General features: G+C 42.4%; 4 protein-coding genes and 1 long non-coding RNA gene across 7 annotated transcripts; 1 reads left to right on the plus strand and 4 right to left on the minus strand.

Annotated features, from left to right (window-relative positions):
• Nucleotides 1-9,842: 9,842 nt before the first annotated feature.
• Nucleotides 9,843-27,520, plus strand: adra1a (adrenergic, alpha-1A-, receptor). 2 transcript variants are annotated; one of them, XM_036934615.2, is made up of 3 exons: nt 9,843-10,115; nt 16,804-18,528; nt 24,456-27,520. In XM_036934615.2, exons 2-3 carry the CDS (start codon nt 17,625-17,627, stop codon nt 24,965-24,967), a joined length of 1,416 nt encoding a protein of 471 aa, XP_036790510.1. In that variant the 5' UTR covers nt 9,843-10,115; nt 16,804-17,624; the 3' UTR covers nt 24,968-27,520.
• Nucleotides 20,738-22,449, minus strand: LOC149979639 (uncharacterized). The gene is made up of 2 exons (XR_016484575.1): nt 22,334-22,449; nt 20,738-21,435 (listed from the first exon to the last, which is right to left on the minus strand). It is a non-coding gene; the product is annotated as an uncharacterized LOC149979639 (long non-coding RNA).
• Nucleotides 27,521-41,614: 14,094 nt separating the features above from the next.
• LOC110535981 (dihydropyrimidinase-related protein 2) lies at nt 41,615-61,103 on the minus strand. Of its 2 annotated transcripts, XM_021621417.3 has the most exons (14): nt 60,672-61,103; nt 52,901-52,989; nt 51,209-51,393; nt 49,912-50,076; nt 49,675-49,736; nt 48,829-48,909; nt 48,479-48,547; nt 48,081-48,201; nt 47,694-47,850; nt 47,349-47,490; nt 46,931-47,101; nt 45,971-46,150; nt 45,638-45,827; nt 41,615-43,863 (listed from the first exon to the last, which is right to left on the minus strand). In XM_021621417.3, the coding sequence occupies exons 1-14, from the start codon at nt 60,711-60,713 to the stop codon at nt 43,772-43,774; spliced, it is 1,746 nt and encodes a 581-aa protein (XP_021477092.3). In that variant the 5' UTR covers nt 60,714-61,103; the 3' UTR covers nt 41,615-43,771. The 2 variants fall into 2 exon arrangements, with proteins under 2 accessions (XP_021477092.3, XP_090046691.1); XM_090190565.1 differs by lacking the exon at nt 49,675-49,736 and having other exon boundaries at nt 60,672-61,077.
• A 2,116-nt stretch (nt 61,104-63,219) lies between these two features.
• On the minus strand, nt 63,220-76,383 carry LOC110535983 (BCL2/adenovirus E1B 19 kDa protein-interacting protein 3-like). Its single transcript, XM_021621420.3, has 6 exons — nt 76,268-76,383; nt 70,157-70,412; nt 69,965-70,046; nt 69,727-69,833; nt 67,309-67,458; nt 63,220-65,437 (listed from the first exon to the last, which is right to left on the minus strand). Exons 1-6 carry the CDS (start codon nt 76,323-76,325, stop codon nt 65,389-65,391), a joined length of 702 nt encoding a protein of 233 aa, XP_021477095.3. The 5' UTR covers nt 76,326-76,383; the 3' UTR covers nt 63,220-65,388.
• Nucleotides 76,384-76,758: 375 nt separating this feature from the next.
• On the minus strand, nt 76,759-93,730 carry LOC110535982 (serine/threonine-protein phosphatase 2A 55 kDa regulatory subunit B alpha isoform). The gene is made up of 10 exons (XM_021621418.3): nt 93,270-93,730; nt 92,685-92,762; nt 84,967-85,064; nt 84,685-84,850; nt 83,526-83,638; nt 83,201-83,378; nt 82,760-82,924; nt 82,335-82,504; nt 81,939-82,030; nt 76,759-79,829 (listed from the first exon to the last, which is right to left on the minus strand). The coding sequence occupies exons 1-10, from the start codon at nt 93,274-93,276 to the stop codon at nt 79,553-79,555; spliced, it is 1,344 nt and encodes a 447-aa protein (XP_021477093.1). The 5' UTR covers nt 93,277-93,730; the 3' UTR covers nt 76,759-79,552.
• Nucleotides 93,731-144,179: the final 50,449 nt, after the last annotated feature.

A 144,179-nucleotide genomic window follows, 5' to 3' on the forward strand; every position in this document is an offset into this window, starting at 1 on the left:
CATCAGGTAGGGTGAAACTATAATTTTCTAATTTATCCTATTTTATTCCATGATATTGTTGTAACAAAATAGATTTGTGTCGACAGTGAATAGGGCATGGGAATATAAATTAACAAACTAGGCATGCATAGCTCACCGCATGATCATCAAACCTGACTGGCCAAACTCATGTTTCTAAAAGTTAATTCAAAAGGCACTGTATAGCCTAATAAGGCATTTTTTCATTTCATGATTATTTAATTCTAAGTCATATTTTTTTACATTTCATTTTATGTAGTCTAAATGTGAAATGTATAGGCATGTTGTTGAAGTGCTGTTGTTACATGCTGAGTGTTCCTTCCAGCCTTCTAGCATGTCACAAATGCTTCAAAATTGATTTCTTAAATGACAAGCTATAGCCTTGAAATAAGAATAATATAGTCTAAATAATTAACTTCCGTTCCTTCTTAGGCTACCTGGCTTGCTCCTGACTGATTTGGAGTTAGTATGTTGTTGAATCGCCTGTTGAAATGTTGAATATCAATTGATAACAGTGGAGTGTATTCATGATGCCAAGGGAAGCCAGGCTTCCCCAAAAAATGGACCAATAAAATATTGACATTTAAAAAAAAAAAATTGAACTTTCCTCTCTGTGTTTCATAATTTCCCTTGAATTTGCAAGAGGCTAAATGTTTTTCACAGGAGAATCCGAGCGAGCAAAACAGCGCCCCTCTGTCTCTCTACGTGTAGGCCGTCTATCTGATGCTGTCTGGTCGAAACGAGTATCACATTGTTGCTGCCTGTAGCATTGAAGACATGGGAAGCCAAGCAAGCTTTTGTTCTTTCTTGATAAAAATGTATAAAACATTAGCTTGTGGGCTAAACAACTGTGAATGGTCCTGGCGCAACAACAAAAAAAAAGTGTCAAGGGACACCAGCTTGGCGTCCCTCATATCAAATCCCATCGAGAGCATATGACATTGACAGAAAAACTTGATTTGTTTCATCTCCTTCTGTTGTTGTCCTCCGGTGGCTGGACTTGTGGTTTTACTTAATTCTCCATACTGGCCAATGATTATAAGGCGATTCAATATAAGTTAAGTTCAATATGTAGCTAGATGTAGAAGCCTAATGTTAACTAGCTAACGATGCCCATGAACAGAAGTTAGGCTAACAAGCAAGCGTTTTAGCCAGGTAAAAAAATATTAGCGTGTACTGTATGACAAAGTGATAGACCGTTTCGTCAACATGAAAGAGGAGGATGGCATTGGTGTTTCTCTACAAGTAGGGTGAGTCAACATGTTTTTCTACTCGCATGAACGCGCACGCACACACACATGCACACAGAAATCAGAAGTATGGGCATCCACATATTTAGCTTAAGTTGATTGGACTAAATTGTTTTTGTTATCTTTTAGTTGTCACTGTATTAGACTAATTAGAGTTGATTTGATGATGTTGAAATGTTGAAGTTGAAATGGTGCTGGAATAGTGGAGGCAGCTCTTGTTTTCTTTGCGACTTGTGGTAACTCTCTGTGGTTCAAAATCAATAATTGTTTAGTGGTCCAAGAATGTCGGCTTCCCTAGTGATTTTATCCACGCACCGCAACTGATTGATAGTGACAGAATCACACATTACTTCCCAAGCATAGTCAATGTTTTCTCTCCTCAGGTATAGAAGGTTGTAGCGCAGCCTCTGAATGCCATACAGACAAACCCATATGATATCCCATATGTATCGGAGTCACATCTTTCCCTGGAATTTTACAGTTTGTTTCAGTTTGTTTCTAGCACAAAGCATTGCGGACTAAAGCATTGTAATAGATCGCTTTATATAATCAGGCCCATAAAAAATATATGTCTAAAAGCCCTATGCTTTTAGACATTTTCTTTATCAAAGACCACAATACCTTCACATACTCCTCAATTTCAGCCCTGTTTTTAACTTAACACTTTACTAAACCATTCACTGACACTGAGATATTTAAGGAGTGCATGGTGACTGAAGGAATTGGCAGACAAAATATGTGGATAGTAGACTATAATTTTGTCTGTCAAACTTATTTATCTTTTTCTTGAATAGGAAGAAATAGGTTCCAACACAAAGCCCCTCTTGTTCTTCGTAGGCTAAATTACAATTAAAATGAATCCATTTTAAATGAAGCCATCTCAAATTGGCCTACTTTCAGCACCTGCGCTGTCCATCTCTGTGGCTGCCAAATTCATAGTAAATTATGTAAACATGGCTTATTGTGAGTTCAATAACTCTGGTAATTAGCTTCCTTATGGGCAAAGAAAACTTATTGTTTTATATTACAGCAGTAACAAGCTTACCGCCGGTCATCTTCACTCTCTCCCTCTCAAACTGAACAGGACATCAGTAGGCCTGGTCCACACCACAGATAAAGCATTTTTTGGACACAATATTTTGTTGTTGTTATAAGAAGCCCCTGAAGTTGTTATAAGAAACCCCTGAAGTGACACTGGTACACAGCACAAATAGGGCAGGCCAGGGCTTACGATTGGCAAAGCCTATCACTGCAGTGTATAATGCAATGTAGCCTAGTTATATATACACCATCCCAGCAGCGCAAAAACTCGGGAAGGAAGTACATTTTCTTAGAAATATTACTTTGCCCTGCGCTTCTCCGAACGTGCTCTTCGTGTTTGCCTATAGCCTATAGTATAAGCTATGGATCATTTGATTGAGACCACTTTAGGCGCACTTGATATTGTGCTCCCAGCAGAGAATCAGGAATGAGAGGCTGCAATGGGCACACATCGAGATATAACAAGCAACTAATTCTCAAACACTGAGCAATATGACTTTTAATCGATTACCAATTACATGACCCTCCCCTGGACTTAATAAAAAAGTACTAAACCCTCTCCCTGACTGAAATGTAAAAAGCTTAACCCTCCACTGTTTTCCACTGGGTAACAATTGTGTAGATTTGGACTTCTCCCTAAAGTTTGTAATTTTCACTTTGAATTTTCAAACTTGATTTGCCCTAACAAAAATTGTATCAACCCCTACACAAATGTTTAATTAATTATAATCCACATAATAATTTTCATTTCCTTTTGTTGCAAGATTATTTTCCTGCCGTAGCCAACTGGCTCAAATGAAGATCCTAGATCTGTATGAAAGAAAGTCAAATCAACAGATGGTAACTGTATTAGAACCTCCAGCTACTGCATCTGTCACTTCCTGTTGTTTGTGCGAATAAAATTAAGAAGCTCTGTTGAAATAACAATCAAAACTGTGCAGGGATCACCTCCCACCCCTACTCAAACACACACACACACACACACACACACACACACACACACACACACACACACACACACACACACACACACACACACACACACACACACACACACACACACACACACACACACACACACACACACACACACAAGCCATCAGTTGCAGCTCAACAGTCTTTGTCAATAAACATGAAATGGTGCACATTGTCATAGTAATCCATGTTAGAAATTCATTTTCATACGATGACAACATGTCAGATTGAATTGGCAATTACTGTTATCTGAAATTCTTATCTAATATGGTTATATCACATCCTTTGCCCTGAGGCTTGTACTCAGATATGGATTGATGTGCTTAAATATACTGTTTCTCTTATTCAGGGCAGTGTCTCCTTTCTCTTAGATATCATTTTTTAATCTCTGTATATTTCTCCCATATACTGAATAAACCAGTCTTTGCAGGGTCAATCTTGTCCAGAGCTCTGTGTTCTGTAAAAATATCAATGAGCCCTCTAATCAATTTATTAACTGTGATACGATAAGTTGACTTTTTCAATTAATGGTGATATTGAGTCAACAAAACAATTAAAGAACATCACTTCCCAGAATATGTTGTCGTTGTTGACCTAGGCTGTGTCTCAGACAGTGTTTAACAGACTAGAAATGATTTGATTATCTATCCGGTGTCTGTGCAATAAGAGATGTGACTGATCGCTCTGCACAGGTCAATAAAGTAGATACACTTGGTGTTGTCTGAGAAGAGAAAACAGGGCAGAGGCAGACAAAGTCTACTCAGGTTACCTGATGATTCAAACACACAAAGAATAACAATACTGCACGACTTTTACACTGATAAATAATTGATGTCGTTGCAGATGATAGAGGGAAATTGTCTTCCTTCCTTTAAAAATACTATACTATTCCACATTGCCCCTCTGGTCCTGGGAAAATTGGACCATCAACACATAGACAAACTAGAGAGCCCCGTTTAGGAAGGGGTGTCTGATAGCATCCTCACAGTACAGCCCTCCAGCTAGCTAGCGGGGAAACAGTGATATGAGCGCTTTGCCAGGGTCACACACAGCGTTCATGGAGTAAATGCTCAGATTATGAATTATCTTACGGCTAAATGTGAGTCAAACAGGGAAGATTTCATTTAAATATCTGAGGACTCGTTCCACCGCTACTGTGATAGACTCATCAGAGTTGCTTTGTATGAAATAAATGAATCTCTTCTCTGGCAAGTTATTAGACTCTTGAGACAACACATATCCACCTGGACACACACGTATGACACGTACATGCTGCTATTTGTGTTGTCATCACACTTTTGAAGTGAAAAACAATACAAGCTTATTCCTTGATGTTCTAAATGTTGTATTTTATAATGCAGTACAGCATATACAGTACGGTGCCTTCAGAAAGAATTTACAACCCTAGACTTTTTCCACATTTTGTTCTGTTACAGCCTGAGTTCCACCCGATCTACACATAATACCCCACAAGGTCAAAGTGGAATTTCGTTTTTAGAAATGTTTACAAATTAATATAGAATGTAAAGCTGAAATGCCTTGAGTATTCAACCCTTTTGTTATGGCAAGCCTAAGTACGTTCAGGAGTGAAGATGTGCTTAACAATTCACATAATAAGTTGCATGGACTCACTTTTTTTATGATTACCCCATCTCTGTTCCCCACACATACAATTATCTGTAATGTCCCTCAGTCGAGTAGTGAATTTCAAGCACAGATTCAACCATAAAGACCAGTGTGGTTTTCCAATGCCTCACAAAGAAGGGCACACTGAATATCCCTTTGAGCATGGTGAAGTTATTAATTACACTTTGGATGGTGTACCAATACACCTAGTCACTCCAGAGGGGAAGGAAACCACTCAGGGATTTCACCATGAGGCCAATGGGGATTTTAAAACAGTTTACAGAGTTTAATTTAACAGTTTAATTAACAACATTGTAGTTACTCCCCAATACTAACCTAAATGACAAATATTCCAAAACATGCATCCTGCTTTCAATAAGGCACTAAAGTAATACTGCAAAAAAAATGTGGAAAATATATCAACTTTTTGTCCTGAATACAAAGCATTATGTTTGCGACAAATCCAACACAACAACACTGAGTACCACTATTCATATTTTCAAGCATGTTGGTGGCTGCACCATGTTATGGATACGTTTGTTATCGGCAAGGACTAGGGAGTTTTTGGTGGGATAAAAAGAAACAGAACAGAGCTAAGCACAGGAAAAATCCTAGATGAAAACCTGGTCCAGTCTGCTTTCCACCAGATACTGGGAGACAAATGCATCTTTCAGCAGGACAATAACCTAAAACTCAAGGCCTAATAAACACTGGATTTGCTTACCAAGACAACATTGAATGTTCCTGAGTGGCCTAGTTACAGTTTTGACTTAAATCGTCTTGACAATCTATGGCAAGATGTCTGTCTAGCAATGATTAACAACCAACTTGACAGAGATTGATACGTAATTTTTTTAAATAATGGGCAAATATTGTGCAATCCAGGTGTGCAAAGCTCTTCGAGACCGACCCAGAAAGACTCAGCTCAACATGCTCAACATGCTCAACATGCTCAACATGTATTTACTCAGGGGAATCAATACTTATCTAATCAAGATATATTAGTGTTTCATTTTTTCTTGGGGTGTGAATACTTTCTGAAGGCACTTTAAATTCTGCATTGCATAGACTTTTTCACCATTTTCTGGTAAAGATTTCTGGTAGTGCAGAGAGCGCAAACAAAAATGTCTGTGGGAAACATTTATTTCCTTGTATAGAATTTTTGAGTAAACAAAGCTACTAAAATGTATCGGTATTGTTTAATTAATGATGGCCCAACAGTTCCTTCTGGAATTTGGTAATGGAATCTTAAATAATGTTGTATTGATGTGAAACTGATTCAGAGGATTGTTAGATAATTACTCCGTGATCAGATAAAACAGATGGTTAGACTTGATGGCAACCAATACTTCATTTACATTGACTTCATGTTACTTTTAACATAAAGATGTAATGGCCATTTTAATTGGAAAAATATTAGTACTGGTATTTTTATTTCTGTTTCAGGGTGTAAGGCATTGATTTTCCTTTTCAAATCTCACTCATTAAGACTCAAAAGACATGACACTAAAGCCAGTAAAACACATCAACATAGTAACATGATTAAACCATGTGTGAAACCAAGCCCTAACTCACGCAAGAGTCAGTTTGTCAACATCTAAAATAGTTTGTCATTGGTCCAAAGGAGACGTGAAGGGTTGTCATTTTAGATGATAACCACGAGAGCATTTTCCCCCCACAGTCAGTTATAGCATAATACCAGATGTGCATAGCCCCGGGGATGTTTGTGTATGTGCAGCAGTCAGGCAGCTGCAGCAGGGCCATAATTAGAGTCCTGTTTGGGGGCAGAGTTCCATCGGCAAAAATAATTAGGGCCGACTTCATTACAGCAATTCAGACAGTGCCATGACTGGAAATGTCAAACACAGAGTTCTAAAATCCCACGGCAAACACAACCGCAGAGGCAGGCCAAAGTGAAATCAAAGATCATTTTTTAAAATTCCGCGTTTACAACAATGACAATAATAAGCAGTATCACTATGGCCCGATTAGAAACATATGAAAGGCATAGGATTTTGGGCTATAGGCTAACTATGGGCACCGGGCCAAACTAACACTGCAGTTGATTCACTCACGGAGCGGTGGCCAGTGTTAGTTTGTTTGGCTCTACCCAAGCAGGGTTCATCTCTTCCTACTGAGCTGGGGTCGTTAGTCGATGCTCCCCATAGCCGCCGTTACATAGATAGAACGTTTTAAATTCCTCTAAAATGGATGGAAAAGGTGAAATTAGCTAAAGTGAGGGGTTCACAGAGAATGAGATATTCACTGTTTTGGCTCTTGTACTTCTAACCTGTTGAATATTATCTGACAAGATAATGTTGGTTTTCAAGCATGCAAGAATTTCTTCCTCATCTTCAATCTGTCTGCCCATGTGAGGCTTGAACACACTTCAACCAATGATGCACAAGCCTGTCTTTTTTTCTACCTGAGATGTTTTTGTGTGTGGGTGGAGGATTGGCTGGTGCGCTAACACATTTCGTCAGATTCCGTAAGGCTTTATCCTCGGTTCAAATGGATGACTAAGACTGTCACCTTCCTGTGTAAATGTGAAGACCCGGGTATCTATGAGCGGCTGCTGGACAGATGTCCATGATCATACAATGTCATCTAACATTTTGAAGGCTCTTGCAGCTGAAACTGAACTACATTATTTTTTGTCAGTAAATCCAAAAGAGGGTTGTGTGCTCCAATCAACTAATAACGGTGTTTAAAATGTGTATGTATGTGAAATTTGAGGAGTTGTCGTCAAGGAACATATTTGATCGACAACAAGAACATCTCTAGCGGAAGTCATTAAGGTGAGTGTCGGTGTAAATGGCAAAATTTGTATAAATGTTTAGGCAAGATATGTCCCTCAGTTAAGTGTAATGTTCTCTAACTTGATTTTAAAAACATCAAAACTCAGCAGACTGAACGGCTCAGACTGATAATTGCCATTCAGACAGGTCTTTTACAGATGGAACTTGACAAGATGAACAGACAGACAGACACAGAGAGAGAGAGAGAGAGAGAGAGAGAGAGATGGGGTGGAAAGAAAGGGAAAGAGAGATACAATCTGTTATAGTAATAGTCTGCTCTTGTTCTAACATTTAGAGAAATCTCTCATCTCTAACCAAATTAATCTCATAAGATAATATACCTTGATCCATGCACAGCACAGCACAGCGCAGCACAGTTATTTATTTAAAATGTTTAGCATGTGTTCATAGTCCATCATTCAATTTAATGACGTTCTTGGTTTTTTTAAAATCACTGATAATATCTCATCAGTGAATTAAAATGTTAGATGTTTAGTAAGGAAGGGTCAGAACAGATTTGCTCTGCAGCAACCCAAATGTGGGAAAGGGAAAGGGGATACTTAGTCAGTTGCACAACTGAATGCATTCAACCGAAATGTGTCTTCCGCATTTGACCCAACCCCTCTGTGCAACCCAAATTTCATCACTGCTAAATATGTTTATTATATGTTTACTAAATATGTTTACATACAGATGTAGGATCTTAATTTGAGCCAGTTTGCTACAGCAGGAAAACAATCCTGCAGCGACAAGAAATGGGAATTATTATGGGAATTATAGTTATTGGACATTTTTTGTAGTGGTTGATGCATTTTTCGTTAGGAACATTCCTGCAACAACAGGTTGATCAAATTAAGATACAGCATCTGTAACAACACTCTTAGAAAAAAAGGTTATATCAAGAACCTAAAAGGCTTACGCTTTGAATAACCCTTTTTGGTTCCAGGTAGAATCTTTTGGGTCCCATGTAAAATCCTCCACAGGATTCAACATGGAACTCAAAACAGTTCTATGGGGACAGCCAAAGAACCCTTTTGGAACCCTTTTTCTATGAGTGTACCATTGCTAGTCATTTTAAATGATGATGAACAACTAGGAGTTGTCATGGTGATGTACTGTAAGCGCTGTGAGGGGAAAGTGAATCGTCCCCAGGCAGGAGAAGCAGGTACTGAGAGGTGGTTCGCTGCTCATCTGCTTGTGGGGGAGAAAGGATTCTTTGCTATGATACAGTATCACCCTAAAGGCTTGTGTTGGTGTTGAATCTTTATGAGCTTGAAAACAAACAAGCTATGGACAGTTTACAATGGATGGTAGAGAGGGGGGGGGACTAGGAGTAAAGCACAGCATATCGATGAAGGTAATGAGCCTCAGATGAATTGTTGAAGCCGAAGATGGTCAGATGGTCTTTTCAGGGACATCTATCCCTGGTAAAGTAATTTATCTTCAGTGCCCTAACTACAGTCATCTCTCACTGTAGGGCTCAGATATCGTACAGTTCCCAGCACCCCATAAATATCTTACATCTGGAACCATTTGAGATAAGATTTCAACCGCATGGCAGTTTGTACTATTTGAGGATTTATCCATGTGTGTCAATGTCTTGTTGCTTATTGTGTGTGTCTACGTCTTTGTGTTTGTTTGAGGCCCATGGGGGATATGAGACTAATATATTTAATCCACAACACATAAACACATGTTTTGTTCTACAGCTCTTCTAAACTCTTTGACCAGCAGACATCTTTTTTAGCATTAAAAACACAGTGGGGGGCGGGGGGGGGTGCCTCAGGCATTTTCCAGAACTTTAGGTCTTCTTTATGGACTCTCCACCGCAATCATTTTGAGTTTAATGTAACATAACTGTAAACCAATTCATTCAAGAATAAACAATATACATTGTCTCCAAACCAGTTTCATTCGATTCCTTAGTTCGACCGTGCTATAATGAATCATAATTTTCTGGAAGCCATGAAATATGGCTGTGCCATCGCTGAGAAATCGCTGGGAAAATCTAAAGTTTTGTATAAATATTGATGACGCATGGTATGCTGATTTGTGGAAGGAAGCTGAAATGTATAGGCTATAGTGGAGGCGGGGGGGGGGGGGGGGGGGGTTGAAGGGGTGGTAGCAATGACTCATTTCGTAGTCATCGTTTCAAGGAGTAAATGCTCTTGAAGAGCAGCACTTAAATGGATCCAGGGCTTTCCATTAGGAGCGCACTTGGCTATCTGAATTAATATCCGATACCTCACCTCGGTCGAGAAAACGTAGCACATCACAAAAGCCCGCAGTTATTAACACCCTGTCCTTTTTACACCTTACAATGCTCCTTTTTCATCTTTCTTTTTGCTTTTCCGTATACTTGACATTTGTTGCTGTTCAAACCATCCGGACAAGTGTCAAGAGTTAGGTGAGTAACGGTCCAGTGAAAATGTTTGATTGCTTTGGTCAATGGGATCGATTTTTTTTGAAGAAGTAACTCATTTATTGCAATCTATTTTTAGTGGATTGTCAACAGATATGTTATTAATGTTTTCATGTATTGCATAGGCTACTTTGATGTACCGTATTGGAAAAATAGTCTAAGGAGAACGAAATGTAGACTAGTATTGGTTTAAAATTACATCCAAGTATATTGAAAACAGTTCAATTTATGAGAATCACAGTTATGGTCAAAAAGACGGAACATCTACTCGACTTTTTCATTCTCTCATTATTCTTATTATTTACAGAAAGAAAACGTTTCCTTCTAGTGTCTATAGACAAACTTTGTCATTTTCAATACTATTCAATAACCTAACCAACGTTAGATATGTGGCGCTTTTGCAGAGCCTAGATTGTGTAGTTTACATTTGTACAATGAAATAATTCTAAAACCTATAGCCTATGTTCTTGCTACAGTAGGCTATAACGATGTATGAAATAATATGTTTAATTGTTTGTTGCGTTGCACCTTGCATTAGCCTTGAAGAGCAAGCAGTAAGGAGAAACAGTCCATAGTTAGGCCATGGCTTCCATGGCTTCTTTCTTTCTTTCTTTGCAGAGGAAATAGTATGTTGTTCTTATAAATTGTGAATTTGTATTTATTTTATGTATTTTTCCCACTGGGCCTACTGTATATTCATTGTCTTCCATCAGTTTTTCATGTAATAGAATTGAGCTGTGAGAGGTCACCACAGAGTCCATTAATGTATGAAAAAACAAAGTGTGATTACTGAGCATTATACAATGGGTGTGTCTAATCCTGAATGCTGATTGGCTAAAACCGCATTCCAGCTGGTGTATATTCTACAAATGACCACCTGCTAAATCTATGATGTTAAAATGCCTATTTACTCTGTTCCATTTGACTGCGAAATCCACTGTCTCATCAGCCCAGCCAGGCAATTTATATCTCCACTACAAAGAACATCTAGCCATTATCTCATCTTTTAGACTAAAATGTTGTTTTCAACAGCGGAGATTAGTATAAACATTGCTGTCTGTCTCTCCGACATTTGCAACATTGCTTCAATATTCATATTCGATCTACGGCTGTCGCATAGTAATGAACTTGTCACGAGTCGGGATTACACAGACAGGCAGGCAGCTTTTGTCAGCCAGTCGAAATCATGAATAAGCATAATTTTATGGATATATACAAAGAAAATGAAACAAAGTGCAGCTAGTTTGCAGTCTTTCCAGCTTCAGTTTCAAGGAATTGTGTTTGCTGTGTTGTTGTCTATTTCCTATGAACAATAGTGTCCTGACGAGGATCACATTTTCTATACCAGGTGAAATCGTGCCTCATTAGCGCATCGTTATTGATGTATCCAAATAAATTCCACTAGAAAACAGCTTAAACAAATGCAAAGGCAGCTACTTTGTTATTATTCTGGCTGCACTGTTTGACGTGACAAAGTTAGCCTTAGTTGGCTAGCTAGCAAGCAAGGGATAAGTATGGCAATAGAACATTTAGATCAAATAACTGGGTCGTGTCCATAGATACAGAACAAAAACGACTGGATCGTGTCTCTGGCAACTGAACCGATAGAAAGAACGACCAGCCAGCTTGGGTAGCAACCCTCGATTTGTGTTAGGACTATATCTTGTGGAAGGATGAAATAGTATGAATAAATGAATCAAAATAAGGTTTGTAATGAAAATATGTAAATCATTATTTGAATATGTTGGTAACTCGTTGTATAAAAGTGATAATGCCCTCGAAGCCAGTGTTCGGAGGATATATTGGCACGGTTTGCTGGCCTCCGACTTCGTCTCGGCCTAACAACACCCGCGCCAATATATACTCCAAACAACGGCTTTTCTGGCATTATGACTTGACTAGAGCTAATGGTCGGAGACAGTGAATACCACCATACTACTGCAATAATGTGATAATTGTTCATTAAAGCGTACCAGTAATTGTGATGTAATCATGAACAGAATGGATGTCGCTTTAGGGGCAGTCATGTCTGCCGTTATGTGGACACACTGTCTCAGGCATAATGTAATTCTTTTACCATCCCTAATTTGAACAAATCCTAACAGGCACCATTTAGAGGGGGTTGGCTGTCTGTGCAGCTTGCTAGACACAAACAATCCTTGTTTTCTTGATTTGAGTATAATGTCTTTGCGGTTTGGGTTTGTGGTAATTTATTGAGGCATTTCATGTTACCTGTGCACATGAGTCTGGTATGCACCTAATTTCTAACATCCAGATGTTGCTTACAAGGCACTATGCTGAGGGATACTCATTAAGTAATGCTTTCATGTGTGACAATGATGCAAATGTCATTGTTGTTTATTCATAAGTTTGCCATGGGCAGTTTTTTATTTGTCGCACGCGCTTCAGTGGCTAAAATCAGACACTGTCTTAGCACCCTATATTGCCCTGAAATCAAATGAGCACTCTCTCATCCTGCTAGTACACTACCCAAGTAAGTATCTGTGCATTAGAGACATTTCTAACGCCTAGAAAACTCTGATTCAAACTCCCATTCACCAGCTATGCAAACATTATAATGTCAAAATACGTTTGTTGATCACTAAAATTAACAGTTTTGCTGAGAAATTATCTTCATTTACTCCTGTCACGGTTGGTATGTGCTTCCAAAAAAGGTCTAAATAAAAATGAAATAAAAAATGTACAAGCAAATTGACTATTCGGCACCTCCAATTTATTGAGCTGTTGTAGACTTCCGACCTGTGAGGGGCAGTAATGAGTGATTGGAGGTGCAGAATATGTTTTGTTTTTGGGTTGCTTGTACATTTTTATTTAGACCTTTTTTGGAACAACAAACTTATTTAGACATTAGAACGCTTTCAGAGCTGGTGAATGGGAGTTTGAATCTGAGCTTTCGGGGCGTTAGAGAGGTCTAGAGATACTGGTTCAGCACCTATATTGCCCTTAAAGCAAATGAGCACTCTCGCCCTGCTAGGACACAAGCCAAGTGCTGTTGTGTGTTATAACCCACACCGTGAGTAATATTATTGCACCATCCCAGTGTTCTCTCCAGCAGCACACCACACGCAGGAACTAGTTGGAGGTGTGAATGTAAGTGGCATCTGGCTGTACACAGGAGTTCACCAAGCTGCTTCAGCAGCTGCTCAGCCAGTGTGGAGCAGGACTCTGTAGGGCACAGAGGAAAGGTCACGCTGCGGTAATAATAATATGACGGAGGAGAGAGGGGAGGAGGACAGTAAGGGACTAAGTCATGTTTTAATTTAGACCCATCACTAACGGTCCACTTTCACCTATTCTGTATGGTAATGGATGGTGTGCATACAAAGTACAAGAGAATTGGTTGGGATACATAAACCTTGACACTGATGGATTTATAGTCTAAGAGCTGCACTCAGATGAACTTCTAATGTCACCATCTAAGTCAAAGCTGCTTATCATAACCCAATATAAACCAAACTAGGGCTGTTTCCATCCACTTTTAGTATTCTACTGTGTTGTCAGGCATTCGATCAAATCTACAGTATATTCCATATATGACGTCCATGTACCAAATGCCATTGAGCAGCAGAGACAAGGCTGATGAGATTAATTTTACATCAGTCAGACAGTGGGTGTTTTCTGTGGGACATTGTGAAAAATACATGTAGCTATGTCCTCTATTATGAAAGTATACTCTTTGAAGGCGAAGGAGAGACAGCTCGAAAGATTGTTGAATCACCACCATACAACAAAGTCAAGATGAATTACAGTGCCTTCAGAAATGATTCACACCACTTGACTTTTTCCACATTTTATTGTGTTACAATTTGGGATTAAAATTGATTTAATTGTCATTTTCTTCTCAATGAGCTACACAAAATACTCTTAATGTCAAAGTGGAAGAAAAATTCGAACATATTTTTTTAAATTATGGAAAATAAAACACTAATGTACCTTGATTGGATAAGTATTCACCCTCCTGAGTAAATACGTGTTAGAATCACCTTTGGCAGCTATTTCAGCTGTGAGTATTTCTGGGTAAGTCTCTAAGAGCTTTGCACACCTGGATTGTACAATATTTGCCCATTATTCTTAAATATATTATTCAAGCTCTGTCAAGTTGGTTGTTAATCATTGCTAGACAGCCATTTTCAAGTCTTGCCATAGATTTTCAAGCCGATTTAAATCAAAACTGTAACTAGGCTACTCAGGAACATTCAATGTCATCTTGGTAAGCAACACAAGTGTATATTTGGCCTTGTGTTTTAGGTAATTGTCCTGCTGAAGGGTGAATTTGTCTTACAGTGTCTGTTGGAAAGCAGACAGAACCAATAATATGATGGAGGAGAGAGGGAAGGAGGACAGTAGGGAACTAAGTCATGTTTTAATTTAGACCCATTACTACCCGTGTGTGTTTTTTCCACCCATTGATTCCACTTTCACCTATTCTGTATGGTAATGGATGGTGTGCATACAAAGTACAAGAGAATTGGTTAGAATACATAAACCTTGACACTGATGGATTTATAGTCTAAGAGCTGCACTCAGATGAACTTCTAATATCATCATCTAAGTCAAAGCTGCTTATCATAACCCAATATAAACCAAACTAGGGCTGTTTCCATCTACTTTTATTATTCTAATGTGTTGTCAAGCATTCGATCAAATCTAAATTCCATAGATGACGTCCATGTACCAAATGCCATTGAGCAGTAGTGACAAAGCTGATTAGATACATTTAACATCAGTCAGACAGTTGTTTTTTATGTGGAAGATCTTGAAAAATAGAGCACACATAGCTATGTCCTCTATTATGAAAGTTTACTCTTTGAAAGCGAAGGAGAGAAAGCCAGCTGTGAGTCTTTCTGGGTAAGTCTCTAAGAGCTTTGCACACCTGGATTGTACAATATTTGCCCATTATTCTTTTTTCAACTTATCAAGCGCTTTCAAGTGGGTTTTTGATCATTGCTAGACAGCCATTTTCAGGTCTTGCCGTAGAGTTTCAAGACGATTTAAGTCTAAACTGTAACTAGGCCACTCAGGAACATTCAATGTCGTCTTGGTAAGCAACTCCAGTGTATATTTGGCCTTGTGTTTTAGGTTAATGTTCTGCGGAAAGGTGAATTTGTCTTCCAGTGCCTGTTGGAAATCAGACTGGAAAACTAGGTTTTTCTCTAGGATTTTGCCTGTGCTTAGATCGGTTCCGTTTATTTTTTAAAAACTTTTTAAAATTAATCACAGGTCCTTTGTCGATGACAAGCATACCCATAACATAATGCAGCCACCACCATGCTTGTAAATATGAATAGTGGTAACCAATGATGTGTTGTGTTGGATTTTCCCCAAGCATAACGCTTTGTATTCAGGACAAAAAGTTAATTTCTTTGCCACATTTTCTGCAGTATTACTTTAGTGCCTTATTGCAAACAGGATGCATGTTTTGGAATATTTTTTATTCTGTACATGCTTCCTTCTTTTCACTCTGTCATTAATGTTAGTATTGTGGAGTAACTACAATGTTGTTGATCCATCCTCAGTTAACCTCTATCACAGCCATTAAACTCTGTAACTTCAAAAAAAATCACTATTGGCCTCATGGTGAAATTTCTGAGCAGTTTCCTTCCTCTCTGGCAAATGAGTTTGGAAGGGCACCTGTATCTTAGTAGTGACTGGGTGTATTGATACATCATCCAAAGTGTAATTAATAACTTCACCATGCTCAAAGGGATATTCAATGTCTGCTTTTTATTACCCATCTACCAATGGGTGCCCTTCTTTGCGAACCATTGGAAAACCTCCCTGGTTTTTGTGGTTCAATCTGTGCTTGAAATTGTATGTGTAGGGTACAGAGATGAGGGTAGTCATTTGAAAATCATGTTAAACCCTATTATTGCACACAGAGTGAGTCCATGCAACTTATTATATGACTTGTTAAGCAAATGTTTAGCTTATTTAGGTTTGTCATAACAAAAGGGTTGAATAATTATTGACTCAAGACATTTCAACTTTTCATTTTGAATTCATTTGTAAACAATTCTAAAAACATAATTCGACTTTGACGTTATGAAGTAATGTGTGTAGATGGGTGACACAAAACCTCAATTGAATATATTTAAAATTCAGGCTCCAACACAACAACAAAATGTGGAAAAAATTCTAGGGGTGTGAATACTTTCTGAAGGCAATGTATACAGTACATTAAAGGATATGGCACACTGCATGTCTTAAGACAGATGAATACATTTTTACGTCATAAAAGTCAGCAATCAAATCCAATTTTATATGGAGGCTTTCCTTCTATTCCATTCTTAGGCTACACAGATAAATTGAGAAAAAGGGACAGATTTGCTCAGCATTTGCAGCAGGTGCAAAAGTCTGCACCTGCTTTTCTTTCAAAAAGGAAATGAATTCAGGACGAGAAAAGGGATTGTATCTCCCATACAATGGGACTGGATAGGGGCCAGATAGGTAATTTTAAGCAGCTAATGATATTGAAACACGTGGCTGAATACAAATTGTGGCAGTCTGAAAATGTTTTAAAAGATGTAGCGACTTGTCTTACTGAGGTTTGATTTTGCATGAGATCTGTTGTGGTGGTTGGATGTCATACCAGCTTATACTTAGTCTTACTCAGACCAAAGCATCACTGTGGCTGTATCTCTTTTTTTTTCAGGGAGAGTCATGCCACAGATGCACAGGGACTATTCAACTCATCCACATCCAAGCTGAGGCTGTTCCCACTTTCAGGAGGCTTGGCCAGACTTGCCCTGGGACTGGCCTGTCACCTGTAATAACCCTCCTACCTCCTGACTCCTACTCTGGCTAGCGGTCTGGTGTGGAGCTCAGGCTCAGTGAGAATACCTTTCAGCATTCTCTTCCAGTTGGATTGAGCCAAACTAAAACCAAACTACTCAGATTGCAGATTGTATATGATTCACTGTCCTCTTCCCACTATTCTACATTTTTGATATGACACAGACTTGCCCTTGTACACTTTGAAGTAGGTATTGGGAAGATCAGAGAGATCGACCTCAGAGCTATGCCTATGATCATGATCCTCAGTAACCAAATACGACTCTGACAGGTCAGACTGTCAGAGTCAACTCCACACTCCATCAAAGATCTTTTGTGGTCTCCAACTGCATTTTACCTTGTGGCTTAACATCAAGCACAATCTCAAAATGGATTATGATTTCTGTGTTAAATAGCATTCCTCTGCATACACAATGTGTGTCTCGCTCAGTGTTTAAAACAAGAACATAGCTTACTATTTTTGATTCATCTTAATTGCTCATTAGATTGAGACATCATCAGTCAAATTATAATTTGACATGACAGTCTTAATGTGATCCTTATTTTAATTATTTTAATTTCTCAGGAAAGTGCTCTGATGTCCTTGTCTTCTCTCAGCAAACATAACTGTCTGCAGTCTGTTTATCAGTCTACTGTTACAGTACAGGGCAGCACAGTGTATCAATACTGTATAGAGAACAGATGGTTCCTATAGCAGACAACATGAACATGACCCCAGAGCCTCCGACACAGAACTGCTCCAACTGCAGCCAGGCATTTGTCCCAGAGCTCAATGTGATCAAGGCTGTGGTGCTGGGACTGATACTTGGGACCTTCATCATATTTGGGGTTTTTGGGAACATCCTGGTTATCTTGTCGGTGGTCTGTCATCGACACCTACGCACAGTCACACACTACTTCATTGTCAACTTAGCGGTGGCAGACCTCCTGCTGAGCTCCATCGTGCTTCCCTTCTCTGCCACCTTTGAGATCTTAGGGTACTGGGTGTTCGGACGGCCATTCTGCAACGTGTGGGCAGCGGTGGATGTGCTGTGCTGCACAGCCTCCATCATGAGCCTATGTGTGATCTCAGTGGACCGCTACATTGGGGTCAGCTACCCGCTGCGCTACCCAGCCATCGTGACAGAGCGCAGGGCACTGCTAGCTCTGGTGGGCCTGTGGGCTCTGTCTGTCACAATCTCCATCGGCCCTCTGTTTGGCTGGAAGGAGCCGGCGCCTGAGGATGAGTCTATCTGTAAAATCACAGAGGAGCCTGCCTATGCCATCTTCTCTGCTGTGGGCTCCTTCTACCTCCCGCTGGCCATCATACTGTCTATGTACTGCAGGGTGTATGTGGTGGCCCGCCAGGAGAGCCGGGGCCTGAGGAAGGGGCACAAAACAGACAAGTCAGACTCAGAGAGCATCACACTGAGGATCCACCGCGGCAACACGGCTGTGTCTGAGGACGAGGCCCTGCGCAGCCACACACACTTCGCCCTGCGCCTCCTCAAGTTCTCCCGAGAAAAGAAGGCCGCCAAGACCCTGGGCATTGTGGTTGGCTGCTTCGTGCTCTGCTGGCTGCCTTTCTTCCTGGTTCTGCCCATAGGTGAGTGTTACCCATTGTACCTAGGCTCCGTACCTTGTAGACCGTGCTCCACAGCTGCTGTGTCATGCTGTTAATGCCACCTCCTTTTGCATCTACCCTTGGCAAAATAATTTATGAGGGTTTATAATTAAATTGCATTGCAGAGATGGATGTAGGAGGGAGTGTGGGATGACTCCCAAAATAGATGTTCACAACAGTCTCATGCAAGCCTTTCTTATGTCATACGGTATCAACCATAGAAATAGAACAAGTTTATTTATGTGTGTTATAAATCAGTTATTTTAGGCTATGTGAGGTTGTTGGATGATGTAAAATGTAGTCTATTGTCGCATTAATCAATAATGGGCTGCATCTGCAAAGATGTACTTTCATTGATGACATGAATTAAAACTGGTTTACAAATAGAAACCATCTGAAGTAACGCAAATGTATGATTAAAAAGAGTACACTAATCAAAGTATTTGTTTGAGCTGTGCAAAATGTCAATCTTCTCTTCACCCTTATGTTATTTTACTTGTCATACATGACTGCTTTTGTCTAACTTAACTACCAGACATTTTTTTAGTAGTATATGCAGTTGAAGTCAGAAGTTTACATACACTTAGGTTGGAGTCATTAAAACTCGTTTTCCCACAAATTTCTTGTTAACGAACTATAGTGTTGGGAAGTTGGTTAGGACATCTACTTTGTGCATGAGTCATTTTTCCAACAATTGTTTACAGACAGATTATTTCACTTATAATTCACTGTATCACAATTCCAGTGGGTCAGACGTTTACATACACTAAATTGACTGTGCCTTTAAACAGTTTGGAAAATTCCAGAAAATGATGTCATGGCTTCAGAAGCTTCTAGAAGCTACGTAATTTGAATCAATTTAAGGTGTACCTGTGGATATATTTCAAGGCCTACCTTCAAACTCAGTGCCTCTTTGCTTGACATCATGGGAAAATCAAAAGAAATCAGCCAAGATCTCAGAAAAAAATTGTAGACCTCCACAAGTCTGATTCATCCTTGATAGCAATTTCCAAATGCGTGAAGGTACCACGTTCATCTGTACAAAAATAGTACGCAAGTATAAACACCATGGGATCATGCAGCCGTCATACCAATCAAGAAAGAGACACGTTCTGTCTCCTAGAGATGAACGTACTTTGGTGTGAAAAGTGCAAATCAATCCCAGAACAACAGCAAAGGACCTTGTGAAGATGCTGGAGAAAACAGCTACAAATGTATCTATATCCACAGTAAAACGAGTCCTATAACGACATAACCTGAAAGGCTGCTCAGCATGGAAGAAGCCACTGCTCTAAAACCGCCATAAAAAAGTCAGACTACGCTTTGCAACTGCACATGGGGACAAAGATTGTACTTTTTGGAGAAATGTCCTCTGGTCTGATGAAACAAAAATATAACTATTTGGCCATAATGACCATTATGTTTGGAGGAAAGCCAAAGAACACCATCCCAACTGTGAAGCACAAGGAGTGGCAGCATCATGTTGTGGGAATGCTTTGCTGCAGGAGGGACTGGAGCACTTCACAAAATAGATGGCATCATGAGGGAAGAAAATTAGGTGGATATATTGAAGCAACATCTCAAGACATCAGTCAGGAAATTAAAGCTTGGTTGCAAATGGGTCTTCCAAATGGACAATGACCCCAAGCATACTTCCAAAGTTGTGGCAAAATGGCTTAAAGACAAAGTCAAGGTGTATTGGAGTGGCCATGACAAAGCCCTGAGCTCAATCCTATAGAAAATTTGTGGGCAGAACTGAAAAAGCTTGTGAGAGCAATGAGGCCGACACAAGCTCTGTCAGGAGGAATGGGCCAAAATTCACCCAATTTATTGTGGGACGCTTGTTGAAGGCTACCCAAAACATTTGGCCCAGGTTAAACAATTTAAAGGCAATGCAACCAAATACTAATTGAGTGTATGTAAACTTCTGACCCACTGGGAATGTGATGAAATAAATAAATGCTGAAATAAATAATTCTCTCTACTATTATTCTGACATTTCACATTCTTAAAATAAAGTGGTGATCTTAACTGACCTAAGACAGGGAATTGTTACTGGGATTAAATGTCAGGAATTGGGAAAAACTGAGTTTAAATTAATTTGGCTAAGTTGTATGTAAACGTCCGACCCCAACTGTACATACACTTACCATAATGTGGTATTTCATGTGGAAATAATGAAATATAAAAGTAATTTCAGTAGCTTTTATTTCAGAGGACACAATGCCCAATAACAAGTATAATTGCCATAAACATTTACTGATGTTATCACAATCTTTGAATAGAGTCAGTATTATTTTAAAAGAAAACTGATTGATGAACATTTCAGATTAGGCCCATTATCCTCATCATTTCATTTGATTAAATTATTTTGTTTACTATTATGTAGAAAACATAGAGAGGATGTTCACACGCACACGCACACACGCACACACACACGCACACACACACACACACGCACACGCACGCACACACACACACACATTAGAAAGTGATAGAGATAGAGAGCTACAGAGAAAGATAGAGTACGTTTGGAACTTCCATTCATTCATTTCCAAGACACCATTGTCGATTTTTGTTATCCAGCCATAAGTGCTTGTGAAATTAATCGTTTTTGGTGTTAACTGAATGGTTTTTCGGAACTGAGGAGTTACTGCAATTTGGGCCAGGTGTCTCAGTGATGCAGTGCAGGCAACAAAGGTAAAAGCTGTGACCGGGTCTGGTACTAGGCTAGCCAGACACTGGGTCATCATAGGATTCTTCAGACAACAGAGATACTCTCAGCATGGGTGCGTGGTCACTTTCAGTCAGCCTCTGTCCCAGTCATCTTCTCAGTGTGATCAAAGAGCTGCTGTGGTTGAAAGAAAGCGGCTTTCCAGTTTGGCTGGTCTGTGAATAAGGCAACCTCACAGAGAGTTACACATAAGAAACTGTATTTGAAGAGTTGAACGCTATATCCACACATTTTTCACATTTGTATTTTTTCACCAGAAATTATTGCTTATGGGTACCTTCATGTGTGTGTAAAATATTACTGTTGTCAGATATTTTATTCATAGATTTGAGAGAGTATGAAAATGTTTTTTTTTTGCTAAACGCTATATATCCATTGTTTAGCTGGAATGGAATGTTCGTGTCCTGTGTATTTGACTGTGATATGTACTTGTCTTTCCTTGCTATCTTAAGATGAATGCACTTACTGTAAGTCTCTCTGGATAAGAGCATCTGCTAAATGACTAAAATGTCAAATGTAAATGTTTTACATACAGATCTCATATTACTGTCTTTAATTATATATATATATATTTTTTTTATTGATGTCGCAAATATATAATTTGTACATTTCTTTACTAAAGATGTAGCTATTTGTACCATGTGACTGTGTAAAGCCTAGCAGTACTACTTATTTCTCTGAGAGTGAGGTTTTTCTTTCTGAAATTAAACCATGACATGACAGATTTTAAACTTATACTTATCTGTCAATGAACAACCCCCATGCCATGATTAGATAGTGAAAAAAAAACACATTCATCTCATTCATAATGTCTTTAAACAATACAAGCAAATTTACCAACATTTCTGAAAATTGGTATGGCGTTTTGGAATGAAACTAATCATTTCCAGAGGACATAGGTGGTTCTGTACAAAGATAATGAATATACTATACATAATGAACATAACATGACAATGACTGTTTAACACGTAGTAGCATCAACTACTATTAATGACTGGCATTAGTAACAACCAACAGTAAATGCACACAAGTTTCAATAACAACATCACTCACGTCTGTCCACGCACTCCACTTGGAGAAAGACTGATGAGGCTCTGACCTGAGCAGGCAAAAGGACTGTCTGCTGTCCTGCCCCCTAGCAACCTCCCTAGCAACCTATAGGTGGCCTGGTAGCTGAGGTAACTCGGAGTTTGGGGAGCCAGTTTATGATCCCCTAGTCTCTCTGGCAACATCGGGGAATGGGTGGAGTGAGCTGCATGAAGTTAGGAGTGCTGAGCACATGCTGCCGGAAACTTTCTTTTGTGTCATATTTCACACACACTTTTCAGACAACCATTCTCTCTCTCTCTCTCTCTCTCTCTCTCTCTCTCTCTCTCTCTGCATCTATTTCTCTCTATCTCTCTCTCTCTCGCTCTCTCTCTCTCTCTCTCTCCCTCTTTCTCTCTCTCTCTCTCTCTCTCTCTCTCTCTCTCTTTCTCTCTCTCTCTCTCTCTCTCTCTGCATATATTTCTCTCTCTCTCTCTCTCTCTCTCTCTGCATCTATTTCTCTCTCTCTCTTTCTCTCTTTCTCTCACTCTCTCTCTCTCTCTCTCTCTCTCTCTGCATCTATTTCTCTCTCTCTCTCTCTCTCTCTCTCTCGGCATCTATTTCTCTCTCTCTTTCTCTCTCTCTCTCTCTCTCTCTCTGCATCTATTTCTCTCTCTCTCTCTCTCTCTCGGCATCTATTTCTCTCTCTCTTTCTCTCTCTCTCTCTCTCTCTCTCTCTCTCTTGCACATATATTCATTTTCATCAATGTGATCACAGCAGGAAGGAAATATAAAGTATGCTTGTTAGCTTAATCATTTCAGTATAGGATGAATGTGGGAAGAAAATACAAATCCAATCAAATTTAAGATCAAGTCAACTCCTTCCTAACCCCTCAGGGTTCCGATTTATTATACACTCTCATGCTCAGAAATAAAGTAACTGCAATAGAGAGCTAGGGTGGTGATTCTACTCCCTTACCATGTCTGGACAACATGTCACAATGTTATGTATTATTATCCTGTTAAATCACAGAACCGTTTTCAAGTTAAGATTGATTGTGTTCAGCTGGGGATGGTTATTCTTGTTTGCTTTGGTTTATTGGGGCAGGCTTTATTTCTTCTTTAAGAGGGACACTTACCCTTGTGGGGATTTGAGTGGGTCAAAAGGGTTAAAGAGGGCTATCACTGTCTTGGCAGTGTGTTTATTTTGAGACTGGTTTGTTCCAGTAGCTATTTAAAAGGCCTGACCAAGAGCTACGCAACTGTTTACTCACACGTTACAAGGTAGTGGTATCTTGTCTGCTGGTGCTGTGGTCGTTAGTCGGTAGTTGCACTTGTGCCTACCATGCATCTTTGGTATTGTTATCTTAAATCGTTATTGACATTATGAATTACAGTACATTTGGGGGTGTTGGTAGTGAGCTACAGTATTAGAGCAGTAGTGTGCTTCTTTGTCTTCCTGGATGTATGGCAACGTCTCACTTGGGAAGTGAGCACATTTATTGGTCATCCATTATTTATTTCTCACTCTATCTTGTTTTCCGTCGCTATAAATCACTGTATACCCTCTGTTTGGTGCAGTAGAGGGAGAGAATGAAACCAAATTATTTGTTTAGCTTGTTTAACATGCTTTGCATCACTGTCTTTATTGTGCTTCTCCATTAAAGAATTTCACAAGACAGCTCACCCAGCCTACCTTTGAAGATAGACGCTCAAATTCAAGGCCATCCAAGACATTAGCCATTTAATTATTTTAATGTGTCGAGCATTGGCTGTGAAAAGTCCTTCATGTAATGTGCATGTTAAACCATTTAATCTACTTCACTATTAAGTGTACAGCTCACACTCTATCACACTTTCTCCCATGAGCCCCTGTAATCAGAAGCAGTAGGATTTATGAAGGCAATTTTAAATCAACTGATACCTTGACGTCAATACCTTGATGTTAATCAGTTTTCTTCCCTTTGTATGTGTGGCATGTGTGTCCGTGTCTAATTCTCTCTCTCTCTCTCTCTCTGTGTGTGTGTGTGTGTGTGTGTGTGTGTGTGTGTGTGTGTGTGTGTGTGTGTGTGTGTGTGTGTGTGTGTGTGTGTGTGTGTGTGTGTGTGTGTGTGTGTGTCTGTGTGCGTGTGTGTGTGGCCTATTATAGGTTCCATATTCCCGGCATACAGACCTTCGGACACAGTTTTCAAGATCACCTTCTGGCTGGGCTACTTCAACAGCTGCATCAACCCTATCATCTACCCCTGTTCCAACCAGGAGTTTAAGAAGGCCTTCCAGAGTATTCTGGGAGTGCGCTGTCTGAGAGCCCAGCCAAGAGCCACTCATCACCTAGGTCCAGGCCTCAGTCAAGCCCAGGTCCAGGGTCATTCTCTCACTCTGAGAGTAGATGGCAGAGGTGACCCCTCCCGTCTTAGCCCCTCCTCCTCCATAGCCCTGTCCCGCACACCCTCCTCTAGGGATGACAGAGAGTGGAAGATAGAGACAGGACAGGCTAAGGTGGCCCAACTGTGCAGTAGGAGTCTGCTGAAGACCTGCTGCTGCATCAGAGACGGGAGCCTCAACCAGGGGCCCAGCCATTCCCAGCCCCCTCCACACGGGACCCTGCCCACCATTAAGATCCACCAGCTGTCTTTCTGTGAAAATGGAGAGGCCGTATAACCAGAGATAATGATGGAGTAAATCATTTTGAATGTCTCTGGTATGAATACTGTAGTTCTTCTTCTCTTAAACAAAGCATGGTCTACCCTCAAGGTCCAGTGCTATTAAAGGAAACTAAAGTGAATAGTGAATACATTTCTAAGCCCAGTGGAGTTTACAACGATGGAACATTAATAATAGCTGGTGGAGATGGTCGATGAAATTCGGAAATATTTGGAATACTCTGACTGCAGATACACAATGGCAGTGTTTAAATTCATGACTGTTTGTTTTTACACACTAAACCAAGGTTTTACCTCGAGATGATGACACTCTTTAAAGGTCCAATGCAGCAGTTATAATCTACATATCAGCTAATTTCTGAGTAACAATTAAGTACCTTGCTATGATTGTTTTAAATTAAAATGATCAAAAAGTAACATTACATTTACATTTTAGTCATTTAGCAGATGTTCTTAATCAGAGCGTCTTACACTAGTGAGAAACAAAAATAGCTTCTTGGCGAAGAGCAATTTCTCAAGCAAGAATTTTGCTAAGGCTGACTGGTAGTGGTCTGAGTGGGAAGGGGGAAATGGAAAATTAGCTGTTATTGGAACTCTCTTTCTTATTGGTCTATTAACTAATTTACCACCTGGTGATGCCACCAGGCAGGCCACAACTCTATCCAGCTCTTACACTAAAAGGGCATCATCATAATTTTCACACTTCACAGTATTATTCCAACCTCATAGTGTGGAAATATATATAAAACACAGTAAAATCACGTTGTTGACTGTACTGGACCTTTAAGACAAGTGCACATTCTCTCAGGTGGTCTTTGCCACTCTTCACACTTTACCCTCCAGTTGATTTGAATGGTAAAGAAAAACCGTCAAAATTACTATTCCAATCTAATGCCAAAAGTGATAGTTCCCCAAGAGCAAAATATACCCCCCCCCCCCCTTTTTAAATATACATGTTAGAAAAAGTTTTACATGGGGATCTTACTGGGATATACACTAGCTATATCAATATATGTATTATTTATTCCAGATATTCCTGATAAGATATTGGGGTTTGTGAAGTTATTTCTTAAGAAGGACCAAATTGTGTGTTCCTTGTGTAATGTTTACAAGTTGTATACTTACAAAGAATATTACCAATGCATTCTAGATCAAGTCTGTACATATGTAATTGGTGGTAACCTCACAAATTGTTCAAAATTGTAATCTTTCTCCCAGTGTCTTACCCTTTACCAAGCTCTTGTCCCGTTGTGAGAATAGTGTGTGACTGTGTGATACTGTGACATCACTCCCAGTCTCCCTGGGGAGTCAGAGGGCAGGCACAATGCCCATCACAAATGAATCACACCATACTGTCCACAGCAGGCTGGAACCCAAGAGGATACTGTCCTTCCATGTCACGTATTCCAATAAAAAGAGTATGAGATATGCTCAGTTTGGGAGTTGCAACATTACTTTGAGAATTTTTTTTGTTGTGATTTCATGGACACACATGTTTCATAAACACGCATGAACAGTATTGCTTTGTACTCCAACATTCCCACGATACCACTTTCCAATCTCCACTGCCAGACAGAAGATTAACTTCCTCCTTTGGAATTCTGAGGGATTATTTCATGGGTTTTGACCTCATAACTGCTCCCAAGCCTCTAAATCCACCATAAACCAGTGAGAAATTTGCCTTCATACTGTAGCTCAGGCTTTCCAGTATCAGGGAACCATTTGCAAATTGCATCCATAGAGTGGAGGCTCCTCAGAGGAGGAAGGGGAGGACCATCCTCAGTGAATTTCATAAAAATAGTGAAATTAAAAAGGTTATCCTTTTTAGATTAAACTATACTAAATATATTCACGTCACCAAATAATTTTATAAAACACACTGTTTTGCAATGAAGGTCTACAGTAGCCTCAACAGTACTCTGTAGGGTAGCACCATGGTGTAGCCGGAGGACAGCTAGTTTCCGTCCTCCTCAGGGTACATTGACTTCAATCCAAAACCTAGGAGGCTCATGGTTTCCTACCCCCTTCCATAGACTTACATAGTAATTATGACAACTTCTGGAGGATTTCCTCCAACCTATCAGAGTTCTTGCAGCAGGAACTGACATGTTGTCCACCCAATCTGTATCAAAGAATTCTACAGGAGAACGTCATCCATCTGTGAACTGAAGCTAAAGCGCAGCTGGGTCATGCAGCAAGACTGATCCAAAACACACAATCATGAAAATGGCTAAAAAGCAGCAAATTTGAAGTTTTGGAATGGCCTAGTCAAAGTCCAGACCTAATCCCAATTGAGATGTTGTGTCAGTTCATGCTGGAAAACCCACAAATATTGCTGAGTTACCGCAGTTCTGTATGGAAGGATAGGACAAAATTCCTCCACAGCGACATGAGAGACTGATCAACAACTACAGGAAGCGTTTGGTTGGAGTCATTGCAGCTAAAGGTGGCACAACAAGTTATTGAGTGTAAGAGGGCAATAACTTTTTCACATAGGGGTATTGGGTGTTGCATAACTTTGTTTATGAAATAAAGGAAATAAGTATGCAATTGTTGTGTTATTTGTCCACTCAGGTTCCCTGTATCTAATAATAGGTTTTGGTTGAAGATCTGATAACAGTCAGTATGAAAAATATGCAAAAGTAGAGAAATTTAGACAGGGGGAAAACATATTTTTTACAGCACTGTATATATCATTGTAATTTTTTTCACTTTCACTTAGCTAGCAAATGCAGCTAGCTAGTTTAGACTACTCAAACACCCACCTCAAACGGAGAGGGATGGCTATCCAACACTGGAGAGGGATGGCTATCCAACGCTATGGCTGTCCAACACTGGAATGCTTTCAAGTCAAGGCAAACTTTTGGTTTTATAAATGTATTGTCAACAGGGCCCCTTGATGTAACTGCTAAACTGCTTGCTGACTGTACACTTTACTGCATGATTGTAGCGGATATTTACTAATGCGTTAGTTCTAGTAGCTATGTTTACTAGCTATGATGTTAGCTAACATGGTGACAACGATGTAGGCTGTGTGTAGCGGTTATGATATGAAGGTTTGGCTTGGAAAGGTTTTTCTGCCTAGCTGATGTGTTGTGCACTGAAGTCCACAAGCGAAGGGAAAAGGTGAGAGGAGTAGAGTGCGTAGATGCAAGAAGGAATTCTACAACGTGTGGCTGCTATGAAAGTGAACTGTGTTTGCATGTGATCAGGGGTGTATTCATTCCACCGATTCTGTTGCAAAACATTTCTTAAACAGAAGCAAACGGAACAAAATGGGGATAAACCTACCTGAATTTGACAAATAGAAACCATTGTTTGCAACTGTTGGACTAATGATTACACCCTAGATTAGCTAGATGCGGACAAGAGCGTGCAAGGTGGTATTGAATATGTCACTGTCTGTCACCTTGACGACTCCTCGACGACTTCTCGACCTGTGCACCTACGTTGTAAACTGTCATTCATAGGCTAGATTGTAGCAACCTCATGATGGGTATAGGGAAATTAGAGTATAATTTAGTAGCCTAAACCAATCAATGTTATATCGAGCTGGGTGAATGGAGTAGGAATGACAGCCATCCAATATGCTGTAATAGAAATAAGGCCATGCTCATAAGAAAATATAATGTCCTCCCTCATCTTAAACATCACCAACCGCCACTTACACAAGCACACAAATAAAAGTGATTGCATGGATACCCACGTGAAAAAATACTACAGTTTAGTGTAGAATACTACAGTAAATACTATAGAACTGTAATAACTGTAATATACAGTACTGTAGAATACTATACTACACACTGTAGTATCCCGATCATGTGTAGTACTTACTATAGGACTTTGTAGTATACTGTAAAATACTAGAGTAAATAATGGAGTATACTACAGACCGCAGAACACTACAGTAAATATTACAGTGATGTCCGCAAAAACACTACAGTAATTACTAGTATATACCACAGTTTTTAATTTGCATATACCTTGCCCATTCCCCTCCCCCATATCCCAATTTGTGCCACCCATAAGTCAAAAACCTACATGCCAAGTATATATATTGTGTTCCCTTCAGGTTATAGAAAACAGCAGAAGCACTGAACTTTCCATTCCGACCTGCCTGCCTGCCTGCCTGCCTGCCTGCCTACCTACCTACCTACCTACCTACCTACCTACCTACCTACCTACCTACCTACCTACCTACCTACCTACCTGATACAGAAAATTTGCTCCCTGAGTATTTTCTCAACCAGGTTTCCTCATGTGGGTATGCACTGACCACATTGTTGGCATAATAATAATAATAATCTCTACAGAGGGGTTATCTGTAATTTACATCAAGGCAAAAGCATGGTAGTGAACAGGGTATGGAGCGCAGGCAGTATTTGTTGACTTTCCTGTGCTTATTTTCTCTTGGGTGTTGCAATGTACTCCCTCTGTGCGTTTGGAATGTGAATGGCATTGCAACGACAATTGTCACTACCGGCATGAAGATGAGTATCTCCAGCAAGTCCTGGCAGCCAAGTGGACAGGCTGACCTGAGGGGAGTGGCCAGAAATACTTATTGAGCCAGCAGACACTCTGTCCCCATTGACATTGGCTGGCATGAATGTGCCTCTCTCTCTGTGAGTCATACTGTCTCAGTGCTGACGTAATCGAGAGGCTATTGGCTCATAACACAGAGGGTATTGATGATGAACTGACTGTCTCTCACTCTCTGGGCTGGAGAGAGGGATACAAAGAGTGATACAAAGAGAGATATAAAGAGAGATACAAAGAGACTAAGAGCCTAATTCAATCGAACCTGCATTATTAAAAGCACGCAATTTCTTTTTTCTGAATATAGAAAAGTTGTGGGTAAAAACCTACAACCAGCACTGAGTAGATACCCCTCCTATGCAGATGCTCCCAGTTTCCTGAATAAGAAGTGTGTGGGTGCGTGGGCTGTAGTTTCCAAAGAAAGATAAAATAGTCATGCAGGTAGCACACTAGTATCTTCAAACAAATAATACAAAAAATAAGTACTGAGAAAGGTATTACACATTTTTAAGTCTCTCTTTGCTCTGCCCTCTGCTTCTGGTTTTCAATTATCTACCCTTCTAATGAATTCCACTAATAGAGCTTTGGCTGAAAAGGGATCAGACTGGAAAAATAGAAGTTTCCATCCTCTGTTGCAATGACACGTGAACCAGACCCTGCTGATTTTACTTTTGACTCAGCCCAATGTGACGTGCTTGTGACATACGAAGGATAGACTTCCATAGAAATACTTCGATACGAAGTTCCCACGAGGGCAAAGACGCTGTTAATTCATTCCTTCTCTGAGAGAGACAGACTCAGACACACACGCCTAACTGCCATGGTCCTGAAATAGACTCCAAAAAACTCCCAAAGCGTTTTCACCCACATGAAAAAAATACTATAGTATACTATGGTATACAGGGCTTTCTGAAAGTACACAAGTACCCCTTGACTTTTTCCAATTTTTTTTGTGTTACAGCCCAAATTGAAAATTGGTTACAGAAGGTAGTGCATACTGCCCAGTACACCCCTGGGGCCGAACTCACTGCCATCCAGGATATCTATGTCAGGCGCTGTCAAAGGAAGACCCTAAAAATTGTCAAAGACTCCAGCCACCCAAGACATAAAATTGTTCTCTCTGCTACCGCACGGCAAGCGGTACCAATGCAAACCAACAGGACCCTAAACAGCTTCTATCCCCAAGCCATAAGACTGCTAAATAGTTAGCTAAATAGTTAATCAAATAGCTACCTGGACTAACCTCACATACGCTGTTGCTACTGTTTATTATCTGTCACTTTATTCATAGTTATATATACATATCTACATCAATTACCTCGTATCCCAGCACATTTACTCAGTATTGGTACTCCGTGTAAATAGGCAAGTTATCGTTACTCATTATGTATTCATTATTACGTGTTTTATTATTTCTCTATTTTCGTTCTCTCTGCAATGTTGAAAAGTGCCCTTAAGTAAGCATTTCACTGTTAGTCTACACCTGTTGTTGTCAGTGGTGGGTGTAGCTTGTGCATGGAAGTCAGGTGCAGGAGAGCAGAGATGAATGGACAAAGCACTTTACTTAGGCATCATAATACAGAACGCAACCGCGTCACATCACACATGCCCAAAGAACAAGTGAGGCAGCACAAAGTACAAAGTACCGGCGGCCACAAAGCACGGGTATAAAACAAAAACTGGCGCAAACCAGCCGGAGCGTACCAACCTTGACAAAAAAACAATACCCCACACAGACATGGAGGGAACAGAGGGCTAAATACACATGTTAATTAGTAGAACATGTAAACCAGGTGTGCAGGAAGACAAGACAAAACAAATAGAAAATGAAAGGTGGATCGGCGATAGCTAGAAGACCGGTGACGTCGACCGAACAAGGAGAGGAACCGACTCCGGCGGAAGTCGTGACAGTAACCCCCCCTTGACGCACAGCTCCAGCAGCGCACCGACACCGGCCTCAGGGACGACCCGGAGTGCAAGGTGCAGGGCGATCCTGACTGAAACGGAGGAACTCCCGCAGCATTGAAGGGTCCAACACGTCCTCCACCGGAACCCAGCATCTCTCCTCCGGACCATACCCCTCCCAGTCCACGAGGTACTGAAGGCCCCTCGCCCGACGCCTCGAATCCAGTATGAAGCGAACGGAGTACGCCGGGGCCCCCTGAATGTCCAGAGGGGGCGGAGAAACCTCCCGCACCTCAGACTCCTGGAGCGGGCCAACTACCCCCGGCCTGAGGAGAGACATGGAACGAGGGGTTAATACGGTAATCAGGGGAAGCTGTAACCTGTAACTCACCTCGCTCAGTCTCCTCAGGACTTTAAATGGCCCCACAAACCACGGGCCCAGCTTCCGGCAGGGCAGGCGGAGGAGCAGGGTTTGGGTCGAGAGCCAGACCCGGTGCGAACACCGGGGCGTCACTGCGGTGATGGTCAGAGCTGGCTTTCTGGTGCAGCACGGTGCGCTGAAGGTGAACATGGGCGGCGTCCCATGTCTCCCCCGCGTGCTGGAACCAGTCATCCACCGCAGGAGCCTCGGTCTGACTCTGATGCCAAGGAGCCAGAACCGGCTGATACCCCAGTACGCACTGTAGGGGGAGAGGTTAGTGGAGGAGTGGCGGAGTGGCGGAGCGGGTTCTGGGCCATCTCTGCCCAGGGCACGAACACCGCCCACCCCCCTGGCAATAAGACCTCAGAAAGGTCCTGGCAATAAGACCTCAGAAACTTACCCACATCCTGGTAAACTTTCTCCACCTGCTCATTACTCTCGGGGTGAAAATCTGAGGTAAGGTTGATCGAAACCTCCAGATGTTCCATGAACACCCTCCAGACCCTTGAAGTGAACCTCGTAGTGCCGGAAGACATGTGTAAACAAGGCCTCCGCAGTCTGTAGGGCCGTAGGGAGACCGGGCAGAGGGAGGAGACGGCAGGACTTAGAAAAACGGTCCACAACGACCAGGATTGTGGTGTTAACCTGTGAGGGAGGAAGATCGGTAAGGAAATCCACCAACAGGTGCGACAAAGGCCGCTGTGGAACGGGTAAGGGGTGTAGCTTACCTCTGGGCAGGTGCCTAGGAGCCTTGCACTGAGCGCACACCGAGCAGGAGGAAACAAACCGTCACGTCCTTAGCCAAAGTGGGCCACCAGTACTTCCCACTCAGACAGCGCACTGTCCAACCGATGCCTGGATGACCAGAGGAGGGTGACGTGTGGGCCCAATAGATCAGCCGGTCACGGACAGCAGACGGAACGTACAGACACCCAGCGGGACACTGGAGGGAGTGGGTTCTGCATGTAGCGCCTGCTCAATGTCCGCGTCCAGCTCCCACACTATCGGCGCCACCAGGCAGGAGGACGGGAGTATGGGGGTGGGATCCATGGGCCGCTCCTCTGTGACATACAGCCGGGACAGTGCGTCTGCCTTCACGTTCTGGGAACCTGGTCTGTAAGAAAGGGTGAAAACAAAACAGGTGAAAAACATGGCCCACCTTGCCTGGTGAGGGTTCAGTCTCCTCGCAGTCCAGATGTACTCCAGATTGCGGTGTTCAGTCCAGATGAGAGAAGGGTGTTTAGCCAATGTCTCCACACCTTCAAAGCCTTGAAGACAACCAACAGCTCGCGGTCCCCCAAGTCATAGTTTCGCTCCGCCAGGCTCAGCTTCCTCGAGAAGAAGGCACAGGGGAGAGAAGAAGGCACAGGGGAGCACGGCTCCTATCCCAGCCTCGGATGCGTCTACCTCCACTATGAACGCCAAAGAGGGATCTAGATGGGCCAGCACGGGAGCCGAGGTAAACAGAGCGCTCAGGTGACCAAAAGCCCTGTCCACCTCAGCCAACCACTGCAAACATACCAGTCCCCCCTTCAGCAGTGAGGTAATGGGAGCCGCTACCTGACCAAAACCCCAGATAAACCTCCGGTAGTAATTGGCAAACCCTAGAAACCACTGCACCTCCTTACGGTCACTCTCCATCTCCACCCCTGAGGTGGAAATGCAGTACCCTAGGAAGGAGACTGACCGTTGGAAGAACAGGCATTTCTCAGCCTTGACATACAGATCATGCTCCAACAGACAACCAAGCACCCTGTGCACCAGGGACACATATTCAGCGCGTGCAGCAGAATATATCAGAATGTCATCAATATACACCACTACACCCTGCTCGTGCAGGTCCCTGAAAATCTTGTCTACAAAGGCTTGGAAGACAGATGGAGCATTCATCAATCCGAACGGCATGACGAGGTACTCATAATGCCCTGAGGTCGTACTGAACGCAGTCTTCTACTCGTCTCCCTCCCGGATACGCGCCAGGTTGTAAGCGCTCCTGGGATCTAGTTTGGTGAATAAGCTCGCCCCGTGCATTGACTTAATCGCTGTGGCTATGAGAGGTAGCGGGCAACTGTACCTCACAGTGATCTGGTTTAGACCTCATAGTCAATACACGGGCGCAGACCACCCTCCTTCTCCTTCACAAAAAATAAACTTGAGGAGGCGAGTGAAGTGGAGGACCGAATGTACCCCTGACGCAGGGATTCGGAGACATATGTTTCCATAGCCACCGTCTCCGCGAATAGTGGCGTCTACCAGGAGATTTATCGCACAATCCCCCCGTTGATGGGGTGGTAATTGAGTCGCCTTCTTTTTGGAGAAGGCGAGAGCCAAATCGGCATATTCAGGGGGAATGCGCACGGTGGAGACCAGGTCTGGACTTTCCACTGTAGTGGCACCAACTGAAACCCCTAAACACCTCCCCGAGCACTCTCGCGACCACCCCATGAGAGCCCTCCGTTGCTATGAAACAGTGGGGTCATGACAGGCTAGCCAGGGTAGGCCTACCACCATGGGAAATGCAGAGGAGTTAATAAGAAAGACTGATTCTCTCCTTGTGACCCCCCTGTGTCACCATGCACAGGGGAGTGGCCTCCCTAATCAACCGTGACCCCAATGGTCGACTGTCTAAGGCTTGAACTGGGAAGGGCAGAGCCATTGGAACAATGGGGATCCCTATACTATGAGCGAATGCTCTGTCTATAAAATTCCCAGCTGCACCTGAATCGACGAGCGCCTTATGCTGGGAATGTGGGGAACACTCAGGAAACATGACATTCAAAAACAGGTGTTCAACCGAGGGCTCTGGGTGAGAATGGTGCCGACTCACCTGGGGTGACGCTAGAGTGCCCTGCCTGCTGCCTCGACCCCCAGAGGAACCAACTCGACACCGACCGGCAGTGTGTCTTCTGAGGCCACAGATGGTGCACGCGAAGGCCTCTCCTTCGGCCTCCCTAAGCGCAGCACCTCCCAGCTCCATAGGTATCAGAGCGGTGGTGCTGGAGGATGGAACCAACAGAGCCCGATCTGGACATCCGCGGGTGGCCAGCAGGTTATCCAGCCGACTGGACAGGTCCACCAGCTGGTCAAACGTGAGGGTGGTGTCCCTGCAGGCCAACTCCCGAGGGACATCCTCGCGCAAGCTGCAATGATAGTGGTCATTCAGGGCCCTGTTGTTCCATCCCGCTCCGGCTGCCAGGGTCTGAAAGTCCAAAACAAACTCCTGTGCACTCCTCATCCCCTGCCGCAGGTGGAAAAGACGTTCACCCGCTGCTCTCCCCTCGGGCGGGTGGTCAAAGACTGCCCGGAAATGACGGGTGAACTCCTCAAAGTGGTCCAGCACCGCATCTCCTTCCACCCACACGCCGTTGGCCCACTCCAGGGCTTTCCCCGAGAGGCATGAGGCGAGGGCGGACACCCTCTCACGGCCCGAAGGAGCTGTGTGGTCGGTCGCCAGGTATAACTCCAGCTACAGCAGGAAACCCTGGCAGCGGGCAGCCGTCCCATCGTACTCCCCGGGGAGGGTGAGGCAAATCACAGTGGAACCAGGTGCAGGGGGAGCGAGTAGTGGAGGCCCCTGTTGTGCTGGTGGAGGTGCTGGAGGAACTTCCTGTCTCTCCCAGTGGTCCATTGTTTTGACAACGCGGTCCATGGCGGCGCCGAGATGGTGGCGCATCATTGCGTGTTCCTGGATGCGCTCCTCTACCCCAATAACAGGGGCACCTGCTCCTGCTGACTCCATTCGACGGTGGGGTATTCTGTCAATGGTGGGTGTAGCTGGTGCATGGAATTCAGGCGCAGGAGAGCAGAGATGAATAGACAAAGCACTTTACTTAGGCAATCATAATACAGAACGCAACTGCATCACAACACAAACGCCCAAAGAACAAGTGAGGCAGCACAAAGTACAAAACCCAAGTACAAAGCACCGGCTGCCACAAAAATGGAAAATGAAAGGTGGATCGGCGATGGCTAGAAGACCGGTGACATCGACCGCCGAACACCGCCCGAACAAGGAGAGGGAGAGGAACCGACTTCGGCGGAAGTCGTGACAGTTGTTTAGAAAGCATGTGACAAATATTTTAATTTAATTTGAATTTGTTTTGTATTCAGTGTAGTGCTTTTACAGACTTAACTGTAGCATTTACTGTAGTGTACTGTAGTAATTACAGTTAACTATAGAATAAATACTGTAATAAAATAATATGTAGTACACATAATAGTAATTAATGGAGTGTTTTTGCTGACTGTAGTATACTATAGTATTTACTGTAGTGTTTTTGCGGACATTAATGTAGTATTTAATATAATGTTTTTGTTTTATTATCTTTGACATAGAAGTGAAGAAACCTTCTAGAGAAATACATTATCTATAACCTATAGGTAGGTAGGACTGGGGTCTGAATGGCAGTGGTGTAAAGTAACTAAGTAAAAAATATTTTGAAGCACTACTTAAGTAGTTTTTTGGGTATCTTTACTTTACTATTTATATTTTTGACACATTTTAAATGTACTACATTTCTGAAGAAAATATGTTATTTTTACTTCCATACGTTTTCCCTGACACCAAAAAGTACTCGATACATTTCCAATGCTCAGGCAAGACAGCAATGGGGTTCAATTTCCACACCTATCAATACAACATGTTGACATCCCTACTGCCTTTGAGCTGGTGGACTCGCTAACACAAATACTGCATTTGTAAATTATGTCTGTGTTGGAGTGCGTCCCTGGCTGTCCGTAAATTGAAACAAACAAGAAAATCATGCCATCTGGTTTGCTTAATACAAGGAATTTGATGACTAGCATTTACTTACTTGTACTTTTCACTTGATAATTTAATAGTTTTTCCACCACTGTACTTAAGTACATTTAAAACCAGATATTTTTAGACGTTTACTCAAGTAGTATTTTACTGGGTGACTTTCACTTGAGTCATTTTCTATTAAGGTATCTTTACTTTTGCTCAAGTATGACAATGAGAACTAAACTCTACAGCATACAATAACATTCTAGACGATTCTGTGCTTGTGGCAACAGTTTGGGGAAGGCCCTTTCCTGTTTCAGCATGACAGAAAAAAAAAATGGTTTGTCGAGATTGGTGTGGAAGAACTTGACTGGCCTGCACAGAGCCCTGACCTCAACCCATCAAACATTTTTGGGATGAAGTGGAACACCGACTGCGAGCCAGGCCTAATTGCCCAACATCAGTGCCTGACCTCACTAATGCTCTTGTGGCTAAATGGAAGCAAGTCCCTGCAGCAATGTTCCAACATCTAGTGGAAAGCCTTCCCAGAAGAGTGGAGGCTGTTAGAGCAGAAAATGGGGATGAACTCCATATTGACTCCCATGATTTTGGAACAAGATGTGCAATGAGCAGATGTCCACACACTTTTGGTCATGTAGTGTATATGGTCTATACTTGGCATGTAGGTTTCTCACTTATGGGTGACACAAACTGGACCATTGGTGGGGGGGGGTATATGCAAATTAAATAATGTAGTATTCATATATAAAAAATGAAGTGGATTTTGCAGACATTACTGAAGTATTTATAACAGTTTTGGGGGGGGGGGGGGGGGGTAATATGGAAGTATTTAGTATTTTACAGTATACTACAACATTCTATAGTAAGTACCACACATGATCTAGGGTTACTACAGTGGGTAGCATAGTATTCTACAGTATACTAGTTTACTATACAATTATATAGTATGTACTGTAGTATTATATAGTAAATGGTGTAGTCTTTCTTCATATGGGCACTGCATGTGCAATGAATGAGAAATGTGTGTGTGAAAGAACATGCTGGTCAATAGTGACTGTCACGTTCTCACTGTTTGCAGTTCTCACTGATGATGACCAAATGTGCACATATAGGATTCCCCTGGAGCTTTATTCCATTGAAGTTCTTCTACAGTGTCTGTTTTCAGAAGCTCTCATCTGTGGGGGTGGATTGATCGACCTGATGCTCTCCCTTCTCCACTGCACTACCAATTAGTGTGTCCTCACATAACTAGATTCAGTCGTAATTGGACAACTGCATGGTCGTGGATAATCATGAAACTGTTGGTGGAGTAAATAGCCCATGTTGTTTAAGCCACACATTCTGAAATCCCCCCCCCCCCCCCCAGTTTTATAATTAGAATGTGATAGAAACGAGGCAACGGTGTGCTTCAGGACCATGCGGATGCCTCCGAGCGGTCGAGTAGGCTGTTTGGAGTGTTTATCTGACAAAAATTATAAATATGTCCAGCCCGCTTCAAAAACCAAAGTTGCGCTCTTGAAAAAATAAAAATAAAGTTTTAACGTCACATTCACCGGATAGGTGCAGTGAAATGTCTTTCACGTTTTTTTACTGGGTTAGCCATAGTAGTACAGGGTATTCGAAACAGCGACTTTGTGATTACTGGTCCACCACTCTAATCTCTAGGCTACCTGCAGCCCTATGACGAGTTGTAGAGTAGAGAGGCTATTTTGAGGCTGACCACACAAAGCGGACTGTCTCCACCTAGTGTGCTTTCCTGTAGCCTACACTTCCATTTTTACTACATCATTTCTGAAACTAGCATCTCAGAGATGGTATTAGCAAATAAATATAATTAAAGCGCATGATTTATCAAAATAATTCAAGACAAATCTAATGAACAGCAAACTAATACAATGAACAACATTGACTATTCGCCTTTAGATTGAGAACAGTGATTTATAATTACAGGATTATATGTAACGCTGAAAATACATTTGAAATAGTAGTCAGTACAATGGGAACATGAGATTCTTGTCATTATTTATTGTAATATTTATATAATGAATGTGTTTATTTATCCTCTCATATTCATATACATACATACTGGTTTTATATGGGGCGCAACAGGGGTGCCGCTTTCACTGGGGATGTCCTTCCCACATTCTGAAATTGCATTTTTGTCATCCCCAGGTTTAGCATTCGAATGTGATACAAAATGAGACAACGGTTTGCTTTAGGACCATGCGGATGCCTCCGAGCAGTCAGGTAGGCTGTTTGGGGTGTTTATTCGACTTGATTTAGGACGGCTAGGACCCCACAGAGCGGCCTGACAGGTTGGGTGAAGGCAAAGCTTCTGGAAGGCTGGCTGGACCAGCATAGGAGAGTTGAGCATGGTTTAGTGTGTACGTTTAGTGCTCTTTCACCAAGTTGTAAAATGTAACAGAACAGAGACTGGCTACTCTTTAGTTGACTGATGTAGCTGCCAAGGTAACTTCTGTTTAACTTAACAGAAAAAAACTAAACTAGTGTTTATTTGCAGTGCTGAGCTAGTATTGTAACTGAAATGTAACGTTAGCTAATGTTTCATCCCCTCTCGACAGGTGAATGAATAAGCTACGCTAGTGAGTAGCTACCACAGCCAGGTTAGCTCTAGCCTCTAGCTATCTGTCAGATAGTAATAATTGCCACATCATATTGCTAACAGCAGTTGTTGGTATGTTAATGTTTTGTAGCCTTTTTTCGTCCTGTTTCAGGAGTAAATTAACTTGGCAAGCTTTCGCCAGTTGATGTACCGTTAGAGAGAGAACTGACCAAAAGTTGGCTTTCATTAGCTATTATTTTTGCCTCAATCAACAAGACCTGAATCAAATGATGAAACCACCCGCTGGCTTTCTCTCCCACACCCAACCGCTACCGCAAGAACTGGTCCCAGAACCAACCGCAGTCCCGCAATGTTATTTTAGGCATATCTGATGCAGCTCCCTTGCCAGCCATGGTCCCAGCAATTTTGCACCCTATAGACAATATCAAATGCGCAAAAATAACTTATGAAATAAGTTAAATTACAAGACAGGGCCGTGGACCCCTAGGGACAGGATGGGGTGACCCAGCTATATTGTGTGCAAGTAAAACGAGCTCCACAGTACTATTAGGCCGATGATATGAATTATACGGAGGATGTGCGGTTTCTGTGTGTTTTCATTACACTGTGTGTCCAAATCTTTCCCCTGAGACAAAAAAAATAAATATGAGAAGGATGTTGTGTTGGAGAGTTCAGTTATTGACTAGACTGGTGGGGGTCGGCCGTGTAGGCTGCTCGGGTTGGCTGGGCGGTCTGGCTGTAATTTGATATACAGGATATCTTAAAGATAATCAGAAGTTAAGTTCACATAGAAATTAAAAGTGGATGGTGTTCAGAGATAGATGGGAGCAGTTGAGTGGAGCTGAAGGATGGGACTAAAAACGAACAAAAGATAACTATTGTAAAAATACTGTGTCCGTAAAATATATAAAGTATGTATATGCTGGAAGTAGAAGCCTAAGTGTTGTTGTCCATTAGTTTAGTCCAATTATGGGAGGGATGGTAGTGTTAGGGGAAAATACAAAAAAAATAAAATATATATATATATATATATATACTTACAAAAAAATAGATGGGTGATTGGAATTGATGCAAACAATTACATTGATGGAAGCCACAATCTATCTGCAATATTAAAGCTGATCCCCCCCCCCCACAAAAAAAGGTTGGATGATGAAGGTCGGATGATTGTGGAGGCCAGGTCATCTGATGCAGCACTCCATCACTCTCCTTCTTGGTCAAATAGCCCTTACACAGCCTGGAGGTGTATTTTGGGTCAGTGTCCTGTTGAAAAACAAATTATAGTCCCACTACGAGTAAACCACATGGGATGGCGTATCGCTGTAGAATGCTGTGGTAGCCATGCTGATTAAGTGTGCCTTGAATTCTAAATTTATCATAGTGTCACCCGCAAAGCACCCCCACACCATCAGACCTCCTCCTCCATGCTTCACAGGGGGAACCACACATGCGGAGATCATCCGTTCACCTACTCTGCATCTCACAAAGACACAGCGGTTGGAACAAAAACTCTCAAATTTTGATTCATCAGACCAAAGGACAGATTTTCACAGGTCTAATGTCCATTGCTCATGTTTTTTGGCCCAGGCAAGTCTCTTCTTATTGGTGTCCTTTAGTAGTGGTTTCTTTGCAGCAATTCGACCATGAAGGCCTGATTCACGCAGTCTCCTCTGAACAGTTGATGTTGAGATGTGTCTGTTAAATGAACTCTGTGAAGCATTTATTTGGGCTGCAATCTGAGGTGCAGTTAACTCTAATGAACTTATCCTCTGCAGCAGAAGTAACTCTGGGTCCTCCTTTCCTGTGGCGGTCCTCATGAGAGCCAGTTTTATCATAGTTCTTGATGGTTTTTGTGACTGCACTTGAAGAAACTTTCAAAGTTCTTGACATTTTCTGGATTGACTGACCTTCATGTTTTAAAGTAATGTTGGACTGTCGTTTCTCTTTACTTATTTAAGCTGTTCTTTCCACAATATGGACTTAGGGATATATTCTGTATACCACCTTACCTTGTCACAACACATCTGATTGGCTCAAACTCTCTAACAAGGCAAACCTGTTAATTGAAATTCATTCCAGGTGACTACCTCATGAAGCTGGTTGAGAGAATGCCAAGTGTGCAAAGCTGTCATCAAGGCAAAGGGTGGCTACTTTGAAGAATCAAAAATATATCTTGATTTGTTTAACACTTTTTTGGTTACTACATGATTCCATGTGTTATTTCATAGTTTTGATGTCTTCACTATTATTCTACAATGTAGAAAATAGTCAAAATAATGAAAAAACCTGGAATGAGTAGTTGTGTCCAAACTTTTGACTATATGTGTATGTGTCCCCCCCCCCCCCCCCACTTCTAAAACCAAAGTTGCACCTCTATTTTATGACCAAAACTAAACCAGTATCTGCTAGCACAATAACTGTTAGAGACAAATAATTTTGTTGAATTTTTTAATGTTTAAAACCATTTACATCAACACCGATGGGATTCAATGCCGTCAGGAATAAGTACCCCAAAATCCCAGCAGCCTACAAAACATACATGGTCAACAGTTTATCACTAGATGGCAGGGCAGAGAGGGCAATGACAGTGCTAAGAAATTAGAAATAAACACTATACAAAACCTCTCCATCTGCAATTCAATTACATCACATACAAGCTTGGCATGATGACCTGTACCTAAACAATGCAAGGAGGAAAGAATACAATGCTATACAGAAAACTGATCAGATGAATAAGGAGCCTACTGTAAAAGGTCCCTACTGTACCTTTCACACAGTGAGTGCTTAGTGAGTGGTTAACTAACATTGTCCATACCCTGATGAGTGGCACTAACAGTGGGGTCTAATGTGAATAGGTAAGAGGGTAAAGAGAGTGATGATGGAGCACCTGTTAAAAGTGGCTCCCATCGTCAACACTCACAGAGCTACAAGGAGATGCTATTCTAATGTCTCCAACAATAAGGACAGGAGTCAAACCACATAACCGGCACACTGTAAATAATGGATTTCATTATCATAGCTTTTTTTCACTGGATCTCAAAGCACCACTTGTACTAGCTTTGTCACTGACAGTGCTTAAGATATATTTTTCATAAATACATGGTTCATATAGTGTGCAATCAATCAATACTTTATAGAATAGGCAGGCAAGTGATATTGAACAAACATTCTGAAAAATAACTAAAACAAACATTAATACAAATCAACATTTTCACAGATTCACCTTTTGCACTTTAGCAGATAGAAAATTAAGACCTGTGACGTATGAGACCATGATGGAGGAATGGTAAGAGCTAACCCCGCTTCCCCCGTAAAGTGGTTTTCACAAAGCTTGAATTTGTGTGGTTGAATGGAAAAAGTAGGCACCACCATCTGCACATACACAGCATTGAACAAATAGCACCAGAGAGGTTGCTAGGGGCAACCTTCTATCCAGCATGGCTGTCAGTGTCATTATAAATAAACAGCAGTGTGATTATAGGAAGCCTGGTGTCTTGGCGAGCTTTAACTTTGGAAAGCTAGAGAAGAAAAAAAAAGGATGAAATAAGAGACAAAATGTCTCTCGTCTGTTTTTTTTTTGCCGAAGGTTCTCCCTGCTGCCATGTATTGTGCATGCTTTGTGTCAAAGGTGTTCTGAGTGAGGAGATGAATGGTTTAACCCTACAATACTCTCACCTTTTGACTTCTGTGCATTCCATCTGCAAACAAGCTAAGATCTAATAGTTAATATTTCAAGGATTACAGTAGTGTTTTAGCTCTAGACACGATTGAAAATGTAGAATATTAACAACAAAAATATTACAACAATACAAAAAGTGCAGCAATGAGAGAAAGGAAGATTAAAGTGAATTTGTTTAGCTGAAACTTCTGTGGTAATGCTGACCAGAAAGACTGGGAGGATAATACCAAGAACTCACAGCTGTTTAAAGTCATTCAAATACTGCAAACTGACAGAGCGGTTAAAAGGTCCTCTCAGTTACTTAAACGACACTACTCTAAAGCCTTAAAATTATGCCAAATGCAAGAAACCATTCCATTCACTTATAGGATAGAAGGAAAACAATAAGATGTATTTTAATAAAATATGCCACGTGTCTTTGACAATGATTCAATTCAGTGTCTCCGTAGTTCATAACGACATTTATCACTTCTTGGAAACAATGCGTGTCAAGGCCCATTAAATAGCAGATACATCAAATGCCACGACTGCAATCCACAGTTCCTCTTGTACAATTAAAAGCCAAAATGTAAACAAAGCCCAAACTTAAATGGGATATAAATATACTTGTCACAAAACTGTAAAACATCAAGGGGTCTAAATTCACTTGACTCTTCCTTTAAAAAAAAAAAATGAAGGTGGCATATAGGTCATACAAAACAAAACATTGAGTGCTATCACTTTTTTTTCTTTGAATGAGGTGACAGAGCTGTTAAATATGGATGAAGATGAAGTGTTTTTGACCAGGGTGCAGTTGAGTCAGGGAGAAGGATCACATTATATGAAGCGCCCTCCGTTGGTTGTGATGGTTTGTCTGGGAGTTGGGGTGGATTCTCCCGCTCATCTCCTCTCTGGCTCAGCTGACAGGAGAGCTTAACCCAGGCTGGTGATGTTCGACCTCCCACCAGGGGGCGCCGCGATGCGCTGGGTGTTGCGGCGAGGAATATTATCATCAACCTGTGCACCTGGGCATGAGAGATAGAGAGAAAAAAAGTCTAATCTTAAAGGGGATTTGAATGAGACATCGTTCTGATTTCCCTGACAAAAAAACAACACGAGAAGTTGTTTATTTGTAACAGATTAAATATATTGTAAAATTGCAGGCCAAATGATAAAACTGGAGTGCCTACAGTCGTGGCCAAAAGTTTTGAGAATGACACAAATATACATTTTCACAAAGTCTGCTGCCTCAGTTTGTATGATGGCAATTTGCATATACTCCAGAATGTTATGAAGAGTGATCAGATGAATTGCAAAGTCCCTCTTTGCCATGCAAATGAACTGAATCCCCCAAAAACATTTCAACTGCATTTCAGCCCTGCCACAAAAGCACCAGCTGACATCATGTCAGCGATTCTCTCGTTAACACAGGTGTGAGTGCTGACGAGGACAAGGCTGGAGATCACTCTGCCATGCTGATTGAGTTTGAATAACAGACTGGAAGCTTCAAAAGGAGGGTGGTGCTTGGAATCATTGTTCTTCCTCTGTCAACCATGGTTACCTGCAAGGAAACACGTGCCATCATCATTGCTTTTCACAAAAAGGGCTTCACAGGCAAGGGTATTGCTGCCAGTAAGATTGCACCTAAATCAACCATTTATTAGATCATCAAGAACTTCAAGCAGAGCGGTTCAAATGTTGTGGGCGCCCAAGAAAGTCCAGCAAGTGCCAGGACCGTCTCCTAAAGTTGATTCAGCTACGGGATCGGGGCACCACCAGTACAGAGCTTGCTCAGGAATGGCAGCAGGCAGGTGTGAGTGCATCTGCACGCACAGTGAGGCAAAGTCTTTTGGAGGATGGCCTGGTGTCAAGAAAGGCAGCAAAGAAGCCACTTCTCTCCAGGAAAAACATCAGGGACAGACTGATATTCTGCAAAAGGTACAGGGATTGGACTGCTGAGGACTGGGGTGAAGTAATTTTCTCTGATGAATCCCCTATCCGATTGTTTGGGACATCCGGAAAAAAGCTTGTCCGGAGAAAACAAGGTGAGCGCTACCATCAGTCATGTGTCATGCTAACAGTAAAGCATCCTGAGACCATTCACGTGTGGGGTTGCTTCTCAGCCAAGGGAGTGGGCTCACTCACAATTTTGCCTAAGAACACAGCCATGAATAAAGAATGGTACCAACACATTCTCCGAGAGCAACTTCTCCCAACCATCCAGGAACAGCTTGGTGACGAACAATGCCATTTCCAGCATGATGGGGCACCTTGCCATAAGGCAAAAGTGATAACTAAGTGGCTCGGGGAACAAAACATCTTGGGTCCATATTTTGGGTCCATGGCCAGGAAACTCCCCAGACCTTAATCCCATTGAGAATTTGTGGTCAATCCTCAAGAGGCGGGTGGACAAACAAAAACCCACAAATTCTGACAAACTCCAAGCATGGATTATTCAAGAATGGGCTGCCATCAGTCAGGATGTGGCCCAGAAGTTAATTGACAGCATGCCAGGGTGGATTGAAGGGTCAACACTGCAAATATTGACTCTTTGCATCAACTTCATGTAATTGTCAATAAAAGCCGTTGACACTTATGTAATGCTTGTAATTATACTTCAGTATTCCATAGTAAAATCTGACAAAAATATCTAAAGACACTGAAGCAGCAAACTTTGTGAAAATTAATATTTGTGTCATTCTCAAAACTTTTGGCCACAACTGTACATGTCTTAGTATTATGCTATTCCTACTGATGTTCTATGTAAGAGCTGTGAGAGACATTTTGAGCTGTACTCACCAGACAGGCTGAAGCCAGACTGGTGCAGGTTGCGGACTGGCTGAGGACCCTGCTGATGCAGTTGCTGCTGCTGCTGCAGCTTGGCTGGAGAGGTCTTCACCGAGGTGACCGGAGTCATTACCTTAGGTGTCACATTCTCACACACTGGCCCGTCATAGAGACCCCTGGGGACCCCCCTCAGCTCCGTCAGCTTGGAGGAGACAAACAGAGAGACAGACAGACAGACAAGATGACAGCATCAGTTCGGCTGTTCGAGTTCTGCGATCATCACTGTCAGTAGGAATGGTCATAAACAATCTATTCTGTGCCAATTTCCCAGCACTATAGACTCACCCTGCTGCGAGCCTTTATCCTCCTGTAGACATGGTCAGGGAACGGCTTGCGGCTCACATAGCGCCCACATCCCTCAGTGGTATGGAGGTCGCCCTCTTCCAACACGATTTTGCCCTGGCTGATCACCACCAGGGGAGCTCCACGCACCTCAATGCCCTCAAAGATATTATAGTCCACAGCCTGCAGAAGAACAGCTCTGATGAGAACAGTGACAAATAGACTGACACAGTACAAGAGGGCAAATAACATAGAAAGAGAACACCAAGACTACACGATTATCACATGCACAAAACAACAACACATTTAAACAAGTTGAGGCCTTTTTCAATATGAACTTCAGTCTGGGCCTTAGTCTTTCAATGACTTGTGCCAGCATGGTGATGTCCATCAATCACATCAACATAGATGCCCAGAGAGAAAGACTGACTGTTACACTGTTACACAGTGAGTCACTGACATTCAGCTCACATCCTAATGGGAAACTAGTGCTAATATAGCCAGCTAGCTCCTCTAAATGAAGAGTAGTGATGACTCAGTGAGCGATAAAAAAAGAATAATAATACAAATCGTTTGTCACACCAGATAGGTGCAGTGAAATGTGACGTTTTACAGGGTCAGACATAGCAGTACAGCGCCCCGGACCAAATTATGGTTAAGTGCATTGCTCAAGGGCACATCAACAGATTTTTCACCTTGCCGGCTTGGGTATTCAAACCCAAACCGACAAGTTACTGGCCGAACGCTCTAACCGCTAGGCTACCAAACAGTCTGCATGAGGTGTTCTGTGCCAAGTCATTTCAGGTGAGTAGATTTTTACTTGTTAGGTTGGATCAAAGCTTTGTTGGTAAAAGACCTTCAATGTTTCATATGAAAATGAGTCCTACATACAGTAGGTGTGACTAAAACCATGAATAAATACCATGACATGGTCAATACAGTGTGGGTTGGCCAGGCTCTTACCACGTTGTGGCTCTTGGCAGAGATGACCTTGCTGACGTCTGGGTCCCAGAGGACCAGGTCGGCGTCAGAGCCCACAGCGATGCGGCCCTTACGGGGGTACAGGTTGAAGATCTTAGCTGCATTGGTGCTGGTCACAGACACAAACTGGTTCTCATCCATTTTTCCAGTCACCTAAGGGAATCAGAAGACAAGGCGCTGTCACTTCCTTTCTAACAAAACAGCTGCAAACATTCACCACTAACTGAGACAACCGCTTGATGACATGAATAACTGTGGCACAAACAGGGAAAGTAGATTGATTGTTAATACCACAATATCTGTCTATTTACAATAACATGATACATTTAAAAGAAGCATGTGTGATTGGGGTATGTTTGATGGTAGGAAACCCGGCCGAAAAGTCAGTAGTGTGCCTCACCACACACTTGTCCCAGATGAGGGAGAGTCTCTCCTCAGTGCCGTTGGTGCCCTCTGGGATGAGGGTGAAGTTGTCTTTACCCACGGCACGCTGGGAGGTGTGGAACGTGCAATGAGCACTACCAGTCACCTGCAGGTCACCACTGGAAAGGAACAGAGGATGGAGAGGAAGAGGGAGAGAGACTACTGACAGGTCTTATGTTTGATCTTTCTGTCTTGAGTGATACGACTTTCCAGGAGGCTAGGATGACATACCGCCCTCTGGTGGAAGATGTGTGTAAGTAACACACGATTACTGCATAGCTCTGTGCTGAATAGAGGTACATAGTGTAAATGGTGTACCTACCAGGAGAGCAGTGAGTTGAGATAGTCGGGGGTGGTGGGGTCGGGGCTGAGGGGTGGGGAGGTGATGAAGGCAGCTGCCTTGGCCCAGTTCTTACTCCAGTAGTGGGTGCCGTCCGTGCCCAGGCTGGCAGAGATGGGCTCTCCATACACCACAGCGCCTAGAGTACCACAGAAACACAGCAAAACACGAGGTCAGCATGGCAGGGAGAGTCAGTGTTCTATACACCTCAGAGTGCTCGTGCCCGGTCTCCAAGGCAGGACTGATTTACAAGTGGAATAATTTATGTGGGATTTGACATTTAGTGTATCTATAACCACAGAGAACAATCAATACAAAAACATGTTGCAGTAGTCCATCACCACACTACTTTCTCCTTTTTACTAGTACCCTTTTTCCTGGCCAGGGCGATGACGTCAGCAGCACTCTTGCTCATCACCTTGGTGATGTACAGGGGGCAGTTGGTCTGATTGGCCACAGTGACTGACCGGTTGACTGCCTCTGCCTCCACCTACACACCAGACACACAGAGAGAGGGATTTCAGTCCAAACGGACCAGACTCAGTGACCTTCATGTTGAGTTACTGACTAGCTTTAATGCTTCTTGGCATTCTGGAAGAAGCAAGCACTCAGACACTTGACTCACTCGTTTACTTTACATCTGTAGTGAATTCTGTTAATATCATACAGCCTCTTCCCTAATGTCCATGTAAAGCAACCAAAGGCACACATCAAATACAAGCAGAAGGCTGATAGAAGCACAGGACCTGGCAAGAGGTCATACTTACCTCCTCTGGGCGGCTCAGTACATGACCCTCAGGGCCAGTGATGCCCAGCTCCAGGATCCTGCACTGCTCCTGCAAACACATCAGACAACAGCTTTTAAAAATATATATAATTTATTGCCACATACAATAAATCTGTGAAATGTGTTGTTTTGCAGGGTCAGCCATAGTAGTACGGCACCCCTAGAACAACCTAGGGATAAGTGCTTTGCTCAATGGTATATCATCCTATTTTTCACCTCGGGTATTCGAACCAGCGACCTTTCAGTTACAGGTGCAACGCTCTAACCCTTAGGCTACCTGCGCTTGGCAAGCTGGGACACGGTGATAGGGTTTATTAGAGGTTCTGTTACCTGGGCAATGATGTCCCCATTTTCTGCGTGCACCTGAGCGATGGCACCCAGGTCTCTGATGACACCGAACACCTCGTACATCTACAGGAGGAGGAAAGCAGCCGGTCACACGCAGGGCAGGGAACCAGAGGCTTTAGGCAATGAGGACACTTACAAGATGACTGGAGATCTCTTTATCAGAGCAACACGTGTTGGATGAGAATCAGAATCAGAAGGAGAGCGCTAAATGCACAGATTAGTTCATTTACTCCACTTCTCTCTTTAGCTTGGACCACTTTGTTCAACTCAGAATTCCCACGGCAATCAACTAGGTATTCACAGCTGCAATAGGCCACAGGAAACGGTCAGGCAATCTTTCAGCACGTGTTGCAAGAGTCATCCCCAGTGTCAGTCCTAAACACTAACCAGCCTGAGCTGAGTGGGAAAACTCAATATTGGCCCATAACAAAGCTCTCACAGAAAGACATGAGGCACATGGGAGTGATCATTCACCCCAGACAGACAATCCTTTACCTAGCATTCAGAAGGCAGTAGACTTTCCAGAAGAGGTGAAGAGGTCTACAATAATCTCTGAATGTTTGGAGCAAGCAAGATACGCAGGCGTAACGTGAACAATCGTGCAAATCCCTCATTTTCAACTACTTTTTACGCCTGCTAATCTATAGTTAGGATTCAGCCTCCAAAGAGTTTATCAGAAATGTAATACAGAATGTCATTCTGTCATGCAATTTAGCTACACAAAGTGCAATGCAATCATTACTTTAAAAAGGCACAAGCCTCCAGAAATGTTGACTCCTCCATCCGTCGCCAGTAAATCATACCAATCTGAAACGCTTCAAATCGTACCTGGGAGTCGGAAAGTTGGAAAACATCCTTATAAGCCAAATAGACCAGGAAAGAGTTGACACCTAAAGATAGAAAACTTATGAGCAATAGTAGCAATAAAAGGATAGAAAAGGGAGAGGAAAGGACACAGGAAGGAAATAAACCAGAAAGAGTCTTAGTAGAAGTAATAACTGCCCCAACCCCCTGACATGAGTGAATGTAGGGAGAATGGGTTGTGTAATTGTGTTAGCGGCGTACCATGGTCCTTCACCAGGCTCTCCATCTCCTCCTGCATGCCCTTGTGCCAGTTAGTGATGTCCACATGCAGGGAGTAGTCACAGCAGGACTTGCTGTCGGCCCATTCCCTCCACTGGTTGAACGCTGCCAGCAGGCTCACACCAGGTTCTGGAACCACATGATCAACTACACACACACACAAACACACACCATTGAAAACACACTAGCAGTAACATTATCACATTTTACAGAGGCCAGATATATTCAAAATCATGAGACAACGTGAACATCTGGTATTTAGTATTTTATTAGGATCCCCAATTAGACCACTGCCAAGGCAGTGGCTACTCCTCCTGGGGTCCAAACAGGAAACAAAACACAACAAATAAAATGCATAACACAATTAAAAATACAGTACAAAATATTGTCCCTGTCAGCGGGGTGGCAGAGAGTTCCATGTAGTCATGACTATTTAAAACTGTGCGTTTCCCAGCCTCTGTTCTGGACCAGGGTACTGTGAAGAAACCTCTGCCTGCATGTCTTGTGTTGTACTGATGAGTGCCCGAAATGTGTGCAAACTGCTTGAACAGACAGTTCTGTACCTTTAACCCATCAACACCTTGCACAAAGACCAATAGTGATGCAGTCAATCTCTCCTCAAATCAACATGCGCGCAATGACGGATGGACACACGCAGGCCGCCTGGTCAGCATGTTAGAGAGGCTTCCATTAAAGAAAACCCTCTGTTCTATTAGATAGGTAACTCTCAATCCATGATAAGGCAGAGAATATAAATCCATAAAACCTACGTTTTGTCAGCAATAGGTTATGATCAATGATATCAAAAGCTGCACTGAAATCTAACAAAACAGACCCCACAATCTTATTATTATCAATTTCTTTCGGCCAATCATTAGTCAATTATGTCAGTTTCGAGCATGTTGAGTGCCCTTCCTTATAAGCATGCTGAAAGTCTGTTGTTTTCTGTAAAATAACATTGTATTTGCTCAAAAGTGATTTCCAAAAGTTTGCTAAACACTATTAACAGGCCGATTAATGGTTCAAACAGCCAACCAAAGGGTGATATGCTATTCTTTGGCTGTGTAATGACCTTTTCCCTTCCTCCAGGCCTGAGGGCACACACCGTCTTCTAAGCTTAAATTGAAAATGCGGCAAACAGGGGGAAAAATTATTCCGTTACCAACTTCAACAATTTACCATCTAGGATGTCAGTACCAAGTATCAGTAAGTCAAAATCTACCTAGACATCACATGTATTATGGGTTTCTGTCAAGTATGCCATTTCATTAGTACATACTGATCATGGTGGTTCCCCCAGCCAGAGCAGCTCGGGTGCCCTGGTAGAAGTCATCTGCTGACACCATGCCCCTGTCTGGCATCTGGAAGCGTGTGTGCACATCTATGCCCCCGGGCATCACCATGTGCCCATGGGCATCAATGATTTTCACCCCACCAGGAACAATCAGGTTCTCTCCAATTTGCCTGAGAGAAGAAGAAAGGGATTGAGAGAAATTATCAAAGGGTATTACAAAACAATATACAGATTTTCTTCATATAAACTCAGCAAAAAAATAAACGTCCTCTCACCGTCAACTGCGTTTATTTTCAGCAAACTTAACATGTGTAAATATTTGTATGAACATAACAAGATTCAACAACTGAACAAGTTCCACAGACATGTGACTAACAGAAATGGAATAAAGGGGGGAGGTCAAAAGTAACAAGCAGTATCCAGTGTGGCCACCAGCTGCATTAAGTACTGCAGTGCATCTCCTCCTCATGGACTGCACCAGATTTGCCAGTTCTTGCTGTGAGATGTTACCCACCAAGGCACCTGCAAGTTCCTGGACATTTCTGGGGGGAATGGCCCTCACACTCCGATCCAACAGGTCCCAGACGTGCTCAATGGGATTGAGATCCGGGCTCTTCACTGGCCATGGCAGAACACTGGCATTGCTGTCTTGCAGGATATCACGCACAGAATGAGCAGTATGCTGGAGGGTCATGAGGGAGGAGGATGTCTTCCCTGTAACGCATAGCGTTGAGATTGCCTGCAATTTTTTAAAATTGTACCTTTATTTAACCAGGCAAGTCAGTTAAGAACAAATTCTTATTTTCAATGGGTTAACTGCCTGTTCAGGGGCAGAACGACAGCTCGGGGGTTTGAACTTGCAACCTTCCGGTTCCTAGTCCAACTCTCTAACCACTAGGCTACCCTGCCGCCCCAATTACAACAAGCTCAGTCCGATGATGCTGTGACACCCCGCCCCAGACCATGGCGGACCCTCCACCTCCAAATCGATCTCGCTCCAGAGTACAGGCCTCGGTGTGACGCTCATTTCTTCGACGATAAACGCAAAGCCGACCATCACCCCTGGTGAGACAAAACCGTGACTCGTCAGTGAAGAGCACTTTTTGCCAGTCCTGTCTGGTCCAGCAACGGTGGGTTTGTGCTCATAGGCGACGTTGTTGCCAGTGATGTCTGGTGAGGACCTGCCTTACAACAGGCCTACAAGCCCTCAGTCCAGCCTCTCTCAGCCTATTGCGGACAGTCTGAGCACTGATGGGAGGGATTGTGTGTTCCTGGTGTAACTCGTGCAGTTGTTGTTGCCATCCTGTACCTTTCCCGCAGGTGTGATGTTCGGATGTACCGATCCTGTGCAGGTGTTGTTACATGAGTCAGTAGAAAGACCTCTTTAGTGTCCTAAGTTTTCATAACTGTGACCTTAATTGCCTACTGTCTGTAAGCTGTTAGTGTCTTAACAACCATTCCACAAGTGCGTGTTCATTAATTGTTTATGGTTCATTGAACAAGCATGGGAAACAGTGTTAAAACCCTTTAAAATGACGATATGTGAAGTTATTTGGATTTCTACTAATTATCTTTGAAAGACAGGGTCCTGAAAAAGGGACGTTTCTTATTTTACTGAGTTTATATAACCAACAAAGGTGCAAGCAAGAAAATGGCACTCTAACTATTAGGACTTACTTGATGACTCCATCCTCCATATAGATGTCAGCAAGGAAAGACTGGTCATCATTCACAATCTTCCCACCTTTGATTAGGAGACGATCACTCTGTGGGAAGAGACAGAATTTCATTTACATTTGACTTGATTGTATTTATAGCAGTGAGCACCACAACCCATTGATTAAAAAGCATATTCCACATTGAACATATTTGCCATGAAAGGTAAGCTAGCCAATACTCAACACCGGCACATCCATCCGTCCAGGAGAGCTTTAACAGAACCACACTGAATAGAAGCACAGAGGCGTTCCATGAGTAGCTAACGAACAAGCTGCACACAAGGATAGAATCCTCGGCATGCATTCCTGTATAGAACAGCACTAGGGCTTTGCCAAGACATGGCCATTGTCTAGTCTGCCAAGAAACCCCAAACAACAATGCATAAGCAGAGCTAAGTGAAAAACAAAGTAACACAACGGTATTCAAAAATGTACGTTTGATTTGTTTACATGGAACATTTCAAACAAAAGGACACAGGTTTATGGACACATCTTTCTTTCTTTGTCTCTTTCTGCAAAGTTTTCATAACCAACTATTCCCAACCAGAGCTGTTTCTTTCTCTGTCAAACCAGTGATGCAGTTAACAGAGGCTCATAACGCGTCTCCATATTATGTGAGTGCAAAGACTGGGCTAATGTCCAACAGAAAAGCCTTATTAAAGCAACCACATCCATAATCTACTCAGACAGCACTCGGATTGTACATTTTTACTAGCCTAGGCTATATCTTTCATATAGAATCAGGCTTTATACATTAAGTCATAAGAGATTCCACCCCGATCACAAACAGCTCAGATCATGGAGAATAGCTCAGATCAGAGGGGTAGCTTAGTTCAGTCTGAGATGCAGAGGAAAGTGCTGTGTAGACTAGGGCATGGGTTAATGGAAGACCAAGAGCATGCACTTAAGCTGCAATACGTCAATTTTTGGGCAACCTGACCAAATGCATCTTTTACTTTTGGTTTTGTACACCAGCTTCAAACTGAAAAAACAACATATGGTTAATGAAAATATATTTCACAGCAGTTTAGATGGTACAATGATTCTCTACATTAGGTGAACTACACTAAACAAAAATATAAACGCAACATGCAACAATTTTACTGAGTTACAGTCCATAAGTAAAATCAGTCAACTGACAAATGAATTTGGCCCCAATCTATGGATTTCACATGACTGGGAATACAGATACGCATCTGTTGGTCAGATACTTTTTTTTATTTTAAAAGGTAGGGGTCTGGATCAGAAAACCAGTCAGTATCTGGTGTGATCACCATTTGCCTCATGCAGCATCTCCTTTGCATAGAGTTGATGTGGCTGTTGATAGTGGCCTGTGGAATGTTGTCCCACTCTTCAATGGCTGTGCAAAGTTGCTGAATATTGGCAGGAACTGGAACACACTTTCATACATGTCAATCCAGAGCATCCCAAACATGCTCAATGGGTGACATGTTGGGTGAGTATGCAGGCCATGGAAGAACTGGGACATTTTCAGTTTACAGGAATTGTGTAGACATGGGGCCGTGCATTATCACTCCAGATCACAGAGTGCCAGTGAAGGTGAACATTTGCCCACTGAAGTTGGTTACAACGCCGAACTGCAGTCAGGTCAAGACCTCGATGAGAATGATGAGCACGCAAATGAGCTTCCCTGGGACGGTTTCTGACAGTTTTTGCAGAAATTCTTCAGTTGTGCAAACCCACAGTTTCATCAGCGGTCCGGGTTGCTTGTCTCAGACGATTTCCTGCAGGTGAAGAAGCCGGATGTTGAGGTCCTGGGCTGGCATGGTTACACGTGTTTAGTGGTTGAGGCCAGTTGGAAGTACAGCCAAATTCTCTAAAATGATGTTGGAGGCGGCTTACCGTAGAGGAATTCCAATTAAATTCTCTGGCAACAGCTCTGGTGCACATTCCTGCAGTCAGCATGCCAATTGCGCGCTTCCTCAAAACTTGAGAACATTTGTGGCATTGTGTTGTGTGACAAAACTGAACATTTTAGAGTGGGCGTTTGTCCCCAGCACAAGGTGCACCTATGTAACGATCATGCTGTTTCATCAGCTTCTTGATATGCCACACATGTGTAACGTGGATGGATTACCTTGGCAAAGATGAAATGCTCACTAACAGGGATGTAAACAAATGTGTGCATGGGACCAACACTTTACATGTTGCGTTTATATTTTTGTTCAGTATATTACAATTTTAGCAACAAGGAAATGGAGGAGTGACATCTGCACAATGCACCTTTAAGAGTAGGAAAAATAATCCCATTTCCATCTAAGGAGAGCATGTTAGTGTAGGCTCGGGCTGGCCTACTTCTCATCAGGCTTTCCTCGGTGAGTGTGGGCTGGGTAGCTTCTGTAATGAGGCTGACAGAGGCTCTCTCCAGACTGCACAGCAGCCCACAAGATGTAGGATGTTAGTATCCCCTAGCTAGCACCCTGACCTGACCACTTCCACCTTCAGACAGTGAAACCACTAATGGCCGCAGAGAAGACTTTAGACAAACCTCAGAATCTTAAAGGCAATCCAAAAGGGCATTCTTCCATCACGATCTAACAGACTATTGTCAAGTGGGTCAGATTATGCTACATTTCTGGACTCAAACTGGAACATTTTTAATAACAGGCCTGAATGCAGAGAATAAAGTACACTGGTTCCAATATCCTCTTTTAGAACCATGAGTGATCTTGTCTTACTTATCTTCTTCTGTTCATCATCCATAGTAATACCTGTATCTTTAATAGTCTTAGGAGATCTAGGCAAAACACTGATGTATTGTGTTTTAATCTATGTCTTGCCACTGCAGAGGCAGGTGATAACTGAAGCACATTTTAATAAACACCTCACAAACAGAATGACATCATGAATTGGTCACACCTAAATGCACCAGTGGAGGTAAACTATTTATTCAGAGAAATAAACATCCCTGAGATTGAAAGCCTCAAGGGCAAGCATATAATTGATTTATGTCATGGTAATGCTGTTAACAATTGGGCCCAAGGTATAATTGTGAAAAATCTGAGCAACTCCATGCTGTGCAAATTCTTGACACAGTGATGAAGTGAGAGCGAAATGAAATACAACCACTCCACTGAATGGCATTTAGAACATACATTATGACTAGTTAGGTAATGAAAATCCATATCCTCACTTAAAAATGCTTCCTCTTGCCTCATGTAGTGAGCCCAGCCCAGTAAAAATGCTGAGCTGGATGGGCTCTGTGGATGAGTGGATGGGTAATCTTTGTGACACGGAAATTATTCTGTACCAAACACTCTCCTGGAATTATTTAGGCTACAGTCATAGACTTCGCATCATTGTATCTGTCCCATTATGGTGTCTGTGAGAGCATGGGCAGTGCCATTAAAGCCATCTACATTTTGAAGTAGTCAATTTTCTTATTCTGCTGCTTCTATGAGTTTTGGGATGGCAGGTAGCTTAGTGGTTAGAGCGTTGGGCCAGTAACAGAAAGGTTGCTAGATCGAATCCCTAAGCTGACAAGTTAAAAATCTGTCGTTCTGCCCCTGAACAAGGCAGTTAACCCACTGTGCCTAGGCCGTCATTGTAAATAAGAATTTGTTCTTAACTGACTTGCCTAGTTAAAATAAATAAATACATGAGTTGGAAAACAAACTGAAAGGGTGCACACTGCCACCTAGAGTGTGTTGTTTGAATTGGTATGAAGCCACGGTTGGCAATTTACTGCCCCCTGCAGTTATGGAATGTTTCCTTACTAGTATAATTTATTGGCTGATCCCTTCTGGTGACTTGGATGGAATTATGTGATCTTTCCTTAAAGAGATTCTCTGGTACTTTTGTATACATTTTAGCAAGTAGTTCTGAAAGTAGCGATCACAAGCATAAAGTGGTCCCTGAAAATTGCATACACATATGTGCAGATATGTGAACTATGTCACTGCCGTCTCTGCTGTGTGAATGATGTGCATCTGGCTCAAATGGCGAGGGGCTGAAGCTCATTGGTTGAACTCAAATTGCTTGGGGCTGGCCCATGTGGGGGAAAATATAGGGCAAATGGCACCGCATAGCTTCCAGAAAAACAGTTGCTTTCAAACTAGGGATTTTGTGGCTAATTGAGATAAAACACAGGGTTTCTATTAGCTGATAATAGCCGGATTTTGGACGATACAAAAATGAGAAAAGTCTATAAAATTGGGGTCCGCCGATTGTCCGAGAAGGAAAAAAAACGTGTTTTTAACCTATTCATTGATGGAAATACTAATCAATGTAAATACATTGGACTGGTCATGCTTATTGGTCTATAGGTTAATTTGCATAAGAGGAATTAAATTGGCACATGTGTACTGTATATTAAGTATCTTATTTATCACAGGTATACAAAATGCAGATACAGAGGCTTTGAGCTGAAAATCTGTCAGACAGCGCGAGAGCTGCTGCTACGGCATCTCAAACAGCAACCACACAGGAAACGGAAGGCAGGTTTCATCAGCGCATCACACACCACTTTGCATTGGGCTGGAGACAGTATGCACTTTCAGAAAACATACACTTAATTGTCTGAAACCTGAAGGTTTTACTACATATTATGAGGCATGTTTGGCCTTGCTTCAAAGTAGCCCAGTCAAAATCAGACTATATCCGGAGGCAATTATTTTATATCAACTTTTTTTCATCGTCCAGTAGCTAAAGGCACAATCCTAGTCATATTAGCAACCCATGCTAGTTGTTAAATATTAGAACTCCCCTCTTTCTAAATTTCGAACAGACATTTTCATCTCTGTCACATGAAACCGTTTGCATGTGCTGTGCACCTTTGACATCTGTGTTTTCTCTGTGTTTTCCCGCTAACTGCATTATGGAACAAACATTCATCCATAGCCTACTGCCTTCTGTGCATTGCTACTCTTATAATGTGAGGAAATAATAGTTTATCAACATTTTAAACTAAACATTCTGATCTATATTCCCACAACTGTCCCAAAGTCTGTTTGGAATAGGCTATTTCCTTCTCGACAAGCTGACCAATGCAATAGGTAAACTTTTCTACTATTGGGGATAGTAGATTGACATAGGCTAGTGATTTTGCTGTTCATTACTCGTGTTGTTGGCTGAGAAAAAGTAAATGTGGCCCGTTACTCTAGCATCTTCAATGTGCACATCAGAATTTGGTATGAAGGAGCGCACATCATTGCATCCTCGACTTGTATGTTCTGTTAATATGAATTATCGTAATCAAATGTGATTCTTTCATTCTGAGCTCTGTGGGAGGACTCCCTAATCAGGTTACGCACCCCATGCTAAAACAGGCTTTAGGGCACTACAGTCCTCCAACTATCTCTATGGCTACAGGTCAAATGTTCAGTAAGGCTAGAGGTCGACCGATTATGATTTTTCAACGCCGATACCGATTATTGGAGGACCAAAAAAGCCGATCGAAGCCGATAAAATCGGCCAATTTTAAAAAAAAAAACGTTTTTGTAATAATGACAATTACAACAATACTGAATGAACACTTAATTTAACTTAATATAATACATCAATAAAATAAATTTAGCCTCAAGTAAATAATGAAACATGTTCAATTTGGTTTAAATAATGCAAAAAACTAAGTGCTGGAGAAGAAAGTACAAGTGCAATATGTGCTATGTAAGAAAGCTAACGTTTCAGTTCCTTGCTCAGAACATGAGAACATATGAAAGCTGGTGGTTCCTTTTAACATGAGTCTTCAATATTCCCAGGTAAGAAGTTTTAGGTTGTAGTTATTATAGGAATTATAGGACTATTTCCCTCTATACCATTTGTATTTCATTAACCTTTGACTATTGGATGTTCTTATAGGCACTTTAGTATTACCAGTGTAACAGTATAGCTTCCGTCCCTCTCCTCGCTCCTCCCTGGGCTCGAACCAGCAACACAACGACAACAGCCACCATCGAAGCAGCGTTACCCATGCAGAGCAAGGGGAACAACTACTAGAAGGCTCAGAGCGAGTGACGTTTTAAACATTATTAGCGCACGCTAACTAGCTAGCCATTTCACTTCGGTTACACCAGACTCATCTCGGGAGTTGATAGGTTTGAAGTCATAAACAGCGCAATGCTTGACGCACAACGAAGAGCTGCTGGCAAAACGCCCGAAAGTGCTGTTTGAATGAATGTTTACGTGCCTGCTTCTGCCTACCACCGCTCAGTCAGATACTTAGATACTTGTATGCTCAGTCAGATTATATGCAACGCAGGACACGCTAGATAATATCTAGTAATATCAACCATGTGTAGTTAAGTAGTGATTATGATTGTTTTTTTAAAGATAAGTTTAATGCTAGCTAGCAACTTACCTTGGCTTACTGCATTCGCGTAACAGGCAGTCTCTTTTCTTTTTCTTTCTTCTTTTTAAATAATAATAATCGGCGATCAAAAACAACGATTTCAGATTGTTATGAAAACATGAAATCGGCCATTCCAATTAATCGGTTGACCTCTAGTCTAGGCATAGCCATGGGAAGAATGGATGCTGAGGGTGCTGCAGCACCCCCCGATAAAAAAAACATAAAAATAATAATTACTTTTCAGCAGAGCGGAGAAAACTACTCCTCAGCATACCTCCCCACAGCCAAATCCATGTACATTACCAGCATCCCATAACTTATCTCTTTGCTTAGGTGGGGTGAGAGAGTAGCCTAGTTCATGCAAATAACAGGGCCCCCTTTTAAAGCCACACCATGCTGTCATCTGAAGGCTGGGGGCTGCTGGAATTGAGCCGTTTGTATGCAATGCCTGAGATGTCAGGGGTTTAGATAGGCCTCCTCCAGTTGTGAAGGAGATCCGACAGCTGCCTGAAAATAACAGTTCCCCTCCATGCTGCCCTTGCAGAAACAAAAATGGACAGCTATCAATAACCTTTTTATTTCAATAATTCATATATTTTAGAGAGAAACGCACAAAAATGTGTGGTTTGTTATTTGATTCAAGCCATTTAATGCCTAAATGTCATTACTGTATCTACAGTATATTTCAGCATATAGTCAAAAGCCAGGCCTTCACGATCACAGCAAAAAGCAAGGATGGATTTCATCCAATGACCTACTTTATAGAAATGTTTTTTTCCCTTTCAATTACTGTCCCCATCCCCAAATGGCATGATGGCAAATCAACCCAATGCTTTCTAGGTGACAAATACATATTTATTCAATTAATATATTTCCAAACAATTTGGAAATAATGAGGCCTAGCTAAAACAAATGCTATTGTTGCTGGGATTTTCCTCACATTTGATTTTATATGATGGTATTCCCAAGGTCTATAACTACAGTATTACCAATACTGCATTAAAAGTATAATATAATCAATCTGAATATATGGAGGAAGAAGTACATAATGTCCCAATCGTCTATTATTTTTCCCTTAACCTGCCGCTAGGCTAAATCGTCTAACATGGTAGGATATTGAATGGCTGCAAAATAGGATGCACACAATAAAACGCGCGTCCCAATGAGTATTCCAATGACAAGAGCGAGCTACAATGCGTTCAATTTCTTATGACCAATTACAGTGTCTTTGTTAATTATAGCAGTGCAAGTGGTGACATTGCATTTGTACAAATGGACCCAGTCCTCCTCAGACTATGCTGGCTGTAGCTAGCAAGCTAACTGTGTAATCCCCACTGCTAGCTTGTTCAGCCATGCATCGCCGGTCTAGATTTTACATACCATTTTGTAAAACTATAAGCATTTAAAACACAATACTCACTGTAATGCGTGGAATATTTTTCTTTCCCTGGTACCCGGACATTTTAGCGGCGCGTTGTCAGCCTCCTCGATTACGGTAGTCACCACACTTATGTACCGCTAGCAATGAAAGGAATGGATGCTCAGATGTGTTGAGACCAGTCCACGCCCAGGCAAAATTGTGTCTGCAGCTATCCCCTGCAACAGAACCAATAACTAAATTCGTGAAATAACTCTATCCGTTCCAACGTCCAAAGAGGTTTGCTGAATGAACCTGAACGGTCTGACAGTCTTTCCTCACGTTCCAATGCTGAGCCAAGCCTGTCCAGACAGTCAGTCACCAACAGGGAGCGAGAATATAACCGGAGATGAGGGCCATGGCCACCGTGCATGCGCAACGCCCCACCCTGCTCCCATCTTCGCTCTCCAGCTCACCTGCTCTACCAGCAAGTCTGGAGCATGAGATAAGTAGCAGTAACACTGATGCTAATTTGACTTGTCTGAAACAATGCAACTTCCTTTATTCAGAAAGGACAAACAAAGTCAAAAGGGATGTGTGTTACGAATAACCCAAACCTGTATAATCAAGTTGTGCATGGTCAACATGAATGTTACTACGTTACTAATGTAGTGGGGAAAAGGCCCACACACTGATGTTCCTATACCAACTCTATTGTGACAAGGTACTGTCAGGTTTAAAGTTAACCACCACCTTTGATCGAAAGCAATGTTGTGCTTATTTAGTAAGACATATTGTGTGTGGAAGCCTTATGGATTAAATGCTCTTACTTTTCACTAAACAATATGAAAGTGAAGTGCATGTTGATTTAATTAATTCCTTAATTTAAAAATGAAACAAGGTCATTCACTTGTATAGGCCCAGTTAGTCTGCCTAACACCTAACTCGAAGTCCTCCTGACTTCAGTCTGGAAAGGCTATTTTGATGTTCTCGGCACGATGCATCGATGTTTTTACTGATTGGTTCTCTGTGTCTTTCTCACTCGAACACCAACATGGACAAGCACAAATAGCCCCGAGCGCCCCCTTCCAATACAAAAGTTGGATTTTCAAATCCAAACAATTTAGTCTCAAACCCCAGGAAAGACACCCGATTAGACTAATTACCCCATTAAAAGGTAGAAATCATCATAACAATCACACCATTGTAGTCTAATCGGGTGGGAAAAAATAATCACAACACATAACACCTACTTCATCCTCAGAACTCCTACGGTTAGCCAATCAAAATGTCTGAAATCCCCAAACCCCTCCTCTATTGCCATGGATTTACGATGAGATAGTTTATGTCAGAGTTGACTTTTAGTAGCAGGTTAGAATTTACGCAGCAGGTTAGGATAATGCATGTAGCAGGTTAGGATACTTAGGTTATGGTTAGGAAAAGGTTAGGGTTAGCTAAAATGCAAACAAATCTACTTTTGACTTCAATTTGACATAAACTGTATCCCAGTTAGCCATGACCGGTATTTGTCCCTTTATAGAGTATACAATAATCAAGGGAAACAGTGAATGGGATAAACCAAGAGGGATCTCTTTCCTACAAAACATTGTTCCGGCATACACACAGACTTAAAAAAATCACAAAGAAATGTAAACATTAATTTGGTCACATTTCATGTTGAAGCTTAGAGGACAGACATCCAAATCCAGTACTTTTCTATTTACATAATTCCTCTAAACCTCAACTGCTCCGTAACGTGGTAAAAGGGGTAAATTGACATGGTTTAGGCCTACATGACCGACAAAACGGCGACATACCTTGCAACAATCTATAACCTTTCACAGATATTAAGATAAATGCTTCATGGTCCATTTTTTTAAAATTTATTTTTATTTAACTTTTATTTAACTTAGCAAGTCAGTCAACAAATTCCTATTTACAATGACGGCCTAGGAATAGTGGGTTAACTGCCTTGTTCAGGGGCTGAATGACAGATTTTTACCTTGTCAGCTCGGAGATTTGATCTAACAACCTTTTGGTTACTGGCACATTTGACCCAGATGATTGATTTTGTGCACCACTGTTTGAAAATATGGAGAGAAGGCACTGTTACATCTACCCAGTCCATGCTGTCTAGGTTCAATAGCATCAGCCAATGAATAATGTGAGACCTCTGCACATGTCCTTGCCATTCTTTGTACTTTTCATGCATCCCGGTCAGCAATGTAAAGCCACCAAAAAGACACATTAACACTAATCTATCACCTACCTTCCTCTTCTGTTGACATGAATTTATAAGGAACTCAAATATTTGGAAAGCATCAATCCTCTCCTGCTCACTCATTCTCACTTGATATGAGAGCACATAATTATGCCCTCCTGCTTTTTCCTATTCAAAAGGTTGTAATATGCTCTTCCCACTTATAACCCCACTCCCCTGGAAAAGGTATTCTAAAATGGGAGCATGAAAAGCAGTTGTGGTTGTGTATTTGGTAGGAGGGGGTTTCACAACAAGCAATATTATTTCCATCATTTTGTTTTACAACATGTTGTGTTTTACAGTACATTTATGTTCTCCATTTTTTCCTTTCAAAAACTCTGCTTGGGAGTATTGTGGTTAATTTCTCATTTTAATGTCAGTTTTTTCAATATGATTACAATGAATCAATCTACATGGCTGAAACTTCTTGCTTCTGGAATATTTTTTTACAAGCATGTTCAATAAATTCCTGAGGGCCCTGCCCTCCATACAAACAAGAAAAGCATATTTCAGTTTGTATTTTGGATTATCAGAAGAAAAAAACATCAATGTGCATACTTCTTCTGCCTTACAAACAAGGACGGACTTCACAATTTTTATGAAAGCTATAACAACCTTTGGCATCTCGTGAATTATACTACGTAAATGCCAATTACAAACTAAGGGCATGCATGCAATGGGAGTTACTTTGAGTTGGTACAAACCAAGAAAAGGCACAAAAAAACAATCCCACTCAGAAGGAAAAAAAATACCCCACTCATGTCATCACACCTATCCCCATTGCCCACCAACCTTCCCCCTAAAGATACAATACAAAACCCTAAATCACCAAGCAACTCAATACAGTGGAGGAGTGCTGGTTCTGTATAACCACTTTCCAGGGAGTTCCTGGGATAATTACATAGTGTGATGAAAAGAAAACATGTTTTTCACCATTGCCAAAAAAGGGTAATTTATCATAATTCTTAAAATAGGTCAGTGTTAAACACATATACAAAAAGCATTACTTACGTTACCTTAATAAGGTAGATAATGTCTGCCTATGGGTAATGGCTGAATAGAGCCCATGCTTACATAAAACAGATCAAAGGCCATGTCAAAACTTATCAGAGCTGGAGATAGTTTGAGTTTGTCTGTTTGAGTTTGTCTAACCCTCTAGTTCAACTTCTCCAATAGTTGAGAGATCAGTGTCAGTGGTACCTTTCCAATGCAATGAAAGCACTGAGATGAAAATATATCTATATTTGTCAATATGCAGTAGTCATTTGTGGCCAGTTATATCATAATTCCACTAATACATCCAACTCAGTATGGTGGCTGGACCTATACACTGGATCTCACTCTGAGGGTGTGTAGCCACACAGGAAAACTTTAATTCAAAGGTTTCTAGAATCAGCTTGAAAAAAACACAAGATATGACAAAAGAGATGAAGAATGTGTAGCATTGACACATTTGAGTTACTGAACAGCAGGCAGGCAGATGTGTATATTTGTATCTACTATATTATATCTACATAAAAAAATGACACCTTCATTCAAACTTTGCCCTTCTCCTTACTACTACAGTACTTCACCATGTACTGCATAGCATTTAGACATGCTACTCTTTCTGCATCAACACACCCATCTGTTTAACTATTTGCTAGGTTGTTTTCCTGATAATCAATGGAAACTTGCAGTAGCCACTAGCATTAATATTCACATCCTTTCACCAAGAGACCACCCTCTTTAGAGAAAATTGGTGCTACTAAAATATGACAAATTAGGTACAACTAGAATAGGGTGGAATTACAACAAAACTTCTGCTGAATTAAAGTCTGTGTTAAAAAAAAAATCCAAACCATTGCAAAAAACAAACAAACTGAACAACAATACCACTTGATTCAGAGTCACTGCAACTCTTGAAAAGTGTACTTCAGATATGGAGCTTATTTTTGGTTCAGGTGCAAGTCACTATGCAATTAACTGACTTGGAGTAAGGAGCAGGAAGATAAAACACTCCAAGACACTTGACCTCTCACAGCACAATCTCTGTCTAAGCTAAGGCATCTATATGGAAATCTCAAAGAGATTCCCAAAGGTTCAGGCCCGCTGCCATCCAATACCAGCCACCTCAGTGTTTGTGCAGTATAGGATTTCAATAACTGAATTGAGAATAATTTGTTCCAAAAGTACCACAGTCAGGTTCAGGCAGGGGCTGTGAACTATTATGGGTTGATAGTGGTCATTACTGTCCGATGCTACAGTTCGCACTGTGCCCAATCTGTGTCAAAAGGTAAAGGGTCCCAAACGTTGACGAATTGTGAACCTTCCAAAAGCACCCAACATAAAAAAAACTGGGGTGAGTCAGTGTCAGGTAAAGTGGTAAAAACATAGGAAAAAAATAGTAAACAGAATATAGAATGTAAAAGAGAGGAGGAAGCTAGCTAGGCAAACAATGGATGCAGAGGAAAAGAGGGCATTTTAGCACAAATATTTTTTTTAGACAGGACAACTTCCAGGCACTGCTTTAGTTTGGGTTTAGAAAGAGCTGGTGGAAGGCATGGTGAGTCTCTTTCCAAGGTAGACCCTAAGGAGAGAATAAGTACAGCATGACAATGATTCAACAGCAGACATAATCTACATTGAACAAAAATATAAACGCAACATGCAACAATTTCAAAGATTTTACTGAGTTACAGTTCATATAAGGAAATCAGTCAATTTAAATAAATGTATCAGGCCCTAATCTATGGATTTCACATGACTGGGAATACAGATATGCATCTGTTGTTCACTGAAACCTTAAAAAAAAAAAGTGGGGGCGTGGATCAGAAAACCAGTCAGTATCTGGTGTGACCACCATTTGCCTCATGCACCGCAACACATCTCCTTGGCATAGAGTTGATCAGGCTGTTGATTGTGGCCTGTGGAATATTGTCCCACTCCTCTTCAATGGCTGTGTGAAATTGCTGGATATTGACAGGAACTGGAACACGCTGTCATACATGTCAATCCAGAGCACCCCAAACCTGCTCAATAGGTGACATATCTGGTGAGTATACAGGCCATCAAAGAACTGGGACATTTCAGATTCCAGGAATTGTGTACAGATCCTTGCGACATGGGGCCGTACATTATCATGCTGAAACATGAGGTGATGACGGTGGATGAATGGCACATCAATGTTACTCAGGGTCCCATCATGGTATCTCTGTGCATTCAAATTGCCATCGATAAAATTGTGTTCATTGTCCGTAGCATATGCCTGCCCATAGCATAACCCCACCACACCCACGGGGCACTAAGTTGATATCAACAAACCGCTTGACCGCACAACTGCCTGGTACAGTTGAAACTGAGATTCATCCTTGAAGAACACACTTCTCAAGCGTGCCAGTAGACATCGAAGGTGAGCATAACGCCGAACTGCAGTCAGGTCATGCACACAGATGAGCTTCCCTGAGACGATTTTTGACAGCTTGTGCAGCAATTCTTCGGTTGTTACAAACCCACAGTTTCATCAGCTGTCCAGGTGGCCTGGTCTCAGATGATCCCGTAGGTAAAGAAGCCGGACGTGGCGTGGTTATACGTGGTCTGTGGTTGTGAGGCCGGTTTGACTTTTTTTAAATTAAATGTTTTATTTAAAATGTTACATTTATTTAACTAGGCAAGTCAGGTAAGAACAAATTCTTATTTACAATGACGGCCTACAACGTTCAAACACGGACGACGCTGGGCCAATTGTGCGCCGCCCTATGGTACTACCAATAACGTCTGGTTGTGATACAGCCTGGATTCTGTAGTGACGCTTCAAGCACTGAGATGCAGTGCCTTAGATCTTTGTGCCACTCGGGAGCCGCCAGTCAGAGGAGGAAGGCCCAGAGAAAGACAGAGAAGATGATATCCTGATGAACAAAGGTGCAGACTGGGTTGCAGATTGGTCGTACTGCAAAATTCGCAAAAACAACGTCGGAGGCACAGCTTACGATAGAGAAATGAACATTCAATTCTCTGGCAACTACTCTGGTGGACATTCCTGCAGTCAGTATGCCAATTGCACGCTCCCTCAAAACTTGAGACATCTGTGGCATTGTGTTGTGTGACAAAACTGCACATTTTAGAGTGGCTTTTTATTGTCCCCAGCACAAGGTGCACCTGTGTAATGGTCATGCTATTTAATCAGCTTCTTGAAATGCCACGCCTGTCAGGTGGATGGATTATCTTGGCAAAGAAGAAATGCTCACTAACAGGGATGTAAACAAATTTGTGAACAACATTTTTGAGAAATAAGAAATAATCATATTTTTTGTGCGTATGGAACATTTCTGGAATCTTTTATTTCAGCTCATGAAACATGGGACCAACACTTTACATGTAGCGTTTATATTTTTCTTCAGTGTACAAATACTCACACATCCAATTGATTTTCTAGTTGTGTAAGATGGTACAGTCACTCACCCGATACCAAGGGCAAGGATGTGAGACAGGACTAAGGAGGGGATGAAGACTTTGAGGAAGTCAGCAGAGAAAACACCCCCTTTCTTCATGGCTCCACTCTTTCTCATGCTGAGGGATACTGAGTGTCTGGGGTGTTGGAAGTGGAACTCCCTACAAAAAAAATATCACTGAACATGTTGGCAATTTTGAATTACATTGGCTTCCTACAGGAAATGATCATTTCTATGATATGCTTTAACATTCTACATGGACTGATATGGAATTGGATACTTTTAGTCTATTTTCGCTATGATGTAGACTAGAGGTTGACCGATTAATCGGAATGGCCGATTAATTAGGGCTGATTTCAAGTTTTAATAACAATCGGAAATCGGTATTTTTGGGAGCCGATTTTGCAGATTTTTAATTTTTTACATTTACACATTTATTTAATCTTTATTTAACTAGGCAAGTCAGTTAGAGAACACATTCTTATTTTCAATGACGGCCTAGGAACGAGGCAGAACGACAGATTTTTACCTTGTCAGCTCAGGGGATCCAATCTTGCTACCATACAGTTAACTAGTCCAATGCTCTAACCACCTGCCTCACAAGGAGCCTGCCTGTTACGCGAATGCAGTAAGCCAAGGTAAGTTGCTAGCTAGCATTAATGTTATCTTATAAAAACCATTCAATCAACGACTGTCGTTGCTCCAATGTGTACTTAACCATAAACATCAATGCCTTTCTTAAAATCAATACACAAGTATGTATTTTTAAACCTGTATATTTAGCTAAAAGAAATCCAGGTTAGCAGGCAATATTAACCAGGTGAAATTGTGTCACTTCTCTTGCGTTCATTGCACGCAGAGTCAGGGTATATGCAACAGTTTGGGCCGCCTGGCTCTTTGCGAACTAATTTGCCAGAATTTTATGTAATTATGACATAACATTGAAGGTTGTGCAATGTAACATGAATATTTAGACTCATGGATGCCACCCGTTAGATAAAATACGGAACGGAATAAACGTTTTGTTTTCGAGGTGATAGTTTCCGGATTTGACCTAAGGTTCGTATTTCTGTGTGTTTATTATAGTTAAGTCTATGTTTTGATATTTGATAGAGCAGTCTGAGGGGTGGTAGGCAGCAGTAGGCTCGTAATAGTCAAAGGTATATGGTTTAGAGAGAAATAGTCAACGCGTTATAATTCCTGTAATAATTTGCGGATGAACTTGAAAGGGGTTCCTTCGTTATTTTATCGTTCATGTCTTCCATACAGAATGTCTTGATCTACTTCAAATAAGGTCTGTGTTTCGTACAGGCTTAAACCACCTCTGTTCATGTCTTCCATAGAGAATGTCTTGATCTACTTCAAATACGGTCTGTGTTTCGTACAGGCTTAAACCACCTCTGTTCATGTCTTCCATACAGAATGTCTTGATCTACTTCAAATACGGTCTGTGTTTCGTACAGGCTTAAACCACCTCTGTTCATGTCTTCCATAGAGAATGTCTTGATCTACTTCAAATAAGGTCTGTTTCGTACAGGCTTAAACCACCTCTGTTCATGTCTTCCATAGAGAATGTCTTGATCTACTTCAAATAAGGTCTGTTTCGTGCTTAAACCGCCTCAGCGTTTTGATACCCGTGTAAATGTCACTAGGATAAGGTAACGTTTGTCAACATATTTTCATAAATCCACTCTACAAAAAATAATGATCTTGGCTTATATTTAGCCAATATTGATCAGAGTTACCTTGTCCTATGGATATCTACATAGTTATAAAATTGGCACGGTGGTGAAAGCCTACACGAAACACAGACCTTATTTTAAGTGAATCTAAAAATATCCTATGGAATAAATGAATGAAGGAACTGCTTTTCAGATTTTGCTAGGTGTCATGGGAATTATGACTCACACTTTGGTAGTCAATTCTTACCATGTCCATTATTAAAATAGAATTTCCTGCATATAGAAATTACAGTTTTTGTTTTCAACATTCATCACAGGTAACTTTAACTCTATTTTTATTCAAACAGTTGAGAGTATTTGTCTCCTAAGCAGACTCTTCAGTATAATTGTCACTTCAGAGCTGTGTGTGTGTTTTACAGATGGCAGAGAAAAGCAGAGCACCAGTGTGGGACTATTACATGGAATTGGCACCGGGGAAAGCAAGGTGTCTTATTTGTGATAAAGATGGGGTCAGCTACGGCTAAATCAAAAAATACCACCAACCTGTGGAATCACCTTAAGAACACCCATGCAAAAGCCCATATATATATATATATATATATATATGTTAACAATCGACCGATTAATCGGTATCTGCTTTTGTTGTCCTCCAATAATCGGTATCGGCGTTGAAAAATCATAATCAGTCGACCTCTAATTTAGACTACAAGTTTATTTATGTTAGATTGTGTGCAGTGTCTCCTTACTTGGGGGGAATGTTTTCGGGCCGACTGGACCAATCTGCAACCCAGTCTGCACCTTTGTTCATCAGGATATCATCTTCTCTGTCTTTCTCTGGGCCTTTCTCCTCTGACTGTAGATGTGGAGAAAGAGAGAGCACACAGGTGAGTGAGCAGAGAGGTCCTGTAGGCCCATTCTGTAACAGTGATGTCAGGGTCATGGATGGAGGAACAGACACATGAGAGCAGACTGGGTTTTTTATACCTGGCTCCCTCTCCTACTGGACATCTCCAAGTCAAAGGTAACCTGGCTGTCATCCTGATCTGGACTGGAAGGTCTGTGAGGACTGAGGCACAACACAGGAAGCAAATAAATACACAAATTATACAAACACCCAAACATGGAGAAAAGAGCTCAGGGAGGGGGCTCACCAAAAACATGACACTCCCTTCCTACCTGTCACAGGAGGAGCTGCTTTGGCTGGACTCATGCTGGGCATCCAGCAGGATCTTATTCATGTCTGCATTGTGGATAGAGGAGGATGAGGGCACGTGCCCCAGCCCCCCTGTCAGACTCTCCTCCACCTCCTCTGGCACCACTTCCAGAGCCTGAGGGGCCTGACTCTCCCCCTCATTCCCGTTCTCCGTGTTGGGGTTTGGCAGCAAAGCCTGGTTTCTGTTGTTTCCATTCATCTCCAGCTCTACCCACGACCCTGAAAACACAAGCATAAAATGGGGATCAGAGTAAGTGTGGGTATCAGTACAAATGTTGATAATAGTGACATAAGTCCATGATAAAGATGCAGTGACAAGTTCTCAAAGTCAATGCACCAAAACATTGACATTTTGAAAAGATAACTTGTAGCACTGTTGTTTTATAATGTGGCTATTGTAATTCAAATGAGCAAGCTGGAGAAAGAAGGCAGTAGTACTTCAGAAAAGGCCAAATAGCTCCTGTAAGTGCTTGCAATTAAAGTTACGTGGCCAACAAAGACAGAAATCATCATGACACAAAAATACTTACTCAGCCTGAATGGAGATCTAGGCTATAGATCCTGAATCAGCAGACATTTGCATTTCAGGTTGGTCTACAGCAGAGAGCCCCTGGTAGAGCAATGCATCCCTTCTGCTGTTTAGGACCCTTTATCTCAGATGCATGAGACCTGTGCTTTGTCTGGCACTCAGCCACTCACAGTATGTGTAAAGCAAAGTCACTGTATGGAACATACAGCAGTGTATGTTAACAAGGAGAGCCATGGTGGATGGCTGCCTTATACTCTTGAGGATTAGACCTAACTCCACATTTTTATTTGATTTATTTCACCTTTATTTAACCAGGTAGGCTAGTTGAGAACAAGTTCTCATTTACAACTGCGACCTGGCCAAGATAGAGCAAAGCAGCGCGACACAAACAACAACACAGAGTTACACATGGAAAAAACAAACATACAGTCAATAATACAATATAAAAAGTATATATACAGTGTGTGCAAATGAGGTAGGATAAGGGAGGTAAGGCAATAAATAGGCCATAGAGATGAAATAATTACAATATAGCAATTAAACACTGGAGTGATAGATGTGCAGAAGATGAATGTGCAAGTAGAGATACCGGGTTGCGAAGGAAAATAAATAAATAACAGTATGGGGATGAGGTAGTTGGATAGGCTTTTAACAGATGGGCTATATACAGGTGCAGTGATCTGTGAGCTGCTCTGACAGCTGGTGCTTAAAGTTAGTGAGGGAGATATGAGTCTCCACCTTCAGTGATTTATTGCAGTTCGTTCCAGTCATTGGCAGCAGAGAACTGTAAGGAGAGGCGGCCAAAGGAAGAATTGGCTTTGGAGGTGACCAGTGAAATATACCTCCTGGAGCGCGTGCTACGGGTGGGTGCTGCTATGGTGACCAGTGAGCTGAGATAAGGCGGGGCTTGACCTAGCAAAGACTTATAGATGACCTGGAGCCAGTGGGTTTGGCGACGAATATGAAGCGAGGGCCAGCCAACGAGATCATACAGGTCGCAGTGGTGGGTAGTATATGGGGCTTTGGTGACAAAATGGATGGCACTGTGATAGACTACATCCAATTTGTTGAGTAGAGTGTTGGAAGCTATTTTGTAAATGACATCGCCGAAGCCAAGGATCGGTAGGATAGTCAGTTTTACGAGTGTATGTTTGGCAGCGTGATTGAAGGATGCTTTGTTACGAAATAGGAAGCCAATTCTAGATTTAACTTTGGATTGGAGATGTTTGATCTGAGTCTGGGAGGAGAGTTTACAGGTTAATCATACACCTAGGTATTTGTAGTTGTCCACATATTCTAAATCAGAACCGTCCAGATTAGTGACTCTGGACGAGCGGGCAGGTACAGGCAGCGATCGATTGAATAGCATGCATTTAGTTTTACTTGCATTTAAGAACAGTTGGAGGCCACGGAAGGAGAGTTGTATGGCATTGAAGCTCATCTGGAGGGTTGTTAACACAGTGTCCAAAGAAGGGCCAGAAGTATACAGAATTGTGTCGTCTGCGTACAGGTGGATCAAAGAATCACCAGCAGCAAGAGCGACATCATTGATGTATACAGAGAAGAGAGTCGGCCCGAGAATTGAACTTTGTGGCACCCCCATAGAGATTGCCAGAGGTCCGGACAACAGGCCCTCCGATATGACACACTGAACTCTATCAGAGAAGTAGTTGGTGAACCAGGCGAGTCAGTCATTTGAGAAATCAAGGCTATTGAGTCTGCCGATAAGAATGTGATGATTGACAGAGTCGAAAGCCTTGGCCAGGTCGATGAATACAGCTGCACAGTCTTGTCTCATATCGAAGGCAGTTATGATATCGTTTAGGACCTTGAGCGTAGCTGAGGTGCACCCACGACCAGCTCGGAAATCAGATTGCATTGCGGAGAAGGTACGGTGGGATTCGAAATGGTCGGTGATCTGTTTGTTAACTTGGCTTTTGAAGACCATAGAAAGGTAGGGCTGGATGGATATAGGTCTGCAACAGTTTGGGTCTAGAGTGTCTTCTCCTTTGAAGAGAGGGATAACGGCGGCAGCTTTCCAATCTTTGGGGATCTCAGATGATACGAAAGAGAGGTTGAACAGGCTAGTAATAGGGGTTGCAACAATTTCAGCTGATAATTTTAGAAAGAGAGGGTCCAGATTCTCTAACCTGGTTGATTTGTAGGGGTCCAGATTTTGCAGCTCATTCAGAACATCAGCTATCTGTAGTTGGGTGAAGGAGAAATGGGGGAGGCTTGGGCAAGTTGCTGTGGGGGGTACAGGGCTGTTGACCAGGGTAGGGGTAGCCATGTGGAAAGCATGGCCAGCCGTAGAGAAATGCTTATTGAAATTCTCAATTATCATCGATTTATGGGTGGTGACAGTGTTTCCTAGCCTCAGTGCAATGGGCAACTGGGAGGAGGTGCTCTTATTCTTCATGGACTTTACAGTGTCCCAGAACTTCTTGGAGTTTGTGCTACAGGATGCAAATTTCTGTTTGAAAAAGCTAGCCTTTGCTTTCCTAACTTCCCTGAAGTTATGCACATGCACAAAAGCAGAATCATTTTGTAAAACTAAAAATGGATGTGGATGCAAGGTTTTTAGATGTCAAAGACACCGGTAGTGGTTCTCTGTACAAAAAGGCTGCATGTGCATATTATTGAAACAAGTGACGCCATGAATAAAAACAAACATACTGTACTTCAGGAGAGTTCAATTTAAAACATGGCCCTGGACTAAGTCTAGCCTGCTTTAAACTGCAATTTTGGAACAAAGCATGCTCTTGGTCTTTGCTCAAGTCATAAACAAGCTCCCATGCCTATTAAAGAGCAATTCCGCCACTTTTCAATCTCATATTCATTATTTCCAGGACCATACCACAAATGTGAAAACGGTGCTTTTCTATAATCTGTGGTTAAAAAGATAAGGTCCTAAAAAATCTCTGTGACATCTCAAGGCAGGATTAAAAGTAGGAAAAGCAGTGATTTTCAAAACCTGCAACGAGTTTCTAGCCAGAGTGAGTGTGTTTTCTTAGTCCCGACATAACCATGAATCTCAGTGTTTGAAAAGCAACCTCTTTACATTTAAAAAAAAACTTTTGATGTTAAACTTCATATTTGTTTATACAAAATGTAGAAATACGCCATTTTCACATATGCAGACACTGGTATTGTGCTGGAGTTAATGAAAATGAGATTGAGAAGTGGAGTGGTGGAGTTGCCCTTTAAACCTCCTGTTGTGTTCACTTCATGTTAATTAATTCTGTTCCCGGTCCAAAATGACCGCCCCATTATAGCTGATTATAAATCCATAATAATACATATATTATCACCTAATGTTGTGTTAGATATTTTTATCCACTTAAGTTATTTTGAACATTACACGTTTTTAACTTCTATTTGCTATTTATGGCCTGTAGGCCTCATTCACCTGAGCTCACACAACTTTATTATTATTTTGACTATAACAAATACTCATATTAAACATATTGTGCTATTTATAGCAGACTACTTTGTGCCAAAGTTTAACAAGGACTCCTCACCAGTGCCTTGATCAAAGATATGATCAAGATACTCACATACAGTATATTGTTTGGTCATTGTGCTGCCACAGAATGAATTGTGAGCAAGGCCTCAAAAAAGCTTTATATATCAGAGCTGCAAGAAAAGTTCAGTCATTTTTGACAGGGGACAAAATGTATTTTGTGTGTTCAGATGCCCTGTGTGGACGAAGTCATGGAACCATAAAACAATCAGATTAAATTAACTACATTTTTCAGAGAGAAAACTTGTAAATCGGTCCAATTCGACCAGAACACAGGAGGAGGGTTAAGCTAAAATATTCCTTATTTCCTCTTTGAGGGACATCAATTGTAATTGGGGGTCCTAAATTCCACTGTACCAGTGACGTTATGTTGTTCCATTTCCAATAGAGGCCCTTACATAATGTGCATATTCTATCAAACATAGACATTGCATACAAAATGTGTTTATTTAATAAAGGATGCATATCCATTAACAAATTAAATGTTACTTGTCACATGAGAAGAATACAACGGGTGTAGACTTTACTGTGAAATGCTTGATTACCAGATCTTCAAAACGATGCAGTTAAATTATAATAAAAAGAAAAATAGTAACACAAGAGGAATACAATGCACAAGAATGAGGCTACATATAAGGAGTGCCAGTAGCAGATCAATGTGCAGGAGTAAGGTCCATTATCTGTCGTAGTACGCCTATTTATCATTCATAATTTACCATTATCGGTTTGTCTATAAATAACACACTATCCAGCCGATAGCCTGCATTTCATGATAGTGGTACTGCCTCTCACAGCAGCCTGCCCTAATGGTATTCAGACTGCTCCCAGACAGGCAGGAAAGAGGGAGGGAGGAGAGTTACGCAATCTCTGGAAGCTACGCTAAAGCATAAAATCAAAGCTCCTCCCCACACCCCTGTCTGTTAACCAGTTTAGCCTGAGCAACATTCAACTCAGTAAACCTCTTCTAGGAAATTCCCAGTGCATGCTACTAGAAATCGACTGAATCGCCATAACGTGTAAAGGGACAGAGCCTCCGTGACAGAAAGTACTATACAAGGACACCGATCATTAAAACATATACCATCTTAACCTTGTGCTTTTTCCTCCAAAGTGGACTTCTTGGGCAGTTTTGAGACTGCATCTGATGGTCATATGAATATTGAGTCGGTTCAGCATACAGTAATTGTCATTGGGGGTTGAAGTAGGTTATACGCCTATTGCGTTAAGTAATTCAATGCTAGCTATACATTTGAAATCGTTTATTTTTTCTTACGGATTAGATTGAATAGGTTATCTTTAGTATACATTTTATGAGAAAGCCTAAGAATATGGGATGACACAGTATCACCGAGTATTATGGGCATTGATGGACCTATAGTTGTTCAAATATTTTTTTACTCTAGAATGAATTAGAATATTTAATCTAGAATCTACATTGTCTAGTATGTGCTTCTACACCTGCATTGCTTGCTGTTTGGGGTGGGTTTCTGTACAGCACTTTGAGATATCAGCTGATGTACGAAGGGCTATATAAATAAATTTGATTTGATTGTAGTCAGTGGTGTTGCACTGCATTCTTTCCACAGTAGACAGGCAGTTCCAAAGAATTCCGTTCGCCTTGTGGATTCAAAAAAATTCGACAATGCAGAGTGCAACAGACAATATAAATCAACAATCCTTATGAATAACTGGAAATTGAGTTAAGTAAATATATTACACAATTAAAATTGAAGAATTGTCTCTAATTCGACAAAATTGGTTTGTTTTTCTCATTTTATTTGGACTTGTTTTGATATGGGTTAAGCCTGCCCCCAGCCAAACCAGCGTTTAGTTATCCATGATTGGTTGAAATCCTGTCACTAAAACATTTAAAGTCAATCCATTGGAGCAGCAAAGTTGACTTATGGTCAATATTGCTATAACCTTCTGTTTATAAACACATACCACGAAAAGCAAGCCCATTCGTTGCAAATGTATTTAAAACTCTCGAGATTGTTCAAAAAGGTTTACAATTATACTTACCGTTGAGGCCTGGCTCCCCGTTATTGTTTTGCAGAGCAGCAGCAGTGGTGGTGGACATGTTGCCTACCTTTGTTAGTGATCGTCAACATGACGCAAGCAATGGCACGCGCAGGCGCATTATTATTTAATGGCCCGAGGGAGACTAAATATTTCACCAACTCATTTGTAGTCCCGAAATATGCAACAAAACAAATAAAACAGGGAAAACAATATAACGCATATTATTTGGGCACAAGTTTGAGTATGTGTAGCCTAGCACAAATACCAATCATATTTGAGGTATGTTTGCAATGCATATTTCTTGTATTTCACATCAATATTCATTCTGGTCTCCTTGATCCTTAAAAAAATAAAATAATAATGTTGCTTGTGCATGTAATGCCAAGATAATTTCCTGTATGATAAGACACTATGAGGACATACAAATACAACGTAACTCAGCATCTGATAGAAATAGTCAAAACAAATTATAAAAAGTGTTGTATTCATAGTTCAGTTTTGAAATACTTTATTACTCATTAAATCTAAACTATATTTTATTCCATTTGACAAAGGCAAATAGACCTATACAGTAAACCTTTAAAACTGCTGTATTGATATTTTTTTAATCACCCAAAATGTCCCCCAATCTTTATCAAGAGCCTCTCAAAACAAAACATACAAATCAATGAAATTCACAAAAATAAAAGTGCATTCTGTTGCGAGTTCTGTGAATACATTATATTTAAGTTCCCGTGAGCAGTCTCGTGCCTGAAAAGCCACCAGTCACTTCAGGAAACATACTTGATTATCTCATTATTTCCTCTGCTATGAAAAAGGCAATTAGGTCCTTCTGAATGACATTTGGTGGCTTTGCACAAGAGCTGTAAAGACAGGAGTGTGTTGGGGGAAAAGTACTAATTTATTTTGTTTAGGTGTCTCCATGTATTGACGCTTTAGAATAACTGACAGTAAATTTAAGAAAAATAAAAAAGCCAATTTTGACAACTACATTTGTACCGTAACTGAGCCTTGATGTTCTGATGCCAAGTGTGTGATAGTGGTATGGGGTCAGGGGTATAACGTGTGGCTTCTCCTATGTAGCATTTAACATCTTAACCATGACAAAACATGTACAGTAGGCTACACTCTTGTTCCTCATGTCATGACACGTTCTCACAACAGCTAACAAAGTGACAGCCATTATAAACTGTCCACAAAACATAAAGAACATCTAAGTATTCAACAAGGACATAGGCAGAGTCCTAAAGGAAGTGACAACACCAGTAGACCACAACACTAATGACCTTGATTGCAGACAGACTGCAATAGTGCTTATTGGTAGCATTACTAGTGAGTGAACCTCAATTCTTAAGCTTAATGCTAACTTATTATGATCCAATGGCTCACAATTGGCATTTATCTCGTCAATCAAGTGTATACATAAACAAATGTACTACAGACACAACCTCCCAAAACATCCTTAACAAATAATGCCACATCAACTAAATACAGTACAAATGCTGGACATGCCATACGTTTGAAATACTGTCTCCAATGCCCTGAGCTGACATTAACCAGTAATTTCATCCAATGATACACTTAACAGTTTTACTTTGTTTCCTGCATAAATAACTTGTTATGCACAATCGAAGAGAAAACATCTCATTATAAAATATGTCAGTAAACCTGTCTAGTCAATCAACCTGATTCTCCTCAGAGTGAATGTGGTTAAGAGTGTTTCTTCAGTCAAACTGAAGCAGAGAAAACAGATAATGCCTTGCCCATTCTCACTGTACAATGGCCTATTTATTATTCATTATCTTTTCACTCAGTGCAAATGTTTAGAAAACATAGCCATGGCACACACAAACGGAGTTGAAACAATTCGCGCAAATAAACTAAAACTGAAGCAACCGAATCCATTCCAGTCAATATCAGTTACAGTAACCCAAATACAAAAACATTCAGATAATGACCCTAATGAGTCCGCAGTGGCACCGATACCTGAAAAGACTGCTCTTTGGACATCAACATGCATTAAGCCTTTCTTAATGGTACATTAATATGCACTCCATATTTAGACCAGCGGCCCACTTGAATTTAACACAATAAGTCACATTAAATATCACCAGTTCAAGTAATCTTTCAGTCTACAGATCAGTCCAAAACCTACAGTTTAACAGACAACAGTGATCAGACTAAACCAAGTAGTGTGAGGGGGTTAAATGTTATCAATATTTCTGTCTTAGTTCATACAAAAATAAACTAATTATAGTGATTATTATTTATCTGAAGTACAAAATATCATTAAAAAATATACAAACAAACAACTTGATCCAGAGGGGAAACAATTCATAAGAAACATAAGCATAAGTCAAGACACATGCATGGAACTTAGCAGCAGAGGTACAAATGAGTGCCTCTCACATTTAAACTGACAAGTCATGCAGGTCAGCACAATATGGCCAAGGCATGCCTCTGCCTGAAGACTCTTACAACAACTGCACTGGAGCCTCTGTGCTGAGCTGTACATGGTGGCACTAAGTGCAAGAGACCAGTCCCTTCCATGTGAGATTAGGCTGCCTGCAGCACCTCTGCCCACTACCATTTACTTGGAAAAGCAATGGCTTCATACTGCAGGTTACCTCTGGAGAAGGAATCTGTGTTTACCAGACTGTTAAGCCTTGTCTGTTGTCTCAGACTGGATAACAACTGTGCATTTGGCATAGTTGTCTCGAAATTACCCCCAAACCAATCCACCAACTGAGTTGAGCTTTGTATGTGTGTCTACATCGATGTTAAGAGTAAGTGTGTTCTGTATGTGAAAGATGAGGGTGAGGAAACTTGGCAACTTGGCAAACAGCCTGGGACAAATATAGAGAGCTGACAGCTTGCCAATTTGGTCAATGCAGAATGGCATTTTGTAATTTGTGTCAAAAATAGAGGGTTGGAGGTGGGAACCCAGTTGAAATAACTCCCTATCAAAAGAAAAAATGCTTGTTCATATAAAAATGCTTGTGGCACCAAAACCGTGAAATTAGCAACATAGGAAATTAGCTTAATAAACAATATCCCACCAAAAGACTAGAGTGTTAGAAAAGTGTTCCCTTTGGGATGTAGTGGACATCAGTTGCAATGTGGCAGGAGAAGTGTGGTACTGTTGGAGCCCCCTGAACAGGAAATAAGACTAACAAAGCCATCAAAACATATGTGTTTTCCTGCACTTCTCCAGATGAGGTGTTGGTGACCAGAGTAGTGGGGCTAAAGTGGGATCTGAGATATGAAGGGTTTATTGAATAATAGTTACAGTCTGTCCTGAAATATATAGAGGTTGTTAGTGGTGGCCACAGCAATGATGTTGTCCTGGGGGTGCCAGGCCGTGTGGAGGATCTTCTTGTTAAAGTCCAGGCTGTCTACACTGATTTCGTCCTTCTTGCGTTTCCCACCTGTGCACACCTTACGGGGCTTGAGCACAGAGCGAGGCTTACTGCTCTCCCGAGACGCCTCCAGGGTCACATCCTGCCGGTAGCCTCGGTCAAACATCCGGAAGAAGTTGTTGTATGAGCCCGTCATCACAACACTGAGGAGGACAAGGGCGGGGAATGAGACTCAGAGGTAGTGGCAGACTTACAGTGGTTTCAATTAGTCTTTCAATCACAGAATCTAACCAACACATTCATTAAATCAACCCTTACAACATTCAAGTATACTGTGGCATGTATACAATGATGTCAAGGGACAGGAACAACAGTCTGTATAATGGCAATCCAGTGGAGTTTGTGCAGGATGGGAAACCTAAACGTGTACGGTGAATGAGTAAAAAAAAAACACGTGTTAATAAGCTAATACAGACAGATCCACCTTGAGTCCACCATTACAGACGTAATGCAAGGGGCAGCCTTGAGTTCTGTTTGACAGAGATAAAGGCAGCCTTTGATAAGCGTTGTGCTGCTAAGTTCAGATGAAGGGACATCCCAATAGTGTCTTACAGTAGCTACAGCCTTTCTTCTGTAGACCGAACATAAAATGACTACGTACAACTTATAAATTAATACAACTATTACTTTGATAAGTGTCCTCGATGTCAAACATTGATCTAATGTATCGTACCGCATCAACTTCCTGATAAATGTCAGACGTCTATTAATATTTAATGCCTGACCGATGAGGATATATTTGTATCAGCATTTAGTCCACCGAAAAGGACCGATTTAAGATGTGGAGAAAACGCTCTGGAAAAAAGCTGTTGATAGAATTATTTGGGCATTTTATTACTTGCCCCAAAGAGGAAGCTCTTTATATGTAGACGTAACTAACTGTTAGGTCTACTGCTTCTACGGTCAGTAGATAGAAGCACGCCAGCTCAATAAAGTGCCAAAAATCACACTGGTCATATACTGTTGCGTGAAGTATCATGGTAGGGCATTGGGTGTCATGACAAACAACGGATGCTATGCCCAAATGTGCTAAGAACGTTCAACTCTATGGCAATGTTAACGTTACAGCCCCTTAGTGAAGCACACTAAATCTGGTGTGTTATATCTGCTCTTTGCGAAGGGTATTCCCCAAGCTCTGCCTTTGTCATTCAAATGTTTTCAGAAAAAAACATATCAGGTTACAAAGTAGCGCTTCGTTGCTCCGTTTTTATATATGGTTTGTCACTTGTCGGGGATTGGTCCAAATTCACGTTTCACCACCCCCATTTCTACAACAAGCGCCAACTAGCTGTGTGAGAGTACCTGACGCCGTTCACCGAGGGTTAGTGCTATCTGGAATCCTTGGGACATCCCTACTCTAACCATTTTAAATGTCAACTTCAAATGGGGTAGGGATGTCCCAAGGATGCCGGAGAGCAAGGACAATTCACTGAGGCAACGCTTGGAGCGAGAGGCAGAGCAGTGCCAGCAGTTCATTTTTTGATTGATGTTTTTCCTTTAGGTGGCAACTCCCAGAATTCAGTGGCTACAGCCCTACAATCGATAAAACTATAGCACAGACTTTCAATGTATTGGTACTTATCTATGTCCAGCTGGCTAGCATGAGGCAGCTCAGTTCTCAGAAGCTAATGTTTTGCAGGAATTAGTGCAGTTTATCCTCCTTTCACTAGAGTGTAATAGTTTTTCCATAACAAAACCTCATCTTCCTGGTATCCTTCATATTTTAGGGCAGAAATCCAAAGCTTCCTTAATCCTTTTACATGATTCTATTATGTCCAGCTATCTGTATTTTATGTTATTTTGGCTTACTGTTTAATTATTCAGATAATGACCCCTAATGAGTCCGCAGTGGCACTGAAAGCTGAAAAAGAAAGTCAGGATCCATTCATACTGTGCAGACTTATTATTTTATGATCTACTTTTGGAATACACCGAATGACCATAAGCAAACTCATTTGTCAAAAACAAAAGTTAATAGTAACCATATATCATAAATGCTCGGCTTCCAAATGTTCTTTCCTCAAATTTAAGAGCATCTTTCTGAGTATCTTTGTATGGCTGTTTTAAGCACAATGCAAACAGAAAGCGTTTTTTTCTCCCCCCCCCCATTCCAGCTATAATAATAAAAACATCGGCAGATATATCGATTATCGTGAATATTTTCACCATAAAATCAGATCCGTATCGGTCGGGCTCAATTCATAGATCCAGTATCAAGTTTAAAATGTATGGCAAAACTTAACAACCCTCACCTGTCGTTTCCATTCCAGCAGCACTCAAACTTATCAAAGATGCAGTCATTCTCATAGAGTGAGCACAGTTTACTCCTGAGGTATTCATGAACCTGTTGGGAGGAAAATGATAGTAAATTAAGACACGAGTACACAATATTTGCACAACAAAACACATTGGTTCAGTCTAATATAAGCATACCTTCAAATGATAACATTCAAGTGAATGTATCTTTGTTATAAATAAATAAAGATACAACAGGGCAATACAGGACATGACACATTTACACATAACATCTCCCCCTAGTGGAGGATGTACTTATCAAACTAGAAGTTTAGAGCTGACAAGCAAATTGAACTTTGGATGCAACATCCATGATGATGTCACTACATCCCACCACACAGACACCAGCTGACCTGATAAGTCTCTACTGGACGGGACTCCATGTTGAGGTCCCAGATTTTGACGGTGAGGTAGTCCCGGGTCATCATGTAGCGCCCACTGTGGCTGAACTTGACATCAGAGATGGAGGAGATGATCTCAGAGAAGAATGAGCGGTTGCTTGGATCCTCAGGCTCTTCAAACACTGAATGAAACAACGAGAGGTGTGCTAGGTCAGTCACTTCATTGGAGTAGTCAAAGACAGCAAAGGACTGTTGAAGCATCTGCTTCCGAGGTCTCTGAAATTGCTGGGCTTTTCAGTACTTTTAATCTGTCTCCAAAAAACTGGGTACATATGTAGTCATTTCAATCAATATGCCACTTTACCTAGTCATCTCCACAGGGCATAGAATTCTGTCTGAAACTAATATCATGGACTGCACTGTCACATGCCACTTACGCTTGGAGTGCTGGTCACAGAGAGCTGATGCCCTCATGTCACAGAGGCGGATGGTGCCCTTGCTGCTGCTGTAGACAAAGGTGTTGCACTGGTTAGGATGGAACTCTGCTGCTGTGATCACCTCTGTCAACTCCTCCATGTTAGCTGGCTTGATGTCTACAATGTCTAAGGAGGTCAGGGAGGTCAAGGGCAAACATAACAGCTCTGACACCACAGATAAGAAATGGGGCTCCTGAACTACTCGACCCAAAAATGACTTTAACTGTGCCTTGTTGAACTGTCTCAGTAAAATGAGTTACAGTGCTATCCAAGCAAACTCAACGCATAATTAACAAAAATGTAAAGCATTAAATCAAGACGGAACAAGATCACCAAGACCTTCTGAAGAGCTCAGCAGAGACTGAAAGAAAAAGTGATGGGGACCAAAGACACAGAGGATACTAAAGCTGCGGTCAGTGATCTCCAGGTTCCAGAGGTTGATGCGAAGGTCATCGGCAGACAGGTAGGTCTCACAGTCGCTGTTGACCGAGATGGAGTTGATGTGGTAGGTGTGCGCGTTAGCAAACACTCGTCTGGGGCTGGCCTCCACCATCAGGTCCATGGGATGAAACACTGGGACCTATGGTGAAGAGGAAGGAGGAGATTTAGCAGGTTCTCTCTAGCCATGTGTACGACTTGAGCGTAGTGTATAGGAGGAGGTGTATAGAATGAGTCAATGTTGGGGCATCTGAGTGTGCAGGGTATATGTACGTGAAAGTCTACACACCCGTAGTGTTGTGACAGTGGTGGGGTCTCTGTAACGTCCATCCTCTTCCTTCAGGTTGTACCCCTCTGGTCTCTTGTCCCGTTCACTGATTTTCCACAGCTTTATAGTTTTATCTGCAAGAGAGCACATATGTATGTCAACGCTGCTTCTTCACCAGCAATATATTTCCAGACCTGCCAACCCCGTCCAACTTTTTAGAGTCCCAGACGCGCTCGGCAAATTGGAGATTCAACCCTGAATTGGGGTTCTCTTTCCCCCGCCCGCTCGTCCGCACGCTGTTTGAGTCAGATCGCAATTATAGAATAGGACCAAATAGCAAATACTGGACACTCATTCATTCTTCATCACGCGGTCTTCTAAACTCCCTACTCCATTTAATGCCAAGATGTCTATATTTGTTTTTGATTATTACTTTTGTATTGCTTTTTGTGAAGTAGATCATAATTACAGTTACAGTCTATCAGGTTGCGTGGAAAATAAACTAATGGGACGCAGAATTAAATATCACACTACCAGTTATTTTTGGTATTTGCATTAAATTTCTTTCACTAGCAAATGTGAGTGAACTGCAGGCACTTTAGAGCCCACTGAATGTCCATCTTATGTTCGCTAACATTAGCTTGAGACAATGTGTTTACCTTCCCACAACACACGGCGTCAAAAAGGGATTTGCCCATGTGTTTATGTACAGCTGACAGTCGGCAAACTCAGCGTCACAACAAAAACAGGAGATGGGGCAGACACCGGGTACTAGCATCGTCAAATAATGACGTATTAATCTCCCATGTACGTTGACACAAACACCATACATGTATGTGTGTTGCAGCTCGAGAATCAGGATGTTAGATTTACTCAGCGGATATATTTATTATTAAATCGTATTTTTTTATATATATATAAATAAATAAAAATCAGGCCCTATTCATTTCTGTGTACTTTAACTTGGATCTCGTACATGGACAGAGAAGTGCGTAGTTGGTACGCAAAATGCGTGCACGTTGGCAGGTCTGTATTTCCGTTGATCCCTCTCCTATTCAAAACATACAAATGAGTCAACGTAATGAACAGCGTATCCAGAGTCCTGTCAGGTCCCCTCCGTCCCCCAACAGAGGAAAGGGCTGTGGAGGGTAAGGCTACATGCACACAATGCTCTACTGACCATTCGTGGACAAGAGGAACTGTGCAGCGTTCTTCTGAGGAAGCCACCGGATCTTGTTGATCTTCTCCTCGATCTCAAGGCTCTTCAGGTAGTCGAACTCAGGCTCGTGGCTCTGGAAGGTGCTGTAAACATTGTACTCTCCACGGCACTGTGGCTGGTTCTTACTCTGCTCGATGACAACATGCATAACACAGTCATGTCAAAAATAAATACACTACTGACACGAGACTCTGTACAGTGTTTAAATGCAGTGGACTGTGTTGAGCAGTAATCTCCACGTACCTCTAGCTCCTGCTGAAAGATGACAACACGGCCCCCCTTGTCCCCAGTGGCTAGTAGCTCGCCAGAGTGATTGAATTCCACAGTGGATATGATGTCAGCTGTCACAAATAACATGGCAATTATTAGGTTCGATTGCGTATTGCTAAATAATAGAAGGATCAACATTTGTAATGTTTTGGGGGTACAGGGCATTCGGAAGGTATTCAGATCCCTCGACTTTTTCCACATTTTGTTATGTTACAGCCTTTTTCTAATGGATTACATTACCCCCCCCCCCCCTCTAAATCTACATATAATAACCCATAATGAAAAAATAAAAACAGTTTTTTATTTTTTGATGGTAAAATAAATAAATAATTTACACAAGTATTCAAACCCTTCGCTATGAGCTCAGGTGCTTCCTGTTTCCATTGAGCATCCTTGAGATGTTTCTACAACTTGGGAGTCCACCTGTGGTAAATTCAATTGATTGGACATGATTTGGAAAGGCACACACCTGTCTATATAAAGGTCCCACAGTAGACAGTGCATGTCAGAGAAAAAACTAAGCCATGAGGTCTAAGGATTTGTCCGTAGAGCTCTGAGACATGATTGCATCTAGGCACAGATCTGGGGAAGAACACAGTGGCCTCCATCATTCTTAAATGGAAGAGGTTTGGAACCACCAAGACTCTTCCTAGGAGCTGGCCGCATGACAGCCCGCTTGGACTTTGCCAAAAAGAAATCTAAAGACTCTCAGACCATGAGAAACACTCTCTGGTCTGATGAAACCAAGATTGAACTCTTTGGCCTGAATGCCAAGTGTCACTTCTGGAAGAAACCTGGCACTTTCCCTACAGTGAAGCATGGTGGTGGCAGCATCATGCATGTGGATGTTTTTCAGCGGCAGGGAATGGGAGACTAGTCAGGATTGAGGGAAAGATGAACAGAGCAATGTACAGGGAGATCTTTGATGAAAACCTGCTCCAGAGTGTTCAGGAACTCAGACTGGGGAGAAGGTTCAGCTTCCAACAGGACAATGACCCTAAGTAGGCAGCCAAGACAACGCAGGAGTGGCTTCGGTACAAGTCTCTGCATGTCTGAGTGAAAATACCTGTGCAGTGATGCTCCCCATCCTACCTGACAGAGCTTGAGAGGATCTGCAGAGAAGAATGGGAGAAACTCCCCAAATACAGGTGTGCCAAGCTTGTGGTGTCATACGCAAGAAGACTTTGAGCATGTAACCACTGCCAAAGGTGCTTCAACAAAGTACTGTGTGAAGGGTCTTAATACTTAAGTAAATGTAATACTTAAGACTACTTTTTTATTTTTTTATTTATACTTTTGCAAAAATAAAAAAAGTTTTGCTTTGTCATCCTGGGGTATTGTGTGTAGATTGATGAGGGGAAAAACTATTGTCAATTTTAGAACAAAGCTGCAATGTAACAAAATGTGGAAAAAGTCAAGGGGTCTGAATACCTTCCAAATGCACTGTAATCTAGCTCCCTGCTGTGCCACACTGATTTCACAACTACTGAGCCTAACTACTAAAGTATATATGATTTTGTGAAGTTGTGGAAAGCAAGATGTACATAACCACCCCAGAGGGAAAATGTAAAAAACATCATATCTGCAGCTAACCACTTCCAAAGAAGTTCTCAACTCAACAATCTCTCCCTTGTTGACAGAGGTTGGCACAAGCCTGATAATGTAGGGTTGTGCAGTGCCATCATCCACATAATAGGAGTTCTATGGAGGTGCTTGACCTCTGCTCCTGCCACAACCACACTGCCCCCCCACACCTCCAATAAAACAGACAAAGGGGAAAAGATACAAGCAGAAATAAACTTTTGCGGCAGCATAAACACTGTTGAAGAACCCAGAACCCACATAGCCACAGTCTGAGTCTTGCTTTTGTATGTCTGAAAGTGTGTGATTAACAAAAAGGGACAGGCATACACAGATTCTGACCTAATATGTTTTGTTATGCTTGTTCTCAGATTCTGACCTAATCTGTTTTGTTATGCTTGTTCTCAGATTCTGACCTAATCTGTTTTGTTATGCTTGTTCTCAGGCAAAGCTTGTACTGTAAACAGAATCTTGTAATGTGCACACATAATCAAGCACACTCAGCTCAAGCCATTCATTTACTTCAACGGAGGTCAGCCAAAAAGGCACCTACAAGTTCTTACCCTTTATCTTATGGGCAACTAAGCGCACCGTCTATGCAGCCTAGAAACTCAAGTAGGCTACTAGCTCTCAATTTAAAAAGCATACTTCCATGGTGGTACCATCATCTTAAAAAGTGGAAAACTACAACAGTTACCATTAGCTCTTTACCAATGCTTTATTTACCTGCATCATGGGATGAAGTAGGCTACAGGCCAAAACCGCATGTAGTGGCTGAGACTGTAGATCAGTCACGAGCATCACCCAACATGATATTACCTTTCCATTGGGACACACAATTAATGCATCCTCAAACATCTGAAAAAGTGTCATGCCCCTTTATTTGTGGACATGTATTGGTGGGTATATGGTGTTTGGTGAGGAGAAGTGAATCAGTGACTGATTGTCAGTCTGAACATAGTGCCTTCAGAAAGTAGTCATACCCCTTCACTTATTCGACATCTTGTTGCGTTACTGCCTGAATTCAAAATTGATTAAATATATGTTTTCCCCTCACCCATCTACATACCATACCCCATAATGACAAAGTGAAAACATGTTTTTAGAAATTTTTGCACATTTATTGAAAATAAATACAGACATCTCATTTACATAAGTATTCACATCCCTGAGTTAACACTTTGTAGAACCACCTTTGGCAGCAATTACAGCTGTGAGTCTTTTGGGGGTAAGTCTAAGAGCTCTGTACACCTGGATTGTAAAATATTTGCCCAATCTTTTTTTTTTATTATTCAAGCTCTGTCAAGTTGATTGTTGACCGCCATTTTCAAGTCTTGCCATAGAGTTTTCAGCCAATTTAAGTCAAAACTGTAACTAGGCCACTCAAACATTCAATGTCAACTTGGAAAGGAACTCCAGTGTAAATTTAGCCTTGTGTTTATCGTCTTGCTGAAAAGGTGAATTTGTCTCCCAATGTCTATTGAAAAGCAGACAACCAGGTTTTCCTCTAGGATTTTTCCTGTGCTTATAAGAGGGCGCAACACCACCTCTTCCGCCTCAGGAGGCTGAAAAGATTTGGCATCCTCAAAGTTTTCTACAGCTGCACCATTGAGAGCATTTCGACTGGCTACATCACCTCTTGGTATGGCAACTGCTTGGCATCCAGCCGCAAGGCGCTACAGAGGGTAGTGTGTACCAGCACATCACTGGGGCCGAGCTCCCTGCCATCCAGGACCTCTATACCAGGCGTTGTCAGAGGAAGGCCCTAAAAATTGTCAAAGACTCCAGCCACCCAAGTCATAGGATGTTTTCACATATCATCCTCTTTAAAATAACCAATCTCAGTGTTCTTTAAAGTTAACTCTGGGGTAAGAAAAAGCTAGAGAACTGCGTTATCTTTGTATTCACACTTCCCTTTGAATGACTCAACTCTTTTGCCAGTCCACTTCACTTATTTGGTGGTCTGAGTCCTCTTTGCATTCACATTGCTGTTTAGAAAGGAACCAAGATTCTTTCCCCAACATTCACCCAATGAACTCTGGGTTTTTACAAAGTGCAGGATAAGCCATTGCATCAAAATTATTTATCATCAGTAGCTACATATTGGTAGCTAACAGATTACAATTTGTCATTAAACTAAACTCAATCAGAAGATACTATTAACATGGAAATATTATTGGTAACAGAATAAATAACAGAAGATTAACTGCAGATTAAATAATGCTGTAATTGAAAACTGTACACCCAATATATGCTCCTGCCCCTTTAAGATTCTAGAATTGATTTTGTACCCCATGTCTTCTCACACTGGCATTTTGCTCTAGTCCAGGAAAGGTAGATGCAGCCTTCCAACAGGGGAAGGCCAGCATAGGGGTCCAAGGTTTTCTGGGTATTTTGTTGTTTTGAGCGGTTTTTACATTTTCTTTATATTTTATTACTCTGACCTTTCAGCACACTGGCCAACATTCATTTCTGGTTACTATGACTGACTAATTCACATACTCTAGGCTCCACTTGCTTTATCAGCTGGAACGTGAAAGGAATTAACCAGGTGGTCAAGCGTAGCCGAGTTTATGCTCATCTTAAGTCCGGACATTGTTTTTCTCCAAGAAACGCATCTCCGGTCCAGCGAACACTTCAAACTAAAGAGAGGATGGGTAGACCAAATATTTCACTCCAACTTTGGTGCTAAGCGGCAGCCATCCTTATCAGAAAAGGCACCCCGTTTGTCTCCAAAGTAATTTCAGATCCTAATGGAAGATATATTATAGTGATAGGGAAATTGTTTAGCACACAGGTTATTCTGGCTAACCTCTATGGTCCTAATTGTGATGACGCTCAATTTCTCTCTGACCTCATCGCAACACTTCCCTACTTTAACTCTCATAATTTGATATTGGGCGGAGATTTCAACTGTATATTGCATCCAAGTCTAGACAGATCCAGACCGAAGCCCAACAACGTAATTTCAAAATCAGGTGCAGTAATCAACTCATTTCTAGAATACTATAATTTGTCTGATCCATGGAGGAGGAATCCCCCTGCTAAACAGTAGTCCCCTTTTCTCCAGTCCACCGCTCAAACTCTAGGATTGACTTTTTTCCTGCTGGACAATAGAATTCTTCCTTTGTAACTAATATCCAATAACACAGTATCGTTATTTCAGACAATAGCCCTGTCCAGTTAGATATCTGCTTTCTGGACAGTACTGTGACTTGACCTCCTCCTCCTACTACTACTACTACTATCCTGTAGTGCCTTTAAAAAAATACATATCAATTGATGTCTTTTACAGATCAACCGCATCACTGACGTGTCACACTTTACTGTGTGGGAGTCGTTAAAAGCATATCTAAAGGGGCCAAATTCCGAAGGGCCAGCATCCCGGAGTCACCTCTTCACTGTTGACGTTGAGACTGGTGTTTTGTGGGTACTATTTAATGAAGCTGCCAGTTGAGGACTTGTGAGTAGTCTGTTTCTCAAACTAGACACTAATGTAATGTGTACTTGTCCTCTTGCTCAGTTGTGCACCAGGGCCTCCCACTCTTTCTATTCTGTTTAGAGACAGTTTGCGCTGTTCAGTGAAGGGAGTAGTACACAGCATTGTACAAGATCTTCAGCTTCTTGGCAATTTCTCGCATGGAATAGCCTTCATTTCTCAGAACAAGAATAGACTGACGAGTTTCAGAAGAAAGTTATTTCTTGTTCCTGAATGAGTGATCTTTCATTTGCAAAGGATTAGCATTTCAATTGTTATAATTATCAACTTTGTAGTTTCTCATCTCAGTTGACCCCCACTTCCCTTTTTGTCCACCAAGCCGCGATACCGGTTTATCCCACTAGGGAAACGCCGTTATCATTTCCTTGTAACTATCTGTTTGTTTATGCATTTCATAGTCGGGTACTCCCAGAGGCCGAGTGACTACACGCCCACAACATAACTCCATGGTCTAGTCTCTGCTGTGAGTCGGAAGCGCCCCAGGGCAGAGGCCCAGCTCTCCTGCAAGGCCTTGCGGATCTCTGTAGAGATGGGAACAGATGGAGAATCATCACTGTCCACCAGTTTGATGTCCAGTGCAGTGGCTACCCGAGTGAGTAAGCTCTTCATAACCTCTCAAGCTGCTGGGGGCGATGAAGCCCCGCTGCCTGCTTCTGATGGCCTGTCAGCCTGGTAGCCCCGCTCATGGTAGTAAACAGCGGCAGCATTGTCCCCCAGGAACAACCCATCATTGGCCAACAGGGAACAGCTGTCGTCACCATCGAAGCTGGCAACCACCTGACTGAGGACATGCACCCTCTCTCCGTTCAAGGTGGTCCCAGCGGTCCGACTCATGCCCTCGTCCTGGACTGGCAGCAGAAGGGCCCAGTAGAGGCCTGCGGTGGCTCCGGCCATTCTTCCTGGGAGGGGTGCTGGGCCCAGTAGAGGGACTAACAGCTCGCTGCGCACCACTCCTGTGAGAGGGAGCTTGTCCCCGGCCTGAGCCTGGCAGACACACTCACGCATGGCCTCCAATCGCGTTTTGAGAACACCACATAAAACAGGCATCCAGTAGGGCATTCCACCACCCTCTCCATGTGGCTCAAACCCAGGCAGTGCATACACAAAGTATGCAGATCCCCAGGGGGAATGCCACCATCACACCTATCAAAAGAAATCCATAAGCTCAGCCAAGCCAACAAGGCCACGGAGCAGGGGTCCGACGCCCTGGGAGAGCTTATGTCGTGACCCTCTTGGAGGAATAGGAACCAGGTGAGGGATAAATTACCCAGTAACTCTGCAAAAACCAGGGAAGACCCATGTGGGATAAACAGGCAGACAAAAAATAATAATAACAGCAACCGGGTAATAGATTTGATTTACATGTTTTTTTACTTCAATACTACCTTTAATATCCAAGCAGTAAAAACAGCACTATATGATGGATTAACTCCATTAAGGAACTCCAAAGTTAATTTCTCAATGTAGTGGAAGCCCACCACAATACTCTTACACTATGCAGAGGTACGAACACCTAGAACAAGCCAGTCGGCAAGTTTAGCATGGTCAATTACAGTTTGTGAAAGCAAGAGCCACCATACCAATGAAAACACAAGTAAGACAAACCACGGATGGAAGCGACAGATCAGCCCAGCGCAGCGGGTGAAGCACTCAAGAGGAGCTGGACATTAGGCCAGCTGCTCCAGGCTGCAAACAGCCAGTGAGTATATTTCCACACAAAATATTACACTTACCAAGCGAACATCAAAGTTTGTACCTCAAACCATATGGATGTCCACCGAGAAAATGAAAGAGAACGTGTGTCGCGACCATGGGGTCTACAGTGGCTTGCGAAAGTATTCACCCTCCTTGGCATTTTCCTATTTTGTTGCCTTACAACCTGGAATTAAAGTCGATTTTTTGGGGGGGGGTGGGGGGGTTATCATTTGATTTACACAACATGCCTACCATATTGAAGATGCATTTTTTTTGATTATGAAACAAACAAGAAATAAGAAAAAAAAATGAACTTGAGCGTGCATAACTATTCACCGCCCAAATTCAATACTTTGTAGAGCCACCTTTTGAAGCAATTACAGCTGCAAGTCTCTTGGGGTATGTCTCTATAAGCTTGGCACATCTAGCCACTGGAATTTTTGCCCATTCTTCAAGGCAAATCTGCCTTGTACAAAGCATGCAAAACAAGACATTACCTTATAGATAATGGTATGTGCGGGGTACGGAGATGAGGTAGTTATTAAAAAATAAATGTTAAACACTATTATTGCATGAGTCCATGCCAATTATTATGTGATTTGTTATGCACATTTTTACTCCTGACTTACTTAGGCTTGTCATAACAAAGGGGTTAAAAACATATTGACCCATGACATTTCAGCTTGGAATTGGTTAATTAAAAAAAATGTCTTCATACAAAATTCCACTTTGACCTTATGGGGCATAGTGTGTAGATCAATTTCATCCATTTTAAATCCAGGCTGTAAGTAAGGGTGTGAATACTTTCTGAAGGCACTGTACAGTAGCTAGCTAAATGCATTATTGACTACACCCTAGCTAGACTAAATCAACTAACGTAGCTAGATGTCTATAGAGCCTGAATCACCAGTCTTACCTTCAGCAACATCGTCATCAATCGCTCCTTTGACTTGAGAAAAACACCACTGCACATCATTGCCCCCGCCGCCGGCTCCTGGAACCCCATAAACAGAGCAACGCTTTAGAACTCAAAAACTGCATCACGCATGGCTTTGATGTCAAAGATTAATGTGATTCTTCTATATCTAGTTAGCAAGCTTTTTTTCTAATATAGTAACGTTAGTGACTAACGCTACTTTCCATAATCAGAGAAGACCACCATTAAGCAATTTATTGACATCTTTGTTTGGTAGCTTCAATACAGAGAAAGTGATAGCAAATATAGAAAGTTAGTTAGCCAGTTAGTTAACATTAACTAGCTAGCTAATGTTGTTGGTGGTGCAGTTAGCTACTATAACTTTATATCTAGCGGAAGCATCCGATACGCGGGACAACATACACGCCCAACTCCGGGAGGCTAATGTTAGCTAGCTAGCTAGCTTCTCTCCAAATGGCAAGAAAGCGGACAATATACATAGAAACAACTTAGCAAATGTATGGGCGATAAACAAGCCCCTTCAATTTATGCATCAGACATTATTAGCTTGCTAGTTAACATTACCTGCCATGGTGAGAGGGAATCTCTGTCGAGGGCTTGGTTGGGGCCCTTGCTTATCTTTCCAGTTTGCCGGGCTAGGGTGTGTACAAGCAGAATCTCGCTGAGAGTGCAAGTGAAGCTATGGAGGGTGTGGCTCTTTTCCTCTGCTATTCTTCAACTTCTCCTGTCACTTATCTTGCTAAGCAATGTTTTGACAATCAGCAACGCTTTCTCGGATCACTTTGCAACTATTATTTCCCTCTCCCTGCTTCTACTTTCAAAATGGCGCAACCTGGTCCTGCACTGACGTCAGTGAGAGGCAGGTGCGCGCTTCCCAACAGTTTAAAGTGATTCCATATCCAAAACAGCCCCCTTTCGAATACTAAATAATATCCTTCCTCCTTTCCTTGACGGAATCACTGATCTGACAAATGGTCGGTGATCCACTCCTATACTACAGATCCACTACATAGTTGCCTATCACCAGAAAGAGCAGCATCTTTGCTATCACCAATCAGAAAAATGCATTGGAAAGCATTCAAAAATAATACCACCTATGATTCAAACAGGTCATCCAAATAAAACAATCTGGTTCCCCCTGAGTTTGTCTTAGGGGTTAAAGACCTAAAAGTATTGAGATGTGTTGATTTAAAAATACAGTAACAGTATAGGGCCATTCCATTTGATTTCAATCACTTTTTGAACGCACTCCTTTTGATTTGAACAAAACTTTCTATACATATTTGCCCGTGGTAGAAGTGGTCAGAACGTTACTTTTTGGACCTGAATGCCAAAACATTTAGGAGATAGATGAGCTCAAAGTTGACCCATTTTGCATACCCCACCATAGCATGGGACATCCATGTCTTTCTTCATCACTGGAAAAGATAAACGTTTTAATTTATATATTTTAAAAGCATACAGATAGGGTTGTCAAACAAACGTATAATTCTGTACTAAAAGAAATCACAAATAAATTAGGATTTTTTTTTTGCCATTCGCGTATATTATCCAAAAATCTATAATGCGTAAACTCAATGTCATAGTTCATACCCAATTTTAAATAATCTGAGGTGGTATGTGTTGTGCCCGCTTTCAGTTGAGACACAGCAATCACTGAAATGCGGGTGTCATGTTTTGGCTGATAAATGTACTAAAACAGGAATAACATTTACATTTTAACTTTAAAATGGTAGCACTAAGATGGTTGGAAAGCCACATATCAAATAATGTTGACTTGAAAAATATAATTAGTTTTAAATTATACTGTCAATATTCCTTAGGAAACCTATAGAAATAATAGACATTCCCATTTAGGTGCACGTTCAATGGTGGGTTGACCTGCGGCCATCTTTGTGGTAGTAATTGGAAGTTAAAATGTTAATGCAATTTAAAATGAAACGATGTACCAGCTAAATTACACTGGTCTGAATAGATATGTCCATTCTGTGAATTCTATGAATTCTATTTCTATGATTGAAATGACACCCACCCTGTATTCAAGAGTATGTTGTGTCTTTATCGCACAACACAAACACCTCAGGTGATGTAAAATAATAGGGTCTAAGCTACAACATATGCAGAATTTTTGTTGTTGTTGTTGTTGTTGAGTTTATGAGTTTTTAGATAATTGATGTAAAAGGTCAAAAAATGACCACATTTTATAAAATTAACAAGAAATTATAAAATAGTTTGATAACCCTTAAGCTTTTAAATTATATCAATCTCAAGCTTTGTGATGAAGACAATTATGTCTCATGGCATACGGGTCAACTTTGAGCACCTCTATCTTCTAAATGTTTTGGCATTCAGGTCCTTTCTGACCACTTCTACCATGGGCAAAAATGTATGGAAAGTTTTGTTCCAATCAAAAGGGGTGTGGTCAAAAAGTTATTGAAATAAAATGGAACAACCCTATTTTATTGTTTAATGTTATTAATGGTATTAGAATGGTGTGGTGAACAACAACTTTCCAAATATTCCACTAATTTAAATGAATGTGGGTAAATACATTTAACTATTAGTCAAAGGCATTCTATATAATATATCACATGCGATGAACCTAGTATCCTGATTCCTGATTTCCATCAGGAAGAAAATAGAAAAACTTCAACCACAAGATGGCAATAATGTAACATGTAATCTGTGTCTCCAAACTGGTTCTTCCATGCCTGGCAGGCAACCTGTATATTTGGAAAAAGAGGGCAAAACAACACTTCAACACAGCTCTACCTTCCCCTAGTAGGTAAAAGCTGTGTGTACCATAGTAACATAGATGCCAGCCAGTCATATACCTTTTCAATCCAGGAGGCTCTCCTTGATCAAAATGTAAATCATTTGTTTCACTCCCCAAGAATCCAATTTCACTAAGGTTATCAAAGAAAGGTAGGCTACAGATTCAAAAAGCATGTTACATATATTGTCGTTGTATGTGTCGAACTGCTTTGCTTTATCTTGGCCATGTCGCAATTGTAAATGAGAACTTGTTCTCAACTTACCTACCTGGTTAAATAAAGGTGAAATAAATAAAAATATGTGGAATTTCTTTGTTCCAGTTAATTTCCTGCTCGGACAATTGCTCTTTGCTGTACAATGATAAAATATATGCCTAAATCATATTTATGAGTTTGATTCCACCAATCAAGGTAGGTAGCCTAGTGGTTAGAGCATTGGACAAGTAACCGGAAGGTTGCAAGATTGAATCCCTGAGCTGACAAGGTAAAAATCTGTCATTCTGCCCCTGAACAAGGCAGTTAACCCACTGTTCCTAGGCTGTCATTGAAAATAACAATGTGTTCTTAACTGACTTGCCTAGTTAAATAAAGATTAAAAATATATATATATATTATTTGTTTGCTTCAAAGTGTGGTGATCTATGCTATCCTTGTGGTAAAATCTGACAAATAACATGACTGAGACTGTTGCCTGTAGCCTACTCTCTTGTACATAATAATGGGCTGCATAATGTTTCTTCTGCACAATACCTCTGATTGGTTGTAATCTGCAATACCGCAATCTCATGTTGCCAAATCTATTCATTATCCTGATCTCCCCATCTATGCAAGTCATTAAATGTCAATGAGAGTGAAGATAGACCTGCATGTTGGGAATTAAATATTAGTGTCCAATCACATTTGATTGAACATTTGATAACTTTACAAGTTAAATAGATAACTTTGATAGAGGACTCATTAAGTGAGTGTATTCAGCAGAAAATAAAAAATGACAGTGCAGGAAACCACATAGCATCCAGGCCTACCTGATGTGCACCCAAACCAGCCATTATTTCCCAGAGGCTATGGTTATTTCATTAAAGCAGGGTTCCCCAATAGGCGGCCCGCAAATCATTTTTGTTGTTGAACATAAACGACTAAAATCACCAGGAAATCAGCTCAAAGTGACATATTTGATTGGATCCCAATGTAATCAAGAAATGATTCGATATCTGTTTGGGATTCTTGTAGTCAATTTGCAGTGTACAAATGATTTAGAACTATGTTCCGGCCCCCCGACCATCCACTCAAGGAAAAAACGTATTTTGGGGACCCCTGGATTAAAGGGTTAGATCATTCACAGCACAGTTTTGGTTCTCCTTCAGTAAATTTTGAAAAATAATTTAGTTTACTGTTTTGTCACTAAATACATGCATACTGTTTGTGAGTATGTACACTTAATTGGCCAAGTTATTGACTTTCTGAAACGAGTTCCAATATGTGTGAGAAAATACTTTCAGGTTTGATGTTTGGGAGGGCAGGGATTAATCCTTCAAACCTTTTAGATTACAGCAGTACCTGTAGCCTATGCTTTGTTATCTGAAATATTCATTTCAAATACACAGCCACCTCCATCCTAATGAAGACGTAGCCCCCTCTATGATTAGAATAGATGAAGAGGTCGTAAGGTTTCGATAATCAAAGGGAAATATGTCATCTGACATTTTAGGCAGTCACAAATGTACTGATTATAAATCAGCTTTTATTAATAGAGATATGTGCCAATCCTTCATTGATATCATCAAAAGACTAAATCACCATGAAGAAATTGTAACAACACAGCTGTTGTCTTCTATGCTGTTTTCTGGCACATTTCATAGGCTAAATCCAAGAAAACACTGAGCCTTCTCATCAGAAGATGCAACTCAATAACTGTCCATCTCTACTGAATAAAATTATATGTTCTGTTGGTTTCCAAGGATTTTCAACAACAACAAGAACAGCAACTATGTCACGTTCTGACCATAGTTCTTGTGTGTTTTCCTTGTTTTAGTGTTGGTCAGGACGTGAGCTGGGTGGCATTCTATGTTGTGTGTCTAGTTTGTCTATTTCTATGTTTGGCCTGATATGGTTCTCAATCAGAGGCAGGTGTTAGTCATTGTCTCTGATTGGGAACCATATTTAGGTAGCCTGTTTTGTGTTGGGATTTGTGGGTGATTGTTTCCTGTCTTTATGTTTGCTGCACCAGAAAGGACGGGTTTGGGTTTGGGTTTGGGTTTGGGTTTGGGTTTGGGTTTGGGTTTGGGTTTGGGTTTGGGTTTGGGTTTGGGTTTGGGTTTGGGTTTGGGTTTGGGTTTGGGTTTGGGTTTGGGTTTGGGTTTGGGTTTGGGTTTGGGTTTGGGTTTTGCCACGCTTATTGTTTTGTAGTGTGTTCATGTTGAGTTTCTGTCATTAAATAGCCATGGACACTTACCACGCTGTGCTTTGGTCCTCTCCTTCCCAGGAAGAAAGCTGTTACAAACTACCACAACAAAAACTACAACAACATTGTAAAAGGATTGTGGCCAACAACATTTTTCACATGCTCACGTGTTTTCTTGTATCAGTGATATTAAGCATGTAACATGAAATCTATAAGCAACAATTATGTCATATATTAAAGCGTTGTATCAATTTATTATTTTTTGGTGAAATATTCAGTTACCAACATTGATTGCAAAAGCTGCCAAAGGTTTTGGCAAAATGTTATGTTTTATTAAAATCGTTGAAATAGACATCCTCTGGATATTCCATCTGCCTGTCCTGTGTTTTTTTTTAAAAACAGACTCAACAGTGAGTCCTGCAAGATGTCTTTGTGTCATTTTGAAAGGAGAGGAAAATCAATGACTTTTCTGGAATAAGTTTCCTCTGTTTGACTCCGTTTCCTTTATGAAAGTTACTTTTTGAATAAATGTTTTTAATAAAAGACAAATCTATTGCTTCTTACATATGTTTATGTTGCCTTCTTTGTTTATACTGAATGTAAGGTGACATCAAGGTCACCCCAGACTCCTTTGCTCCCAGCCAATATTACTGTATGATATTAGAACATGTTCTTACCCAATTGAGTCACTCCATTTATAAAAATAGATTCTCTGCCTTTGACCTTCAGAGTCTTTCCTGTGCAGAACTTTGTAGTCCATGTGATGTATAGTTAATGTCCTATTAGAGACATTTTTTAAGGACTTGACAAATGCATTTGGGATTTTTTTTTCTTCACATCCACAGATGTTGTATGGAGCTGCTGAAGTAAAAAGAGTCACTAAACATCTCATGGTGAAATTGGTTGTCCGTAGCCCCAAGAAAAAATGATCATTTGAAATTGGAGCAAGCAAGTGTAGTCTACGTAGTTATTTAAAAAACAGAACTTACAGCAATCCTCCCACAATCCGACCGGTGCCTGGACGGGTTGGCATTACCTATTCATCAGAAGAGACTTGCCACTCTCTATGGAAATGAAATGCTAAAACATCCAATCACTTCCTGGAGTTGCAGAACTTACATGACATGTGCTCAACCTCATCCTTGGAATTATAATTTTCTAATGTATTCTCCTTGCATATTTGAATGTGGTTTTCAAGTGGACCACACCACAACCCAGTTCACAAACAGGGATGACATAGTAATAAACAAAGTATTGATAAAATTCTCCAACAAAAGAGGCATATCTTGTATGTCCATATGTCCATAAATCCTTAATAGTATGATGGCACAAAAGGAGCGATTGAGAGTTTTGGAAGATTGCTTATTCAATATTGTTCATGTGGGTGAGGAGTATGCATCTCTGTTGACAGAGGTGTCATGCCAATAGGAGGCACAAGGGCACGTGCCCCCTCAGATTTGTTCTGTTTTATAATTTTCCAAATGTTGAATTAATTACTAAACTTCATTTTTAAGCCCACATTTTATCATTATTTTTTTTTTTTAATCTAGCAGCTGTAGTTGCGGAGGGGGCACACTGACTGGACCAGGCAAAGACTACCCCCCTTAGATATGCTGGACAGGACGTTAGATACTCTAGTGTGTGCAGAAAGGATTGTCAGTGGAGGATGAGAGAGACTGTTGTGTGACCATTTGATTTGATTTTAGCTGCCGGTGATGGACAGGACTTCCAAGAGGTACGTTTGTAAATTTATTTGATCAAGCTACTGTATGAATTCCATTGATTCCTTCATGATGAATGAATACAATTAAAATGTTTTGTTGTTTCTCTGTAATACTAGCCACCTAGCAATTAGCCAGCTAGACCTCCCATCCTCATAACTAGCTACCTGTCATGTATCTCCCCAAGGAGAAGTGGGTGTGGAGTCAGGCGCAGGAGAGAGCAAACTTCGAAAAGGGGTGTTTTATTATACAAGTCCAAAGAACAGGAACAGGACTATAACAGTAGCCTCAAAACAACCGGACACCGGTTCAACAGAACACAAGAAAACCCAAACAAAATGACAGCTAACGTAACAATCCAGCACAAAACCCAGAGGGTATGTTGAAATTAAAATACCCCCCTAATTACCCTAAATCGAACACAGCTGGAATACAAGACAGACATAACGAAATGAAAAGGGAAAAGGATCGGTGGCAGCTAGTAGACTGGCGACAACGAACGCAGGGAGTGGGAGTGGAGCCACCTTCGGTGGAAGTCGTGACAGTATGGAGAACACTCTCCTCCATGGACGGGGAGGGCATGTCCGCTCCTGCTGACTCCATGATTTCAGTGCGTGATTCTGTCATGTATCTCCCCAAGGAGAAGTGGGTGTGGAGTCAAGCGCAGGAGAGAGCAAACTTCGAAAAAGTGCGTTTTATTATACAAGTCCAAAGAACAGAAACAGGACTATAACAGTAGCCTCAAAACAACCGGACACCGTCCAGAAAAAAACACCTGTTCAACAGAACACAAGAAAACGTAACCCAAACTAAATGACAGCTAACGTAACAATCCTGCACAAAACCCAGAGGGTATGGCGAGATTAAAATACCCCTAATTACACCAAATCGAACACAGCTGGAATACAAGACAGACATAACCAAATGAAAAGGGAAAAGGATCGGTGGCAGCTAGTAGACCGGCGACGACGACCGCCAAGCTCCGCCCGAACAGGGAGAGGAGCCACCTTCGGTGGAAGTCGTGACACTACCAAGCTATTTCAAACTATCAATTAAGTTAGAGTAGCTTGTCTAACTATCTTAGCTGGCAAAATTACTTAAATTATTGGGTATACTATATACCAGTGTGGCCATTGTACTAAAATCCTAAGGAATAAAAGTTCTTAAAGAATCAATGTGTATCATTAATTAAAATGACAATTGAACAGGTAAAGACGCATGCTTCGAAAACCTACACAGAAAAATATGTATTTTTTACATACTCATACACTTTTTTACCACTCCACAAATTTCTTGTTAACAAACTATAGTTTTCGAAAGTAATTTTTCCAATAATTGTTTACAGACAGATTATTTCACTTATAATTCACTGTATCACAATTCCAGTGGGTCAGAAGTTTACATAAACTAAGTTGACTGTGCCTTTAAACAGCTTGGAAAATTCCAGAAAACGATGTCATGGTTTTAGAAGCTTCTGAGTCAATTGGAGGTGTACCTGTGGATGTATTTCAAGGCCTACCTTCAAACTCAGTGCCTCTTTGCTTGACATCATGTGAAAATCAAAAGAAATCAGCCAAGATCTCAATAAAAAATTGTAGACCTCCACAAGTCTGGTTCATCCTTGGGAGCAATTTCCAAATGCCTGAAGGTACCACGTTCATCTGCACAAACAACAGTAGGCAAGTATAAACAACATGGGACCACGCAGCTGTCATGCCACTCAGGAAGGAGACGCGTTCTGTCTCCTAGATGTGAACGTACTTTGGTGTGAAAAATGTAAATCAATCCCAGAACAACAACAAAGAACCTTCTTGTGATCTTGTGAGGATCTTGTGATGACGCTGGAGGAAACAGGTACAAAAGTATCTATATCCACAGTAAAACAAGTCCTATATCGACATAACCTGTAAGGCCGCTCAGGAAGGAAGAAGGCACCTCTCATGGGGACAAAGATCATACTTCTTGGAGAAATGTCCTCTGGTCTGATGAAACAAAAATAGAACTGTTTGGCCATAATGACCATCGATATGTTTGGAGGAAAACGGGGGAGGCTTGCAAGCTGAAGAACACCATCCCAACCGTGACGCACGGGGGTGGCAGCATCATGTGGTGGAGGTGCTTTGCTGCAGGAGGATCTGGTGCATTTCACAAAATAGATGGCATCATGCGGGAAGAAACTTATGTGGATATACTGAAGCAACATCTCAAGACATCAGTCAGGAAGATAAAGCTTGGTCGCAAATGGGTCTTCCAAATGGACACTGACCCCAAGCATACTTCCAAAGTTGTGGCAAAATGGCTTAAGGACAACAAAGTCAAGGTATTGGAGTGGCCATCACAAAGCCATGACCTCAATCCTATAGAACATTTGTGGGCAGAACTGAAAAAGCGTGTACGAGCAAGGAGACCTACAAACCTGACTCAGTTACACCAGCTCTGTCAGGAGGAATGGGCCAAAATTCACCCAACTTACTGTGGGAAGCTTGTGGAAGGCTACCTGAAACGTTTGACCCAAGTTAAACAATTTAAAGGCAATGCTACCAAATACTAATTGAGTGTATGTAAACTTCTGACCCACTGGGAATGTGATGAAAGAAATAAAAGCTGAAGTAAATCATTCTCTCTACTATTATTCTGACATTTCACATTCTTAAAATAAAGTGGTGATCCTAACTGACCTAAGACAGGAAATTTTTACTTGAATTAAATGTCAGGATTTGTGAGAAACTGAGTTTAAATGTAGTTGGCTAAGGTGTATGTAAACGTCCAACTTCAACTGTACATTGTAGTAAAAAGTTGTTTCAGGTGTTTGCAAATTCACAATTCCAAAATTCCAGAACCCCCCCATCCGTCCTCACATACTTTGTGCGCCCTATAAAATAATGGGTGCATGACGCCCCTGTATGTTGAAGACGTATGGCTCATAGGGATATTATCCAATGCATTTATCCAACAGTTATAGTTAAACAGAGGGTTTATTTGGAGTCATCTGCAGCTGCAAAATGCTAGGTGGATAAGGTGAGATGTATCTATTGGCATTATCTTTCTTTAAATTATGCTCTTGGTTCTCTTCCGGTTCTCAGCCTGTGTGATACACATGAGAGAAGGATCTTCAGTCATTTTCTCTTTGCACTCCTCTCACTGTCCTTTTGGTCCCCAATGTCATATGGCAGCTACTGAGAAACAGTAAAGGAAGCTGTCCTGAGGGTGAGTTGAGCAAAATATGACCAAAGAGCAAATGATAAAGAAATTATTAGTGATCTGTGAAGTTCATCCTTCAGTAGTCTTTTACTGTGCCTGTTGTGACATATGACAGAGCTCTGTGCACACTGGCCCTGGGTCAGCTTACTATGACTTCCCGCTTGGTGGCTCTAAATGGATTAAAATGTCAGCTGAACAACAGAACATCTGAGGTTTTTAATATCCAGCTCGATGTACAGTAAACCACCGCCTGCCTGCCTTAGGTAGCAGTGGGATTTACTTTACGTCAATTTCATATCCTTGCTACTTTTATGTCTCCCTCTTCCCTAAAAAGACATATGCCCTCTTCTTCCCTCAATCTTCATGGACTATTTCAAGTTCACACCCCAGGAGTTAACAGCCTTCTCATCAGAAGATGCAGCCAGTACAGTATTAGGGTTCATTGTACACAACACCCTTGCCATATGCTCACCCCGCAATTGTTCTGTATGTGCCTAATCCTGATTTGGCTTCTTTTAAAATATGATGTATTATATTACAGAGTAAAAGAGGAAAATTGAATAGTTATATCATGTTGTGCTATGTGCCACTTTAGCCAGCTGACTTGTAACAGACGAAGCTTAGGTCAACTTGCCATTGGCATTTACCTGCTCTGTACATGGCACTGCACATGCTGTTGGGGGAGGTCTTGCCCATGGGGCTGAATTTTGGATTTGGGAGTTTGTACTGCAAAACAGGAAGCTAGATTCAGTGCATTGATGTTAGAAATGTTTTGAGTGAGCTGGCTAAGGTTATCTGCCTGGAGATTCTGTTATAGCTGGCAACTGCTTTTTCCCTTTGCCGTCATTGTTCATGTATTTTTGGATTTTTTACTGAACAGACATGGCCTTGCATGACAACAGTGGTAAAAACTGAAGGAGAACAAAACACAATGAAAAATATGTGATTGACAGACTTGTTTCAATTGTCTGCTGTATGGATATATGCATAGAAAAATGTGATTTCCCAATCTGTAATTTACTTCAGTTTTTGAGTCAGTTTAGCATATGACTTGTTAGGTGCAGGTTTGGTGAGGACACAGGTTAGTCAGTTAGTGAAGGAGAAATGGGCAAGTATATAAATGGAACCACAAGAACAGCTTTTCAAGCTCAAAGGGAGTTACGTAATGGACTACCCTTAGAGAAGGACTTTGTACACACCTTTGTGCACTTTTTTTCCCCATGAAAAGCCTCAAGGACACCTTCCTCAAACCACTCACAGTTTCTCGCTATTGTGCTTTCTTCGTCTCGCCGTTCTCCGAATAATTGATTTTACAAATTGCAAGCCATGTATCATTTTTTAAGGAGTGACAAGATCAAAGAAGCAACAAAGGCTGCACGAGTCTTTATGGTAATGATACTGGCCAGGGACTGACTGATTAGTGCATCTCCTGTCTAGTGGTTTAAAGCAGAACGCATGCTATGGGGATGAAATAAAACATCACAGCCTCCAACCATTGCAGTCATTTTAACTCTAAAATGAAAACAGAGCAGGTGGAATTCAATAGTCAGAAATCAATTACCACCTCCCAACCCTCCCCACACACCCTTGCCATATGCTCACGACAACATTTTTCTCTATAGGCCTACTCCTGATTTGGCTTCTTTAAATACATTATGTCTTATATTACAGAGTAAAAAACTAAAATGTAATGGTTATATCTGTTCGCTATCGCCATACCCTTTATTGACAGTTTATAGGCCCTCTTAGTTTTCACTGGGAGAATGGTCACCTTTTTATTATGATGGAATTGATCTAAACTATCTCAACTCATTAATAAAACCATTAGGAGTGAGTGGAGGATTTCCTGTCACATGTGAGTGTAATTGATGTCAGTGAACGGGTGACTAACACAGCGGCCGTACAGCATCCCATCACAACCACCCCACCTTTCCATCTGATAGTCCTATCATAGGCCACAGGCCTCTGTGACAGTATAGATACCACCCATGAATTATAGTGCCACTGAGGCGCACAAATGCCCTTATCAATAGACTCACAGGCGGACCCATGGAGAGGAGAGCCACATCAACAGCCTATTAATGTCTGTTTTTCAAACAATTATTCATGCAATGTCTGTTAGGCAAATCCTCCCTACATTTTACCTCCATACTGGTATGTAATCATTTATGGAAGACACTGAGTTTTATTTTCCAGAGCACAGCATTTTCCTGCTTTGCCAGCTTCCCTTACTGTCATTATATCATGGAGCTGAACCATTTAGAATGGTCTCCCCTTTCTGCTGATGAACTAATTGTAATCACTTGCTATAATAATGCCATTCAAATGCAATACCCAGGGGGTCATTACTGGGCTTTTGATATAGTTGTCTGTACTGGTTAAACCATCAAAACACTGCTTTATCAAATACCACACCACAGAAACGGCATCCCAGAGCACGATTCAAACACAGTACAGTGTAGGTGTGAAAAACATGACTGGGAAATGGGGAGCTCTCTTTAATTTTGGTAGGTTTTAAGAAGGGTAATTATTATAATTTTTTTTTACATCATTTTTACATTCTGTCATAAAAAGCACATCTTCGAACGCTGGCACAGACTGGAATATGTTCCAGGATTCATCCAACAACATTGAGGAGTTTACCACATCAGTCGGCTTCATAGATAAGTGGATCGACGACATCGTCCCAATAGTGACCATACGTACAGTAAGTACGCACATATACCAACCAGAAGCCATGGATTACAGACAACATCCGCACTGAGCTAAAGGCGAGAGCTTCTGCTTTCAAGGAGCGGGACACTAATCCGGATGCTTATAAGAAAACCCGCTATAACCTCCGATGAGCCATCAAATAGGCAAAGTGTCAATACAGGATTAAGATCGAATCCTACTACAGTGGCTCTGACGCTCATCAGATGTGGCAGTGCTTGCAAACTATACCACCAATTAAAGGGAAACTCAGTCACAAACTGCCCAGTGACGCGAGCCTACCAAATGTGCTAAATGCTTCTATGTTCGCTTCGAGGTCAAGCAATAGTGAACCATGCATGAGAGTGGGGCCAGAAGGATTAGCAGGATGTGTACTCAGAGCATGCACTGACCAGCCGGCAAGTATCTTCAATGACATTTTCAACCTCTCCCTGACCCAGTCTGTAAAACCTACATGTTTCAAGCAGACTATCATAGTCCCTGTGCCCAAGAATGCCAAGGTAACCTGTCTAAATTACTATGGCTCAAATCAACACCATCATCCCAGACACCCTGGACCCACCCTAATTTGCATACTGCCCCAACAGATCCATAGATGACACGATCTCTATTGCGCTGCACACTGCCTTCTCCCACCGAGAGAAGAGGAACACCTATGTGAGAATGCTGTTCATTGACTACAGCTCAGCGTTCAACACCATAGTACCCTCCAAGCTCATCACTAAGCTCAGGACCCTGGGACTGAACACCTCCCTCTTCAACTGGATCGTGGACATCCTGATGAGCCGCCTTCAGATGGTAAGGGTAGACAACAACACACCCGCCACGCTGCCCCTCAACACGGGAGACCCTTAGGGGTGCATACTTATTCCTTTCCTGTATAGCCTGTTCACCCACAACCGCGTGGTCAAGCATGACTCCAACACCTTCATTAGGTTTGATGCTGATGACACAATGGTGGTAGCTGATCGTGGACTACAGGAAATGAGGCTGTAGCGGAGCAGGTCGAGAGCTTCATGTTTCTCGTGTCTCGTGAAGAAGGCATGATAACACATCTTCCCCCTCAGGAGGCTTAAAATATTTGGCATGGGCCCATCAGATCCTCAAAACGTTCTACACCTACACCATTGAGAGCATCTTGACTGGCTGCATCACCACTTGGAATGGCAACTACTTGGCATCCGAACACAAGGTGCTAAAGAGGATAGTGCGTACAGCCCAGTACATCAAAAGGCAAGCGGTACCAAAGCACCAAGTCTGGAACCAAAAAGACCCTGAACAGCTTCTACTCCCAAGCCATTAGACTGCTAAACTGTTAACCAAGTAGCAGCCTGGACTATCTGCACTGACCGTTTTTGCACTAACTCTTTTGCTGCTACTGTTAATTGTCTATCATGTTGCCTAGTCACTACCCTACCTACAGTGCCTTTGGAAAGTATTTAGACCCCTTGACTTTTTTCACATTTTGTTAGGTTAAAGCCTTTTTCTAAAATCAATTAAATAGTTTTTTCCCCTAGTCAATCTTCAGAAAATACAGGATTTTAGAGTCAGAGGTCCTGAGAGCTCTGGAGCAGGTTTCCTCAAGGATTTTTCTGTATTTTTCTTCGTTCATCTTTCCCTCGATCCTGACTAGTCTCCCAGTCACTGCCGCTGAAAAACATCCCCACAGCAGGATGCTGCCACCACCATGCTTCACCTTAGGGATGAGGCCAGGTTTCCCCCAGAAGTGATGCTTGGCATTTGGGCCAAAGGGTTCAATCTTGGTTTCATTAGACCAGAGAATCTTGTTTCTCATGGTCTGAGAGTCTTTAGGTGCTTTTTGGAAAAATCCAAGTTGCTGTCATGTGCCTTTTACTGAGGAGTAGCTTCCGTTTGGCTAGTCCACCATAAAGGTCTGGCACCGTGTTATGCCGTGGGGCGCACGGTGTCCCCGGTGCGCAGGCATAGCCCGGTGCGATACATACGTGCCTTGCGAAAGTATTCGGCCCCTTGAACTTTGCGACCTTTTGCCACATTTCAGGCTTCAAACATAAAGATATAAAACTGTATTTTTTTGTGAAGAATCAACAACAAGTGGGACACAATCATGAAGTGGAACAACATTTATTGGATATTTCAAACTTTTTTAACAAATCAAAAACTGAAAAATTGGGCGTGCAAAATTATTCAGCCCCCTTAAGTTAATACTTTGTAGCGCCACCTTTTGCTGCGATTACAGCTGTAAGTTGCTTGGGGTATGCCTCTATCAGTTTTGCACATCGAGAGACTGACATTTTTTCCCATTCCTCCTTGCAAAACAACTCGAGCTCAGTGAGGTTGGATGGAGAGCATTTGTGAACAGCAGTTTTCAGTTCTTTCCACAGATTCTCGATTGGATTCAGGTCTGGACTTTGACTTGGCCATTCTAACACCTGGATATGTTTATTTTTGAACCATTCCATTGTAGATTTTGCTTTATGTTTTGGATCATTGTCTTGTTGGAAGACAAATCTCCGTCCCAGTCTCAGGTCTTTTGCAGACTCCATCAGGTTTTCTTCCAGAATGGTCCTGTATTTGGCTCCATCCATCTTCCCATCAATTTTAACCATCTGCCACCAATTTTAACCATCTACCACCATTTGCTGCCACCACCATGTTTGACAGTGGGCATGGTGTGTTCAGGGTGATGAGCTGTGTTGCTTTTACGCCAAACATAACGTTTTGCATTGTTGCCAAAAAGTTCAATTTTGGTTTCATCTGACCAGAGCACCTTCTTCCACATGTTTGGTGTGTCTCCCAGGTGGCTTGTGGCAAACTTTAAACAACACTTTTTATGGATGTCTTTAAGAAATGGCTTTCTTCTTGCCACTCTTCCATAAAGGCCAGATTTGTGCAATATACGACTGATTGTTGTCCTATGGACAGAGTCTCCCACCTCAGCTGTAGATCTCTGCAGTTCATCCAGAGTTATCATGGGCCTCCTGGCTGCATCTCTGATCAGTCTTCTCCTTGTATGAGCTGAAAGTTTAGAGGGACGGCCAGGTCTTGGTAGATTTGCAGTGGTCTGATACTCCTTCCATTTCAATATTATCGCTTGCACAGTGCTCCTTGGGATGTTTAAAGCTTGGGAAATCTTTTTGTATCCAAATTCCGGCTTTAAACTTCTTCACAACAGTATCTCGGACCTGCCTGGTGTGTTCCTTGTTCTTCATGATGCTCTCTGCGCTTTTAACGGACCTCTGAGACTATCACAGTGCAGGGGCATTTATACGGAGACTTGATTACACACAGGTGGATTGTATATATCATCATTAGTCATTTAGGTCAACATTGGATCATTCAGAGATCCTCACTGAACTTCTGGAGAGAGTTTGCTGCACTGAAAGTAAAGGGTCTGAATAATTTTGCACGCCCAATTTTTCAGTTTTTGATTTGTTAAAAAAGTTTGAAATATCCAATAAATGTCGTTCCACTTCATGATTGTGTCCCACTTGTTGTTGATTCTTCACAAAAAAATACAGTTTTATATCTTTATGTTTGAAGCCTGAAATGTGGCAAAAGGTCGCAAAGTTCAAGGGGGCCGAATACTTTCGCAAGGCACTGTAGCAGCGCCTCGTATCGGCCAGGCTAGAGTGGGCATCGAGCCAGGTGCCATGAAGCCGGCTCAGCGCATCTGGTCTCCAGTGCGTCTCCTCGGGCCGGGGTACATGGCACCAGCCTTACGCATGGTGTCCCTGGTTCGCCAGCACAGCCCAGTGCGGGCCACCTCGCCGCACTGGCCTGGCTACGGGGAGCATTCAACCAGGTAAGGTTGGGCAGGCTCGGTGCTCGAGACCTGCAGTGAGCCTCCACGGTCCGGTCTATCCGGTGCCACCTCCACGCACCAGCCCTTCGGTGGCAGCCCCCCGCACTAGGCTGTCTCTCTGTCTCCTCCCTACAGGTGCTCCGCCTGTCCAGCACTGCCAGAGTCTCCCATCTGTCCTGAGCTGCCAGAGTCTCCCATCTGTCCTGAGCTGCCAGAGTCTCCCGTCTGTCCTGAGCTGCCAGAGTCACCCGTCTGTCCTGAGCTGCCAGAGTTGCCCGTCTGTCCTGAGCTGCCAGAGTCGCCAGTTAGCCAAGAGCTGCCAGAGCCGCCAGTCAGCCAGGTGCTGCCAGAGCCGTCAGTCAGCCAGGAGCTGCCAGAGCCGTCAGTCAACCAGGAGCTGCCAGAGCCATCCGTCAGCCAGGAGCTGCCAAAATCGCCCTTCACTCCGGAGCTGCCGGAGTCTCCCGCCTGTCCGGTGCTGCCGGAATCTCTCGTCTGTCTGGTGCTGCCGGAATCACCCGTCCATTCGGGACCCGTGGCTTGGGTCCCCAGGAGGTCGGCGGCGAGGGTTGTCGCGTTAAAGAGGCCATGGAGGCGGGTAAAGAGGCAGAGAAGGACTATGGTGGAGTGGGGTCCACGTCCCGCGCCAGAGCCGCCACCGTGGACAGACACCCACCCAGACCCTCCCCTATAGGTTTAGGTTTTGCGGCCAGAGTCCGCACCTTTGGGGGGGGGGGGGGGGTATTGTAGTTATTTTATTATGTCTTTGTTTTAGTATGGTCAGGGCGTGAGTTGGGTGGGTTGTCTATGTTCCTTTTTCTGTTTTGGGATTTCTGTGTTTGGCCTGGTATGGTTCTCAATCAGAGGCAGCTGTTTATTGTTGTCCCTGATTGAGAACAATATTTAGATAGCCTGGTTTCACTTTTGAGTTGTGGGTGATTATTTTCTATTTAGTGTGTGTTGCACCTGACGGAGCTGTTTCGTTTGTTCTCTTTTGTTACTTTGTATTTAGTGTTCAGTTCAGTTTATTAAAAGGATGAACACTTACCACGCTGCGCATTGGTCTGACATTTCTTACTCCTCATCAGAGGAAGACAACAAACGTTACAGGTGGAGTGCTGCAGAGATGGTTGTCATTCTGGAAGGTTCTCCCATCTCCACAGAGGAACTCTAGACCTCTGTCAAATTGACCATCAGGTTCCTGGTCACCTCCCTGACCAAGGCCCTTCTCGCTCGATTGCTCAGTTTGGCCGGGCAGCCAGCTCTAGGAAGAGTCTTGGTGGCTACAAACTTTTTCCATTTAAGAATGATGTTCTGTGTTCTTGTGGACCTTCACTGCTGCAGAAATGTTTTGGTACCCTTCCCCAGATTTGTGCCTCGACACAATCCTGTCTTGGAGCTCTATGGACAATTCCTTCGATCTCATGGCTTGTTTTTTTCTCTGACATGCACTATCAACTGTGGAACCTTATATAGACAGGTGTGTGCCTTTCAAAATCATGTCCAATCAATTGAATTTAACACAGGTGGACTCCAATCAAGTTGTAGAAACATCTCAAGGATGATCAATGGAAACAGGATGCACCTGAGCTCAATTTTGAGTCTCATAGCAAAGGGTCTGAATACTTATGTAAATTAGACATTTCTGTTTTTGTTTTTTTCAAGGGGTCTGATTAGTTGCAAAAATGTCTAATAAACTGTTTTTACTTTGTCATTATGGGGTATTGTGTGTAGAATGATGAGGGAAAAAATAAATGTAATCAATTTTAGAATAAGGCTGTAACACAACAAAATGTGGAAAAAGTCAAGGGGTCTGAATACTTCCGAATGCACTGGAAATGCCAAATAAAGTAACAGGGTTGATTATTTCATCTTAAATCAGCCACAAATCCCCTTGAGACAACGAGAATGGAAGCTTGTTGTGTGCAACAGGGAGTTGAAATTGAAAGCAAGCGTCACAAAAAAAAATGTTCTTGATAAAAACATTTATTGCCTGTCGATCTATGAGTAACAGGGTCAACATATTATGCTCGACAAGCTCAGTTTTCAACCACAAAAGACCAGAAAATGCCCAAAAAGAGTAAAAGCTCACCTGCTTTTACACTATGACTATGACTATTACATGTTTAATATTTCACTTAGTTTCACCATATTAAAATGAGAGTTCAGTTCACCTAACAAAGTTTAATTTAAAAAACGAGGGTAAATTAATCCCTAATCACATTAAATAAATAATCATTTTACGAAATTACTTTGTCAAATCAACACAATAGCTATGGCTTTACAATGATTTGAGAAACTTGGAGAAATGTTGGGGTTATGTAGGTTAAAGCTTCCTAGAAGTTGACAGAGGGACATGTCAAAATGCTGAATTTTGGCACTTTAGCAAGTCTTTATTCATATGAAAAATTTAATTTATTTAATATAACAAGCTTTTAAAATGCAATATTGGTGCGCATTTCTACTTAAAATATAAACTATTTTCGTGGAACGACCAAACTATTAAAATAAATCTTTAATAAAAAACAGACATCTCTGCTTTAGTGGGCCTATTTTGTTGGAAAAACTAAAGAAAAGCTTTATTCCATAGTTCATGCATAAGAAGACCTGAAAAAGGTGAAAGACACAGCATCATCATCCTGGGCTTTGATCATATGTCTTTCATTCCCCTGCCCACTAACAGAAATGATCACTGTGTCAGCTAATTCTTCATTTCAACCACACTTTATAATTTATTGGATCATTTCTTCAGGGCTAGGATAATAAAATGTTTGCCAATATATTCCCCCATTTGCAGGGCTTGAAACTGAAAGTGTGATTCACTCGTTATATCTTATTCAGGAAATGAAGCAGGGGTGTTTTAACAGAGAAAAAAAGAGGGCTGTCATTGCAGGTTCAACACTACACAGTCTACACACCAGAATCATTGGCAATCACACACAAGTATAGATTAACTTCAAGAGGATAGACACAATTACGCAGGCACAATGCCAGGCCCCTTGAAAAAAACAAAAAACAACAAACAAACCAACAGAACAACTAGCTACAAGACCTTTAAACACAGATGCAAAATATGTATTTACTGCACTTGATGACAATTATTCATAGAGCAAAAGTATGGTGTAAAAGGCTGTACACAATGCAGGGAATGAACCACACTATTTACCTAGATATCCCTGTCATAGAATTCCCATTGTGAATGACCAGTTTAATCTGCAAGTGTTATATGTCAGAGGAAATCACTGTAGCGATCTGAGTACCCATTATTGGCAGTTTATTGGCCTTCCTAGTTCTCACTGGGAGAATGTTCAACAGGGGATTTAGAATTGTATTCATGAATTTCTAAGTGATTCAATACTTCCAAGCTAGTGGGTATTGATCACTCTCATTATTCTTCATCAGTTGATAATACTTCAGAAGAAAGCATTAATATTGTGTCACTACAGCTTCTCCAGCCAACACACAGTTCTCTTCTCAGGCAAGGTCTCTACTTGGCGAGACATTGACTTCTGAGTCCTTTGAAGTGGCTCTTTGCCAGAGCACGGAGACAGTGAGAAAATCCAAGCTTGTTTTCTACCCTTATTTTACCAGGTAAGATGACTGAGAACACATTCTCATTTATAGCAATGACCTGGGGAATAGTTACAGGGAAGAGGAGGGAGGATGAATGAGCCAATTGGAAGCTGAGGATGATTAGGTGGCTATGATGGTATGAGGGCCAGATTGGGAATTTAGTTAGCAGATGGAATGTACAATCCTTGCCAAGCCTATGATGTTTGTGACTGTTTACAATTAGGCAAGCACTAAGAGGCATGATTGCAGGCATGTCCTTGGACCGCACTTCTTAAAATCTCACATGACTAACAATTGATCAAAGCACCTGATTGAAAGTAGGGTAGCCTAGCAGCCTAGCAGGGTAGCCTAGTGTTTAGAGTGTTGGACTAGTGGCCGAAAGGTTGCAAGATCAAATCCCTGAGCTGACAAGGTAAAAACGGTCGTTCTGTAGCCGAATAAGGCAGTTAACCCACTGTTCCTAGGCTGTCATTGAGAATAAGAATTTGTTCTTAACTGACTTGCTTAGTAAAACAGAGGCTTCACTGCACGTTTACAGACAGATGTGGTCCCTCTATTTATCTTGTGTGTTTAATGCAAACATGGATAAGTAATGGACTTAAAAAGAGATGCAATTACACTTTAAGGACATTCACTTCCAATATATTTACTTAACCATTTTGAGAGTGTTCAAAGAAAACTGTTGTGACAATGGTGCACATTTGGAAAGGCAAACTGTTACTAATAAAGTGTCAATGAGATACTAAGGGAGAGGAGGGACATTACATGTAAGATTGTGTGTGACATAAAATGGTTGCCTTCACAGAAACAGACAAATAAGCTTCCAGGTATGTTATCCGATATAAACCACAAAGTACTTGTTTGCTTCAAACTGCAGTCTTTTAAAAGAAGCAAATCACTGGCAATGGTGACATCATAGGCCAAAACATAAAGACCCAGTGAGAACTAATTCCACGTGAGAGGAATTTATAAAAAAGTAAGTTATTGTGTTTGATATGTTATGTCCCTACTTGGTTGAATCCAGGTGCAATCACAGAGGGGGTGGAAGTGAATTTGTTTCTTAATTTATTTATGTAAACTTGGCCTCCCTCCAGTTGAAGCAGATGATTTCATTTGTCTGAGCAGTGTGGCTGATTTAATAGGATTACAACCTGGCTGTTGGGAAATAAGCATTGTCTGTGTATCTCTGCCTCTGAACGTTTGGGCACATTTCTTAACCCATGAAGGCATGTACCTATTTCCTTTCTATCCGAGCATTTATAATCATCTGGCTGTTAGAAAAACAAAACCACATGATGTTATAATGTCCCCTGGGAAAAGAGGATGACCATATTTGCCCGGGGATTGGCAGCAGTTTATTGATTAACTGACCTGTGTAGGCAATATCCTGATAAACAGTACAGCATAAAATCTAAACACGGAACAGTTTAATCCTCTGAACCAGATCTCAGACGATAATCAAAAGGCATGAGAGTAACCATGGCTTTAGGCAGCCAAGGAAGATACTGTATGCAGCATGTTGTGCTGTATACCTGTTAACAGCAACAAAGCCACACTAAAAGAGAGTCTTTGCAATGGATCTGTTTTCAGACTCCCTCCCCGGTTCTCTGTGGTATAATGCAGTAGATCCCCTGGGAGGGACAGCAGCTTCAGGAATGTACACATGCCGGGACAGATTGAACCCAGTACATCCACTGGGATGTACTCCAAATAACTCAAACTCTATTTGAAAATAAGTCCTATTCTCCCTAGTCAAACAAGTACCGTTAAGATTTAATTAATTTGATTTGAGACACATCCGTATGCTAATGTGTACTGGGAAATAAATTGACTTTCAACACACCAAGCTAGCGAAATAGGTTGACATTTTCGGTTTGTGAACACAACCTTTTTCTTGTAATATTGTTCTCCAATTTTTCTAAAATGTTCCATCACCTTAAATGTTCATTACAATTATGCAAACTGACAGTGATGGATACAACAAATCAGAACTCAGCCTGAGTAAGTCAAGTAAATTCATCTAAATGATGTCACATTTCCCTAATTAAACTAGACTAAAACAGCCTTTGTCCAATACTACATACCAGTAAGAGGAAATGGCTCATGTTTCAGACCAGACGTTTAGCAATCCCCTTTAATAGACTCTGAGACCAGTGTAGCCTTATTAGAACGGTTCAACTTCATGCCTGAACAAATACATAACTTAAAGTGTATCAAGAAGGATCTAGCTAATACTTTTATGTTAGAATTAAGCACTGCTGTCATCTTACAAGCACCATCCTGCACAGACAAGCACATGAGTGACTGTAGGACAGACCGAAGGAGACAGTAATCTGCATTTTATTCCCTAGCTACAGTACCTCAGCTGAAAAGCACCAGATATGACACTGGAGCATTGCAAGACCGGAGGAGCAAAGGGGGTGAAATTATCAAATATGATAGAGAGCGAACTGAAATCAGGTCAATTAGATTTACAGATATCATCAGATTTACTTTCCTGTCACTACTCAATTACTTCACCCTGGAGAGCTCCTTTCCTTTTAACACATTCCCTAGATAGGTCCATTTTGCAAGTATGTGTCATTTGACTGTAGGCAGAGTGATTCTTAACTTGTTCAAAGGTTCTGGAAAGAATAATTGAAATGACAAAATCCACCTCTCAACTATCAAATGGGAGGCTTTAGCAGTTGGACCACTTGTTATATCACTTAATGCCTGACCACCTACACACTGGCACACTCTGTGACTCTTAGCTCTGTTCTAGTGCTGCTAAGAGCCCACTCAGAGCTCCCCAAGCATGGCTGAATGTAGCACGATGTCAAACATAATGCTGACACTTAATGTGGTCATTTAGTGCATGGCTGGCAGTGATGGCTTTTCAATTAATACAGCCCAAATGGCAAATATGCTCAATTAGCTTTAATGTGTTCTACTCTCTGATGAATGCAGAGCAAGTGCATGAAGATGATGATTTTATTTCTTTCTGACGCATTGGTCCACCGTAACCTGTCACAGTTGCAATGAGCAGCAGTGTAAGCAGGATCCTTGTCCATTGTTTTCCTCCTCTTTCCATTTGTCATGTGAATGCTTACCTTTTCCCATTGGTGTCAACATAAGCCATGGGCACTAAGATGGATTGTCTGGAAAAGATACAGCTGCCTCCAGGGAATGGCTATGTAAAGCATGAAATAAGGAACTGCCAACAAAGCAGAACAGATGAAGACTGGATCAGCAACCAGAAAAAAAGATCCAATACATATGTATGTATGTATGTATGTATGTATGTAGGTACAGTTGAAGTCGAAGTTTACATACACTTAGGTTGGAGTCATTAAAACTTGTTTTTCAAACACTCCATAAATGTTTTGTTAACAAACTATAGTTTTGGCAAGTCAGTTAGTACATCTACTTTGTCCACGACACAAGTAATTTTTCCAACAATTGTTTACAGACAGATTACTTCACTTATAATTCACTGTATCACAATTCCAGTTGGTCAGAAGTTTACATAAACTAAGTTGACTGTGCCTTTAAACAGCTTGGAAAATTCCAGAAAACGATGTCATGGCTTCAGAAGCTTCTGATAGGCTAATTGACATCATTTAAGTCAATTGGAGGTGCACCTACCTTCAAGGCTTACCTTCAAACTCAGTGCCTCTTTGCTTGACATCATGGGAAAATCAAAAGAAATCAGCCAAATAGCTCAGAAAAAGAATTGTAGACCTCCACAAGTCTGGTTCATCCTTGGGAGCAATTTCCAAACGCCTGAAGGTACCACGTTCATCTGTACAAACAATAGTACACAAGTACACTGCTCAAAAAAATAAAGGGAATACTAAAATAACACATCCTAGATCTGAATGATTGAAATATTCTTATTAAATTCTTTTTTCTTTACATAGTTGAATGTGCTGACAACAAAATCACACAAAAATGATCAATGGAAATCAAATTTATCAACCCATGGAGGTCTGGATTTGGAGTCACACTCAAAATTAAAGTGGAAAACCACACCACAGGCTGATCCAACTTTGATGTAATGTCCTTTAAACAAGTCAAAATGATGCTCAGTAGTGTGTGTGGCCTCCACGTGCCTGTATGACCTCCCTACAACGCCTGGGCATGCTTCTGATGAGGTGGCGGATGGTCTCCTGAGGGATCTCCTCCCAGACCTGGACTAAAGCATCTGCCAACTCCTGGACAGTCTGTGGTGCGAGACATGATGTCCCAGATGTGCTCAATTGGATTCAGGTCTGGGGAACGGGCGGGCCAGTCCATAGCATCAATGCCTTCCTCTTGCAGGAACTGCTGACACACTCCAGCCACATGAGGTCTAGCATTGTCTTGCATTAGGAGGAACCCAGGGCCAACCGCACCAGCATATGGTCTCACAAGGGGTCTGAGGATCTCATCTCGGTACCTAATGGCAGTCAGGCTACCTCTGGCGAGCACATGGAAGGCTGTGCGGCCCCCCAAAGAAATGCCAACCCACACCATGACTGACCCATCGCCAAACCGGTCATGCTGGAGGATGTTGCAGGCAGCAGAACGTTCTCCACAGCGTCTCCAGACTGTCACGTCTGTCACATGTGCTCAGTGTGAACCTGCTATCATCTGTGAAGAGCACAGGACACCAATGGCGAATTTGCCAATCTTGGTGTTCTCTGGCAAATGCCAAACGTCCTGCATGGTGTTCGGCTGTAAGCACAACCTCCACCTGTGGATGTCGGGCCCTCATACCACCCTCATTGAGTCTGTTTCTGACCGTTTGAGCAGACACATGCACATTTGTGGCCTGCTGGAGGTCATTTTGCAGGGCCCTGGCAGTGCTCCTCCTGCTCCTCCTTGCACAAAGGCGGAGGTAGCGGTCCTGCTGCTGGGTTGTTGCCCTCCTACAGCCTCCTCCACGTCTCCTGATGTACTGGCCTGTTTCCTGGTAGCGCCTTCATGCTCTGGACACTACGCTGACAGACACAGCAAACCTTCTTGCCACAGCTCGCATTGATGTGCCATCTTGGATGAGTTGCACTACCTGAGCCACTTGTGTGGGTTGTAGACTCCGTCTCATGCTACCACTAGAGTGAAAGCACCGCCAGCATTCAAAAGTGACCAAAACATCAGCCAGGGAGCATAGGAACTGAGAAGTGGTCTGTAGTTATCACCTGCAGAACCACTCCTTTATTGGGGGTATCTTGCTAATTGCCTATAATTTCCACCTGTTGTCTATTCCATTTGCACAACAGCATGTGCAATTTATTGTCAATCAGTGTTGCTTCCTAAGTGGACAGTTTGATTTCACAGAAGTGTGATTGACTTGGAGTTACATTGTGTTGTTTAAGTGTTCCCTTTATTTTTTTGAGCAGTGTATAAACACCATGGGACCACGCAGCCGTCATACCGCTCAGGAAGGAGACACGTTCTGTCTCCTAGAGATGAACTTACTTTGGTGCGAAAAGTGTAAATCAATCCCAGAACAACAGCAAAGGACCTTGTGAAGATGCTGGAGGAAACAGCTACAAGAGTATCTATATCCACAGTAAAACGAGTCTTATATCGACATAACCTGAAAGGTCGCTCAGCAAGGAAGAAGCCACTGCTCCAAAACCGCCATAAAAAGCCAGACTACGGTTTGCAACTGCATATGGGGACAAGGATCGTACTTTTTGGAGAAATGTCCTCTGGTCTGATGAAACTAAAATAGAACTGTTTGGCCATAATGACCATTGTTGTGTTTGGAGGAAAAAGGGTGAGGCTTGCAAGCCGAAGAACACCATCCCAACCGTGACGCATGTGGCTGGCAGCATCATGTTGTGGGGGTGCTTTGCTGCAGGAAGGTCTGGTGCTGGCTTAAGGACAACAAAGTCAAGGTATTGGAATGGCCATCACAAAGCCATGACCTCAATCCCATAGAACATTTGTGGGCAGAACTGAAAAAGCGTGAGCGAGCAAGAAGGCCTACAAACCTGACTCAGTCACAGCAGCTCTGTCTGGAGGAATGGGCCGAAATTCACCAAACTTATTGTGGGAAGCTTGTGGAAGGCTACCCGAAACGTTTGACCCAAGTTAAACAATTTAAAGTCAATGCTACCAAATACTAATTAGTGTATGTAAACTTCTGACCCACTGGGAATGTGATGAAAGAAAGAAATTCTCTCATTTCACATTCTTAAAATAAAGTGGTGATCCTAACTGACCTAAGACAGGGACTTTTTACTAGGATTAAATGTCAGGAATTGTGAAAAACTGGAATTTAAATGTATTTGGCTAAGGTGTATGTAAACTTCTGACTTCAACTGTGTGCCATATACAGACAGACAAGAGGAACGTGAATATACAGTACTGATAAACAATAAAAGTGGACATACTCCAGCAGCCATGTGAGACTACAGGCTCCAAGAGTGTTTTCCGGAATTGGATGTTTATACTGTATTGACTTTCTCTCTTGTTCTTACTCTGCCTGCACAATGTTTCTTCAGTCAATGAATAGTGCTTACATTTATGTGATTGACTTCATACCCTTCTCTGTGAATTTACTTTAAACATGTGTACATTTTACAGGAAGCAATGTTCTTGGTTGATAGATTGTAGGTTTTGCTGAGTAGTTTGATATGTGAGTGTCCGTGGTACTGTATACATGCATACTTGTCCAAACTATATAGTGTGCTTGGCAGTGTTATTGTTAGAGGTGTAGGGGTTGAGCAGTGTGTCCAAGTCATAGTTATCTATTCCCATGACTCTGTAATCCCCACCCTGCCTCTGACTCCGAGATCAATCTACAAGTCTGCCGCTCTGAGCCGGATTAGGAAGAGCTAACAGGATTGCCTTGGAAACGTTATAATAATTTTAGGTTTAAAAAAAGGGAAGGCGCTACTGCAGGGTGAAGTAGCCTAAATCTCAATTCCCCTTTCTCTTCTCTAAAGAACTCCCTCTCTAAATAGAGAAGACAAATAATTCAATAAAGAAGGAAGAATCACCTCCCATGAGCATTAGCTCCAGGTGGCTGAAAGGTAGTAAAAGTGTGCTCCAGCACCTGGTGGGTGTGTGTGGCAGGCCTGCTGATTTATCTGCCTGTTGTAGCCACTTGAGGAAAAGCCAACAGCAGGTGTGAGATTATGGCTTGAAATGATTGTGGAGGTGAGCAGGTGTGGGTGCTATTAAAGTCCTGCCAGACACGAAGACTGCTTTTTTTCACTCCATCGGCGTGGTAAGTCACCAGATCATCTTCAGCTCTGTCAGCACACATGGTAGCGGCATGGTTTGCACCAATGAGGTACATGAACATATAATATATGTCCTCCCTGTCATAATGGAAATCATACTATATCCCGGAGAAATAGAAGTGCAGTCAATATAAGTAACCTAGTCAGTGTTCCTTTAACTGTTAGCTCTGAGGGTATTGTCAGCAATAATCATATGCCCATTGAATTGAATTCCACTGTTTGCACTGAAACTGTATGCCTTAGGAAGAGGTTCACTTTGGGCAGCCCACTCAGTACCATTGGCTCAAATGTAAATGTCAAGGACATGTCTAGCTCAGATCAGCCTCTCAGAATAGTACTAAAAACAAACAAGCAACCTAGAAAATGACTATAAATAGCCCATATTAACATATGCAGCCTGAGAAACAAGGTTCTGACCTTAGTTCCTTTGTTTTATCTTTGTTTTAGTATGGTCAGAGTGTGAGTTGGGGTGGGCAGTCTATGTTTGTTTTTCTATGTTGGTTTTTGAGTTTGGCCTAGTATGGTTCTCAATCAGAGGCAGCTGTCAATTGTTGTCCCTGATTGAGAATCATACTTAGGTAGCCTGGGTTTCACCTTTGGGTTGTGGGTGTTTGTTTTCTGTGTGAGTGTTTGGTCCACACAGTACTGTTTTCGGTTTTGTATATTCACGTCATCGTTTGTTGTTTTGTTCGAGTGTTCTATTGTCTTTATTAAAAAACATTATGGACACTTACCACGCTGCGCATTGGTCCTCCGATCCTTCTCGCTACTCCTCCTCAGAAGAGGAGGACGAGAACCGTTACATTAACATCAGAAAGCATTAATATTCTGTCCATCGCTGATACACACTTAGATCATTTATTTGATGATGCAGTAGTAGCTATACATGGTTCTAGCATTTACAGGAAAGATAGAAATGGAAATGCAGGAGGTGTTGATATATACAGTAGCAGTCAAAAGTTTGGACACACTTACTCACAGAATAATAGTGAAAACTATGAAATAACACATGGAATCGTGTAGTAAAAGTTAATTTGACAGACTGTCATTTCTCTTTACTTATTTGAGCTGTTCTTGCCATAATATAGATTTGTTATTTTACCAAATAGTGCTTTCTTCTGTATACCACCCCTACCTTGTCACAACACAACTGATTGGCTCAAACGCATTAAGAAGGAAAGAAATTCCACAAATGAACTTTTAACAAGGCACACCTATTAATTGAAATGCATTCCAGGTGACTACCTCGTGAAGCTGGTTGAGAGGATGCCAAGAGTGTGCAAAGCTGTCATCAAGGCGAAGGGTGGCTACTTTGAAGAATCTAAAATCTAAAACATACTTTGATTTGTTTAACACTTTTTTGATTATTACATGATTCCATATGTGTTATTTAATAGTTTTGATGTATTCACTATTATTCTAAAAATAGTAAAAAATTAAGAAAAACCCTTGAATGTGTAGGTGTGTCCAAACTTTTGACTGGTACTGTAGGTACAGAGTCAAATTCATGTTAGGCTACATTTTATCCATTGTTTTTGATGGTAGGCCAGTCTGGTAGGCCTACATTATGATCAAATAGCCACAGTAGCCTACTTGGCCACTGTCAAACTATAACTTAAAGTGGGTATAAACTCAGTGTTCACAGTAAACGCATGCTGGAAGTTGCACAGAATTCTCACAAAGCTCAAGTTTGCGCTCAGCAGACCTGTAATTTGCTCAGTGCCGATTTTTTTCTTTTGAGAGAACATTGCTCATCGGTACCACACCAGACATAAAGCCAGTGGACAGTTCCCAGGTCCAGAACAGAGGCTGTATTAAATAGAGCCATGATGACTACATGGAACTCTCTGCCACCCCAAAAAAACAGATGAAAGAATACCTTACGACAGGATGGGGACTGTCAAAACAAATTTATTTATATAGCCCTTCTTACATTAATCTGACAACAGAAACCCAGCCTAAAACCCCAAACAGCAAGCAATGCAGGTGTAGAAGCAAGGTGGCTAGGAAAAACTCACTAGAAAGGCCAAAACCTAGGAAGAAACCTAGAGAGGAACCTGGCTATGAGGGGTGGCCAGTCCTCTTCTGTGCCGGGTGGAGATTATAACAGAACATGGCCAAGATGTTAAAATGTTCATAAATGACCAGCATGATCAAATAATAGTAATCACAGTGAACAGGTCAGGGTTCCATAGCCGCACGCAGAAGCAGTTCGACACATACAACGACACAGAGTTACACATGGAGTAAAACAAACATACAGTCAATAATACAGTATAAACAAGTCTATATACGATGTGAGCAAATGAGGTGAGATAAGGGAGGTAAAGGCAAAAAGGCCATGGTGGCAAAGTAAATACAATATAGCAAGTAAAACACTGGAATGGTAGATTTGCAATGGGAGAATGTGCAAAGTAGAAATAAAAATAATGGGGTGCAAAGGAGCAAAATAAATAAATAAATTAAATACAGTAGGGAAAGAGGTAGTTGTTTGGGCTAAATTATAGGTGGGCTATGTACAGGTGCAGTAATCTGTGAGCTGCTCTGACAGTTGGTGCTTAAAGCTAGTGAGGGAGATAAGTGTTTCCAGTTTCAGAGATTTTTGTAGTTCGTTCCAGTCATTGGCAGCAGAGAACTGGAAGGAGAGGCGGCCAAAGAAAGAATTGGTTTTGGGGGTGACTAGAGAGATATACCTGCTGGAGCGTGTGCTACAGGTGGGTGGGAGATGCAATGGTGACCAGCGAGCTGAGATAAGGGGGGACTTTACCTAGCAGGGTCTTGGAGATGACATGGAGCCAGTGGGTTTGGCGACGAGTATGAAGCGAGGGCCAGCCAACGAGAGCGTACAGGTCGCAATGGTGGGTAGTATATGGGGCTTTGGTGACAAAACGGATTGCACTGTGATAGACTGCATCCAATTTGTTGAGTAGGGTATTGGAGGCTATTTTGTAAATGACATCGCCAAAGTCGAGGATTGGTAGGATGGTCAGTTTTACAAGGGTATGTTTGGCAGCATGAGTGAAGGATGCTTTGTTGCGAAATAGGAAGCCAATTCTAGATTTAACTTTGGATTGGAGATATTTGATATGGGTCTGGAAGGAGAGTTTACAGTCTAACCAGACACCTAAGTATTTGTAGTTGTCCACGTATTCTAAGTCAGAGCCGTCCAGAGTAGTAATGTTGGACAGGCGGGTAGGTACAGGTAGCGATCGGTTGAAGAGCATGCATTTAGTTTTACTTGTATTTAAGAGCAATTGGAGGCCACGGAAGGAGAGTTGGATGGCATTGCAGCTTGCCTGGAGGGTTGTTAACACAGTGTCCAAAGAAGGGCCAGAAGTATACAGAATGGTGTCGGCTGCGTAGAGGTGGATCAGAGACTCACCAGCAGCAAGAGCGACCTCATTGATGTATACAGAGAAGAGAGTCGGTCCAAGAATTGAACCCTGTGGCACCCCCATAGAGACTGCCAGAGGTCCGGACAGCAGACCCTCCGATTTGACACACTGAACTCTATCAGAGAAGTAGTTGGTGAACCAGGCGAGGCAATCATTTGAGAAACCAAGGCTGTCGAGTCTGCCGATGAGGATGTGGTGATTGACAGAGTCGAAAGCCTTGGCCAGATCAATGAATATGGCTGCACAGTAATGTTTCTTATCGATGGCGGTTAAGATATCATTTAGGACCTTGAGCGTGGCTGAGGTGCACCCATGACCAGCTCTGAAACCAGATTGCATAGCAGAGAAGGTATGGTGAGATTCGAAATGGTCGGTAATCTGTTTGTTGACTTGGCTTTCGAAGACCTTAGAAAGGCATGGTAGGATAGATATAGGTCTGTAGCAGTTTGGGTCAAGAGTGTCACCCCCTTTGAAGAGGGGGATGACCGCAGCTGCTTTCCAATCTTTGGGAATCTCAGACGACACGAAAGAGAGGTTGAACAGGCTAGTAATAGGGGTGGCAACAATTTTGGCAGATAATTTTAGAAAGAAAGGGTCCAGATTGTCTAGCCCGGCTGATTTGTAGGGGTCCAGATTTTGCAGCTCATTCAGAACATCAGCTGAGCAGATTTGGGAGAAGGAGAAATGGGGAAGGCTTGGGCGAGTTGTTGTGGGGGGTGCAGTGCTGTTGACCGGGGTAGGAGTAGCCAGGTGGAAAGCATGGCCAGCCGTAGAAAAATGCTTATTGAAATTCTCAATTATGGTGGATTTATCAGTGGTGACAGTGTTTCCTATCTTCAGTGCAGTGGGCAGCTGGGAGGAGGTGTTCTTATTCTCCATGGACTTTACAGTGTCCCAGAACTTTTTTGAGTTAGTGTTGCAGGAAGCAAATTTCTGCTTGAAAAAGCTAGCCTTGGCTTTTCTAACTGCCTGTGTATAATGGTATCTAGCTTCCCTGAACAGCTGCATATCACGGGGGCTGTTCGATGCTAATGCAGAACGCCATAGGATGTTTTTGAGTTGGTTAAGGGCAGTCAGGTCTGGGGAGAACCAAGGGCTATATCTGTTCCTGGTTCTACATTTCTTGAATGGGGCATGTTTATTTAAGATGGTTAGGAAGGCATTTTAAAAAAATATCCAGGCATCCTCTACTGACGGGATGAGATCAATATCCTTCCAGGATACCCCGGCCAGGTCGATTAAAAAGGCCTGCTCGCTGAAGTGTTTCAGGGGGCGTTTTACAGTGATGAGTGGAGGTCGTTTGACCGCTGACCCATTACGGATGCAGGCAATGAGGCAGTGATCTCTGAGATCTTGGTTGAAAACAGTAGAGGTGTATTTAGAGGGCAAGTTGGTTAGGATGATATCTATGAGGGTGCCCGTGTTTAAGGCTTTGGGGAGGTACCTGGTAGGTTCATTGATAATTTGTGTGAGGTTGAGGGCATCAAGTTTAGATTGTAGGATGGCTGGCGTGTTAAGCATGTTCCAGTTTAGGTCGCCTAGCAGCACAAGCTCTGAAGATAGATGGGGGGCAACCAGTTCACATATGGTGTCCAGAGCACAGCTGGGGGCAGAGGGTGGTCTATATCAGGCGGCAACGGTGAGAGACTTGTTTTTAGAGAGGTGGATTTTTAAAAGTAGAAGTTCAAATTGTTTGGGTACAGACCTGAATAGTAGGACAGAACTCTGCAGGCTATCTTTGCAGTAGATTGCAACACCGCCCCCTTTGGCATTTCTATCTTGTCTGAAAATGTTGTAGTTTGGAATTAAAATGTCTGAATTTTTGGTGGTCTTCCTAAGCCAGGATTCAGACACAGCTAGAACATCCGGGTTGGCTGAGTGTGCTAAAGCAGTGAATAGAACAAACTTAGGGAGGAGGCTTCAAATGTTAACATGCATGAAACCAAGGCTATTACGGTTACAGAAGTCGTCAAAAGAGAGCGCCTGGGGAATAGGAGTGGAGCTAGGCACTGCAGGGCCTGGATTCACCTCTACATCGCCAGAGGAACAGAGTAGGAGTAGAATAAGGGTGCGGCTAAAAGCAATAAGAATAGGTTGTTTAGAACGTCTGGAACAGAGAGTAAAAGGAGGTTTCTGGGGGCGATAAAATAGCATCAAGGTATAATATACAGACAAAGGTAAGGTAGGATGTGAATACAGTGGAGGTAAACCTAGGTATTGAGTGATGAAGAGAGAGATATTGTCTCTAGAAACATCATTGAAACCAGGAGATGTCATTGCATGTGTGGGTGGTGGAACTAATAGGTTGGATAAGGTATAATGAGCAGGACTAGAGGCTCTACAGTGAAATAAGCCAATAAACACTAACCAGAACAGCAATGGACAAGGCATATTGACATTAAGGAGAGGCATGCTCAGTCGAGTGATCAAAAGGGTCCAGTGAGTGGAGAGGTTGGTTGGGGGTCACGGCGATTTAGACAGCTAAATCGGTAGCAAGCTAGCATAGGAGCAAGCTAGCATAGGATGGAGGTCTGTTATTAGCCAACTCTTGCGTTCCGTCACTAGATTAGTGGGTTTCCGTGTGGTAGAGGGGATTAATCCAAATCACACAACAACAACAAAAATAAAAACAATAGATATAGTTATAGAGGCCCAAGAAGAAAAATAAATAAATAAATAAAAATAAAATAAAAATTGTCCGATTGTCTATTCAGATAGCAGCCGATAAGATAGCCAACAGCTAGCAGGCCGCAGATGGGCGCCCAGGCAACGTTGCGCCGGAGGAGCCAGCCGGACAATTCCCTTGGGTGGACAACGTCCGCAGTCCAGCTGTGAAGGCCCGGTGGGGCTCCGCGTAGGCAGCAAAACGGGTCCGGATAGGTGACTGCAGCCCAGGAGTGATTGATGGAACTCTTCAGCTGGCTAGCTCCGGAACAATTGATGTTAGCTCCGGAATCAACGAAAGCCGATAGTCACACGGATAGCAGCTAGCTAGCTGTGAGATCCAGGTATGGATGTCCAGAGCCAGCGGCCGAAATCCAGGGACATGGAGAGAAAAATTGGTCCGGTATGTTCCGTTCCGAGCCGCGCTGCGCTGCACCGCGCCGTACAAAACTGGCGATAGATTCTCGAGCCAAAGGACAGCCGATGACCACAAACCGTGGTTAGCTGAGTACTAACGATTAGCCAGTAAATAAGATAACTAGCTTCTGAACTAGCTTCTGAACCAGCTTCAGAGTAGCTTCTGGACCAGCTTCTGGCTAGCTCCCGGCTAGCTTCTGGCTAATTTCTGGCTAGCCTCTCGGAGGATTACAGATCTGAGGTAAATAATACTTTTTTATATAAATATAAATTGGTGAAGCGGATTGCAGGAGAGTGTTCTGAAGATGAGTTTTTGGAAAATTAAAAATGTATGTGAAAAAAAAGTTGTAAATATATATATATACGGGACACGACAGGACGAGGACAAAAATACGTCTGAACTGCTATGCCATCTTGGGACATCAAGGGGAATACTAAATACTAGTATATTTAAGAACCTCTACTTTACCTCAACATTACACCAGACAGAGATTGTCTGCGTTAGTGCTACAAACTTGAGTTAAAGTGCAATACAGATGAGTTGAGACAGGAGGCGGCGGCGGCGGCGGCGGCAACGGCTTGGGCTCAGTCCTGTGCTCATTAGTTCAACACCATTGGATTAATAATCTTACCTGTGAAGGACAGTTAATGGCTCATATCAACGCAATTATGCCAACCCACAAAAACAGCCATTCATACTTGTCATGTACTTCGCCGGCTCAATCTGTGTAACCCGACATAGACAACCTGGCTGGTGGTAGTGGCCCGGACACTACATTAAAGATAAATGTTGGGTTTCTCATCTGGTTAGAGGCCTCAACAAGGGTCAAGTCCATACCACCCAACCCTTGTATATTCAACTGCTTGGACACAAAAGTGATACAGTATAAAGAAGTCAAACAAGTGTGATATAAACATTTCAAATTTGTATCACCGTTTATCTCAGTTCATATTGAGTAGGCAGGATAAAATAGATTACAAATACTACTAATATCCTACTACCCTACTATCACTAGTTTACTCCTCCACACAAAACAATGTGGAAAATCCTATTTTCTAACCTGATTTAACTTTCCTTCTCAGTTTGTGTCCTACCTTTCCATCACCTTAGATGGAGTGGTTTGGATTTGATTGATTTCAAACTTGTTCTATCTGTGAACCTGTTCTTCAACTACCTCCATCAAGTTGGCAGACCCCCCCCCCCCCCAGAAAGCTATTGATTTCCCCCCAGAAATGACATAGAAGTGGATATATGCTTTGCTCTTACTGTACCAAAATAATTTCATTTCTCTGAAATGGTTTACTGTATTCTCCAGTGCACAAACCCATTTAATTCAAGGGAACAGTACAGAAGAAATTGAAAATAAGATCACTGCACTCTATCCTAACCTATGAAAGTTTGGATGGAGTTCTAAGTTAAGGTGTAATGCAAGCTATGAAGTGAGTTTAGTGAGAAGATAATCATTTGATTGATAGGTATTTAATGAATCTGTTACACCGTGACCTTAGTTATCTTTGTTTTCTTTATTATTTTGGTTAGGTCAGGGTGTGACAAGGGTGGTTGGTTTAGTTTTTGTATTGTCTATGTGTTTTTGTCCTGTCTAGGGTTTTTGTAATTCTATGGGGTTTTAGTATGTCTAGGTACAGTGGGGCAAAAAGGTATTTAGTCAGCCACCAATTGTGCAAGTTCTCCCACTTAAAAAGATGAGAGAGGCCTGTCATTTTCATCATAGGTACACTTCAACTATGACAGACAAAATTAGATTTTTTTTTCCAGAAAATCACATTATAGGAATTTTAATGAATTTATTTGCAAATTGTGGTGGAAAATAAGTATTTGGTCAATAACAAAAGTTTATCTCAATACTTTGTTATATACCCTTTGTTGGCAATGACAGAGGTCAAATGTTTTCTGTAAGTCTTCACAAGGTTTTCACACACTGTTGCTGGTATTTTGGCCCATTCCTCCATGCAGATCTCCTCTAGAGCAGTGATGTTTTGGGGCTGTTGCTGGGCAACACAGACTTTCAACTCCCTCCAAAGATTTTCTATGGGGTTGAGATCTGGAGACTGGCAAGGCCACTCCAGGACCTTAAAATGCTTCTTACGAAGCCACTCCTTCGTTGCCCGGGCAGTGTGTTTGGGATCATTGTCATGCTGAAAGACCCAGCCACGTTTCATCTTCAATGCCCTTGCTGATGATAGGCTTTGTTACTTTGGTCCCAGCTCTCTGCAGGTCATTCACTAGGTCCCCCCGTGTGGTTCTGGGATTTTTGCTCACCATTCTTGTGATCATTTTGAACCCACGGGGTGAGATCTTGCGTGGAGCCCCAGATCGAGGGAGATTATCAGTGGTCTTGTATGTCTTCCATTTCCTAATAATTGCTCCCACAGTTGATTTCTTCAAACCAAGCTGCTTACCTATTGCAGATTCAATCTTCACAGCCTGGTGCAGGTCTACAATTTTGTTTCTGGTGTCCTTTGACAGATCTTTGGTCTTGGCCATAGTGGAGTTTGGAGTGTGACTGTTTCAGGTTGTGGACAGGTGTCTTTTATACTGATAACAAGTTCAAACAGGCGGCATTAATACAGGTAATGAGTGGAGGACAGAGGAGCCTCTTAAATAAGAAGACACAGGTCTGTGAGAGCCAGAAATCTTGCTTGTTTGTAGGTGACCAAATACATAATTTGCAAATAAATTCATTAAAAATCCTACAATGTGATTTTCTGGATTTTTTTCCTCATTTTGTCTGTCATAGTTGAAGTGTACCTATGATGAAAATTACAGGCCTCTCTCATCTTTCTAAGTGGGAGAACTTGCACATTTGGTGGTTCACTAAATACTTTTTTGCCCCACTGTATATGTAGGTCTATGGTGGCCTGAATTGGTTCCCAATCAGAGGCAGCTGTTTATCGTTGTGTCCGATTGGGGATCCTATTTAGTTTTCCATTTTTCCATTTTGGTTTTGTGGGTTATTATCCTATGTTTAGTTGCCTGTTCGCACTAGTCATAGTGTTTCACGGTTCGTTTTGTTATTTTGTATAGTTTTGTTCAGTGTTGCATTCGTTTAATAAATTAGAATGTACGCTTATTACTCTGTGCCTTGGTCTCCTCCTTATGACGACCGTGACAGAATAACCCACCAAACCAGGACCAAGCAGCGTGAAAAGGAGGAACAGAGCTTAATGGGAAATGGACCTGGGAGGAGATATTAGATGGAGTAAGTCCTAAGGAGGAGTTAGAGGCAGCAAAAGCGGAACGGTGAGACTACGAGGATAAATACCGGAGCAAATTGTAATAACAGCGACGATATGAAGGTACACGGCTAGCACGGAAGCCCGAGAGGCAGCCCCAATAAAAAAAATGGGGGGGGGAGGGGGCACACAAGGAGATTGCATGAGTCAGGTCGGAGACCTGAGTCTACTCCTCGTGCTTACTGTGGGGAGCGTTTTACTCATCAGGCACTGTGCCACTAGCCTGGTGTGCTCTATTCCAGCTCCTCGCATTGGCCGGGCTAGAATGGGCATCCAGCCAGGAAGGAGGGTGCCGGCTCAGCACTCCTGGTCTCCAGTATACCTCTTTGGACCAGGATATCCTGCGCTGGCTCTGCGTACCGTGTCTCCAGTGAGTCTGCACAGCATTTGCAGGGCGAAAATAAACATCCAGCCAGGACGGGTTGTGTCAGCTCTACACTCCAGACCTCCAGTGTGCCTCCACAGTCCAGTATGTCTTGTTCCTCCTCCCCGCACTCGCCCTGAGGTGCGTGTCACCAGCCCGGTACCACCAGTGCCGGCACCCTGCACCAGGCCTCCAGTGCACCTCCAGGGTCCAGTTTGTCCTGTTCCTGCTCCTCGCACTCGCCTTGAGGTGCGTGTCCTCAGCCCAGTACCACCAGTGCCGGCACCATGCACCAGGCCTACAGTGCGCCTCGGCAGTCCAGAGCGTCCGGCGACAGTATCCAGTCCAGAGCGTCCGGTGACAGTAACCAGTCCAGAGCTTCCGGCAATAGTTCACAGACTGGAACCTCCAACGATGGGCCACAGTCCAGAACCTCCAACGACGGTCCCCAGCCCGGGGTCTCCAGCGACGGTCCCCAGTTCAGAACATCTGCCGATGATCCACGCAGCGAGGGTCCCCAGTCCGGGGCCTACGGCGAGGATCTGCAGTCCAGAGCCTCCAACGATGATCCACGGGTCAGTGCTACAAGAGCGGACTCAGTGTAAAGAAAGGGGGCGGCGTCCAGAACGAGAGCCGCCACCGAGGTTAGATGCCCACCCAGACCCTCGCATATAGGTTTAGGTTTGCGGCCGGGAGTCCGCACCTTTTGGGGGGGGGGGGGGGGGTACTGTCACGCCCTGACCTTAGTTAACTTTGTTTTCTTTATTATTTTGGTTAGGTCAGGGTGTGACAAAGGTGGTTGGTTTAGTTTTTGTATTGTCTAAGTGTTTTGGTCTTGTCTAGGGTTTTTGTAATTCTATGGGGTTTTAGTATGTCTAGGTATATGTAGGTCTTCATGGTATATGTAGGTCTTCATGGTTAACCCGAGGAAACTCTTGGGAAAACATTGAAGGAGCTGAAGCAAGAAAGAACTTTGGCTTAGAGTGCTTTTACCAAGCAAGCAAACTTCCTTAGCAGAGGTACAAAACACATGACTAAGAGCGAACTGCAAGAGGAGTTCAAGAAGCTCACGTCGGAGGCAAGGAAGGTCAGTGAGACAAATGATGAATACAGGGCTGGACTTCTGGCAGACATCGAAGCTGAAACCGATGAGGGTGAAGAAGTTGACCTGAGCAAGCAGCAGTCTGAACTTGAGAAGACATTCCAATAATGCGAAGTACGATTGGATGAGGTCAGGGGGATGATCCAGTCCAAGCTATGGCCTAGATACGGGGAGGACGAGGTGAAGTCTGCAATCAAAGAAGCTGACACCGCCTGTGATGGAGTTGCTCAAATACCTGTTATTGCTGTAAATAAAGATGGCTTCAAGCTATGGTGGGATGGTGCGAAGGCACAAGTCCAAGATGAAATCACAAGCTTAGCAGAGTGGGAGATGTGGATTCCAGTAGCAGAAAAATAACGTCTGGAAGCCAGAGTAAAGGATCTGAAAGCATTCAGAAACAGCCTTGAAGCAAGGAGGACAGGATTTCTCACAGCGCAAAGAATTGCAGAAGAGGATAAAGACAGAGGGAGAGTGCCACAGATGCCCGTGCCAGCTCCATAGCCGACACTGAGAATAAAACCAACCTGTTTACCCAGGTTGAGTGAGTATAAAAGGAATTTCCATCGATGGAGGAGAGACTGGGAGAGTCTACAGAAGCAGGGGGAACCAACAGGCTCAGTCGAAGTAAAGAAGATCCAACTCCTTGACAGTGTAGATGAATGTGCAGAGACCTCCGTTTGTCTACTTACAATACTGCTGAGGACATGTTCAGGATGCTTGAGAACAGGTATGGAAACAAGTCTACAATTGGCCTTGGAGATAATTGAGGATCTGGAGAAAATTCCTGCTTTAAGAGCAAATCAGCCATGGAAAGTTATCGACATGATCCAAACTAAAAGGCACTGGATGATCTCACAGAGCTTGGAGGCACAGGAGCCATCAACAACCCTCTAGTGATCAAATCCATGGAAAGCAAGTTACTTTACTTGACAACATCAAGCGAGATTGGCTTGTCTTCATGGTTAACCTGAGGAATAATGTCACGCCGGACAATCACTTTGAGAACCTTCTTTAATTCATGAAAACACAGGAGGAGATTCTTGAAAAATTCGAGCAGCTGGGAGTGAGTGAAAAGCCAGAAAAGAAATATGCTTGTGTGGAGAGAAAATATGCGTCCACACATTCCACAAGGAAAGATGGCTGTGTTGTCTGTGGAGATGAAAAGCATAGAGAAAATATATTTTGCAAGCGTTTCAAAGAACTGAAGCCTGTGGAAAAGTTGGATGCTGTAGAAAAGCTGGGGGCCTAAAAGAGGTGCTTGGTCTGTCATGGAGAAGATGATGAATGCAAAGACACTTACCTGTGCAGGAAAAGAGACTGTAAGAAAGACCATCATTTCTTTCTTTGTCTGAAGGGAGATTTCAAGAGGAGTGACTCAGACAGAAGACAATCCAATGTGAGAAGGTATATGCTTACAGAGGAGCAGGAGGAATTTGTATCTAAGCTCTCCCCAGAGATGGCAGAGAAATTCAAGAAAGCATTCACCAACATCACTGCGAAAACAAACTGTGTCGAAAAGAATCAGCTGGGAGTGACTGAGTCAAGTGCAGTAGAAGAATTGCCAGTTATTCTAATGCTGCTCAAGGTAACTGCCAATGCAGAACAAAAAATTGGAACCCTGATTGACTTGGCATCGGACACAAACTACATCACTCACAGAGCTGCCAGAAGATTAAATCTTCGAAGTGAAAACATCACTTTAGTCGTTCATGGAGTCGGAGGAATGGCTATGAAGGTTAGAACCAGAAGATATCTCCTCAGAGTGAGGGTCAAAACGCCCATAGGCACGGAAAGAGCTCATGAGCTTATCTGCTATGGTTTAAATGAAATTGCCAACATCCACAGAGTCATCAAACCTGAGCAACTCAAGAAGTTATTCCCAGAAGTCAATCTAGGAGATCTGAGTAGACCGGAGAGTATTGCGCTACTGATAAGCCACCGTGAAGGAAGACTTGCTCCGCAAAGAGTGAAGGTGATTGGAGACCTTGTCTTGTGGGAAGGCCCACTAGGAAAGACTGTTGGTGGAGCACATCCAGATCTGTTTGAAGAAGTGGATATAGCCGCACACAGGTCTGAAACACACTTTGCTCGATCCATGAGAGCAACCGCTGTCAAGTATCAAGAGATAGCTAAGCTGTTCACAACTGAAACCACAGTTGCTCGCAGAGAGTTCTTGGATTGGTGGAAATGGGACAGCATTGGAGCAGCTTGCGACCCAAAGTGTGGAGGATGCCGGTGCGGCAACTGTCAACCAGGAGGCAAGGAAATGACTCTGAGTGAGGAAAGAGAGCTGGAGATCATAAGGAAAGGCCTCACCTACATCAAAGCAGATGCTCACAGTGATGAAACCCACTGGGACACAAAATACCCCTGGATTCAAGATCCAAGTTCCCTTCCTGACAACAGGAGTGGGGTGGAAGCCACCTTCTTGAGAACAGAAAAGCAACTCAACTCTGCGACTGGTATGGAACAGCAGCCAGAAGTTTAGAGGAGTCAGCATGAATGACCTTCTGCTGAAAGGGCCTGATGTCCTCAATCCCATCCGAGCAGTACTACTCAGGTTCAGGAGAGGCGTCCATGCTGCCCTCAACGACATTTCTGTGTGGTTGGAAGACCTGGAGATGCACCTCCACAGATTTCTCTGGAGAGACACTGAGGAGGAAGAGATTGAAGAGTATGCGATCACCAGAGTCAACATTGGCAATCGACCAGCAGGGTGCATTGCGCAATTGGCTATGAGAGAGACAGCCAAACTGCCCATGTTTGCTCACCTGGAGGAGGAACGTAGGATCCTTGAAGAGGATACCTATGTCGATGACATCCTGACTTCCCATAATGACTTGCAAAAGCTGGACCAGAACACCAAAAGGGTTGAAGAGATCCTGAAGGCAGGTGGCTTCTTCCTCAAGCCCTGGGTCCGGTCAGATCAAAGTGGGAGGCAGGAGATCGTACCAGGAGAACAAGGAGCGCAGTCAAGCACAGCACTCATTCTCCCAAACCAAATGAGGGAAGGAGACAATAAAGCCCTTGGAGTTGGATACCTTGTTGAGGAGGATAAACTGTATCTCATGACTTCAATCAATTTCTCAAAGAGGAAAAAGAAAATGAGAATCGGCCAAAATCTACTTGATGAAGAGGTGAGAGGGAAAACTCCAAACCCACTGACGACAAGAGAACTGCTGAGCCAGGTAGCTAGCCTGTATGACCCAATAGGCCTCGTCACACCTGCCAAACATTCTTGTCAGAAAGGCGTTTCAGGAAGCTGGAGGCAAAACTCTGACCCGAGACACTTGGGACAAACCTTTGTCTGAAAATTTGAGGTAAGAAGCCATCCAATTCTTTGAGGAATACACACGTCTTGGCCAGATCACCTTTCACAGAAGCCTCACACCAGTCAACTGGATTGGAAAACCTTGGGGAATAACATTCTCTGATGGAAGTGACAAGAGCTATGGAGCCGTAGTGTACTTAAGATGGGAGACCCAACAAGGCATCAAAGTCAGACTGGTTGAATCCAAAGCAAAGCTCACACCATTGGACCAAAAGGGAGAACCTGTGAAAGCTGAAATCTGCGTTGCTGTGAAAGTACGTGGAAAAGTACAGTCGAATAGAAATTGAACGATGGCTCCATCTACTGGACAGTCAAACTGTGTTGGGAGCAATCCAGAGAGACAGCTATGGATAGCAAACTTTCTTTGCGAATAGAGTTGGAGAGATCCAGAAATCCACATCCGTAGAAGACTGGTGGTGGATCCCAGGAGGCCTGAACAGTGCTGACATCATAACAAGAGGGGCAGCCCCAGAAGACCTCCAGGAAGATTCCATGTGGCAGGATGGACCAGTATTCCTGGGGCAACATTTGGAAGAGTGGCCACATAAGTCAGCCAAAGAAATCGTCGCGTTTGCCAAGGAAGGCATAAACAAACTTCGAAGGAAAGCTTTCTGGGCAGCACTGACCAGAGCGCAGGTCAAGAGACCTGAGAGACCCATTTAAAACGGCCAAGTTCTATTCACAATGGTATTCAGTTGGTAAGAGACAGACATTCCGTAAATACTAGGAATAGATTGTCCACCATCTATGCGTTATCCAGACAGAAAAAAGAAATGGGCAAAAGAACATTTCGATTTAGAGCAATAAAGAAATTGAATAAATTAACTGAACAAACTAGAAACCTCTCAATATATAAGTTTAAACATTATTTAAAAACAATTTAAATATAGTATATAGAAATGTTGTGGGACTATAGTAGATGAAGAATCAATATTTTTACTTATTTATTTTTTAAATATTTTTGTAATTTTATTTTTAGATTGAGTATTTATTGGGTCATTATGCTAGTGTATTATATATGTTTGTAATAGTGTGTCATATGTGAAAGTGTGTTTGTATTATAAATTGTATTTTAATGTTACGGACTCTTGGAAGATTAGTCCAAATGGGGACTAAAAGAGATCCTAATAAAATCAAATAAAATCAAGAGAAAGCAGAGTGATGCACAGCAAAATAACCCAGATGAACCCAAGACTCGGATCCGAAGATCACTAGCCGGCTCTGCGGTAACCAAACTAATTGACATCAGGAAATTCAGCAGTCTGACCAGGCTGATCCGAGTCATTGCCTGGGTTTGGAGAGCCGCAACGAGATGGAAAGAAATGGTGACCAAGAACTCAGCTTCAGATTAACCAAAGTGGGAGGACAAACAAGCTGTACTCACTGTCGGGGAGTGTGAAGATGCACTAAGAGACTTGTTCCTTGCAGCTCAAGAAGGTATAACCTTTCAAGACACCACTCTCAACAGACTCACTGTTTACAGAGATAAAGAGACTAGGCTCTTAGTTTGTGGAGGAAGGTTCCAGATCTTTGATGAGGACGAAACTGCCGTACCAATTCTACCATATGAGGCATGGATATCCACTCTCCTAGCTCAAGAGGCCCATGGTGCAAACCATGAAGAAATAGCAGGCACACTCCTCCAGATGAGGAAGAAAGCCTGGGTGATAAAAGGCCGGAAGCTGACTAAAAAGAGAGTTGACAACTGTGTGGTGTGCAGAAAGGCCAGGGCCAGAATGTGCCATCATGTCTGTTCTTCCATCCGAGCGGATAACACCAGCCAGACCATTTGAGTACACAACAGTGGACTTATTTGGACCGTATGAAGTCAAGGACGAGGTGAAAAAGAAAACCAAGCTCAAGGTGTGGGGTATTCTTCTGTTGTATGGTATCCAGAGCTATACACACAGATGTTGTCAGTGACCAGTCGACTGAAGGCTTCCTACTGGCTTACCAAAGATTCACGGCACTGAGAGGGCACCCAAAGAAATTGTGGTCAGATCCTGGAAAGAACTTTGTGGGTGCCAGACCTGCCCTCAAAGAACTCTACCTCTTCTTGGATCAACTAAGTAAATCTGAGCTTGAAAATGAAGCTTCCAAGCATGGGACAGAGTGGAGCTGGAAAATCCACCCAGCAGACTCCCCTCACAGGAATGGAGCTGCAGAAGCAGCTGTTCGTACTGTGAAGCGGGCTTTGCACAACCTGGGAGGAGAAGGACTCTTCACATGGAGTGAATTTCAAACATTTCTCTACACGGCTGCTAACCTGGCCAATGAAAGGCCCATAGATGCAAGAACTCAAAGCTGGGAGGACTGCATAGAATACATCAGCCTAAATTCCCTTCTGCTTGGACGGATTGGACCCAGAGGAGATCTTGGATGCTTTGATTTTGAAAGCTACCCATAAAAAAGATTGAGAGCTATCCAAACAGAAGTTGACCGGTTCTGGAGGAAGTGGAGTCAGTTAGCTGGGCCCAATCTATTCGTGAGGAGTCAATGGCACACGACACATAGGAATGTGGCTGTTGGAGATGTTGGCTGGCTGGCTGACCAAAATGCCTGGAGGGGTCATTACAAACTAGCCAGAGTCATCAGTGTCAACATTGACAAGAAGGGCATCGTCAGAGATGTGCATGTCAGAACTTTTCCCAGCTACCCAGTCCCAACTGTGAAGCCTGCTCAAGAGAAGTACCTGCTAAAATACCTGCTACAGTTCTTCATAGGGATGTCAGACGCATCATTGTTTTACTTCCTGTTGAAGAAGGAAAAAACCTGATAGCTGAAATCGAACCTGCCCCAACACCGAGGTTCGTGTGACCTCCTTGGGTTCAAGAACCAGGAGGTCGGGTGAGAGGTGTTGCGTCAAAAAACAGAACACTCAAAACATGAGCACAATGGCAGCTCTTCCTTTAAAGAACTCCAGGCCTCAAGAGTGCAGATAACCCAAAAACACGGGTGGACCTAAAATATTGAGCCAGGATTTCTGGAGGGACTACTTTTACATACTTTTACATTTACAACTGGTATGTAATGTCATCGCGCACCAGTGTGGCGGGCTGGGCGCAGTGTGCGCTAACCAAGGTGGCCAGGTGCACAGTGTTTCCTCTGACTGAGGCATTGGTGCGGCTGGCCGGGTTGGATGCCCGCTGTGTTAAGCAGTGCGGCTGGTTGGGTTGTGTATCGGAGGACGCATGACTTTCAACCTTCGTCTCTCCCGAGCCCGTACGGGAGTTGTAGCGATGAGACAACATAGTAGCTACTACAACAATTGGATACCACGAAATTGGGGAGAAAAAAGGGGTAAAATTCAAAAAAATAATTGTTTAAACATTTACTTTATTCAAAGCCATGCTTTGTTGCTGTGTCATGCATTGTTTATTGTGCAAAATAATGCATGTTTATTCTCTGTTTAAGGTTATCAACCTCCTATTCCCTATTCCTCTGTCATTCAACTGTTTCAACATATTCAACAAATGGCATCAAAACCATAATAAAACACTAAAAAGGAATTGAGTTGTCCCATTTTCAAGTTTGGGCAGAGCTGAAATAATTATAACACCTAGACAACTTGACATGGTGGTCTGAATTGGTTCCCAATCAGAGGCAACTGTTTTTCGTTGTCTCTGATTTGGGATCCTATTTAGGTTGCCATTTTCCATTTTGGTTTTGTAGGTTATTATTCTATGTTTAGTTGCCTGTTCGCACTAGTCATATTGCTTCACGGTTCGTTTTGTTATTTTGTATAGTTTTGTTCAGTGTTGCGTTCATTTAATAAATTAGAATGTATGCCTTTCACGCTGCGCCTTGGTCTCCTGCTTATGACGACCGTGACAGAATCATGCAGATAGATAAGTCAACGGTTATAATCAGTGGTGTAGAGGTCCCTGAAGAAGTGGGTATACCCTTATTCTGAATCAAAAAATCCCAAACGGTCCGCCCAGCAAAGGAAAGGCACCCTGTGGGAAAAATAATATGACAAACAGTGACATGTACTCTGAATGACCTAAAATGATCTTCCACAGTCAGGCCAACCCAAGCTGTACTGTGCAAGTAGGCTTGTCACACCCTGATCTGTTTCACCTGTCTTTGTGCTTGTCTCCCACCCCTCCAGGTGTCTCCCATCTTCCCCATTATCCCCTGTGTATTTATACCTGTGTTCTCTGTTTGTCTGTTGCCAGTTTGTTTTGTTTGTGAAACCTACCATTGTTTGTTCTCCTGCTCCTGTCTGTTTCTTGCTCCTGTTTTCTAGTCCTTCCTGATTTTGGCCCTTCTGCGTGCCCTGACCCTGAGCCTGCCTGCCGTTCTATACCTTGCCGCACCTCACTGGATTATTGACCCATGCCTGCCCTGACCCTGAGACTGCCTGCCTTTCTGGACCCTTTCCACCCTCTCTGGATTACTGACCCCTGCCCGCGTTTAACCTGTCATTTGCCTGCCCTTGTATTAGAAATAAATGTTTGTTTCTTCGACACTGTCTGCATCTGGGCCATACCTGAAACGTGATAGTACAAACTGGCCTTGACTGACCCAGCAGACCCAGCTCCGCAATGCTCCCTCCTCCCAAGCAGACACCATTGGAAGGCACGAGGAGTTGCTTTGGGGTCTTATGGAAGGGTTCTAGACCTTGGCCAAACGCCACAACCAAGCATTGAACACATTTCTGGAGCACTTCCATGGGTTGCCTACCAGGCAGCCTACCAGGACAGTAACCTTTCAGGCCCTCTGTAACCCAGCTCTTAGCCCTCCTCCTTCCCCTCAGACCACTCTAAGATAGCGTACCTCATCATGCTGATGTCCGGGAGGGCCCTCGCCTGGGCATTATGGGAACAACAGTCGGCTGTATATTTCAGTCTGGAGGAGTTCGTGGCAGAGGTAAATAAGGTTTTCGATGCTCCATTGTCCGGGAGAGAGGCTGCCTGGAAGTTAGTCCAGCTTCGGCAAGGCTCCCGCAGTGTGGTAGACTACTCGGTTGAACTACCGACGGATATCGACTTGCTCATCGCCTTGACCATTCAGATCAATGGGCGACTACGGGAATGAAGGAAGGAGAGGAGATTCAATTTCACTCGCCCTTCCAAGGATTCCACCACACCTCTGAGGTATCCTGGAAGTCCCCGACGGCTCCGTTGCCGAGAAAACCAGAAGCTACCGGAGTTCTCCTGAGAGCCTCCGAAGACTGCCGATTCACCTCTTCCCGAGCCCATGAAACTAGGCAGAGCTAGGCTGTTTCCAGCTGAACGGCCATACAGGCCGTCTCCACCTGTTCACTAAAAGACCAGGGTCACCTATAGGAGTGAGTACTCTGGTGGGCCATACAGATAACTATTCCTCTCCCCTTACTCGCATCCCTTTTTATGCCATGTTGCTGTGGATGAACCAGTCGAAGTCTCTCCGGGTACTCATCGACTCTGGGGCTGATGAGAGCTTTATGGACGCTACCCTGGCTCCCGAGCTGGATATCCCCACTCAGCCCCTCTCCATTCCCATGGACGTGAGAGCACTGGATAGGCGCTCTATAGGCCGGGTCACCCACAATACCACCCCATCAACCTACATGTGTCAGGGAACCACAGCAAGACGATCCAGTTCCTGCTCATTAAGTCTCCTCAGGTTCCCATGGTATTGGGATTCTATTGGAGCCCGTTCTGCCACGCCCATTGCCTGAAGTCAGTGCAGCCTGCCCCGGGATGTCTTCCTGGGAAGTTGCCCTGGACCTTTCTGCCAATTCCGTTGAGTACCAGAACCTCCGGGAGGTGTTCAGTAAGGCCCGGGCCACTTCGCTGCCGCCGCACTGACCATATGACTGCGGGATTGACCTTCTTCCAGGCACCACTTCGCCCCAGGGATGACTGTACTTTCTGTCAGGTCCAGAGACCAAGGCTATGGAGACCTACATTGAGGACTCCTTAGCTGCTGGGTTCATCTGTCATTCTGCCTCCCTCGCCGGCGCAGGGTTCTTCTTTATGGAGGACAAAACCCTGCGCCCGTGCATCGACTACCGAGGTCTCAACGATATCATGGTGAAGAACCGCTACCCTTCGAGCCGCTCCAGGGGGCCACCGTGTCCTCCAAGCTGGACCTACGGAACGCCTACCACCTGGTGCGGATACAGGAAGGGGACGAGTGGAAAACTGCCTTCAACACGGCCAGCAGTCACTACGAGTATCTGCACATGCCATTTGGCCTTACCAACGCCCCTGCTGTGTTCCAGGCTCTGATAAATGATGTTCTCCGCGACATGTTGAACCGGTTCGTCTTTGTCTACCTCGATGACATTGTCGTCTTCTCCCGCTCCACCCAAGAACACATGCTCCACGTGACCCGTCCCACCAGTTCATGGTGGAGACCGATGCTTCGGATGTCGGAGTGGGGACTGTCCTGTCCCAGCGGTCTGCCCTGAACCTCAAGTTACATCCCTGCCCGTCTCCCACCACCTCAACTCCATGGAGAGGAGCTACGATTGTGGGGAATTGTGAGATTCTCGCGGTGAAGATGGCATGGGAGGAGTGGAGGCACTGGCTGGAGGGGGCAGAACATCCTTTCATTGTGTGGACCGAGCACAATAACCTGGAATATCTCTGTACTGCCAAGCACCTCAATTCCAGGCAGGCTAGATGGGCCCTACTGTTCACCCGGTTCAACTTCTCCCTCTCATACTGGCCGGGATCCAAGAATGTCAAGCCAGATGCGCTGTCACGCCGCTATAGCCCCAAGGCTACTACCCCGGAACCTGAGACCATCCTACACACCTCATGTCAGGCGACGGCACTCAGCTGGGTAATAGGGAAGCAGGTTTGTGAGGCACAGTGTTCCCAGCCGAACCCCGGGGGGGCACAGATACCGAATACTCGTTCCTGACGCTCCTCGGTCCCCCCGTCTCCCGTCGGATCCTGGCTTTGTGCGACAGCGCTTTTGGTGACCTTCCATGGTTTCCGACGTCTCCTCGTTCGTTGCTGCTTGCACGGTCTGTGCACAGAACAAGACTCCTTGGCAAACTCCGGCTGGTCTGCTCCAACCTCTGCCTATCCCTCACCGTCCCTGGTCTCACATCTCACTGGACTTTGTCACAGGTCTTTCCCCATCTTATGGTAACACTGCCATCCTGACCATGGTGGATCGGTTTTCCAAAGCTGCCCAGTTCATTCCTCTCTCCAAGCTACCCTCTGCCAAAGAGACGGCCCAGCTCATGGTGCAGCACGTCTTCCGGATTCATGGACTACCAGTAGACATGGTCTCTGGCCGGGTTCCTCAGTTCTCGTCATGGTTCTGGAAGGTGTTCTGCACCCTCATTGGGTCGTCGGTCAGCCTGTCCTGGGTCGTCGGAAAGGGTTCCAACCCCAGTTGAAATGGCCAGTCGGACCGGGCCAACCAGGACCTAGAGACTAATCTGCCGTGTCTGGTATTCGCCAACCCCACCACCTAGAGCCAGCAGTTTGTGGGACAAACGCCAGCAACACCCTTCCTGCTCTGCCATGGGCCTATCCCCCTTTGAGTGTAACCCTGGTGGTATCAGCCTCCGCTCTTCCCTGAGCAAGAAGAGGTTGGCATTTTTTCAACCTGAGATTCATTGCCCTTGGCTCATTTTCTGTGAAGAACATGTAAAATAACACATTTTCATTGAGTGCACACTGTCCACCCCCCTACACATTTACAGTTGAAGTCGGAAGTTTACATACACATAGGTTGGAGTCATTAAAACTAGTTTTTCAGCCACACCACAAATGTCTTGTTAAAACTTGTTATGGCTTAGATCCCGCTAATGGCCTAGGTGTGAATGTTCGGAAATGCAATTTTCTGGAAAATACTGTTCTAAAATGCACCACACATGCGAGCGGTTTCATGGACAAAGATGGAAATATCCATTTGAAATTTAGAAAAACGGGAGATCTAAAGATGCAAGAACTATCATGGGTTTCAAATATGACTAGGATAATGCCTTTGGCTGCTGGACAATGAAAGAAAATTTATTTGAAAATTGATAGAACAGGAAAGCACATATGAGGAAGTCATTATAAAATAATTGCCTCCATGTTTCTATGGTGGGATTTTTGCTAGGCTACTTTGAAGCAAGGTAAAAGGTAAAAGATTCTGATCTGTTCCATCAACCTTATTAATGATACGGCGTACCTCCACTACAATACTTTGATACGCATTGTGCTTATTAAGAAGTGAGTATACACACTGCCCACTGAAAAAAAGTGGGTATACAGTGTATACCTGCCTATAACCATCACTTCACCACTGGTTACAATAGAGCTGGTGTTATCAAAGCAAAACATCTATTTTGTAAAATATTAATATTTCAAAACCATTCCTAGTACCAACAATTTGTCATGTAGCTGTGTTTTGTAATACACTGTATGGTTTCAGGAAGTGTAATGTGAGTCAGAGACACTTGTTTTCAGAACAGTCAGTGTTCCTGTGTTTGTATATTAAAGGACTTTGAGGGGTCACCTTACCCATCTGTTAGGAACATTTTGTTTCTACATTGTTTCATTTGGCTTGTGACTTTCCTAGCTGAGTCACAAAGGCTCATCACCACATGGAGCCTCCCACAGCATTATTTCACAACTGCTTGAAATTAAATAGATTACAAAACACAACCATACATATTGAAGTTAAGTCTAGAGCACTGTATGTGTATAGGCTGTTCACGAGCTAAAACGACTATACACGAATAAACAATAAAGTGTTGTCAATTGCTTGTGGGCCCTTAATCCCAAAAAGCATGAATAAGATGCTTCGTGAACTGGCCACAGATGGAGAATATCCTGTTGATGCTCTTGGGGAGGAAACTGGTCCAACATGACAGTTACTCCATTATAAAGCTCTAGTCTTTGCCTGAAAGTCACCTTTCATGTCACTGCTCCATGGAAAGCTGCCCAATGAAGAGTTGCCAGGTATTAAGCATTTTTAATCTCACTTAATCTCCCCAGAGTTTCGGCCAACCTTCCACTTTCCAGGGGTTAAAACTTTATGATTTGTGATTCACATTTATGATACTCATCTCCCCTTCCTCCACTAAAGTGACATGAAGTGACCTACCTATCCTTCAATTATGCAGCCTATGAAGCACATAAAATGAGTGCGACCAGTGAGTGCGAACAGTAAATTAATTTTAAAAAATGTCACTGTGTTGCGGCAGGATACTTTTGTTGAAATAAAATCTGTTGGAATTCAAACTTCCAGTGTTTTATTTATTTAAAAAAACATTTTGGGGGGGTAGATCAGATATGAAACTAGCAGACAGTTGAGTCTATCAAATAACACTGCATCATTTCTGATCCCCTTTCTATTTTTGTGCCTACCACCCCCTCCCCTGGCTGGAGGACCTGGTGGTAAATATGAAAATTCACTATATCTTTGGACACACCCACTCAGGTTTTTCTTTATTTTTACTATTTTCTACATTGTAGGATAATAGTGAAGACATCAACTATAAAAAAAAAACACATATGGAATCAACTAGTAACAAAAAAAGTGTTATATATATAAAATATATAAATAGATTTTATTTCAGATACTTCAAAGTAGCCACCCTTTGCCTTGATGACAGCTTT

Source organism: Oncorhynchus mykiss, chromosome 11, assembly GCF_057628025.1.
Source record: "Oncorhynchus mykiss isolate SJ-2025 chromosome 11, ASM5762802v1, whole genome shotgun sequence".
Lineage (NCBI taxonomy): Eukaryota > Metazoa > Chordata > Actinopteri > Salmoniformes > Salmonidae > Oncorhynchus > Oncorhynchus mykiss.

Bases quoted from the DNA above. Each gene is read 5' to 3' on its own strand.
- adra1a (XM_036934615.2), top strand. From the start codon at position 17,625: ATGGTTCCTATAGCAGACAACATGAACATGACCCCAGAGCCTCCGACA. The intron at 18,529-24,455 runs GTGAGTGTTACC...GGCCTATTATAG, and splicing joins CTTCCTGGTTCTGCCCATAG to GTTCCATATTCCCGGCATAC.
- LOC110535981 (XM_021621417.3), bottom strand. From the start codon at position 60,713: ATGTCCGGGTACCAGGGAAAGAAAAATATTCCACGCATTACA. The intron at 48,910-49,674 runs GTACGATTTGAA...CTCCTCCTGTAG, and splicing joins TCCAACTTTCCGACTCCCAG to ATGTACGAGGTGTTCGGTGT. The intron at 48,548-48,828 runs GTAACAGAACCT...ATGTGTTTGCAG, and splicing joins ATGGGGACATCATTGCCCAG to GAGCAGTGCAGGATCCTGGA.
- LOC110535982 (XM_021621418.3), bottom strand. The intron at 82,505-82,759 runs GTAAGTGGCATG...TGTTTCATTCAG, and splicing joins CTGTGACCAGCACTCCAAGC to TGTTTGAAGAGCCTGAGGAT. The intron at 79,830-81,938 runs GTGAGGGTTGTT...TGTCCTCCTCAG, and splicing joins TGCTGGAATGGAAACGACAG to TGTTGTGATGACGGGCTCAT.
- LOC110535983 (XM_021621420.3), bottom strand. From the start codon at position 76,325: ATGTCCACCACCACTGCTGCTGCTCTGCAAAACAATAACGGGGAGCCA. The intron at 69,834-69,964 runs GTATAAAAAACC...CCACATCTACAG, and splicing joins CCAGTAGGAGAGGGAGCCAG to TCAGAGGAGAAAGGCCCAGA. The intron at 65,438-67,308 runs GTGAGTGACTGT...TTCTCTCCTTAG, and splicing joins ATCCTTGCCCTTGGTATCGG to GGTCTACCTTGGAAAGAGAC.